The 144179-nt window shown below is 38.3% G+C and overlaps 1 protein-coding gene across 2 annotated transcripts; it reads right to left on the bottom strand.

Moving 5' to 3' along the window:
- Nucleotides 1-61271: 61271 nt before the first annotated feature.
- On the bottom strand, nucleotides 61272-123064 carry gabra1 (gamma-aminobutyric acid type A receptor subunit alpha1). Of its 2 annotated transcripts, none has more exons than XM_022676367.2 (10): nucleotides 122791-123064; nucleotides 111995-112091; nucleotides 103379-103488; nucleotides 97515-97582; nucleotides 92614-92834; nucleotides 87696-87778; nucleotides 85311-85454; nucleotides 80437-80589; nucleotides 64781-64983; nucleotides 61272-63959 (listed from the first exon to the last, which is right to left on the bottom strand). In XM_022676367.2, the coding sequence occupies exons 2-10, from the start codon at nucleotides 112066-112068 to the stop codon at nucleotides 63642-63644; spliced, it is 1374 nt and encodes a 457-aa protein (XP_022532088.1). In that variant the 5' UTR covers nucleotides 112069-112091; nucleotides 122791-123064; the 3' UTR covers nucleotides 61272-63641. The 2 variants fall into 2 exon arrangements, with proteins under 2 accessions (XP_022532088.1, XP_022532089.1); XM_022676368.2 differs by lacking the exon at nucleotides 122791-123064 and adding an exon at nucleotides 113667-113904.
- Nucleotides 123065-144179: the final 21115 nt, after the last annotated feature.

Below are 144179 nucleotides of genomic sequence, written 5' to 3'. Positions count from 1 at the left end.
AAATTTTACTGTGTGTAGCAAGTTTTGGAATGCTGTGTTCTTTTTCCACCCTCCAAATAACTCAATTTTAGTTTAATCAGTCCACAGCTCTTTATTCCAAAATGAAGCTGGCTCTTTCTATGCGCAGAAAGGCTTCTTCTACATTACTCTCCCACACAGCCTCTCCTTGTGTAAAGTGCACTGAATAGATGCTGAACGATGCACAGTGACTCCATCTGCAATAAGATGATGATGTAGGTCTTTGGAGCTGATCTGTGGGTTCACTATGACTGTTCTCACCATCCTTCTCCTCTGATTATCTGAAGTTTTTCTTGTTCTGCCACTTCGGGTCTAGAACTGTCCCTGTGGTCTTCCATTTCCTCACTCTGTTCCTCACACTGGAAACTGAAGCTGAAATCTCTGAGATCTGAGCTTTTTTATCCTTCCTCTAAACAATGATGTTGACGAATCTTTGTTTTCAGGTTATTTGAGAGTTGTGTTTTGAGGCTTCCATGTTGCCACTCTTCAGAGAAGATGCAAAGAAGAGAAAAACTTGCTATTGGCTCCTTAACCCTTTCTCATAATTGGATTCCCCTGTGTATGTGGGTCAAGGGTCAGTGAGCTGAACAGATTTATTTTGTGTTCCAATGATTAGTGCTAAATGTATTCAAATCAATAAATAAATGACAAGGGTGCCCAAATGTATGTTTGAAGAATAATTGCACACTTTCTGTAAATCCTATAAACTTAATTTCACTTCTCAAACACCACTGTGTTCATCTGTTATTTGATATATTTAACTGAATCTGCTGAACCGAACAAAGATTGATTTATAAAGCCAAATAATGAAAGTTATCAATGTTGCCAGAAACCTTTTCATACCACTGTAGGTGTGAATCATCATCACTGAATGTGTGTGTTTATTCACACCTCTGTTTTTCTGTTTTTTCTTAATGCAATTTGAAGCATTTGTTGCTGTTCAGTCTGCATTAAACAGCACTAATGAAAAAAGAGCTAAAAATAGTGGAAGCTCTCAAAGCAGAGTAACCTTCCATGAAGCGAATGAAGAATGGGGGCTAATGCATATTGCAGATGGTTTGAGCTAATCATATGAATCAATATGCCATATAAAATTCAGCCCTACAGAAAATATGACCTTCTGGCTCTCAGTTAGATATTCCGAGTCCAGCGTTAATAAAATCAATCTTCTCCTTATTTCTCTGTACTCTCCCTCCACCTGTATCCATTACTTGAGCCATATTTGCATATTATACATTATTTTATCTATTGAACTATAAACTCCCAGTGTGTGTGGGCATTGTGTATGGAATTCAGATTTGACTCAATTTCAAGAAAGAATAAAAATAATGATAACAAAAACTGATCATGATATTCTTATTCTTTTCTGGGTCCTGAGATCTCAAAGGGCCCTATAGTACACTCTGCGCAAGGCACGTCGCAATGCTCATTGCTATCTTACACCCCTTCAACAGTCTATAGTTTCACGCCTTGTGCCCATGCCGTTAAAATATATCAGGTGCGCCGCTGACTGACTAAAACCCTGACAACTGTCAACACTCAGCCTCGCAACTATATTTTAGCAATGCTGGAGCAGTGTGCGCATAGTGCACCCTCAGCATGCATACACCCCTACACAAATAAATGTAATGCAGCGCAAAAATCCAGGTTTTCTCTCAACAATAAACAGAATAAAGAATAAAATAACATTACTGTTCCCTTAAATAAGCTGCTGGAGTATCTTCACAACATGAACGTTCAGGTCTGTTTCTTCTGCTGAGATGTGCAAACGCTCTGTGCTGTTAAGATTTGAACGGGCCAAAGTCAGAGCGCACTTGCCTCTTAAAGGGCATGGCGACTGGCACACTGAATTGTTTATTTTACATTATACCCAAAACATACCCATAATTAATTAAGAGAATTTTATTTGAGAAGAAAAGATAAGAGAATCTTTTGCACGTACTGTATCAAGCCGTGCAAGGCCTTTTTTTGCAGTTGACCAGTGCATTATAGATCTCTAAAATAGAGCCATAAAAACATCTATTGAAGTTCAAATTAGAGACTGGAAAACTCTCTGCATGTTTTATAGATCTTAAAAGATTAATTACAGCGTGATTTCATGCTTTTTTATGAACTGCAACAAAGTAACTTTGCAGTATTTATTAGTTCTTAACAGTGTATGGTTATGGCTATAACACTTTACTGGTAAAAAAAAAGACTCCAAACATTTTTGAGAAAAATAATTACAGTATTACAATTTATTTATTTGGCCAAAACTTACTCTAAAAAAAAATTTGGTTATTTATTTATGGTAAATGTGTAATTCAGGTTACAGTAATATGCTGTAATCTTTCTCCACAGTGAATTACTGAGAATTACTTATTTGGATACTTTTTTGCTGTTAATGTACTGTAAAATTTAAGAGACACTATTTGACAGTGTATAAGCTGATATATTATTACCCTTTCATGCTCAACGGTGTGTAGTCTTGCTACGGGTATTCCGTTATGCACTGCATATAATGTATTACTGTGTTGGAGTTCATCAGAGAGTGTTACTGTTTTCTGTACTGTGAAGTGAGACGTCATTCAGAGTCTCAGATCATTTCATTTCACCATGTAAGGTGAGGAGAGTACTCTATCAAAGAGAGTATGCATAGACATCCCTATTAATAAACAAAAATGCAAGCTAACTATCTTAGCTAAATTAACAATAGGTAACCATTCTATGTACAAATAAAAATATATATTGCTAACTCTCTTTTTCTTTTTTTGGTTATTAACTAATTATCAAGGGAAAGTAGCCCATGTTTTTTTTTTTTAATTATACCCTGTAGTCTTAAAAAATTAAGTTTCTGGATGTGGGTTTGTAGTAGAGAATAAAAAAAAATTTAGAATATTAGAACTTTTCTCATGAACAGCAGAAAAAAAAACGTCTCTAAAAAGACTGCAGGCTCTGAACTCTTAAAAGCACACAGCAGAACCAGCCAGAAAAGTCAGACATGACTTATTACACAGCAGTCTGATCTGATCACATTAGCTTTGTATAACCCCCTGCTATCATTAATTTTCATATTTGCGTAGCTTATTGCTGCCTTGTTGAGAAATGAGAGCGAGGAGCTGGACTCCATTCGTCAAAGCCAAGAACAATCTGCCTCTCTGAGCCCATTTTCCAGAATTTCACCCACTTTGCATTTAAAGATTTTTGATCTGGCTCGGAAAGGTCAATCTCTCCTGTGGAGCGCTGAGGTTCTATAAAGCATTTTCATAGGTTTATTGATGAACTATAAATTATAAGTCCAAATGTCTGTGGACGATCATTTTACAGTGTATGTTTCACCTATTGCTGATACAGATGCACACACATACACAGATTATCTAAATACTATACAGAATTATGGCCAAGAAAATAAAATAAAACAGAACAGATCTCTCTAATAAGGATAATTGGTCCTATTTTAGCGATCTATAGCACATCAGTCAATCACACTTCACACAGCTGAATTTAGGGCGTGTTTGGTACCATGAGGGAGCAAAAATGCACAAAGGGCATGAACTAATTATTTTTATTAACTATGTGTGTGTTTGGGGCATAACGTGAAAAAAAAAAACAATCAGTTTGTCACTTGTCATTTCCTTTAAGAGACTTTGGTGCGTTCATATCTTACAGAGTGCATACGATGCCCCTGCATGGCTTAAACAGGATCGGGTGGCTGAAGACTGACTGTTGACTGTTGTCAGGGTTTTAATCAGTCAGTGGTGCACCTGCCACTGTGTTTCCTGCCATCAAAACATGCCAGAAATTTACCTGAACACAACTCACTTCAAGACCACCATGCCCATCAACCTAATGTATTCCTAAACTCTGACGCTATTTTAATGGCGTGGGCGCTGTTAAGTCGTGAAAATAGACTTTTAGTGGCTCAACCTTTAAACGGCTGATTCTGAAATGGACTGAAACTGAAAAGTTTGAAGCTGGTGAGATTTCTTTATGCACTGTAAAAAATGCTGTAGAAAATCCCAGTAATAATCCCACTATTGTAGAAAATCCCAGTAATAATCCCACTACTGTAGAAAATCCCAGTAATAATCCCACTATTGTAGAAAATCCCAGTAATAATCACACTACTGTATAAAATCCCAGTAATAATCCCACTACTGTAGAAAATCCCAGTAATAATCACACTACTGTAGAAAAATCACAGTAATAATCACACTACTGTAGAAAATCACAGTGATAATCACACTACTGTAGAAAATCAGTGATAATCACACTACTGTAGAAAATCCCAGTAATAATCCCACTACTGTAGAAAATCCCAGTAATAATCACACTACTGTAGAAAATCACAGTGATAATCACACTACTGTAGAAAATCACAGTAACACACTGTAATAATCCACTAATGGACAATCAAAAGGGGGCAGTAGTTATTTAGATTTATTTTGGATTCAACCCCCCTACAACCTGAAGAAAAAGAAGAAGAAGAAGAAGAAAAAAAAGAAGAAAACAAAAAAGAAGTTTGAAAAGTGGAGCAGCACTGAATCCTCCATTCCATTCCAGTATCATAGAGCACAATGCTGTCTCTTAACTAACTAAAAACTAAATCTAATTATATTTTTATGTCACAGTAGCCAAAGTAATGAAATCAGAATAAGACTGCTAGATGAAAAAGCAAGCTGCAAACTAAGCTAAGCTAAATTTTAATTAGATTTAAATGTTTGCCAGCCTGGCCTGTTTAACTTTAAAAAACTTGCTCTTAAATGTTCTGTGTTTGTACTCTATTTTTCAATTAATAGATTTATTTTCTGTTAAAACTTTGACTTGCCCTGAGAGCCTCTTATTAACATGATGTGTTTAATAAACCAGTTTGGTCATTGTGTTTATTAACTTTTATTTTACTTTCTGTTTGGTGTCTTGTCAAAATGAATCCTGACTCCAAGGAAGTGCAGTGAAAAGATCAAGACAAGCCAAAAAACCGGAAGAACTGTAAAGCGGAAAACATCAGATATGAACCAATGCGTCTTATCTTTTACAAGGGACTTTAATTAGATTAAACTGTTGTTCTTCACATACTGAGGAAAAAAAGTAGTCAATTATTTTTGTTTGCTCTGTCTCTGCAGATTTTGTTGAACAATAAATAATGTCATGCATTAAATGGCATTAAAGAAATGCTTATGTTTAACAGTGATTTAATACTGACTGCAAAATAAAACTGTTGTGAAACCGCTTATGTAAATAATTTTTGTTTTTACAGTAACTGTTAAGTTTTTTCCAGTTAGTTACTGTAATTTGCTTTTGGTTCACAGTAAATTACCGTTTAACTACTGCCAGTTAATTACTGTGATTTTATTTCACAGTAAGTTACTTGTCAATTACTGCCAGTTACTTACTGTGTCACGCCACCGTGTTCTCCTTCCACACTACCGGATTCCATTTCCCAAAATCCCATGAACAATCATGTCAATAGCACCTGCTCACCTTCACCCAATCACGTTACGCTCCGACGCTCTGATTCACCAGTGTTCTGAATTACTTCCGGTTCATTCTTATCTAGCTCCTGTATTTAAGGCATCCGTTTGTAAACAAACACCGCGAGGTATTGTCGACTCATGTTGCGTACTAAGCGTTTTCCTGTGTTCTGTTTTTGCCTTCTCGTTACGACCCTGTTTTCGGATTATCGGTTTATGTCTTTTGTTTTGCCCTTTCTGGATCTGATGTATGGTTGGACTGTTTCTCGGTTTCGAACTCGGACTGTATTTTTGACTACGTCTTCTGTTATTGGTGAGATCACTGTTTGCCTGGCTTTTCTGTTAGCAGTATCTGTTAGCCTTCCTGCTAATAAACCTGTTTGTACTTTCAACTCGGCTCGTGTCACTCCTCACCAGTGTTGGGAAGTAACGGATTACATGTAACGGCGTTACGTAATCAGATTACAAATTATGAGTAACTGTAATCCGTTACAGTTACTGCTTCAGTAAGTGGTAATCAGATTACAGTTACTCTGCTAAAATAAAAGGGTTACATTGCGGTACTTTCCTATTTTTGCTCTTCCAATCCAACACCGACAAAACGCAAATAACATTTTGGTGTGAAATCGCTCTGATATGATGGGGAACTGTCTGCCCCTCCTCCCGTCTCGCTGCACACACACACATACAGGGAGGAGGGGCAGACAGCGGCTCCGCACACACGACGAGACGAAATTAACTGACATTTTGGTCAACGAATAAAAACGAGACGAAAATGTTTGGCAGGGACGAAATCCAATCAGACTGATTTAGTTCTGTGAAAGGTAGGGACCAGTTAGGAAGAGATCCAATCACTGTTACTTTAGCGGAGGCGCCGCGCGCTCAGTTACAAACCCGGGAATTAACCTGTCGATACTTACGGAGCTCGACTGGAAGTTAACTCGACAGTGTTCAGCAGGAAGAGAGAGAGAGGGGAGAGGCGATATATTTCTCCTTTGACGTCACGAAAAACAAGATAATGTGTAAACAGAGACTCCATCTCTGGTAAAAACACCACTAATCTTTCAGCTTCTGCAGAGCAGAGTCACACAGATCTCCATGCAGAGATCCGCATTTTAATACTGATGTTATTTCATGAGCTGATGGGGTGTTTAACTCGGCAGTGCACTAAAACACAGAACTGATACAGAACTCACTCATTAAGATCAGATCATTTGTTTAGTCTCACAGTGGGAAAGATACAGCTAGTGTTAAAGCAGGAACAGGTCAGAAAGAAACTCAATAATATATCCAAAATAAAACAATAAAATAAGTGAATCTCTGAACCCAAAAGTCTGTGTAAAGTTCCTTACAGCACTTTCTCATAAGTTTCTCACTTTAACTCATGACGTCTCTCAGTACATCCTGAGAGCATCTCTACAGGACAGTGTGTGAATGTTTGTTTTGATCTCATTTATAGACTGTAGCTCCAGTAGATGTGCTGGGTTAGTGCTGGAGATAAAACTAGATCATTTAAAAGCTGTTTTTGCATCTACAACTCTGTTTAAACTATAATTTAACTATTCAGTTGTTTTATGACCTGATTTCTAGAGCAAAATTTTAAATGTAAAATATGTATAGTCACACACCTACAATAATAATAATAATAATAATAATAATATACATTAAATCATATATAAATATATTTCACTTTCAAACATTAACAATATTACTCAAGTGGTTATTAAACGTTTCATTTCGTATACGTGTATAGTTAATAATTCAAGGGAACTGATGAAAAAGCATTTACATTTACACCCTTTACATTTTAGTCGACTAAATTTACTGTAATTTTAGTAGACTATATTCTTATGACATTAAGTCGACTAAAACTAAAAACATTTCAGATGACTAAATTGTGACTAAAACTAAATACTATTTTCATCACAAAACTATGACTAAGACTAAATCAAAATTTGTTGTCAAAATTAACACTGGTGGCAAACCTGCAAGTAGATAGCTTACAGTTGTTGTTACATTGTTTGGTTTTAAATGGTTTTATCAATTTATAGAAGTGTTTCATAAAATTGTTTGATGAAATGGTTTCATAAGTATTTTTATAGAGTGATTGAAAAGGCTGTTTTATTTGTTTATCTTTTTGTTAACTGGAAAGAAAAATAAAAGGATAATATGCAAGATGTGGTTGCTACATTCATTCAGGCTTAAAAAAATGACAATATTTAAAGTAATCCAAAGTAATCAGATTACGTTACTCACTTGAAGTAATGTAACTGATTAAGTTACAAATTACATTTTGAGTGATGTAATCAGTAATCTGTAAGGGATTACATTTTAAAAGTAACCTTCCCAACACTGCTCCTCACTACCTGGCGTTACAGTGTGAAAGTGATTTTGTGCAAAACAAATAATTTTTTGAGACTTTTTCTTAGTTATGTAAAAACTGTTATAATATGTCTCTTTTATTTGAGAAGAAAAATGAATTAGCAGGTGCCAGTACTGTTGAACATATAGTGTTTTGCTTGACTGTGCTGTATGTTAATATATAAGATTGACATGTTATTAAGTTATTAATGAGTTGACAGATAGCATTATACCTCATTAAACTTCATCTATCCTTCACATGCTGTCTCACCACAACCACCTCTACCACCTCCACCACCTCCATTCCAGGAATGAGACGCACTCTTCCTAATTGATCTGCAGCTCATGTTGTTGCACTCTGCAGTGTGTGAAAGGTAGAGCTCAGGTTTTCTTAATGCTGAGGAGCAATTACGCGGCCCTGTGATTCGATTTGGGCCGAGGTAACGCTCTCGCTGAAGCGTAATGGATATGGTAAGAACTTTTTAATGTCTCCTCTGGAACGGGTTCAAGCCTGTGATGGAAGTTTCTCTTAGCCCTTCAGTTTGGCATATGCTTTCAGCTCCCGCCCGAACCTCTCCGGAGCTGAGGAGACGCTTCCCCTGACTGTTTAAGGGCGGAAGCAGACTGGACTCCACTGAGAGATAAAAGTGCCCTTGCCTGCCCTGCCAGCTGGATATCTGATCCACTGTCCATCATGCACCCAGCCAGGCCCGGCCAGCCAGGCCCCGGGGGGCTTCTGGGTCGGTGCCTGCGAGGCAGAGACGAGTTCTCAGCCCTGTCAGTGGAATACATCAATGATCAGAGATGGGAGACAGAATGAGCACCTCATAATTCACAAAAAAACCTTGAAAAAATATGACATATATGAAAAAAGTCATTTTGGCATTTTTATTAGTCCATTTATCACACTTCTGATACAATATAGAGAACAACAGATTCACATTATGACAAAATGTAAAAAAACAAGTGTTAGCTCTCTGGCTTACAATTAATTTGATCATATTAGCCATTTTAAACTGAATAGACTTAAACAACTGTCCAGAGTCCAGACTGTTTATACCATAGACTGTGTATAGTTGGACAGAGCATCGTCTCTCAAAAGTGAAGCCACCACAGGTCGGGCGCCCCCTGCTGTTCGGTTTCAGAAAGCTGTGTAACCCCACCCATCCCCATAGGTTTCAATGGCAAAACAAACAACTTTCAATCACGTTTTTTTCTAATATGCTGTAATTCTACCTCCATTATTTAAATACAACAGCTAGTGTAACCTCTGCTTATATAGTTACATGTTTATATCCCCACAGAATTAGTTTTTTAACATGTTATTCAGCTCTATTCAAAAAAGGTGTGGTTATTGTAAAAGGGCTGGTTATGGGCGGGACCAATAACAGATCATCAGCTCCGCTCCGCAGCCTGTGACCGCGAGGCAGCCCTCAGGGGCGGGGTTATTTAAATGAGTAGGCTGTCTCTCCACAGTCTTTCTCCCTCCTCGTTCTCTACTGCGCAGACTCGGGTTTCAGGATCGCAAATATGGCGGAAGATTTTGGCTTCATTTTCATTGAATGAATGGGAACAACGACACAGCGTCCATCTTTTTTTACAGTCTGGTTTATACGGACAGCTTACTGCAACCTACAGCACAACATCACATGATCAATAAAAGCTCGATTAAATAGCTGCTTCCCTGACAGCTCAACTAAAATTTAGGTACAGACAAGGCTGCCAATCGCTTCATTTCTAAGTGTAACCAACTAACTGTATTCTGCTATATTGCCTTCTTACCATATATCAGAATATAAACAAACAGATTCCTGTGTGAAAATCGAAAATTCTGCAATATTAGCACAGAAAAGCTCTTTTACTCCAGAAGCCATATGTAATCATTTAAAATGTAAAAGGAAGCAGAATTATTATATTTTTTTCTGGAACTGGTCATGTTTTGGTCAAATATTTACCAAGCGCCTTTTTTAACTTATTTTTGAATGTTTAGACTTTAAATATATTCACACCTAAGATATCTTATCAGAAATGGTTAGACTAGAGTGTTTATGAGTTGAAAGCATAAGATTATTGATGATAGCTCATTACATGGATTATTAATTTGAAAAAATACATGGAGAGCATCAGGTGGACTTATTTTTCTTGATACCTCTAGGAAACATGTAGATTACTAAAAACCTGACAACCTGATATGTGCAAGTAAAATAAAAACTAGCTTTAGTTTGAGTAAAGCAGGTAGTTTCACACTTTTTCTGTGGACACTTTTGAGTCTTTATTTACTGATATTATTTGGTTTGAAACGTCATATAAATATGTTTGAAGCACTAAATGTAAATAATATTGGTTGGGGAAGGAGATCTCACTTTTTTAGGTGTTTTCTCAATAGGGTTTCTTGTAGATGCTTTACTACACCGGGATGTAATTGCTATTTTTAGAAAGAGTAAATTCCACCCTTTCTAATCATATATGGATTATGTTGATGTGTGGAGTATTCCTAAGTGATGAAGCTGAGAACACAAGGTGCGATTTTGGACGGAAAATCCATCCGTAGGGTTCTAAGTGTTAATAAAGTAATACTATATTGTATTAATTTAGTTGGTTACAGTGTATTATTAGCCCTGTTAGCTCCTTATTTGCAGCCAGGTTTTAACGTTTCATCCATATTTGTTTCTTTTTCTTGGCTTTTTCTGAACAGAAAGCAACAAAACTAGCATAGCAATTGTTTTTCTGTCATCCACCATGTTTGTTTTCATCCAGTTTGTGGGAAACTCCCACCTGCTCTGGTAATGGAACAGTTCATGTGAAACTTTTCCAAGGTTTTGGGGAAGGGAGGCATTGGTTGGTTGTGTTTAATCTTAAAATGTGTGGTGTTTTATTCAGGGCAGATGTGCAGTGTGGGGGATTTTGATGATCAGTCACAAATAAAATCTCACATAAAATCCCACAGTTTGGGCCAACCATTAATGTTTTCTCCTACACTCTTGTTCCTTTAGGTTCATGTCTGTACCTTCCATTCTTGATAGTCTACTTTACCAAATGCAGACCCAGCCAAGGAGAGTTTAGCTCTAGAGGTGGTCAGCTTTAGAAGTGCCTCCAGGGATAACATCAAACACAGCTTCAACCTGATTCCCACGCTCAGAAATCTCTGGCTCAAGACCTGAATATCCTCACTTCTAGACTGGCTCTATCAGGGGAGGTGAGATAAATTATAGGTGACATTTCCCAGGAATCTCTTACAAAATACACTGCCTGGCCAAAAAAGATCACACACTCGAATATTTCATTGCACTTCCTTTAGCTTTAATTACAGCATGTATTTATTGTGGCATTGTTTCCACAAGCTTCAGCAATGTCACAACATTTCCAAAATCTTTTATTGATGATGGTAGATATGGAGCACTGCGCAAATTTCCCAAAGATTCTCAAGGAGGTTAAGGTCTGGACTCTGTGGTGAACAATCAATGTGTGAAAAGGATGATTTTATGCTTCCTGAACCAATCTTTTATAATCTGAGCTGATGAATCCTAGCATTGTTATCTTGGAATATGCCCATGCCATCAGGGAGGAAAAATTCATTGATGGAAGAACCTGATGGTTTATTAAATTCAGGTAGTCAGCTGACCTCATTCTTTGGGCACAAAATAAGTCAAGTCAGGTTAAGAGGCTTTTATTGTCATCTGAGTACAGTACACAGTACAAAATGTGTGTGAGTGTATGTGTATGTAGAGTAAAAGTTAGGATTAGCTCCATCTCTGTGTGTTGAGGAGTCTGACTGCCTGGTGGATGAAGCTGTTGCAGAGTCTGGTAGTGGAGGCTCGGATGTTCCTGTATCTTCTGCCAGACGGCATCAGAGTGAAGAGTCCGTGTGAGGGATGGGTGGGGTCATCCACAATGCTGGTGGCTTTGCGGATGCAGCGTGTGGTGTAGATCTCTGTGATGGAGGGAAGAGGGACTCTGTTGATCTTCTCAGCTGTCCTCACTATCCGCTGTACGGTCTTGCGGTCCGAAGTGTTGCAGCTCCCAAACCAGACGGTAATGCAGGTGCTCAGGATGCTCTCTACAGTTCGTCTGTAGAACATGGTGAGGATGGGAGGTTAAAGATGAGCTTTTCTCACTGCTGGGCTTTCTTTGTTATGGTGCTGGTGTTGAGGGAACTTGATGTTCTTCACAATTTCCACAGCAGAGCCGTTGATGTTCAGTGGGTGGTGGACATCTGGAGCTCTCCTGAAGTCAACAACCATCTCTTTGGTTTTATCCACGTTTAGAGATAGGTTGTTGGTTCTGCACCAGTCCGTCAGCCACTGCACCTCCTCTCTGTATGCTGACTCGTTGTTCTTGCTGATGAGGCCAACTACAATTGTGTCATCAGCGAACTTGATGGTGTGGTTTGAGCTGTACTTTTCAGTACAGTCATGAATCAGCAGAGTGAACAGCAGTGGACTGAGCACACAGCCCTGGGGGGCACCAGTGACTGATTGTGGTCCTGGACAAGTAGTTAGACACCATTTTTTGTTTTAGTTTTGAGCCATTAAGCTCCATATCCACCATTTATCAATGACTCCCTCTAGTGTTTTGCAGTCATTTTCCTATGTTATGCAGAAACAGAAAGTGTACAGACTCTCCTCAACTGGCTCTGGCCATGCAGAAGAAACCTGTGGTTGGACACGTGGTTCTCTTTCTACATGATCCTATTAGCTGTAGGTAGTTGCTGATCTTGACCCAAGGTCACTGACTGGTCTAGGTATTAAACCTGCTAGATATTTGATAGGCATCTGTGACTCATCAGAGATCACTAGATAACAGTTTTACAGCTTACGTTTAGGCAGGTAAAACTACATAAACTAACTGAGTAAATGCTGAGTGAGTTTCAACTGGAAAACAATGCTAAAATCAAGTAGTGTATACTAGGGATAAGGCTGTGTTTTGGTTTTGGAACTCCATTAACCTCCATTAAACCTCTTTGAGAAATGTTGATGTAACCCTACTGGATGAGTTGAAGCCTACATTAAACCAAGTTAATAGGTCAGATCAATCTGAGTAAGAAATCCCCATTAAGCACCTTTTGGGAAGAGTTGGAGTGGTGAGTCAACATTAAGCACCATTAGGATATCTTGGAGTGATAAAACTCTTTAGATATTTGATTCCCTGTAAGATGAGTTTGAGTAGTGAAGCTTCAACTTAATTTTTTTGTGTTGCTGTTTTTTTGGACTTCATTGTATCTCTTTAGGATCAGTTGGAAAGATGATGCCTCAGCTGTCAAGTTTGAGTCGAGTTGGACTGATAAAGTTTTATTGATTGCCATTAGGATGACGTGAATTGATGAAACTTCATTGAGGTCCTTTAGGGTGAGTTGAAAGCAGTAGTGGAACGTAATCAGCACCACATTTGGGATGGGTAAGACTATTAAAGATCCGTTGAACTCCAATTAATCAAGTTAGGATGATGAGGCTGTATTGAACATATTTGTAATGATTTGGAATAATTACATTTTATTGAATTCCTTTGGGATTAGTTGAAGTGATAAAGTGCCATTGAACAACATTTGGCTCCATTGAACTTTAGAATCTCGATTTTTCTGTACGTTCTATTTGCATGTTTTTAATCCTTATCTCTAAAGTAATACAGTATTTCCCATATGTAATATTTAGTTTGTTATATTGTTTTCTTACATGTCCTGATGATTTCAAATCTATGTATGATCCATTGTATCATTATTTTATCAAACTGAGTTGGAGTTATGTACATTATGTATGATGATCTTAATTAAATTCTTTTTGAAATGAGTGATGGTCATTCGCATAACATCTTGGCAAAAAAAAAAAAAAAACACAAACAAATGACAGATCCCTAAAAATGTAGTTTTTCTTAATGGTAAAAATGTTTAAACACCACAGTGTCCCATTAATCATCATTAAAATGATATCAAACACATATGAGCACAGTGATATTTACTGGCTGTAATCACATTACCGCAGTTTGAGAGAGAGCAGTCAGTGAAAGCTATGAAGGTTCTTCTACGCTGCGGTTCTTTTGTTGGGCTCTTTCAGCGCCGGCTCAGAATGAGATCTGAGTCCCAGAAGAGCCGCAGGACTTCTCCTTTCATCAGGACTGAAGAACAGCTGTAGGAAATGAAGTCCCACCACTCTCACAGAGGAGACATCGGCTTAGGACACCCGGCTTTTACTGCAGCTGTGAAGCCAATTTACAGGGCACTGCTTCAGAGCGGACTGCAGCTAAGTGTGTGTGTGTGTGTGTGTGTGTGTGTTCAGGTCAGCAGTCTTCAGGAGTGAAGCATGAATTATGCATGGCAGGCAAATCAAGATTTCCTCTCTTTCTACACTTTCTACGTGCATATGCACGTAACAAGCGCCTATCTGCCACTCAAGGCACTCATTGGGCACTATTCTAAATAAGAGTTTACAGTATCCAATTTTACCTAATTACCATGTTTTTGGACGTTGAGAGGAAACTCACACAGAGACGGGGAGAACATGGAAAATCCACCCAGATATGGACTTGAACCCAGGACCCCAGCACTGGGAGGTGAACCTGCTAACCAGTGTTGCTACAGTGCCGCCCCTCACTAAGCCACTGTCCCGCCCCACCAATATTACACCATTTAAGATAGAACAGGAAAGTTAGCTAGCTAGCTAGTTAGCTATTGAGATGACCGACTAGCAGTTTGTTTATGCTTGTTATGAAGAAAATTACCTCAAACCATTGAAACTACCTATTAATCTATTGCAATTTAATGGTTATCCAAATTTTTAACAAGAAAAGTACTCAAATTTGTGGGTTTCTTTGGTTGCAGGTGCCGCCATCTTGCCTCCATTAAAAGTGTGCCCCCTCCAGCCTAACAAGAATCAGGACACTCTACCCCTAGATGTGAACAAAAAACCAAAGGGTAGGGCCAAGTGGTGAAATGGGATTAGGCCCTATTTTTTTTAATACATTGACCCTTTGTCCTCATATGGAGACACAGTCTGTACCATCTAGTGATCACATGACAACAATTCACTTAATTAACTGAAAACTAAATAGTGGGAATCCCAGTCAAAAGTTTCTACTACCAGTCCAGACAGACACATGGGCCAGGTAAATATTTCCATCCAATTTTATCTTAGGAACTAGTTAATTTACTTACTGTAGAATGATAAAATGTAGTTTTTGATTAATTGGGTGATTCTGATCCCAAATGGCAATAATTTTTTTTAATTTAAAATCATAAGTGTTTGGGGATTTATTTTTTAGAGCTTACTGGTGAGACATCTCTGGGAACTCATGTATTAGCAAGCTCCCCACTAATGTCTGTGCTTCCAACCCATCGAATATGCAGGCCTGAAATGCAGGAATGGTTGTGCAAGTTGCCCTGAAAAGAAAAAAAAAAAAACATTACATTTTTCTGGGTTTATATAATTAACTGAGGTAAAATACAAACAGACTAGAGATGAACTAAAATAACAATACATTCTCCTTTGATTTGGTCTGGTTTCTATTAAATATGGTGGTGGCTATTCTGCAGTCCCTCTGTTCTTATACTGTACTCACCCTTCATCTCACCTCCCTAACTAAAAAACACTGTACACCAATTTATGCATTTCAGGCCTGCTATACATTCACATCAATGTTGGGAGAGGACAGGTTTTATATTTTATAATAAGTTATAAGGAAATGTTATAAGGAAAAATGACTAAAGATTAAATAAAAAAATGTATTGTTATTTGGTTGAACTTTAAAAGTTTGGCTTTTTTTACTATACTGTCCCAAATGATTGTGTGGGTCTAAAAAAGCAAACAATAAATTAAATAACTGAGTAAAGTTATGACACTGCACAAAAATGCCCCTTACAACTAACAAGGTTGGCAATACTTCGCAAATTCACAGCTGAAGAGAACAGGTACAAATACAGTACAGTCAAGGCTAATGACACAGGTGTTCCAAATCAGCTCTTAAAGGAAAATAAGCAAGTAATTACATTTTGATTGGTATTATGAATATAAAAAAAACACCTTTTTCAGTGTTGTCATGCTGTGGGCCATTCTGGGAACTGTAGTGAATAGAATTGTAAAAGGCATATGGAGAGTGAGACTAAAGAGTGAAAAAAAATACAACTTGGTAACACTTTACATTAAGTGTTGACTAACTAACATGAATGAATGCATTAGTTACCATGAATAAGGCATGAGGTAAAACATTAACAATGCTAAGGTAATGTTAGTTAAATAAACACGGAACAACAGCATTAATTAATGTTATTTTCACATTAACTAACTAGAAGTAAAGCATTAATGTTCGGTAAACAAATAACAATTGCTCTTCTTGTCATTTGCTTATATGCTGCAGCTATGCATACAGTCATTTTTAAATATTTATTTATTAAATATTAGTTATAAATATATTTGGCTGTGATAACACTTATGCAGTGGTAGCCAGTTACTTGTTTAATTCACTGATGTCAGTTAACTAATATAATATTATATGTTTTACATTTTTACTTCTATTGTAAATACATCTCTACATGGATTAAAATCATTTTAAGTTCACTTTACACCAGGTACATTTATTTTACTGAACAGAGCTGTCTGCATAAGTGCTTAGTAACGTTTAACAGATGTTAATAATGCTTAACAAAGGCATTATTGGTTAATCATAGTTTATATTTACAATTTCTACATGTGAAGTTGAATTCCAACTAAAATGTCAGCACACACTCAAACATATATATGATGAAATGAAGCTTGAGCACCATCCAGACTAATATTTACTTATTAAATTTATAGTGATTATCATATGCAACTGCAGTACACAAGCAAATGACACGGAAAATAACTATCACAGTTGTTACTTGTTTACCAAACATTAGTAAAGTATATGATAATAAAATATATGATTTATTGCTCATCTTAACAAATGATTCACTTGTAATGTGAAAGTAACATTAATGCTGTAGTTTCGTGTTTAATTAACATTATCTAAGCATTGTTAATGTATTACCTCATGTCTTATTCATTCATGGTAACTAATGCATTAATTAATGTTAGTTGGTCAACACTTAATGTAAAGTGTTACCGAAAATTTTGTTTCAAAGTTTTTTTGCTTTGTTTGTCTGTAAAACATGGTGGCGGTTGTGCCACAGCTCAGTACTCTTCATGTATTTGCCCTCATTAGTCCAGCCCTCTGCCACACTGCTGTGCCACGACAGCTAGCTACAGTGCTCAGCACTCATGTATTAGTAAGCACCTCACTACTTTCTGTGCGGCGAGCTCAGGAGACACCCGAGGCAAGAAAGAAAGAAGTATCACTCGACTTCCTCTCTCTCCTCAGACTCCGTTTCAGCTCGACTCGGCTCGGTTCTGCTCGGCTCGACGGGCCTGAATTCCCATCTGCACTCCTGGAGCTGCAGCGTTTGCTCACTGCAGTGTGATGATGATGGCATGCGGGCGTCTCTGGAGAACAGGGCCAGATGAGGTGGGCTGATGCACTGTCCTTCCTCCCTCACTCGCTCTCTCTCTCTCTCTCTCTCTCTCTCTTTTTCTCTTTCTCTCTTTTTCTCTCTCTGTCGTTCTGCCAGCCTGGGTCCTGGTGGTACTGTTGCATGCCAATCAGCCACTGCAACACCTCCCCCTGCTGGAGCTGCTGCATTGAGATGAGCTGATGAATAATGGAAAGAAACTCTCTCTCTTTCTCTGTTTTTTTTTTTTTTTTTTTCCTGCTGCTGCTCTTATAACTCTCTCGCCCTTTTACGGTTGATCCATATATATATATATATATATATATATATATATATATATATATATATATATATATATACCACTTATAACTCAGCTACATTTACACTGTGTGGCCAAAAGTATTGGGACACCTGCTAGGGAGCTGTAGTTGCATCCATTTATTTAGCCCAGCACTCACATTTGGAATTTGAAATATATTTCAAATATAAAAGTATTTGCCCCTTTACAGATTTCTTTAGTTTTGGCTGTTTTATTATACTTGCATTTTCAATACTATCAAACAAACTTTAATATCAGACAAAGATAACCAGAGTAAATATAAAAATCCGTTTTTAAAAGATGATTTCATTTATTAAGGGGGAAAAAAAACAATTTTAAATGTTTATTTAATTTTTTCTTGTTTTGAGATTCTAATTTTATTAAAAATTACTTTCACATCTGCCTCTTTGCTGCAACCATAATGCATATTGCATTCTGCATGTTGATGATACATTTTACATTTTAGACCAAAAAAATACAATTCCTTATTTAATTACTTATTTAGTCCTTTTTTTAATTTCATGATCAATATAAAAGTGCAAAACCAAGAAAACCAAGCTATTTCTCGTCTTTTCCACTGGCAGTAACATAAACACAAACGAAAAACAGGCTGCTGTTCCCTTTCTTAATGGTGTTGTTTTTTTTAAATGTATCATTTTGCAAAAAAACATTTAGTGCTTGCTCTTTTTCAGATATTGTAGGTCACTCTCAGTTGCATATGCATACTGCTGTTCTTGGGGTGGGGGGGAACAGCACAAGAACACCACTCTTACACCCAACTAAAACAGAAAACCGGCTCACAGGCCATTCGTTCACATTAGAGTAAAAAAAAAGACGAAATGAGACCTTTGAATAAAAAATATGCATGCCTTGATTGGTGGTGTTTATTTTAAGATAGGAATGAACATCTGACCGGTGACTGTTGTCAGGGTATTAATCAGTCAGTGGTGCACGATTGTTTTCCATCGCCAAAATAGCAATATGCCAGAAATTTTATCCTGAACACACTTGTTCAATAATTTTACTAGAAATGTGTGCCAGATTGGAATAATAAGCATTAGGCATAAAAACTATGCCATATATTCCCTTGTGCCAGATTTGGTGATGGTAGATCAAAATTGTGACATTTTTGGTTCAAATTTTTAAAACACCTTTCAGTGCATTACAATGGGACACTTTTTGGTTGCATTCCATCTGACAGGGAACATTTACACAACCTAGGCTAACATTATCTAAAAGTCTGCTTACATTATCCAAAGCTAGAAGAAAACATCCCCACAATAGCATTAATCGGTGTTCTAAAAGCATTATATGACCTTGTTTAAAGTCCCCCAAATGTAAGGAAAACGGTTCACACAGTAAAATTACAAAAATGTTATACAACCATATTTCCAGTTCCCCCTATTTTAGAGAAAAACATTCCTACAAATAAAATATAGCAGTAGGGGAATGTTCTAATAATATAATTTTGTTAGCTGGGTTACTGAATCTCTTTCTCTCTCTCTCTCTCTGTCTCTCTCTCTCTCAAATTCAAATTCAAATGGCTTTATTGGCATGAATTGCAAGTAACAACTGTTGCCAAAGCAAACAATTCAACTAATACAAAAATAATAATCAAATTATGACAAAAATTGAAGGATAATAAATAAATTACAATATGTGAAAAAAGTAATAAATAAATGTACATATAGTTTATGTAATAATATATATATATATATATATATATATATATATATATATATATATATATATATATATATATATATATATATAATTATATAAGCAGGGTGGTTTAGTGTAGGGTGGGGCTCTGGTTTCTCAGGGTGGGGCATTTGTTTACATATTTAGCAGATAATCCAACACATTCTGGAATCTCTCCTAAATACAGTCTGATCAGATCTTCCTCTGTTATTAATCTCTGTGTGAGTGATGGGATGGTGAATGTGATGTTCTGTAGGAACTGGAGTCTGAGCTGGGTGTATTTAGAGCAGGAGGAGAGGAAGTGCTGCTCGGTTTCTACCTGCCCGGAGCTGCAGTGATCACACACTCGCTCGGCTCTGGGTCTCCCGCTCTCTATCGCCAGGCTGTGGGCACTGAGTCTGTACATCGTCAGCGTGTGTCTTTCTCTGGGGTTTTTAATTTTAGTCAGATAATCTGCGAGGGTGTATTCTCTATTTAATGTTCTGTAACATTCTAATTTATTAATGGAGGAAATTTCATGAAGCCAGTGATTAATATAGTCTGGTTGCTGTGTTTTGTGGATGGTTTGGAGGTGTGTGTGTGTGAGAGTGTAGTAGGTGTTAGTGTGAAGGTGATGGTGGTGTTTAATGTGTGTGAGAGGGTCTGTTTCTGGGTGTGTGTAGGTATTGAGGTATGCTGTGTGGTGGTATGAGTCTGGGTGGGATTGGGACAGGTGAGAGTGGAATTTTAAAGCTCTGGTTATGATGGATAGGGAGAGAGGAAACTGGCCAGGTTCACCGTGTTGCGATGGACTTTTAAAATTTCTTTGCAGAATTCCAGGTGAAATTTTTCTATTGGATTCGTGTCCCATGGTGTGTGTCCTTGATAAATTTTAGGTCCCCAAACTTCACTGGCATATACAAGTATGGGTTTAATAATAGAATTAAATATTTTTAGCCAGATTTGTATTGGAAGATTAAATTTGTTTAGGGATCTTTTAATAGTAAAAAATGCTTTTCTTGCTTTCTCTACCAGTGCATTCGTAGTCTTATTAAACCTGCCAGATGCACTTATTACTAGGCCCAGGTAATTGTAGTCCATACAGTGCTGTAGGGTTGTTCCTCTGAATGTAAAGTGGAAATTAGATTTTTGTGATCCTGCTTTTTTTCTGGAAAATCATTATTTTGGTTTTGTTGATATTAATGTCTAGGGCCCAATCTTGACAAAATTCTTCTAATATATTTAAATGTTGTTGTAAGGCTTCTGCTGTTGGAGCTAATAAAAGTAAATCATCTGCATATAATAGGAGTTTTATTTCTTTATCATTTAATTCAAGACCTAAGTTTGCCAATTTGTTGATATATATGTTAAATAAATTTGGAGATAGATTACATCCTTGATGCACTCCACGTCCTTGTTTAAAAAAAAATCTGTTCTTCTGTTCTCAATTTTTACTGCACATTTATTGTCGTTATATTTGGATTTAATTAAATCATAAACTTTCCCCCCTATACCAGATTCAAGTAATTGGAGAAATAGTCCATTGTGCCAAATTGAGTCGAAGGCTTTTTTAAAGTCTGCGAAGCAAGCAAATATCTTCCCTTTGGTTTTTTGATGGACGTGTTTTTGAATGAGTGCATCTAAGGTGTAAATATGGTCTGTGGTTCGGTGTTTAGGTAGAAATCCAATTTGACATTTTGATAGGGTATTATGTTCTGTTAAATATTTTAATAGCCTGGTGTTTAGTATACTGCAGAAGACTTTGCCTAAATTACTGTTTACACAGATACCCCTGTAGTTATTTGGGTCAAATTTATCACCATTTTTATAAATTGGGGTAATTAGACCTCTATTCCAGATTGCAGGAAAAAATCCACATTTAAGTACTTGATTAAAACGTTTTAGTATGGCCAATTGTAATTTGGGACTGCTGTGTTTTAACATTTCGTTTTTTATATTATCAATTCCGCAGGCTTTTCCTTGTTTTAGTACTTTGAGTTTTTCCTTTAATTCCTGTATAGATATGGGGTAGTCTAATGGAGACTGATTGTCTTTTATAGCTGATTCTAATGTACTGAGTTTTTCAGTGAGGGTATTTTTGTTTGATTCATCTGGAGTTTTATAAAGGTCTTCAAAAAACATTTTCCATATTTTGCTATTTTTAATTGAGGTATTTTTAAGATTGGTTGTTGTAATATTTTTTTACCATAAATCCCAAAAATAATTTTCTTTAATAGCTTTTTCCATTTTACTACATTGGGTTTCTGTGTATGGATATTTTTTAGTTCTAATTAATCGTTTGTATTGTTGTAATGTTTGAAAATACTCTAGTCGCAATTGTTGGTCATTTGGGTTTCTGTGTTTCCTGTTGGCTAATTTTCGTAACTGTTTTTTGGATGTTAAACATTCCTTGTCGAACCATTTTTCTTTTGGTTTTTGTTTCGATGTTTTGGTTATTAATGTCTTTAAATTTGACTTTTTAGTTAGTTGGTAAAAAAATGTATTTAGGCAATCAGTTGCCAGATTTATGTCCTTTTTGGTAGCTTGATAGTGTGTTTGAATAAATGTATCTAACATTTGTTTAATATTTTCAGAGTCCAGTGCTGTTGTGTAATTTGTGGTACTTTCTTCTGTCCATTTGTATGGTTTAGGGAGAGGGTAAGTGTCGGTGTCTGGGTCGTGTGTGTTGGTGTTAGTTGTTGATTTTTTCAGGTACAGGACGGTTTGGCAGTGATCTGAAAGATATAATTGTGGTAAGACTACGAATGCACTGATATGTCCTGGATTGATGTCTGTGATGGCGTAATCTACCACACTGCTGCCCAGTGCAGAGCTGTAGGTGAATCTGCCCAGCGAGTCTCCTCTGGTTCTGCCGTTAACGATGTACAGACCCAGGCCTTTACGCAGCTGGAGGACGTGTTTTCTGTGTTTATTAATTACACTATCATAACTATGTCTCTGAGGGGTTATGCTTGTGTGGCAGTATAGGGTTTGTTTATGTATATTTGTTGTTTTATCTATATCAATAAAATCATTTTCTCTTGCAGTTCTGGCATTGAAATCTCCACATAGTAAAATATAACCTAATGTCTGGTAATTATTTATTTCTCTTCTTTTCAAAAATGTCTTCTGTGTAATAAGGTGAATTTTGAGGAGGTATATAAATAGTGCATAAATATATATCTCTATCATTTCCTAATAAGTTCTTGTTTAATTTAATCCATAGATAATTTTTATTATTTTTTAGAAGAGTTATGAATGATCTATATTCTTCTTTATACCACACAAGTGTACCACCTGAGTTTCTACCATTTTTAATATGGGCATGTTTTGTGGGGGGTAGGTATAGTTCTATGTAATTATTCGGACAGGAAGAATTTGGATGGTTATCCCATGTTTCTTGTAGAATAATTAAATCTCTATTATATATATTATTTATAAAATCTGGATTTGTAAACTTTAGACCAAATGTTGATGAGAAAGAACCTTGAATATTCCAACAACTAATTGAAAAGGAAGCCATCATCAGATAATTATAGGTATTTCACAAAGAGATATTCAATTCATTACCCAACTATAATCATTTTTTCTAATAGTATTAATTGATTTAAGTGTAAATATTAGTGCAGTTGTATCAGTGTACATAATTTAAAAAAAAAGTATTATAACAAGAGTGATAAAACAAAAATGAGTTCATTAGTTTGATAAAGGATGGTGAAGTCTCTTATCTGGTTGGAGTGTAGCTGGTTAGATTGCAGTTGGTTGGATTATATCTCGTTGTGATGTAGTTGGTTGGTTGGTTTTGGTGTAGCTGGTTCTGTTGTAGCTTGTTTTGATAAAGCCAGTTGTGGTGTAAACAGGTGATGGGTAGTTGGTTGTGTGATAGCTGGTTTTGTTGTAGCTCTTTAGGTTGTAGTTCGTTGGGGAGTAGCTTGGTAGGGTGTAGCTGGTTGTGCTGTAGTTCTTTGGGTAGTAGTTGATTGGGGTGTAGCTGGTTGGTGTGTAGTTGGTTGTACGGCAATTGGTTGTGCTGTAGTTGGTTGGAGTGTAGCTGGGTGTACAGTTGCTGGTTGTGCTGTGGCTTTTTGGGGTGTAGCTGGTTGAGGTGTAGCTGGGTGTACGGTTGTTGGTTGTGCTGTGGTTCTTTGTGGTGTAGTTCATTGGGGAATAGCTGAGTAGGGTGTAGGTGGTTGTGTGATAGCTGGTTGTGTTGTAGCTCTTTGGGTTGTAGTTCATTGGGGAGTAGCTGGGTAGGGTGTAGGTGGTTGTGTGATAGCTGGTTGTTGTGTAGCTGGTTGTGTTGTGGTTCTTTGGGTTGTAATGGGTTGGAGTGTAGCTGGTTGGTGTGTAGTTGCTGGTTGTGCTGTGGCTCTTTGGGGTTTAACTGGTTGAGGTGTAGCTGGGTGTATGATTGCTGGTTGTGCTGTGGCTCTCTGAGGTGAAGCCAGTCGGGGTGAAGTTGATTGGGATGTAGGTGGGTGGGTGAAGGTGTGGTCCCTTGAGCAACTACAGCAGCGTAAGTTCTGGGCTGTAGTTCTGGGTAAGGATTGAGCTCTAGCTGTGGGGGTGGTGGTGGTTGCCAACTGCTGTTGGGTTGTGGAGTCTGATGGAGTGAAGGGCACTGTGGACTGTAGCTGGGAGCAATAAATGCTCTGGTGGTTCCACTGTGGTGGTTCTGGGAAGAGTTGAGGGGTTCAGATGTTGATCTTGGTCTGATTGTAGGTCTTTTTCGGTGTAAGACTGTGTCTTTCAGACTCTTTGCAAATAGTTTGACCCCTTTTTGGTTTAGATGAAGACGGTCATACAAGTGTGTGTGAAGAATCTGCCCATAAAGCACTACTTGTGTGTTGGGTATGTGGGTACAGAGTCTGTAAATGTCTGAGTTGATGTTGTTGATGGTGTGTTGGGCTGTGTCCAGTCTTGGTAATAAAGTGGAGAGGGTGATTGTTGCTGTAGGAAATCTTTTGCTGGCTGTCATTGCTGTTTGTTGGAGTGCTTCAGGTATGGTCCTGCTGTTCTGAGTTAGATCATTGGTCCCCGTATGAATGATGATGTGCTGAATTCCGTTGTTGTTTAGGCTTGATAGTTGATCAATGGCTCCAGATCTTTGTTGATTGTTTTTTTGGAAAAAGACGTTTCATGTCTAAATATTTCCCATTAGAATCACACAGAAATAATACATCCTGTGTTGTCTTCTGGGTGTGTGGCGTTGCGTGTGTGGGTTCCTCAGTGTTGTGGGAGTTAGGTGTGAGTGTGTGTGTTTGTATTGGTGGGGTAGGTTGAGGTAGGGTAGGAGGAGGGGGTAGTGTAGGGCGTGGGGGTGAGGGTGAGGAGGTGGGAGAGGTAATGTTCGATGGGTTGGTGCAGTTTTCTCTGGTGCTTGTCTGGCTGTGTTGGGGTATCTGTGCTGGAGTGCTGAGCAGTTGAGTGATTGTGTTTAGTACCTCTGTTACTCTCCGTAAAACTGTCCTCAGATTCTGATTATCCTCTTCCAGTTCTCTCATGGCCTGATGTAGTTCCCGGATCTCGTTCCTCTGTTGTAGAACTTCAGTGTAAAGTTCTCCTGCTGGTTTGCTGCTGTTGTTGTTTTCCTGAGGAGGGCAGGACAGGATTCTCTCTTTAAAATGAGTAAACTCCTGTTCCAATACAGATAGCCCTTCTCTCAGAGTCCTGATGCTGCAGGCCAGTTTAGGTGTGAGCTCCGGCTGTACTCGTGGTGTTGTAGGGCTGTGTACAGATCTGTGTACAGTGTTGTTCACTGGTGTTCTCTGTGAAGCTGTAGTTTTTCTTTTTGATGTAGCAGATTTCTTCATATTTTGAAAGCAGTTCTGAAAGTTGTGTAAGCTGTTTTCAGATCCCTGGATCATAACTGTACCGTTATGATATATATTTGTTGTTAGGATGGGGCATGTGTATTCAGCATCTTCATATGTAGTGATTTGTCTGCCTTTGCTTATTCCGTTTTTCTTTATGTAAGTGAAAGACTCACTGATCACTGTATGCCAGTCTGCAGGGTGATGGGTGGAGAAGAGCAGGTTACACATTACCTTTAGATTGTTCTTTGTAGTGAAATCTGCCACTAAAGTTTCTGGGTTGTCAGACAGGACTTTTGTTTTGAATATTTTCCTGGCGTTGATTTGACGTGCGGTGGATACTGCACCTCGCTGCCGTTCAGGTATAGCGAGTGTCCGCTGGAAGCGCTGGGTCTCTCTCTCTCTCTCTCTCTCTCTCCCTCACACTCAATTTCTCTCTCTCTCTCTCTCACACTCAATTTCTCTCTCTCTCTCTCTCTTTCTCTCTCTCTCTCTCTTTCTCTCTCTCTCTCTCTCTCCCTCACACTCAATTTCTCTCTCTCTCTCTCTCTCTCACACTCAATTTCTCTCTCTCTCTCTCTCACACTCAATTTCTCTCTCTCTCTCTCTTTCTCTCTCTCTCTCTCTTTCTCTCTCTCTCTCTCTCCCTCACACTCAATTTCTCTCTCTCTCTCTCTCTCTCTCACACTCAATTTCTCTCTCTCTCTCTCTCTCTCTCTCTCTCTCTCTCTCTCACACTCAATTTTGCTCTCTCTCTCTCGTTCTCTCTCTCTCTCTGACCCTTCTCAGTCTCTCTGAAAGTCAGTGATCTGTATTCTGTCAGCATGCTGCAGAGACGGCACTGCTCTCACGCAAAAAGCCAAAGTCAAAAGGCATAAATGATCCAAATTCAATTTTAGCCCAGTGATAAAGACTCACAGATTCACCAAATAGACCATTTTCATCCCCCACCCGTCCACACAGCACGTCAAACCATCGCCAGCAGATCAAACCATGTACACCACTGGATTATACATACTGTTAATGAGAAGAAAACAGCAGCACAGCAACAAAACACAATACAACAAAGCCATGCCGCTGCTGGTCAAGGTCATCTTACCAGTGAGTGTATTGGAGAAGTGGGGTCAAATAAGACCCTCCATAACATATACTGGCAAACATAACCACATACTATACCCAGTGACTAGAGACTTTATTGGAGAGAAACACAGAATGTACTTTGTGCTTCCACTCACTGGCCACTTTATTTAGCATATTTAACATATATCTCTTTTAACTTAACTTTTTGTACTACACTCTGGCATCTTGCATGCACAGTGCTGAGGGTGGTGGTGTGCTGAGGGGGGTTCAGAGTGCTGTGTGGGCACAGAGTCACAGAGCCCTATCGTACACCCTGCGCAAGGCACGTCACAATGCTCGTTGCTCTTTTACACCCTGTCAACGCCTACATTCATGTCTTGCGCCTGTGCCAGTAAAATAGTGTCTGAGTTTAGTAATGTATTAACGCTGATGGGTGTCATGGACTGGAAGGTAAATTTCTAGCATGTTTCTATCTTGGCAGCAGTAAATACAGGTACGCAACTGACTGATTAAAACCATGACAACAGTCAATACCCACAAGCCAAAGTTAGAGAACACCTGGCTCTTAAAGGGAATAACAAGTGATTTACTGATTGGTTTATTACACCCATGATTAATTAAGAGAATTAGTAAATGCCATTTGCGCCTTTCAAGCCGTGCAAGGTGTATTTTTTGCCACCTCATGATACCGAAGACACACAACATGCTTTTAATTCAGCTGTGCAATGCGTAATTGAGCGATGCACTATAGATTGCCTATTGTGATATCTCTTGGGGAGGAGCTACGTTTCCACAGGGCAGGACTAACATACACATGCAGGCTGGACCTGTGATTGACACAAAGAGCAGAGCATTTATACTTCTGCAACGTCCTGTCTACATGCTGTCTACAGCAAGACCTGCATGTGTGCCCTACGCTGCTATGCATGTTTATGCTTCTGCATCTGTGTTTCTGCATCACTTTGCAGTTAAATCTGTGAAAGTACCATGTTCCATTACACCCCAAGTCTATTTCACACCAGACTTCTCCTTTAACACCCCCACAGTGGGGGCGTGGCTTCATTCTTTGCTCAATGCATCTTTATTTGACTTCCCCTTTATTAACTAACTGTTTGCTGCTATAATATTTTTTAAAATATCAGACTTTGCAAAGGACCCGATGTGTTGATTATTGCACAGTCCTTTCCTGTGAATAAAAGGCCAGGGTTACAGTGTTTGAACCGAATTCAGACAGGCACAGATACAGCAAACAGTGTTTATTGAACAAAGGGGTAAAACAAAGCGAGGTCAGAACAAAGAGGGTCAATACCGGCAGCCAGATGCAGCAAGGGTTAACCATACCAGGGTAGAAGGACAGTCCAGGGGTCACACACAGAAAGGCGATATCCGAGGTGAGGCAAAAATCAGGGAAAACAAGAAAAAACAAAACAGAGTCGGTACACCAGAGAGCAAAACACAGGAATCAGAAATGCGTTATAAAGTGGGGGGTTGCGAAACAATACTCAGCAATGAGTGAGTGGATAAGGAGTGTATTTATATAGTGTGTGGGACAGGTGATTAATAAGTGGGTGAGTTGCTTCCGGGTGGTGTCGTGTGCAGTGTTGTGTGGTTGTATGAGAGAATGATGTCAGTGTGTTCTGCATTCTGGGTACTGTAGTCTGGAGATCGCAGGTGCACTTTTGCCGCTAGATGTGACAAGGGTATTTTTTCCAAAGAAATATTGGTACCACTTTAAAATAAGACTACCTTTATAAAGGGTTTATAAATGGTTTTACAATTAGTTTATTAATAGTTACTAATTAGGTTTTAAATGCCTTAAAAATCTTTAATAATCAGTTATAACACAAACTTAGAAATGTTCTTAGACCTGTTGTTTGCCAAATAGTGAACCCACAGCCATCTATATTGTTGTCCTTTCTATGTATGTGTTATAACTGGTTATTAATGATTTTTAAGGCATTTACAACCTAATTAGTAACATTAATAAACTAATTGTTAACCAGTTATATTTATATAACCAGTTATATAACCAGTATATACTTATTTTAAAGTGGTACCGAAATATTTTTTCTGGACCTGGGATTGCTTGCTCTGTGAGTTTAGTATGTTTAGGAGATGATGTTTAGCAGTCATAAATACTGATCTCTGATCATCCTGAATGAAAGTTTGTGTAAATTCTGTACTCCTGGTGCCACATGTGGTGTTAAATGACCCTCCCATCAGTATATCCTAATAAAACCTCACTGATAAGACTGGACCACTCAGCTCAGTTACTCAGCTGTAGTGCTGGTACTGACAGCATGGTGATAAATGCTCGTCTTGCTCTGGCCTGCACAGAGAAAAATCTTCTAATACTAAAACGGCTGCTGGTTTGGAAGTGAAGTGTTTTATATACAAGCTAAATATTGAACGACAGCAAACAGGCAAAGATTTTGCGATCCTACATGAAGAAAAGTGCTGAACTGAACTGAGCAATCGATCCAGAGCTCTAAGGCCGTTTTAATTTGGAGGCCCCAAGCAAAATGACCCCACCACATACCTTTATCCCCTCGCTCACAGTCTACAGCAGGGGTGTCCAAACTTTTTTTGTTGGGGGCCAGAAGGAGAAATATATTTGAATTCACAGCCACAGACTCTATAATAAAACAAATAATGAAATATACCACTTTAAATAATACATTTTCGTGATTACTTTCATTTACACATCATTTTACTTTTAGACTCTTTTGCCTCGTTTTTTTGCGCTAGAAATGCGCACTCTCTCTGCTTTTAGACTCTTTGGCCCGATTTTCTGCGCTTCAACTTCACTCTCTCCGCTTTTAGACTCTTTGGCCCGTTTCTGACACCTAGCGTTCAAATTTTGAATCTCACATTATAAAAACCTGCTTAACAGCGGGCCAACTTTCATTCCATTTCTAAATTACCTCGCGGGCCGCTCCAAAAAAGGAAACGGGCCACAAATGGCCCGCGGGCCGTAGTTTGGACACCCCTGGTCTACAGGAACCACAGCAAGCACAGACATACAGTGAAAAACTTAACCCACACTTTATATTACTAAAATATTTTGACAGTGCAAATACTGCTTACATATGTTGCACATACTCTACACATAGTAATGTGTTAATTTGAACATTTGCAAAAAAACCCACAACCATCCCATAATAATCAATATAATGATAGTAATAGTAACTACTTGCAGCGACTTGTAGCTTAACATAGCGGATATACACATTCTGCTGTTTGAGAGTTTGACACATGCACATGATGCTCATTTCACTCATTCTCTCTCTCACATCGTGCAAGTGCAGTTCTGGAAATAAGAAAAATTAAGAAAGAAAAGCACTTTGACTGAACATAAATTTATTTTATTTAATTTCGCTAATTGAGATTTGCTTTAATATTCTTTTTATATCTGAAAAACATTAATGCCAGCACACTCTCGCGCTTCTCGATCTTCTACACAACTGCCGGGGAAACCAGCAGTGAAGTACAAGTTTTATAAAGGTATATGTTAGTGATCGTTTCTCTAAAATATATTAATTTATTACTAGTTTTGTCCAGTGCTTTAAAATGCCACTTTTTGCTGGGGACCGAGCATGGCGGACCATGTGGCATTGTGCTTCTAATAAATAACGGCAGATTAAGAGTAGTTCAAACAGCAAATTAATTATATAAAACACATAAAATATCATATTGTTGTTTGACCGAGACTGAGGCAAAATGTACTGCACTTTGTCTCTGTCGCAGTGCACGGAACTGAGTTCAAGCAGAGCACGGCTACAAGTATAACCATATAAAACCCAGTTCAGTTAAATAAACTTAAGATGAGTAAGGACATGAAAAAGTTAATAAAGGTTTAAGTAAAGGATAGGTTGAGGTTTTAATGTGTTGTTACCATGATTTAAAAGTGAAACTAATGTTAGTAAATCAGTAGCTGTTCTAGTGTTAAGGACAGTGATGTTAAAGCTGGTGTGCATGGATACTGCTAAACATGATGCTGCATTGGTGGCTGGTGAGACTTCCCCTGTATTGGAGGAGGTGTGTGCTGGTCCTCACACTCCTAGTCCCAATCCCATTTTACCCCTTGGCCCTACCACTTAGTTCTACCCCTCTTTTTTGGGCAGAGTGTCCTTGTTCTTGTTAGGCTGGAGGCAGTGGCGCAAAAAGGGGGTATGCAGCGTATGCGATGCATAGGGGCGCTGCACTATAGGGGGCGCCAAATCGATGCCGAAAAATTATTTCTAGTCTGCATTTTCTGTCAGAGCTGTTTGTTCATGTAGGATAATACACAGGGGCATCGCCTGACCTGGGCTTAAATTTCCAGTAGCCCTGAATCGTTTCACTCAGCTCAGCTGTATTATTAGTGAGGAAACAGGCCACTCCGCTGTGAATGGAAAATCTCTAGACGCGAATCACAGAGCCAGTTCAAGGATAAAGTTCTGCCTTTCAGCACAAACAGCCAATCAGCCTGCTGGTTTTGCGGAGCGCGGTGGGCGAGCAAGGAAACCCCCTGCCCCCGCCTCGCTGGGAAGGATTTTTGAATGTTTTTGAGTTCTTGCACCGGGTTTCAGCGCTAATGTTAAAACATATCTGGATATATGGCGATTTTTCTAAAAGAAAGGTAACTGAACTAACCATGTAAACTGTGATGAGATGTTGCCAATGCCGTTTTTTTTTTATCTTATAACTGATATCATAACTGATATTCTGCATCTAGAAATATTTTTTGGGGGGGAGGATAGTATGTTTGCATACACCTCAAAAAGTATGTAGTTGCACCCCTGGCTGGAGGTTTCGGGGGAAGTGCTACATGGTCCTTCAAACAGAGATTTTTCAGAGGAGCATTTAAAAGAGAGGCATGAGTCCATAATTAAAATATATATAATTACGATAACCACCTTATTACCATAGTTTATAGTGTAGTTTCAATGTTTTATGGCCATTATCTTCATAGCAAGAATAAAAAAAAAAATCAGCGATCACTCGGCGCTATCGCATAGTGTGAACTATTGAAAGACGCTTGCCGATCCTTCCCTGACTGATCGCCAACCAGTCGCAGACGCCTCGCAAATATTTAACATGTTTAATATCTGACCCAGGCGGCGACTAGAAGTTGTTTATGGAGAGTCTGACCACTCTACTCTTCCCCCTGTTATATCATGAAATGACTCTAGAGGGAGCTCATGAGAGAGTCCTGTATGAATAGGGGTGAATGCAGTTAAAAGCTAAAAACTTTAAATTAAAAATATTTGTGAACTACTTGTTCTGAATATTTCTTTAATTTTAGAAAGTAAAATAATGTATTTTTCTAAAAAAAAAAAAGCTAAGAAAGCATGCCTGTGTATTTTAGTTTATCTACAGAAGACAGGTTTTACACTGTAAAGCACTAGCAGTGCATCCCTCGTAGGACTCATTTGAAGGTCGATTACGTCACCGCGGTGCGACTAGGCTGTCCCATTTAGAAGACTCCTTCGAATGTGGCCGAGGAATGCAGCCTTCTTTTCCTCAGAAACGAAGGATGCACCGGGTGTATCCTTCACAGCCTACAGTATCCCAAGATTCATTGCGCACCGGCTTATTTCAGCAAGAAAAGGGCGGACTCAGCAGAGGATTTGGCTGTATTATGTAGTATATGTTGTTTATAGATATATAAATACTTATATAATACTAAATAATACTTTATTCTAATTTATTCTCTTTTTTCAAACTTCATTTCAAACGCCCTTTTATTTGTTTATTTTCAGTTGCATCCGTTTACATTTAAAATATTTAAGTAACTGCACAGTTAATTAACCTGGACTTAATTCATTTGGTATTTTGTGGTCTAAAGCAAAACTAGAATCAAAATCTCTGGCTCATTTCTCAGCTCTGACTTTGGTTGTGGCGGGAAGAATCTCAAACAGGAAACAGGAAATACTCCGTAGGGTAGACTGTCCCATTTCAGTACTGCCATCGCAGCCTACCCATCCTTTGAAGGACACACCTTCGTAGACCGCGTCCTTTGAAGGATGCAGCTCCTGAAATGGGACACACCGTGTGAGCTGATTGGTTGGCGAGCTGATCCTGGAGATACAGGTAGAGCATGTTTAAAAGGTTTATAACTGGAGTTCAAAATGATAAAAAAAATCTGCGGTCCTGAAACATTTGATATAGTTCTGTGTTGAGGACATAAGCACATATTTAAGTATAAAACTGATCAGACATTTATAAACTCTGATTTTGCTCAGTTGCTTCCTATGAATCCATTCATGTTGGACTCACTTTAAGTGAGTATTCTCCTCTATAGAGATTCTCTGGTTTGGCATCACTAGTTCTCATGTGTTTATTTCAGGTGTGTTCTTGTGACAAAACGTGTTTCTGGAGAGCAGCCAGATGAGTCAGATTTTTCCCACAGTGAGAAATGGTGTAATTTGTGACTCTGTGTCGCTGATCAGTCATGTAGTGTGAAAGTCTCAACAACTGAAGGACTCAGGATTACAGCATGATCAGTTGTTTAGTGTGAACAGCACAATGACTAAAAACTCAAAAAGTCATGTAGTGTGAACCTGGCATAACTCATCCATTTCACTTTAAATGGGGAAACAGATGGCAGAGGCTATAGAATTTGAGGTGGATGGAACAATAAAAGAAAATAGAAGTTAATAACAGCTGATTTCATCACACTCCCCATCATGAGGAGTTAAGGAATGGACAATAATAGTTGCTGCATCACCTCCCTTCTTTCTGAAGACATAGAATCTCTCCACTGCTATAGCTATATCTGTATCTGGTGCTTGAAGGGATGTCCCAATTCTTAGGGGGAGGATTTCACTTCTTCCTCTTGGAACTCTGGAATAGGGGGAGTTTAACTGAGTGGGTTTACTGGCTATGTTAAGCTATGGTGCTTGTTTGCACAGTATTTGTTTGCGGTACCCGAATTGTTTAATCATTTTCATTCCAGATGTTTCCTCTTGAACCATTGTTTTTTGCTTCTTAAAAATGAAGCTCTGTGAAAGACATTACATCAAACTTGGAGCAGATTTACTAAGATATTTAACCCAGTTGAGGTAAAGGTGCTGAGAAAAAGCCAAAGCTCCTCAGGAACAATAAGCCTATCAGAGCCCTTCCTGCATAAGATGCTTGCCTCGCTCTGTCTGGCTGACCTTTGCGAGAAATCTCAAAAATAAATAAAGTCCTGAGAGCAGGAGGCGGGGCTGACTGACGAGCGGCGGAGGAGTGTTTGATTCAGTCTGGACGGATGGCGCTGTAATGGAATGTCTCGGTGTGCCGCGGGCAATCAGTCTTCATGGCGTGAACCAGCGTGACTACGCGGCCCACTGGTCAGGAATGAAAGGGGTGATTAAATCAGAATGCATATGACCAAATCAGGGTTGACCCCATGCTGGATAAAAGATTGATGACTGGGTGCATGATTCTCTCTCTCTCTCACTCGATCGCTCACCCCGGGGGTCTTCGTCTTGCATCTCTATGCAATCAACGGTGGGCAAAGTCACTCAATCCCCAAACAGGAAAGCCATACAGTATCCCACAAAAGTGAGTATACCCCTCACATTTTTGTTCATATCTTATCATATCTTTTAATTGGGCACCATTGACACACAGACATTAATGTCTAAACTGCTGGCAACAAAAGTGAGTACACCTTTACTTAAAAATTGTGCCATGTGTTATGAATTTGGTTTGGGTTTTGGGTACAATTCTCTTATACTGGCCACTGGATATTCAACATGGTGCTTAATGGCATGAAGACTTTCTGAGGATGTGAGAAACAGAATCGTTGCTCCCACAAAGATGGCCTAGGCTATAAGAAAATTGGGTACCACTTTAAAATTAGACTACCTTTTTAAAGGGTTTATAAATGGTTTACAATTAGTTTATTAATGATTAGTAATTAGGTTGTAAATGCCTTAATAATCAGTTATAACACATACGTAGAAAGGGCAACAATGACCTGTTGTTTGATAAATAGTGAACCCACAGCCATCTATATTGTTGCCCATTCTAATTATGTGTTATAACTGATTATTAATGATTTTTAAGGAATTTACAACCTAATTAGTAACCATAAATAAACTAATTGTAAACCATTTATAAACCCTTTATAAAGGTAGTCTTATTTTAAAGTGGTACCGAAAAATTGCTAACACCAAAACAGAATTGGTTCCACTCAGAACAGGCAACCAAGGGTCGACCAAAGAGGTCACGTGAGTGCATGTGTTCTGCATAATATCCAGAGGTTCGCTTTAAAAAAATAGACCCATGAGTGCACATATTCTGCACACTACATTAACTCTGCCTGCATGGCACTGACGAATGCCTCTTCTGAAGCTGATGCACAAGAAAGCCAGCAGACAGTTTGCTGAAGACAAGCAGTCCAAGAGCATGGAACCTTTACATTGTATCAAAGTGCCATATCTTTAAAGTTTTATAAGATACTCTGCCCATTCAGCCTTACAGTTCTTGTAGAAAAGAAGTATTGCCAATAGAATAGGACTCTTTGGAGCCAAAAGCGATCATGAACAAATATCATGAACCAGCACTGAGTTCCACAGCTCAATGCTGAAGGGTTTTAGGCATAGACAACTGGCATTAGGCATAGAGCCAGTAGTCCTATTTTACTGGCAGTACTTCTCATTAGGGGCAATAATACTTTTATCTGTGTACATTTTCCCGTCTATGTCTGCATTCAGTTACTTTAATTGCACCCATTGTTTTTATTAAAGGGGTGTCCACAAACATCTGGACATATAGCAGTTTGGCTCCGCCTATTCACAATGAAATTATAAGGATTGTTTAAGTACAGACTGCTGTTAGACGTGGTACAATACAGGGCAACCAATCAGAACAGGTCTCTTAAAGGCACAGTTGCTAAAAAGGCCTGTTTTATTCTCATTAAATTCTACTGACCCGTATTTAGACCCTGACTCATTTTGATTAAGTATATTTTTTATTCAATTATAATATAAACTCCCTTGAAGAACATTATTTTGTGTGTGTGTTCTATCCTTATGCTTCATTGTATTATAGAGTGTAAATCAGTAACAGGTATAAGCAGCCTGTGCTGTTCTCAGCACTGACCCAGCGGAGATCCCTCTGGGGAACGTGTGTATTGTTGGTGTGTTCTCCAGAGCAGAGACACCGGGGCCAATTGCCTGCACATGCTGGGATGTCCAGCTACTAAATATGATGAACGGGTAGCTTCTGCTGCAGTGGCGCTGGATAAATGTAATGTGATGTAATACAATGGAGAAGGCTAAGCTCTGGCAAGACCACATGGGAATACACAGAACATCTGACCAAACAATAACACAAAGCATTGGGACACAGACAACAGAAACAATATATGTATATATACAGGGGTTGGGCAATGAAACTGAAATGCCTGTCATTTTAGTGTGGGAGGTTTCATGGCTAAATTGGAGCAGCCTGTTGGCTAATCTTCATTAATTGCACATTGCACCAGTAAGAGCAGAGTGTGAAGGTTCAGTTAGCAGGGTAAGAGCACAGTTCTGCTCAAAATGTTGTAATGCACACAAAATTATGGGTGACATACCAGACTTTAAAAGAGGACAAATTGCTGGTGCACGTCTTGCTGGTGCATCTGTGACCAAGACAGCAAGTCTTTGTGATGTATCAAGAGCCACAGTATCCAGGGTAATGTCAGCATACCACCAAGAAGGACGAACCACAACCCAGGTGATTTTTTTTTATTGTACAGGTCTGGCAGTAACCAGGCCTGGTTGTGGCTAATGAAACATAACCCAAAAAGTGCGATTAATCAGTGTTAATTTATGGGGGGCTAGATTGGGTTGGATAGGTTTTCTTTTTTTTAAAAAGTGTCTTTAAAAAATGTACTCAGGTTTCTTAATGCCAACCCCTCGCACTGAAAACTGGGTGGAATTTCCTGGAGAAGCTAGAACTGTGTTGTTTTTTCTCATTTTTGTCAGATTTATGTAAGATTCTTTCTTTATTTTATTTGTCACTCGAAACGAAAAACACAAAAGTAAAAAAATCTTATGTTCTGACAGAAACACACTGGAGTGTTTGGAGTGTCTGAAGGCCTGAGCTGTGGGAAAGCCTGCTGGCACTGGATGACTGGATAAAAGCGATGGGAAAACTGGGGAAATGTTTTAATTATGTTATGTAAGTCGGGTTGCATAAGCCTTCCCTCGCAAATAACATGTAGGTGTTATTTATTTAAAAAAAAAAGAAAGAAGGAAAAATGACACACTGCAGGGTAATAAAGGACGGAGCGATGGAGGGAGGAAAAAGGAGAGAAGGAGAGAGGGAACATGCGGAGGGAGGGAGAGAAAGGGGAGTTATATTTGCAGTTTTATTTTAAATATTGGAATGCTTTTCTGTTGCCTTTAATAAACACAGCTACATATGCGTCTGGTTTTATTTGAAGCGGAGTGTATTACACCTCCGACAGCATGCGTCAGATCCTGCTCTGGGTAAGACTGTGTGTGTGTGTGTGAGAGAGAGAGAGAGAGAGAGAGAGAGAGAGAGAGAGAGAGAGAGAGAGAGAGAGAGAGAAATATGGAGAGAAGTTGTCAAAATCCCTCTGCCAACTTTTTTTTTATCAGATACTATCTTTTTTGTGCAAATCTATAGATAGACATGTAAATCTATATAACTATAGATGTATACTGCATTGATAACTATACATTACAGTGGATTACACTGTGTTACAGATGGTTGCAGCTGATAACCATCAATCACTGTGGGTTAAACTTCTGGATTACTACCTGTTACAATGGGCCACAGTGGTTACACTGGCTTACTGGGGTTTACTCACAGGTAAAGGTGGTTATAGTAGATTACAGAAGTTTACTGTAGATTACAGGGTGTTACAGTGGATTACAGGGGTCTAAAGTTTCTCCATTACCCCTCACTAACCCCCAGTACACCAGTGTAACCACTGTAGCCAGTATGAAAAAATGTACTGTAATTTTTGAAGGGTAACAGTAAATTACAGGGTTTTTCTGTAGATTACAGAGGTTTACTGTAGATTATAAAGGGTTACAGTCAATTACAGAAGTCTAATAGAAGTTATATGGAGAAGACAGTAGATTACAGGGGGTTACAGTCAATTACAGAAGTGTAATAGAAGTTATATGGAGAATACAGAAGATTAGAGGGGGTTACAGTCAATTACAGAAGCCTAGTAGAAGTTATATGGAGAATACAGAAGATTAGAGGGGGTTACAGTCAATTACAGAAGTATAATAGAAGTTATATGGAGAATACAGTAGATTACAGGGGGTTACAGTCAATTACAGAAGTGTACTGTGAGTTACAGGAGGTGCACTGTGATTTGCAAGGGTCAAAGTAGATTAAACTGGTTTACCGTGTCACCATCAGTATAGTGTGTAACAGGATTACTGTGGAACACAGGCAGTAACTGGAGGTGACATGTCAGGTTACAGTGGTTTAGTTACAATGGGTAAGTGAGAGTTACTGTTGGTCAAAGTAAAATAAAGTTAGTTAAAGTTAGTTACACTGGGTTACTATAGGGTCATAGTGGGTTATTGTCAGTAACACTACCTAACTGTAGGTTACTGTTAGTTACGATCAGTTATTGGAGGTTACACTGTAAGTTACTGTAAGTTACTGTAGGTTACGGTGGTTTACTATAAGTTCCAATGGGTTGCAGTGGGTTACAGTCAGTTTGTATGGGTAACTATTAGATTACAGGTAGCTGCAGGTTACTGTGTTTTTTTGCAAGTTACAGAATGTTACAGTAGGATACATAGTAAGCTTTTTGGGTTACAGTATTTTTTTGTATTACAGTTGGTCACTGTGGGGTTTACTGTGAGTTACTTAATCAATAGTTTACTAGTCACTAGTTCTATGTTTTTATAAAAAAAAATAAATGGGACATCAGTGCGACAGAGACTGATTTATTAGAATGTCAGCAACCTAAAGGCTGTGCAGGTGCATATTTTACTCATATTCCTGCTATTGAGGAGAACGGAATGACCGACCAGCCATCTGGTGCACATAGACACCCCACAGAGAGTGAGCAAGCGAGAGAGAGAGAGAGAGAGAGAGAGAGAGAGAGAGAGAGAGAGAGAGAGAGAGAGAGAGAGAGAGTGTGTATAACAGTGTGGTCTCTTCTCCAGGATTAAGTGAGATTGGAGATTTGTCCAGGTGCCTGTAGGACTGCATATGTCTAATCAAAAGATCAGCATGTGACAAAAAGATTGGCGCATTACAAACCCAACAATAAAAGATGAGAGCATTACAAACACAATACACAACACAAAAATTAAAGTGTTATGAGCACATTGCCAACAGTTTGTAGTGTTGGTGTTATGGAGCTTCATATAACATATCCACCACCTTTCAAAGAAAGGGAGTTGCATCCTCCCAAACATCCTCCATACATCTGCACTTACCATTCTGTAAAGGAAATCCAACACCAGAACATCTTTACCCAGAGAAATGACTCAGTTCTGAAGCTCCGGTGACGTGGACATGTTGGGTTCTTTTGAGGCCATCAGGCAAGATGTGAGCTTGGCCTGGGTGTGTGGTGGATAGTGTCAGTGTGGCACAGAGATTTCATCTCTCATTACGTGGGCCACTGCTCATCCTGCCTAGCATCTCTTATCGGCAAACAACCAAAAACTAGACTGTAAATGTCTGTAGATGATTCTGCAAAAGAGTTGCAGCCGAGCTGGATGGAAATTGGAAATTAGTAATACTATTATTGATCATGTGGTGTTGTGCTGTTGGTCAGACAAACTTTGTGACACACTGGACATTGTACAAAGTCAATAACATTAACTAGCTGTAGCCAGACAGCTAACTTTAGTGTAGTTAGATGTACTGGACTCGTTACTATTTGTAGTTGGTCTCACTTAGTGCTCTCATTACATTTATGCTCTGGTCTGGATGAAGTCCAAATAGCATTTAAAAAAAAAATTATTTAGCAGCTTTGTTTTGTTTTAGCTTTGTTATGAAGTGCACTTTTTACATTTGGTACATTTCAGACAATTATTAGACAAATTGGGATCCAGGGAAAAAATGCACTCTTCTTTTAGTCCTTTAGGCTGCACTGTAAACTGTTAACTCAATGAAGGTGGTCTGAGATGCTTGTTCTAGGGAAAGTGGGCACTTGACTGGCCTCTACTGTACTGACTTAATTTTACTAGACCGGAAGGGAATGGAACCACAGCCTCCATGCTTATATAAAGTCATTCTACTTTACTGAACCTGGCATTCAGTCAGAACACTGTAGGCTGCCTCCTTAGCTCTTATTTAGCTCTTAATAAAGCCTGTTGGCAGACCCACAGCTAGTTATTTATTTTTTTTTTAACTTATTATTATTTTTTTTTACATAGTACAATATAATATAATACAAATACAATTCTATACATTCCTTTTTCTCAGTATTTTGCATTATTCACATCAATTTAAAAGTACAAGATAAATGCAATAAAAAGAAAAATTAATTAATAAATAAATAAAAATCCACTCCTGAATAGTTCACAGCCACATACACACTGAGCATTCAAAAAGAAATGTACAAATAAGAGATGGACCCCAAAGAACATCAATGGTACCGCTAATACACACAATTCCTTATTGTATAATTAGATGCTCAACAGGGCCCCACCGCTTGGTAAAGATCCGTTTTTGAAGCCTTAGTGTATATGTTATTTGTTCCATCTGATAGACATCCCATAGTTTTTGTATCCATAGATTGTATGTTGGAGGGTCTGGGTTCATCCATTTAATTGTAATGCATTTCAAAGCTACTGTAAATAATATTCCAAGTAAATATTTTTTGGACCTCCCGACCACACCATCGGGAATAACTCCCAGTAATGCCACTGTAGGATCTTGTGGGATATCCTGTTGGAACACTTCTTTAAGAGCATCATACACATCCTTCCAAAAAATCTGTAGTTTAGGGCAGAGCCAGAATATGTGAGTGTGATTTCCAGTTTGTGTTCCACAGTGTCTCCAGCACGCACTACTATGTGTTGGGCCCATCTTCGATAAAATTGCAGGTGTTCGAAAATATCTAGTGATTACTTTCCACTTGAATTCCCTCCACGTATTTGAATTTGTCACTAAATTTGCCTCTGTACATATTTCCTTCCATGTGTCCTGTGTTATATCTATGTTTATTTCTAATTCCCATCTCTGTTTAATATTTGAAGAGCTATCTAGATTCATTGACAAGAATAACTGATATAATTTACTTATTATTCACCCCTCCCTTCCCTTTTGTGACTCAATTAAATATTTTTCTATTAGGCTAGGTTTTAAGAGTTTTTCCCATTCTTTATGTGTAGTTAAGAAATGTCTCAATTGCAGGTATCTAAAAAAGTCTGTTTTTAAGAGATCAAATTCCATTTTTAACTGTTCAAATGTCTTAAGGTTTCCATCACTAAATATTTGATGTATTTCACTTAATCGATGCTCCGACCACTTTTTAAACTCTGCATCCAGACAATTTGGTGTAAACGTCTTCATATGTCCAATATTTGTTAAAGATGATATTGTCTTGGGTAGGCCAAATGGCGTTTGTATTTTTTTCCATATCTTTAGGGTTACTGCTGTCCATTCTCCAATCTCTTTTACAGAAGTATCCATAAATGGCAGATTTTTTAGGGGTTCCGGGCACAAGCTTTTTTCAATATTAAGCCATCGTGTCCATGTGCTATTCTTAATCCACATTACTAAAGGTTTTATCTGTGCAGCCCAGAAATAATATCTCAAGTTAGGAAGTTTTAGACCGCCATCTGACTTAGACAGTTGTAACATTTTAAGCCTAATTCTTGGGCGCTTTCTCTGCCATATGAATTGGGAGATCAATTTATCCCAATAATCAAATGAGGACTTTGGAATTTCAATAGGCAGCATCTGAAATAAATAAAGTAGTCTGGGCAATATGTTCATACGTATACTTTCAATACGACCTAGCAAAGAGAGAGGAAGTGTAGACCATCGATTCAGGTCATTTTTAATTCTCCGGGTTATTTTCTTATAATTGGCATCATATAAATTTTGCGTGGACATAGGGATATATATATACCTAGATACTTAATACCCTCTGTAGGCCATTTAAATCCACTTTGGAGTTTTACACTTTGTGGTATTCTACCATTTATGTCCATTGCTTCTGTTTTTTCCACATTAATTTTGTATCCTGAATAATATCCATACTGAAGAATAAGACTTTTTAAATTTGGTATTGTTGTAGTTGGTTCTGTCAAATAAAGTAGTACATCATCCGTGTATAGAGATAATTTATGCTCTTCTGTATTTATTGTTATTCCCTTAATATTATTGCTATCTCTGACAAGCTGTGCCAGTGGCTCAATACTAATAGCGAACAGAAGGGCCGAGAGGACAGCCTTGTCTGCATCCACGCTCCAGTGTAAATTTATCTGACCTGTATCCGTTAACTTTGACAGCAGCCTGTGGATCCGAGTAGAGTGTTTGTATCCAATTTGTAAAGTTAGTGCCGAAATTAAAACGCTTTAAAGTTTGGAATAGATATTGCCACGATACTCTATCAAAAGCCTTTTGGGCATCTAATGATAAAATTATTGCTTCTTCTCCTAGATTTTTTTGATGGGACATTATATTGAGTAGTCGTCTAATATTATCTCCATAGTATCTTCCAGTAATAAAACCAGTCTGACCTGGGTGGATAATTTTGGGAATTATTTTACTGACCCGTCTGGCAAAGATTCCTGTCAAGATGCGCAAATCTGCATTTTACATTACATTACATTTGGCAGACGCTTTTGTCCAAAGCGACTTACAATAGTCAAGTACAATGTAAAATAAGTTTAAAGGTAAAAACAACTTTGGATAGGGATAAAAGGAGGTCAAGGGGAATAATAGGATAGAGGAGTGAAGGAGGGGAAGAAGGAAATGAGTTTAGAAGTAGTTAGTGTGTTAGAGGTGTTAGGAGAGTAAGTGCTCTTTGAAGAGCTCTGTCTTCAGGAGTTTATTAAAGATAGTGAGAGATTCTCCTGATCTGGTAGTGGAAGGTAGTTTGTTCCACCATTGGGGAACTCTGTATGAGAACAGTCTGGATTGCTTTTAATAACGATATTGGCCTATAGGACTGGCATTCAATAGGATCTTTGCCCTCTTTATGTATAACCACTATTGTTGCTTCCTTCCAGGAAGGGGCCATTGTCTTTAACTCTAGCGACTGATGATATCCCTTTAATAATAAAGGGGATAAGATATCTTTAAAAGTTTTATAAAACTCATTAATAAATCCATCAGGCCCAGGGCTTTTGTTATTTTTTAGAGTAGAAATTGCTTCCTTGATTTCCCATTCCTCTATTGGTTCATCCAATTCCTCAGCCATTGAGTCTGTTAATTCTGTCAGTTCTATGTCTTTTAAAAATGTTTCGATTTGCATATCATCAGAGCAAGTTTCCAAATTTTTGTAAAGAGATTCATAAAACTCTGCAAAGCACTCTGCAATCATATCCGGCTTTGTGTGGAATCCAGAGTTACTAGATTTTATTTTTTGTACTATATTAGATGATTTTTTTAATGTAAATGCCAATAATTTACTTGCTCTGTTACCATATTCATAGTATCGCTGATTAGTAAATCTTAAATTTCCCTCAATCCACTCTGATAATAGACTATTAAGTTCTCTGCGTGCATCTTTAAGAGTTTTAATGAGATCCGGATAAGCATTTCGTTTATGATGTTTCTCCAATTCCCTTATTTTTCCTCTAAATCCTGCTGCTTGGCACTCATATTTCGTTTCTTAGCAGAAGTATATGAAATAATACGGCCCCTTATGTATGCCTTAGCACAGTCCCACAGTATAAGAGGTGATGTTCCTGGTGTGTTATTAGTATTTAGGTAGAAATTAAGCTCTGCAGTAATGAAAGTGGTAAACTCCTTATCATTGAGCAGAGAAGCATTAGGTCTCCACTGTTTAGAGGTTGGTCTTTGGCCTAGATCCCACTTAAGTGCCATGGGTGAATGATCAGAAATAGTAATAGGTAATATTTCTATGTCCACTACTCTATGCAATTCTACTTTTGGGGTGAAGAAATAATCAATTCTGGAATAGGATGAATGTCTACAACAGTAGTATGTAAAGTCTCTATTTCGTGGATATTTACTTCTCCACACATCCACAAGACCTAATTCAAGAGATTGATGTCTAAGCATTTTACTCATTTTTTGAAGATGACCTTCCGATTTGGGTTGTTTATCCATATGCTGTGACATAACACAGTTTAGATCCCCTCCCATCATTAAAAGCCCAGAGCTATACTTTATCATATTGCTGAAAGTTACCTTAATAAATTCAGGGTCATCCTCATTTGGTGCATATACATTCATAAGAGATATTTCGGTGCCATCAATCCATCCATTTATCAAAATATATCGCCCCTCTGTATCTTTATGTATTGATGATAGTGTAAAATTAACTTGCCTATGAATTAGAATAGATACACCCCTTTTTCTCCCCGACTTATGTGATGAATAATATACTTTGTCTGCCCAGGATTTTTTAAGCTTATCATGTTCACTATCAGATAGGTGAGTTTCCTGTAAAAATGCTATTTGGCAGTTTGCTTGTTTTAACTGATTTAGAATTGTCTTCCTTTTTACAGGACTATGAAGACCTTCAACATTATAGGTTATAATTTTAATTGAGTCCATTAACTATAGTTTACAGTCTGTACTTGATGGGAATATATAACTGTTAGTATGTTTTTGTAGCTGAACTTATGCATGGGAGGATAAAATAAAAAGAAAGAAAAGAAAAAAGGGGAGTGAATCATACAAAATCTGCTCAACATGAATATACTGTATACTCTTGGCTTCAACTTAAGTACTTGGATAAAGGAATTATATGTTAACCTTATTGTCCTTATTATTAACGCAGGATCCTGGGGGAACATTAGGATCAGCAAAAGTATAACAAGAAAACAGTGTAAGCCTGAGCTCACGGTCACACTGAACAAGAGGTTGGGACCTAGTCCCGGGCCGCAAAAGTAACACGCGGCAAACAATACAGTCTAGATATTATTTGACTGTATTGGTGTGTGCTAAGATACAAAGATATTCAGCACTATTCAGGTCTCCACAGAACCTTCACATTTTTAAACAAATAGACACAATGGCATATAGCAGTAAACACTGCTCAGAAAATATATCCAGTTATTAATGTATAAGGCTTTATGCGTCCAATTATAAGGAAAATAATATAAGTACGATAAAATGAAAGTATGGCGCATAGTATTAAGCTTACCCTCAGTTGAAAATAGCGTCCATAAATATAAACGTACGGGCACAAGATTTAAAAGTCATGCCCAAAGCTGGAATACAACTGCCTTCCAGGTGGAATACTTATACGTCAGAGTTTCTGTGCATGTATGTTTACTCCTACCGAAACCGGCAAAAATAGTAAAATGTTACTTTTCCGTCTCAGGGATGATGTTCTTCTGTACATATTCCAAGGCTTCTGTAGCATCCAGGAATTCCTTTTCATCATTTCTGTATGTAATGGCGGGAAAGAGGAGACCATAGCGGATCCCCTGCTTTCCCCGCAGCATCTTCCTCAAGCTGGTAAATGAAGCCCTGGGTTTGGCGATGGTGGCAGTGTAGTCGGGGTATATCGCTATACGTTTCCCATTGTAACTGAGTGGGGCTTGGTCCCTCGCTCTCCTCAGGATCTCTGCAGCATCTCCATCATAGTGTAGTTTGGCGATGATAACCCGCGGTCGGTCCCCTGGCGATGCGACCGGTCCACTTTTACGTCTCGGTCCATCCGCAGCGCTTCTTTAAGAAGTTTGGAGACGGCCGCGGGAGAGCTTGACTCCGGTTGTTCATCCACGCCGACTATCCGAATATTGCCCCTTCTCATCCTGCCAAATCTTCATTCTTTTCTTTGAGCTTTTCAACTTGACTCTGAAGGCAGGTTACCGCAGTTTGTAGCGAGGCTACCTCGTCCGACCATGTGGATAGCCCTCCCGCCATATCCGTAAAGTCCATCTTCATGCGATCCACTTCAGAACGGATTGTGGCCGCGCTGCTGCTGATTTCCAATCTCACAGCTTGTAGCTCACTTTTCAGAGAGTTAAAATCCTCAGCAAATGCTCGCTTTAGTTCTTCTTTTATTATCTTAGAGATATCTTCTCTCAAAGAGGACAGGATATCAGACTTGATCGCTTCGGCCATCATACCTGTGGCTTCAGTTTCAGTCTGTGAGGGCGAGGCTGGGCTTGAACTACCTTGAGTGCTGCGCGTCGCAGGAGGTGTAGGCCTCGACGGAGTGTAGCTGTATTTCCGAAGTTTTGCCGCCATTCATGTGAATTTTTCACCCTAAATCAGGTCTTGGACGCCTTAGTGTTGTTTTAACTGGATATTAGGTCAGTTTTAATGTTGGTAAAGCCATTAAAATTCGAAGTTCTGCAGGAGCACCAAAACATGCGTCTCACTCCATATCCTGCTCACTAGCGCCCCCAGCTAGTTATTATTACCAATAAACTGAGAGTGTGTCCAACTTGACTGTGGCTCCAATCCTTTCTCCAGCTTTCATCTTCTCCACAGCGAGAAAGTCAATTTAGACCCTTGGAAGAGCGATGAGGTGTTTGAGGAAGAAGGATCAATAGAGTTTGTGGTCAAGCTGACCCCAGCAGACACTTCCGAAGACGAGAGGGATGGGAAATTAAAGGAGGCGACCTGGCTCGGGCAGCGGCGTCCTAATGAGAGGCAGGGAGGACACATGACTGGCCGACGATGTCGTTAGACGTCTGGGCGGACGAACACACAGAGCAACACTGGGTCAGCAAAGTCTCGCTGCCTAATGGCGAACTTTTTTCTTCTTTTGCCTCATTAGGCTGTTGTTATGGCTCCCCGAAGTCCCGGCGAGTAATGGAGCGTCCACTTAGAAAGCCCTTTCTGTAAAATTACTGCAACTCTAACAGTAGCAATAACACCACAGCACTAACTCTGCCTCTAATCTCCCTCTGACCTGGAGAGCGCCAGTTCGTGCTTAGCGGAATGGTGCATGCTAAAAGGTCTGTATTGAGGAGAGCCAACTGTCACTTATTTCACTTTTAATTAAGTCTGGATGTAGCATCTAAACATTAGCAGTAAAGTACAGACCTTTCTTTACCTTCTCAGTTTATTTACAGAAAAAAGAAACTTGCTTCTCTATGAATTTGCCATAACATTTAATCTGATTTTTATCTAAGTCAAAGCTATTGACAAATATGCTGTGTCTAAAATAATAACACAAAAATATGATCTTGCAGGTCTTTATTGAACACACGTATTCAATACCAGTGATGGTAGTAACAGCGTTGAAATAAACGGCGTTAATACGCCGTTACTTTTTTCAGTAACGAGTAATCTAACTAATTACTCTGACTGTAACTATAGCGCTGCTACCATTTCCGACACCACGTTACTGCACGTTACTTTAGCAGCTGAATAAACTTTTTTTTAAAACTTCGCACATACAGACAAAGGGTCCTATTGTACACCCCCTCGCAAGGCGTGTAGCGTGGCGCTTTGCCATCGTACACCCTGTCAACAGTCTATTTTTACGCCTTGCACACGTCCTTAAAATAGCAATGGACTTTTGGAATATATTAACGCTGATGGGCGTGGTGGTTTGGAAATGACGTGTGTTCAGGTACATTTCTGGCGTGTTTCTATCTTGGCAAAATACGCTGTGCCTCTCTCTCTCTCTCTCGCTCTCTCTCTCTCTCTCTTTCTCTTTCGCAGGGCGGATCTGAATTCAGTGCTTTTGGTAAGCTGTTTTCATGATTTGAAACTGAAACTAACCAAAACTTTTATTATTATGTGCAGAAAGCCTGTGATTGTTTTAAATGAGTTTTTTAATGGATTGTTGTTTTTGTCCATTCTTTTGTTTTGTTTATATATACATTTTTCCTTTGAGTGTGGTTTGGTTTGTTTAATTTTTATCTCCAGATGCGTATTTGGTTTTTCTGTTTTTTTTTCAGTATTACAAGTCTTAGTAATTTTCTTTGGTCGTGTGGAGTTTTTCGTTTTTTAATTCGTTAGATTATATTTTTGTCAACATTTTGGGTTTATTTTCGTTTGTTATTTTTCTAATAATAATAGTAATTACATCATTTATTTTCTTTTGTTCATTTTTTTTACACGGGGCGAAGTAACGCTATAGTTACTTTTACTGGTAACTAGTTATTTTTATAGTGGAGTAACTCCGTTCGCCTCCGTAACTTTTTTGGAGAAGTAACTAGTGACTATAACTAATTACTTTTTCAAAGTAACGTGCACAACACTGTTCAATACTCAATACAGTGGTAGTGGAAAAAGTTGGTTGACCCCCTGACAGCAATAACCTTAACCAGGCACTTTCTGTAGCTGTGGATTTTAGCCCATTCTTCCTGGCAGAACTGGTTTAGCTCTCTCATTTTCCCTGGACGCCTCAAGAGTACGGCTCTCTTCCAGTCAATCCAAAGCATCTGAGATGAGGCTCTGACTTCTGTTCCATTTTGTTGTGGACTTGTTTCAGTGGTTTGGGTCATTGTCTTGTTGCATCACCCAACTTCTACAGGGTTTGAGCTGATGTACAGACATCACATGTACTCACATTGTTCTGTACATTTTTTTACACACTCAGAAATCTATCTTTTTCTTAATGATTGTAAGCTGGTCAGACCATGATGCAGAAAAGCAGACCCAAATCATAAAGTTCCCTTGAACATACTTTACAGTTGGAATGATGTTTGAATGGTGATGGGCAGTGCTGTTTTTATGTCAGATATAGTGAACAATAGTTTAATTGTAGTGTCGTCTGTCCATAAAACATTTTGCCAGTACCAATTTGCAAACTTTTGTCATGCAGTGATGATATTTTAGTAAAACAGATGCTTCCTTTGTGGTGTTCTCCCATAGACATTTCACTTGTTCAAGGTTCTTGGTTTGTAGACCCATGAACACAGATGGCAGATTTCAGATCTTTGTCTGTCACTCTGGGTTGTTTCTTTATCTTATTGAAGAGTCTATGTTTTGTTCTTAGGGCCATTTTGGCTGGGTGCCTACTTCTTGCCAGAGTATCCACAGTCTCAATTTGTAGATTGTTTGCCTTAAGCTGTCCATGACACTACACGACTTTAAAAAGCCTCTGAAAAAAACTTTTAACAGACTGAAGTCTGGCCCCCTCTCACATCTAAAGACTCGACACAGACTTTTTACTCACAAACTAAGATTTTACAAAGACTGGGAATCACAAAAAACTAGATTCTATCTGAGATTCTTTCCCATTATGCCTATGGTGGAGTTTACATACAATACATATTACATATTAATTTACAAATAATGTGAATATCAATGCTCTGACATCTCTCTCTCACATCCCATAAACAGTGGATTTTTCTTCCACACTGTTTGTTCTTGATATTTTTAATAGAATATATTTTGTGTTCAGCTCTGATTATAAGCTTCTTTTTACCCCCTTTTTAGCTGCAATCTTGTACAGCAAAGAATCACAGTTTCAATGCTATACATTTGCCTTTGTTTTAGATAGAATGAATGCAATAAAGAACATCATTCTTGCAAAATGTGTATTTATTAAAAATATTTATTAAAAATAGCACTGCACAATAAGACAAAGTATTTTAAAATAAAATAACTTAAAATATAATTACTTTAAATTGATAACTGTGTTTAAAATACTGTACATATTGAAGTAAGAACCAATAAGACCTATTAACTGCAAAATATGTTCTTTTTTAAATCGTTTGTACGTGAACAGTCACGTGAAATATATTCTTGCCTCTTCCCGTAGTTCTCCTCCTTTTGGTTGTTGACATTGTTCATGTCACTATTTGCGTGAGCTGAGACTCAAGACTTACAATAATATTAAACGTAGCGCCGGGACGCCAATGTGACTGACAAAAAACGTTCAATCCTAATCAAGTTTCACTGAACGATAGAGATGACTCAACTGCAGCTCGACTCTAACCAGACTCTCGTGATTTTATCCCGACTCTGGAAATTTGAGAAATCACTTAAAAATGGTTAGGTGTAAGGTCGGCATAACTGTTTACACTGGTTAGACTGTTTAAAATGTGTAAAGTCTTTGAAAACACTATGTAGTACCCTTTCCAGCTCTATGTATATAATTTATTTTTTTGTAGATCCTCTGAAAGCTGATGCAAATGCAAAGTTTGAGTTGAATTTTATCATTCAAATTAGCTCTACCCCACATATCCAAACTAGCAATACTCCAGGTATTCTTACCATTTTTAAGGACAGTAACTCAGGGTTCACGTAACTAAGGGTTCACATACTTTTTCCTGTAGGACTTTGATATTTGTATGGCTGTTCTCAATGATGACATGAATGATCACTGCGTTATTATTTTAGGCACATTATAATTGTCAATACCCTTGAGTTGAATGAAGATCAGATCACATTTTCATGACATTTTTCTGAAAACCATGAAATTCCAAAGAGTTAACATACTTTTTCTTGCCACTGCATCTGAGAAATCTGATTACAGAAGGAAAACAGTTCTCCTCATCTTTATCTTTATTTTTAAATCAGATTTCTAAGCAGTAATCTGATCAAAGTAAATGATTATGAAAATTCTGTTTACATCATTGAATAATCAGGACATCAAAAATATGATAATGTTTAGATTACTCAGAACCTGTTTATTGGAAGGGGATTGCAAATATATTTGCAAATATAGTGTATAAATACAAAACATGTTGTTATGTCTCAGCATGTATTGACATGAAATTGATTACAGGTTTTGTCTTGTCATGAGAGGGTGTAAAACTGTTTCCCACGCTTCACTATAAATATCTACTTTTGGGTAGTGTACCTCTTGGTGAGAGATCGTTGGCTTAAAGACATGCCTTTATGATGCATTTAAAGACGTTTTGCGAAGTTGACAGAATTTCAGAGGGGGTGCGCCATTGGAAGAAAAGAATCAGAATGATCATTTAAACAACTTGATTCCCACCTAGGCCATCAATTAGCCTTCGTTTGCAGTGATGCTGTAAATGAGAAACCTACAGGGTTTTAGTGGTGAGAGCTTCAATCCTGGCTTTTGATGTTCAGTGACACACTGCCCCAACTGCTGATGTGATGGTCTGGAGAGCCATTGCATACAACAGTCAGTTACCCCTACTAGGTTATTCTCATAGCAGTGCTTCCATTGGCATTTTTTTTCAGCAGGATAATGCTCGCCCACACAAAGGCAAGGCTTCCCAGAAATGGCTTTACCAGAGTGAAACACTTCTTTGTCCTTCATGTAATAACAATACGGTATTTATAGGACCAGCTAGGACACCAGGTTTGGCTTCCTACAAGTGTGCAGGATCTTTAGGCACAGCCTTAGCCTGTGTCTGTCCAGTGTCTTTCCTTTTTTTGGTTCCTTCCTGCTCCTGTCCTCTGTTCTCTTTTGTTTACCTGTCATGTTTCCCAGCCATGTGCTACTGTTGTGTTTTGGTCTTGTCTCCGCCTTAGCCCCGCCTTGTCATCTGTAACCCCTCCTGTCTCATTTGTAACTCCGCCCCCCTCATTACCTCCACAGGTGTCCCTAGTGTGTGCCTGTGTATAAATACCTCATGTGCTCCTTTGTTCTCTGTCGTGCTTTTTGTTTGACCGTGTCCTGTTATTCTGTCCGGATCTTGTATATCTGTTTTGTTTAAGCCTCATACCTGCTGTGTTTTTTGTCTTCAGTATTCCAAGTTTGCTTTATTTAGTTTGTTTTTTTGTTTGTTATTTTTGCTTGTTTGTTTCAGTCTTTTGGTTTATACTCTGTTTCATAGTATTTTGTTTCTGTTACCTTTTCTTTATATTATTCCGTAGTGTTTTGTTGTTTGTTTACTTTTTTCTAATATGGATAATAAAACCGACTTGCACTTGCATCCTGCCTCCTCTACGTTACAGTATACCTCCACGCCCAAACTTACCTCATCTTGAATCCAGGCTAGAGGCAAATATATCACATAGATTATATTCAAACATATAAAGTTTCAATCCATTCCAACAGTCAACGTTTTGGTGCTTTGTCGATAAGTGCATTAGATGCAGAAAAAGCACCTAATCGGCTGTGTAATCAGTAAAAGTGACTAAATCAGTGAAATATATGAAGGGATGTTTCACAGGATCAACAGATTTTATTGCGTACTTCTGCAAGCCCATAAAAACCCAAGCTCATCGCTGACCATTACCATAAATCATGCTGCCGCCACATCTGATCGTCTTTTAATGGCGATTTTGGTTCTCTGAAACAAAACGACACCCGCATTACTTCTCAACGACCACACACAAAGCTGGCATGGCCCGGGGGCTCGTACTTTACCCTTGCCGCGCTGAAGGATGTGATGTGAACGACCCTCCGGCCTCGGGGTTTGTTTATATTGCTTTGGTTATATCATATCGTCGCTGCACTGACCATTTCAGACCTCCAGAGATGCGTCAAACTGGTGTACCACCAAGGTCTTTCTAACCCGAGGCAACGGCGCATCAAAATCCATTTTCATTCTGTTAGGTCATGGTGGCAGGGGGGTGGTGGGTGGGGGGCAGAAAGGGGAGGAGGGAGGTAACAGAATGAAGACGGCGTGATAGCAGCACTGGAAGAATCCCCTGAAGGACACATCTGAAGACTTTTGTATGGATCTGTTTTGTATGGACCTCTGTAAAGCACTTTAGCACGCACCTCCAACACAGCAGCGGGGCAGTAATTCCAGTGTAAGTATACAGGGCTAATTCGGTTCCGTCGTGATTACTCTGGATGTGGACTCGGCCGACGTGCTGTGTAACAGATTTATCTCGCGGGCAGCATGCTTTGGCTCACACGTTGTTATTTCTGCACCATAGGAACGAGGTCTTCAGTCATACATGGGTTTACGAGCCCAGTGGGATGAGTCGGACACGTGTGAATGGTATATACAGACTGTTATTCCACAGTATAAACCATCTGCTCAACTTCATTACTGCATTTCAGGACTGGAACACATTTCAAAAATGTTTCAAGTCTTAAAACTAGACAAAAAGAACCAAGTTAATCAAATGAGGCAAAAATATTATACTTGACCATTGATTCATTGAGGAAAATGATACAGTATTTCATGTTTGTGAATGTCAAAAGTATGTGACCCTTTGCTTTCAGTATCTTGTGCGACCCTTATTTTACAGCAATAACTGTAACTAACAATTTCTAGTAACTGTTGATCAGTCATGCACACCGACTTGGAGCAATTTGAGCCCATTCCAATGTACAGAACAGCTTTAACTATTGGTTGTTGGTGGGTTTTCTCACAATAACTGCTCACTTCAGGTCCTCCCACAACATCTTTATTGGATTCCAAACATTTTAAAACTTTACCGCTATTCTTCTTGAAACATTCTTTGGTAGAATGACTTGTGTGCTTAGGATCATTGTCCTGCTGCATGACCCAACTTCTCATGGACAATTGTTCTGACATTTCCTCTTAGAATTCTCTGATATAATTCAGAAATCATTGTTTCATCAATGAAAGCAAGTTGTCCTGTCACAGATGAAGCAAAACAGGCAAAAAATCATGATACTACCACCACCATGTTTCACAGATGGCATAAGGTTCATATGCTGGAATCCAGTGTTTTCCTTTCTCCAAATGTAATGCTTTTCATGTAGACCAAAAAGTTCTATTTTGGTCTTATTCGTCAACAAAACATTCTGCCATTAGCATTCTCAGAGACGTTGGACATGTTCAATCAGTGGCACCATTGAAATACTTTTCCTGTCATTACGATAGCAAGACACACTGACATGCCCTAAATCAGCGTGCGTTGTGCGCTGTTGACGGCTCCCCCATAAAACACTAAAATAGAGCCCTCGGACTTAAAGGCTGGATTTGTACTTTTAAGTTTTAATGTTGCATCACAGAAATGTACCAACCCAACACCATTACAGTCTGGATAGCTCTTTTCATCTTTTGCCTGGAGCACACAGCATCAATTTCTTCAAAAAACCATTTGGAATACTTATCCATGTGATCACAATACATGTTTCCACTGTGTGATGGTCCATTCCATTTCAAGTCTAGAGTTTTCTTTTTTGTTGTTTGTTTTTTTCTTCACAACAGATATTTTGCGGCGTTAAAAGTGTTAAAGGACCATTAAGGACTATAGTTTTTATACATGGTAAGTTTATATACTAGCAGCTCTTGACAGCAGAGATTCAGCCAGCTCTGCCATGTTCTTATTTGAATTGTGCAGTACATCACAGTAATCAGTGTGGGATTTTAGCCTTTAAATTTGCCCATGCCATTCCCCCAATCTCCAATTTCCACACCTCAGATTACCAGGTTTAGAAGACAGCATGCAAACAGTATGCTGCACCCATGGAAATAAAAACTAATTTTATGTTAAACAGGTAATCACTGAGCTTCAGTAAGGTTGCTAACCATAACTGGAAAATTTACTACCACTACTAGCATAGTGGAGAGGCATTTTGGACATTGAAACATATATATATATTAACTGATCAGCTACAGAGTAAGACTCTAATTGCTTGCCACTGTGTGTCAATCTGGCAACCTGTTTGAGCCTTGGAAATTGGACTCTTGCAACCATTTCACACACTCGCTCACATTTATTACTGATTGCTCCTTTATGATTAACAGTGACAAAAAAAATTGTGAATAAGAAAAATAGAAATAACTATAATAGAAAATAGAAATAACTATAATAGAAAATAGAAATAACTATAAGTTGCAGTGAGAGTTTATTTTATTTATTTTTTGTATTTTGAGCATTGAGTTTGTTTGGATATTTACTTAGTTTATAATAAATGGAAGCCGAGGTGAAGAGGGAGAGAGGGAGAAGTTCACTCCAGAACTTCAACAGTCAGAGAAACTTTTATTCTTAGGGATCAAAGTCCTCACCGACCAAAGAATCAAGAGACCAAGAAATGGAACATGGCAGCGAGCGTCTCCGAGCTGACAGAGAGACACCCATCCCCTCTGGAAAGAGAGAGAGAGAGAGAAGCTGAAAGTGAAGGAGGATTGGAGTTATGTAACGATCTCCAGGCTCTCCACGTCTGCTTTTGAGGAAGCACACGTTGCAGAGCACCTGAGAGAGAGAGGGATAGAGAGAGAGTGAAAGAGAGGGAGGGAAAGAAAGAGAGAGAGACCTACTTGAAAAGACAAACAGCATAAGCTCTGCCCCATCCAGAGTTCCCAACCAATTAACTGCTCATCAGCATAACGAGCTCCACAGTAATGAAGCAGGAGCCACAGCAGGACCACCACGGACCACCGCACATACACACACACACTCTCTCAGGGTCCAAAAAAAATCATTTCACTGAATTAAAGTGAACTCATGAATTACTCATAATACACTCCCATCTTTACCTGTGTTCTTCATCTACAGCCTTGTGTGTGTGTTTGTGTGTGTGTGTGTGTGTGTGTGTGTGAGAGAGAGAGGTAGACAGAGTTCCTAAAGCCAAAGTCAAAAGGACAAACTCCTGCAAATACCCCTGAGCCTGGAGTTAGATCAGGACCAAGATCAGTAAAAGTTCCTCTGTTCCTCCATCTGTTCTAAATCACATTCACTAACTTACACAAAATAATGCAGTAAGAAGCTGATAGTTGGAATAAAATGAAGATTTATATGTATATATATATAGAAATATATATATTTATATATATATATATATATATATATATATATATATATATATATATGTATTTATATGCTGAAAATAGGATGAGATATGGTTGGGTATGGAGGTATACTGGTTCCAGATGGCATCCTGCAGCACATTTACAAACAGATATTGCAGCTGGGTCTGTAGACCCTGCTCTACACTCATAGGTTCCTAGGTTCCCAGCTGATCCCATTAAAGCTTGACTGATAATAAATCCGGTGACTGGACAGTGCATGAAAATGTTGCAATCTGGTGAGACATTATGAGGAAACTACTGTGTGTAAGCGAGCTTTGTCCTGCTAAAAAAATGCCCTGCCATTAAAAAAGTGTCCTGCATATATTGCTGAGCTGTCTTCCTGGGGGCCTCATTTATAAAACTCTTCGCAGATTCTGGATTGAAAGGTAGAAAATGTTATGAGACCCAAATGAATCAGATTTATAAACTTATGCATAGACACACATGAACGCTGCTTCCTCTCTATACATAATAATCTTCTAAAAAAAAAAAAAAAAAGACATGTCCTGTTCTGCCTTCGTACCACCCACATGCCAATAAAAGATCCATGCAAATCACTAGATATTTCAAGCAGAATAATGGGAAAAATGAAAGACAAAGAAGTGAAATTTTGGAGAATGCACACTTAATTTTTTGTTCCAATAACAGCAACAATAATAATGCCAATGATAATAAGCTTTTTTTTTAATATTGCACCTACAGGGGTTGGACAATGAAACTAAAACACCTGGTTTTAGACCACAATAATTTATTGTGGTGACGGACAGTTCTGGTGGAAATAGTAGAGTTGAGGTGCACATTGAATTCCGCCGTGATTTGATCAGCCATGGTTTTAGTTTTTTTGGATACAATCTGGGTTAGCACCCGAACATCCCTTTCAGACAGCTTCCTCTTACAGCGTCCACAGTTAATCCTGTTGGATGTGGTTGGTCCTTCTTGGTGGTATGCTGACATTACCCTGGATACCGTGGCTCTTGATGCATCACAAAGACTTGATGTCTTGGTCACAGAGACTCCAGCAAGACATGCACCAACAATTTGTCCTCTTTTGAACTTTGGTATGTCACCCATAATGTTGTTTGCATTGCAATATTTTGAGTAAAACTGTGCTCTTACCCTGCTAATGGAACCTTCACACACTGCTCTTACTGGTGCAATGTGCAATTGAATGAAGATCAGACACCAGGCTGCTCCAATTTAGACATGAAACCTCCCACACTAAAATCACAGGTGTTTCAGTTTCATTGTCCAACCCCTGTATTTAAAAGAGTGCAAAAGGTAAACATACAATACAAAATAATTTGCATAATTTGAAATTACAGAGTAAAATAAACAAGCTAGTGTAAAAATAATACAACAAATATAGGTGAATTTAAAGAAACAATCAGTGATAAATGTGAGCGAGTGTGTGAAATGGCTACAGAAATCCAATTTCCAAATACTGAATAGTTTTCAAGTGACAATGAGCTGATCGACTTTCTAGATAATCAGGGAAAAATATTGTTTACAATGTCCAAAATGCCCATCTCTACTACGCTAGTGGTGGTGAGAACTTACCTAGCAAGGGTTATCAAACTTACTGAAGCTCAGTGATTACCTGTTTAGCAGAAAAATAGCCAGTTTGCCCGCTTGCTCCACAGCTGCAGCCCACTGTTTGTGTGCTGTTGTCTATACCTGGCAACCCTGAGTGTGGAAATGGGACTGGGGGATGGTGCTTAAACATGTTTCAATAATATCTGATGACATGTACTGATCATGTTATGAGTTACTGCAGATAAAATATAATAATTATAATCCTTAATTAAATTAAACTAGTGAGTGTTAATCTTCCTTAATTCTTCCTTGATTTTCCTTCCTAGATCTTGATTTATGCGTTATGAACTAATATTAGGATGGTTTGGATGTTAAGGATTGAATGCTCACCACAAGGCCTTCATACCTAAACCCGGACGTCACTGGATTGCATTTGTTGTGAAAGACAATATGGTCCAGGTCTGTAGCATTTCAGGTTTCTTGTTTATGACACCACTCCAAACAAAGCTGCTGGCTGATGAAGAATCTAAATAGTGAGCAATTCACTACAATGAACATCCTGCTTCTGTCTGTCTGTCAATGATGTGCCCCCTTTTAAAATCTATCAGCTGAGTAAAATTAATTTGAGTGCATCATAGAGGCATTTCTAGCAGTCAACAATCTCTCAACAAGAGATACACTACCTAAAAGTAGTGCGTTTTTTTTTGGGCAGTGAGTAAAGCCCTCTTGTGGTAAGACCCAGAGTCTAATCAGACCGCACCTGTAATTGTTTATATATCTGCCTGTAATACCTGCAAGCAAACAATTGCAGCAATCTGCAGGAAAGGAGCTGATCGTACACTTTTATTGTGCTTGAGTGTTAGTGGGGAGTTTCTGAAGGACACTGGTAACTTTAGATGACATATTCTTTCTTCTGAAGACACGCCATGACGTCTGAGATGGTTTCCATGGCAGTTCACCAACGTAAATTCATTTCCGGCCTTTGCGGCCTTCAGCCTCGACCGTCAGTCAAGGCACATTGATTATTTAACATGCATCCAGTGGGTGGTTATATTACTGTACATACAGTGTGCAGTACCAGTCAAAAGTTTGGACATACCTTCTCATTCATGTTTTTTCTTTTTTTTTTTCCTACATTGTAAATGAATACTGACGTCTTCCAGACGAGGAAGAAACACAAATAATCATGTAGTAAACAGTTTAAAATATTCTGTGAGGTATTTAGGTGCTCTTATCTGGGTTTCTTTTGATTTCTAAGGCTGGTAACTCTGATGAACTTATCCTGTGCAACAGAGGTAACTCTTGCATGGAATGTGGATGTGATCTCTGCCAGAGATTCTCGTCAGTTTATTTACATGGACAATTTAAATACAGAGATTGCCCCTTTTTTTGCAGCTACACTATATGGACAAAAGTATTGGGACACCCACGGGAGCTTTTATCACGCCCCATTATTAACCTATAGTCTTTAAAATGAAGATGGTCCCGTTTTTTGTAGCTACACTATATGGACAAAAGTATTGGGACACCTACAGGAGCTTTTATCACGCCCCTTATAAACCTATAGTCTTTAAAATGAAGGTGGTCCCGTATTTTGTAGCTACATTATATGGACAAAAGTATTGGGACACCTATGGGAGCTTTTATCACGCCCCCTTATAAACCTATAGGCATTAAAATTAAGGTGGTCCTGTTTTTTGTAGCTACACTACATGGACAAAAGTATTGGGACACCTACAGGAGCCTTTATCACGCCCCCTTATAAACCTATAGGCATTAAAATTAAGGTGGTCCTGTTTTTTGTAGCTACACTACATGGACAAAAGTATTGGGACACCTATGGAAGCTTTTATCACGCCCCCTTATAAACCTATAGGCATTAAAATACAGACGGTCCCCGTTTTTTTGTAGCTACACTGTATGGACAAAAGTATTGGGACACCTATGGGAGATTTTATCATGTCCAATTATAAACCTATAGGCATTAAAATAAAGGTTGTCCAGTTTTTAGTAGCTTCACTACATGGACAAAAGTATTGGGACACCTATAGGAGCTTTTATCATGTCCGATTATAAACCTTTAGGCATTAAAATGAAGGTGGTCCCGTATTTTGTAGCTACATTATATGGACAAAAGTAATGGGACACCGATGGGAGCTTTTATCACGCCCCCTTATAAACCTATAGGCATTAAAATTAAGGTGGTCCTGTTTTTTGTAGCTACACTACATGGACAAAAGTATTGGGACACCCACAGGAGCCTTTATCACGCCCCCTTATAAACCTATAGGCATTAAAATTAAGGTGGTCCTGTTTTTTGTAGCTACACTACATGGACAAAAGTATTGGGACACCTACTCATTCCACCTATACATTCTAAACCCATGGGAATTTATATGGAGTTCTTCTCCTTTTGCAGCGACACTATATGGACTAAAGTGTTGGGACACCTACACATATACTACACATACAGGAGTTTGTATTATGTCCCATACTCATTAGTATGTATTTTGTATATATTTTGCTGTTTTAACAGCAGGTGTGGAGCTCTGCAGTTATTAATCAGCAGAGAGATGGACACTTCTATGTATATTAAAGTATAATCTAATGTAATATAATTGGAAAATTAAATTCATTAGAAGCGTAATTCACCGATATTGTCCAATTGTGCAAAAATAACGGATAAAAATCAGCTTGATGTATTTTAGTCTGTTTTATTCAGTGACTAATGCAGAGAGTCAAATTCTACAGGGCCATATCATAACAAAATCAAACATTTACAGAGAACGTTTTATAAATCCCCAGCATCAGCAAACAGGCCTGATCTTCCACCGCCGCTCCAGTCCCACCGCTGTGTGCGCGTGTCTGCTAAAGTAACGCTGTGTTTGCTTATAGATTTCAGTGTGTGTATATTAAATTAGTATGCTAAGATATATCTGTACCCTGTTTAAAAAACTGGTGAGCTACCACTGTCATGAGATTCAAATATTTGTGCTTCAGAAGTAATTAAATAAAACATATAGAGATAAAAGATAGAACTGAATATATTCATGCCTCAGGATAAGTAAAAAAAAAAAAGTATGGATCATCCATTAACACAAAAGACTGGATGGGACTTTATGTGTTTTTTTTTCTTTAATGTAGAATTTATATTTATACATGTCTGCAGAACATTAATCAGTGACTATATTTTAAATGATCCCAAAAATTGAGAATAAATAACAAATAAAAGAGTGATCATCCATCCAGATGAACTCTCCTGTTATGTTGCAGGTTGACCTATTTCAAAGTTTACAAATTAAATAATACAATTTTCTGCTGCAATTTAAAAAAAATAATAAAGTGATTATATTATGTATTTTAATATATGTTTACATTTTACACACATACTGATCTGGTTAGTTCGACCCATTAGGGACAATTGATGATTCAGAAAGTAAAATATATACATAAAGAATCTAGAACAAAATTGGGGTTAAATATGTATATATGCATGTAATTACTTATTTGTTTAAATTGTTAATTATCATTAATAATTCATGACTTTTAAAACTTTTTATTGTATCCAATAAAAGCTTAAAAGGGTGAAACTATAAAATTATATGTAAAATTATCTATAAAAAGATCTGAAAGAGGGTGAAACTGGACCTTTGACCTGGAAACTTTACAGCTGTTACTTATATTTCAACATAACAGGAGGGTCAAAAATAACTGGATCACATATTTATAATTAAAATCTACTCTACTTTACCTTTACACATAACCCCAATCTTACCTTTATCATCAAAATCTTCATTTTTTATTTTTTAACTGATCAAATTTTAAACTCTTAATTTACTGGGCTATTTAACTATATTTTATTAATGTAGTTAAACATAAATAACAATGCAATGTCAAATCCTGATCCACCCAGAGCTATTTCTGCAATCAGAAATGAAGAGATTTGGTTTATTTAAGATTTTTTATTATTTATTATTATTGACTGGCAAAAATATTCACAGCTAAATAGGGTGCATGGTTCGTTAAAAGAGTTGCGCTCCTTTTTTTTCCTTTACAATATTTTTGTTAATTTGAAAGACAATGAGTAAGGGCAGGGGGGCTAATTAGCATGGTTCAAAGCTATCCTTGCATAGCACAAAGCTCACTACATTAATGCAAATTATGCCTCTAATGTGCAAAATGCATAACAATAGGTTGGTACAAACAATATTTATTATCTTTAGAACAAGTATCATTATGGAGTATTTATATATGCAGTGTATTATATATATATATATATATATATATATATATATATATATATATATATATATATATATATATATATTCTCATACAGACCACCTTTAGTTCTTTAGGCATGGTAAACAACAATAACATCCATAATGGAAATGTCTCTCTCTCTCTTTCTCACTCTCTCTCTTCTTCTTTTTACATATATATATATATTTTTTTATATACTGTATATTCATATAAAGCATTTCGCAATCCTACAAATCCCAGAGTGCATTTCATCGCCAGTTACAAGTCCTGCCCCTTTTCCCATTTAATGCATGAATGCTTAAAAATAATTTAGCAATGTTTACAGAAAGTTATAAAATGGGTTAGAGTGACATATAAAGGGAAAATCCACCAATTGTATAAAATATCCTCCATAATTTATTGTTTAAAAGTAACTCATTTAGAGTCATTCAGAGTGGGGTTTGAAAATTAACTCATTTAGAATGTGACTTTATTTATTTTCCAACTTCAATTATAATATTATGTCAGTAGCATAAAAATGATTGATTTATCATCAATTACTGGGAAGATCTATCTATCTATCTATATATATATATATATATATATATATATATATATATATATATATATATATATATAGGAAGGCCTATTCTGAAATTCCCTTTGTGTCATTTTTTTAGACAACTCTAAATAACTCCTCAAAAACATTCTAAAGTGGCACACAGAACCCATTTCAATATTTCAAATAATGTATAATAGCATATCATCACTGCTGTGCAAAAACATTGTATCTAACTTTACAGGAGAGGGGAAATATTTAGTCATATTTGAGCATTTCTATTGGTCATAAAATTCTGATACAATGTAAAAACAGGGTAGCTTAAAATTATGCAAAAAAAAAAGTGGAAAATGTCAAAGATTAAGATACAAAGTTTGTTCATTACAGTGATGATATATTTAATATATATATATATATATATATATATATATATATATATATATATATATATATATATATATATATCAATTTACTATGTAGAAATTAGCTACTCTCCACCTCTCAGAGCGCAATATATACTGAGAGCGCAATAAAATATACTGATGAAAAATAATAAAATAATTAAAATGCTGGACACGAAGCTACTGCATAAACTGACCCCAAACAGAATTACCATAGTCTTTAAAGTTCTGATCGTGAAAAAGCCCTTACTATTCGGATATTGCTACATTAAAGTAATCTGAATAAAGTGTGACAACATCTGTGTTTTTCTCGCACAAAAACAAGAACAGTGTAACCCCGCCCCCCCAAAAAATAAGAGCTTTTACATGTTTGTTTTCAGGTGCTTGCTGAATAGGGACTAACATCATGCTACAGAAAGAAATAACAGATTCGCCACTATGGTACAGCCTGTAAAACGCTGCGCTAGTCTGCGCTAGCACGCGCTAGTCTGTGCGACTAACGACTCGCCAAGCGGAGACTAGCGCGTCCAGATCCGAACAAAACAGGCCTATCTTCTAACGGCATGTGACACAAAAGGCAGTGTAGCTGGTACTTTCTGAGTAATGTTTTAAAAGGTCAACCGGAGACGAGCGACGCACGAAAAAAACCTGAAATTAGAGCGCCACCTAGGAGTAGTACCCTTTCAGCGAGAGTGGAAAAGGCACTGCTCTTTACGTCCGGATCATTCTCTCAAATGCAGCGCTAGCAGCAGAAACGGCAGAACACGGCCTCGTCTTCTTCCTAATCTTACGCGAGTCCCAAACGTGCAACCGAGAAAATAATCTGCGATTTAATAGCGAATATAAAAGAAACGAATAAATGCATTCCGACAAAATATTACAGTTTTACATTCTTTCTCAAGCCCGTCTAGCACAACTTCGAGCGCCCTCACTCGTTTCCTGACTCACTCCTAAACTTAATGGGACTTAATGGGTCACCAATTTGTACGTTATTATTTATTTAAAAAAAATTTAACAGCAAAACTAAAACAAAATCACATGAAAGCTTTTTTTCTTTTTGATTCTGTTCATATGCAAACATCCCTTGTAAAACTCTAAAACTCTATTCGACGTAAACAACAAAGGCTTTCTTCGTCCACTTTCTGAGGTTGTACCTTGTAGTCACATTTATTTAAGTAAGCAAAGCTCAACTCAACATATCGACAACTTTTATTTATTTATTTTTTAATATTTACATCAAAACTAAATAAAGAGTAAGTCTTAAATACGTAATAATCATAATAATAATAATAATAGCGGATGGTTCTACTTCTTTAATATCCATGAATGAATGAAAGAATGAGTTCCTGTCCACTGAGACATGTTTTATTGCTATTGAACCCCTATTTCAATATAAAACATAAGTGGGTTAAGCTCTGATCTACTACAGAGAATGGAAGAACACTCAGCTGTGATTGAAGGTAGCGTCGTTTTTAAATCTATCGCCGGGCGAGAGCCGACCGCTCACGGGAAACAGGAAAAAAAAAATAGCTCAGCCCATGCAAACTCTGTACAGGACGATTAGCGTAACGTAGAACGCAAAACAGTAGTGACGACACGGAGAGAATAGCGACGAAACCAAAAGTAGAAGATCCCCTTTTTCCTTTGTAACTCTACGGTATGTGCGTTTGTAGAACGAACTCTTTGCGCAGGATATATATTTATAGATATATATACTGCTTATATACAAGTATTGGTTCATTTATTTAATAGCATGTTCATGAAGTGAAATAACCATTGTATTTTTTTTAAAAAAGCACATATTTAGCACATATTGCAGATTCAAGAATAGTTTCTTCTTCTTTTTCGTCTTTTTGTTTTCTTTTTTTTAACTAGGAAGATATGATACACAGGAGCAAAGTGGAGACTGTGGGGGAACTCGACCACTACGGACACAGTTCGTTTTTTTTGTTTTACTTGTAAAGAGACATTCAAAAAAAAAAAAAAAAAAAAAAAAAAGAAAGAACAAAGAAAAGTAAGAGAAATAAAGGAGGAGAAAACCAAAGAACGCACAGGGATTAGTGGGGCTGCAGGGCGCCTTGCAGTTTGGGCTTTTTATTCAAGTAGGTGGCCCAGTAGACCAGGTTAAAGGTTCCGAAGAGCAAAGGAAACGCTATTCTGGCGATCCTGTCGATCTTGCTCACGCTGTTGAAGGTCTTCTTCGCCTCTGGTGGTTTGGGCTTGGGCTCCTCCTTCGGTTCGGTGGGCGGAGGCGGAGCGCTTTTGGCGATGGTGGCGAGGCCGGGGTCCCTGGCGATGTTGGGGGCGAAGGAGGGTGCGGTGGCTGCAGTGTAGGTGTTGTTCTTCTTCAGCAGAGACTCCTTCTTCTTCTTTTGCTGTGACAGAGAGTTCATGTTATTTAGTTTTATTTTACTTCGTTTTAAAATTGATTTGACACATACAAAGTCATACTTGCCTTATTACACCAAAGAAATAACAAATAAGAAGTGCAGATGGAATATATACAAATATCAAGTAAAGTTTAAATGCAACTATGAGTATGCTGGGTTTATTCTAATGTTATTTAGAGTTAATTACAGGTAGAAACACTGATCACTGGCTTTATGTTTATTTGGGTTTATTATTCTAAAGTTATATAGAGTTAATTAAAGGTAGACACTCTCACTGACCACTGACTTTGTATTTATTTGGGTTTATTTCAATGTTATATAGAGTTAATTACAGGTAGACACTCTCACTGACCACTGACTTCATGTTAATTTATAAAATATTTTATTGTTAAACAGGACTGTACAAATACACATTTCAATAGACGTCTGCACAGTGAAGATTTCTTATAATACAAATCTATATGAATCTATGGGCAAAGAATCTGGAAAGAATGTGCACTCTTTTTTTTGGTCCTCTATGTTTTCAAAACGTACATCTTTGGTTTCACTAGTTTCACTTTACAGTTTTCCAAATTTGCAATCATTCTACTAAATAATGAAAAAAAAAATACTTAAGTAATGGAGGTCATTAAATAAAAAAAAAATCAGGTGCAGTCGCAAAGACCATCAAAAAACGCTATGATGAAACTGGCTCTGATCAGGACAGCCTCAGGAAAGGAAGACCAAGTGTTACCTCTGATGCACAGGATAACTAAATCAGAGTTACCAGCCTCAAAATTTAAATACACTGCATAAAAAGGTCGTACCTTCTCGGGCACTACGCTTTTCCCGTCCCAGGCATAGCCCCTTTTCGTGAAGTAGTTGACGGTGGCGAACTCGATGAGTGCGGAGAAGACGAAGGCGTAGCAGACGGCGATGAACCAGTCCATAGCTGTAGCGTAGGCCACTTTGGGTAGAGAGTTCCTAGCGCTGATACTGAGGGTGGTCATGGTCAGCACAGTGGTCACTCCTGCAAGCGGGAAACAGAAATTAAATAAACATAAATACAGTAAAACGTGACAAGGAATTCTCATTTTTAACTAAGTATGTCATATCCTGTGAGCCGAGCTGAAGAACAAAGTGTAGTTCCAGATTTCTCCTGGATGCTCCTCAGCCAGCATGTGTATATTATGTTCAGTTCCGTCAGCAGCTCACCTGATTTACCACATTTACCAATTTACCAAACCAGCTGTTGATATGATAAGTAGAAATAACTCTATTAAACTCAGATTAGGAGGAGAGATCGGGAGATGTTTTAAGGAAAACAGGGCTGTTAAAGCACTGCTTTTTGTAAATTTGCTGTTTTTGTATTTATTGTAATGTTTGTGTTTTACTGAGCTAATAAACACTTACTTCACAGATAAGAAACAAACTTTTGCACAGTACTGTATACAACAATACATTACTATTCACAAACAGGCAGTTAAAGTGGATGAGTACACTGTAGTGACACAAATATAGCAGACATTAATAAAGTAAGCAGACCATAACAGAATGTTCCTGATGTTAATAGAACATCCCGTGTTTTCTAAAGTGCAACACTAAGTAGGATTCTTAATCAGTGGCTCGTTATTCAGTTTTTCTGTCTACGTTAAAGGATGCAATGCCTGCAGGTAATTGTTTTGTTTTTGTTGATGCTGTCAAAATGAAACACTTCATGAACGACCAATCACATAACACACTCTAGTTAACTACAAAGTATTAGGGGTCGGATTCACGAAACATCGTAAAATGACAACGTAAAATGATAGAGAGGGGTCCACAGATGCTAAAGCACATAGTGCTCAGAGATCACCAATTTTCAGTACAATCAATTGCTGTAGAGTAGCTATAGGCTGCATGATGAACTATAGTGGTCTTTAGATTAGAAAGCTTCATGAAATGGGTTTTCATGGCTGAGCTGCTGAATACAAGCCTTAAACCACCAATCGCAAAGCAAAGCTTCAGATGTATTGACGTAAACCTAGAGATGGAAAAAGTACTGAAAAATTGTAATTAAGTAAAATTACCTTTACTTTGCTAAAATTCGAATCAAGTAAAAGTAAAAGTACCCATCTAAAAATCTACTCGAGTAAAACCAAATCATAAATAATAAATAAATAAACATAAATAATTTGGACCTTTCAGGCAGTATTTGTTTAGACTCTCCCCATAAAACATGTTCAAGAACAAGTGGCATAGGTTTCTATGATCCATTTTTTTAGTTATGGTCATTAAGGTGACTATAAACTGTATTTTTATAGTTTTACAGTTAATTATTATTGTTTTAACTTGCAATTGCTATGCTTTAACTGCTATTTACATGTTTTTTTAACATCCAAGCAGATATTCCTAATAAAAATGTAAGGAATTTTTATGAAAAACAAGAAAACATACAAAAATTGCAGTGCCGTGAAGAAGCACATATTGATGGGAAAACTTTTTTTTTTATTCAGACAATTATTTTATTTTCCCCCAGTATTTAATTTGTTACTCAGTAACGGGAAGTTTTCCAATGTAGCAAAGTAAATTACTTGTGTCAAAATGTACTTGAGTAAAAGTAAAATTACCTATTTTAAACTACTTTAAAAATTACCAATTACTCATAAAATCTACTCAATTACAGTAATGTGAGTAAATGTAATTAGTTACTTTCCACCTCTGCTGGAGTCTTGCAATCCAATGGGTTTGGCAGTTGCCAGGAAAACAGTACTTGTCTGATTGCGCTGTGCCAAGTGTAAAGTTTGGTAGAGGGAGGATTATGGTGTGGGATTGGGTTTTCAGGAGTTGAGTTTGGCCTCTTTGTTGCAGTCTAAGTAAATCAAAAGGCTTAAGCATACCAAGGGATTATGGACAATTTAACGCTCCCAACTTTGAGAGAACAGTTTGGGGATGGCCGCTTCCTGTTCCAAGAATATTGCACACCAGTGTGCAACACAAGGTCTATAAAGACATGGATGAACGATGGCGTGGAAGAACTTGACTGGCCTGGGTTGAGTCCTGACCTCAACCCAATGGAACACCTTTGGAATTAATTAGCATGGTCAAAAATTTTCATAGACAACCTGCTAAACCCTGTGAAAAGCCTTCCCAGAAGAACTGAAGCTGTAACAGCTGAATAATGTTCCAGTGATGGGAAATAAGAATGCTGTCTATAATCAAAAGCACAACTTTAAGTTTTCTTAAGAAATAAACTAAAAAAGGGTCATTCTTAATTCAAATTCATTATTTTCTTTAAAGCAGCAGTCTGTAACATTTTATTTCAAATCTATTTACTAAAGCAGAAGGGAACAAAATATTCTAAATAATGGTATCAGTGTCCTGGCATGACCATCCCTGCAATGTCTAATATATTCATTCTTATAACTGAGTGATCAAGTAGATTTTTAGATGTATTTGGCCTCTAAATTTTGACAGTATTTCACAAAATAACAAATGGAACAAAGGACATTTTTTTATTTACATTAAACTGCACTTAAAATACTATTCTACATTCTTAGTGCAATTACACATTCTCACCAGAGAGGTCTCTAAATCCTCAAATCTCCAGAACTTACAGACTGACGCTTTAAGTGTCAGTTTTGGAACAAAAAAGCACATCTAAGATTCAATTACTTCTTAATTCACGTTTGTGAATCCAGCCCTTGGTTATAACCATCAACAACTCCACACACGTGTCTTATCTGCTTTGTTCAGGATTGCTCAGTTCTACACTCAGACGATGGAAGCTGATTGAAGCATATGTCCCACATCGCACCTAATCACAACAAGCGCGACTTGTCACCGGATAAAACCCATTAAACCAGTAAAGCGTCAGTTGGCGTCTCTCCGGCAGTCTGTGCATTGAAGTTTAATTAGATGGAGGAAGGCCTGCCAGCGCTGGAGGCCCACCAGATTTCACTCCTTCACTTCCTTCACGGAGAGGAAGCTCGTCTCTGGCAGCTCTCTCGGGAGCCGACACGCTAACGCTGCGCAGCGGAGACCGGCTTTAATGCGCCTTTACGCTAAAAACACAGAATAAAACAGCAGCTAAAACAAATCCGGCACACGGTGATCAATTGCTCCAGAGTTTGAAGCTGAGAGCGGGACGTATCTGGGTTGGCTGAAGTAATTTATGTGCAGCAGAACGATAAGCAGAGCTAATTACCAGGTTACTCATTTTTTACACCTGGCAGCTCAGTCAGACGAAACAGTAAATATACAGCTGGAGAAACTGTGCTACCCCCAGTACGAGCCACATCTCCACACAGATTACTACAGCTGTAGATTAACCGCCTAGAAAAGGTAAAAAAACAAAGATTGGGCAAAAATAAAATAAATCACAGTACTTCAACACACAAAAAAACGAAAAGTATTTAAAAAGAAATAACTAGATATCTTGAAATATTAGATGAGTATTCTAATATTTTTGTTTCTTGACAATTTGGTCAATTTTATGTCATTTTAGCAGGGTGTTGACTTCTAGTGGCAAAACTGTACCTCCTTAAAAGAAAGACTATTTTGTTGGTATTAATATTGATATTTACTATATTAACAATATTCTTTTGTTAGAACAAACACAATAGAACACTAAAAAGTAGCTTTTAATGCCATTGAATAATTCCTCAGTCTTAGAAAACAGGGTTCTATGTATTTCAAAAAAAAAATGCCTATATTTGATTGTATATGTAGAATCATTTCAGCAAAGGACTGATTCTGGATAAGCTCCAGACATACCATTAAAAAGGGAAAGAAGCAGACAAAACAATAGATGGATACAAAAACGATTTAAATAGACATAAAAACATTTAAGAACTCATAAATTTGAAACTACTACTATAGAACTCTAGCTGCTATATACCCCTAAAAACATGTTTTGTTCTTAAGAGTATAATAAAAGTAAAATTCCTCCAATTTACTGCTGTTATTATGTTTTATTATTGTGCTGTTCCCTCGTTTCTTTCTGAACATCTCCTCTCGTGCTCCAGTTGTTGGTTCTCCTGCAGCAGTGCTGGAGTGTTCCTCCTCCAGAGGGTTTATTTACAGAAGTGTTGATGCCTCATTAGGACTGTTACCATTTCAGCTCATGCATATTCAGCGCTGACTCCATGGAGCCTCGTGAAGTGTGAAGAACAATTCCGAGATGTTTGTTGCTTTCTCCACGTCGCGGCTTTCTGGAGCAAGAGCGGCGGAAAGCGTGAAACCGAGCAAATATCCGTCCTCCTCTCGTTCCAGAGAGGGTCATGCTTCTGTAACGATACTGCCGGGCAGGACGAGTACGTCTACAAATGACTTAATCTCCCTGTACAGACTGAATGTAGGGGTGCCCAATTGGATTAAATAAAAAATAATTCAACAATTAAATGTTAAAATGGTTCTTTTCTTGGTTAAAACAAGTTTTCTTCAAGTATAAAGAAACCGGTACCACTTTAAAATAAGACTACCTTTATAAAGGGTTTATAAAGGGTTTATAAAGGGTTTACAATTGCAATCATAAATAATCAGTTATAACACATACGTAGAAAGGACAACAATGACCTGTTGTTTGCCAAATAGTGAACCGACAGCCATCTATATTGTTGCCCTTTCTATGTATGTGTTATAACTGATTATTAATGAGTTACAACCTAATTAGTAACCATTAATAAACTAATTGTAAACCATTTCTAAACCCTTTATAAAGGTAGTCTTATTTAAAAGTGGTACCAAGAGACTTTATGCAGATGACGTATTGGTTTTGAGTCAGTACACTTTGTGAAGAAGCATTATAGTAGAAATATAAAATAAAATACTTATATATAATAGTTATATATAATATAATAGATTTTATAAGAACACATGCTGACCTCAATAAAAGCATTCCGAAGCATTTTTCAATTTTCCAAGGCAATGCAAAACCACATACTGTGGAAGAAGGCTGGTTTATTGAAATATAATATCTGGGATGTATATGAAGTAAAAACCTTAAGTAAAGGTGTGTTAAAGGAGAAGAGTGGATTGAACAGCAGATATAGCAATGATTTCCAGAACGAAGGTGGAGAATAGCATTAAAACGAGTGAAGTTCACCATATCCGTCCCTGCCTCAGTCCTCAGAGGGTCACGCGTCTGTAAAGATGCTGTTGGGCGTGAGCAGTATGGCTCCGAATTACTTAATCTCCCTGTACAGGCCGAGCGGCGGGGGCGTCCGATTGGACTGAATCACGCTGAAAATGCAACTCGCTTTCCATTACCGTCACTCAGCCCATCCCCCCCTGTCCCCCCCTCCCCTGCCTGCTCCGAGAGGCGCCGGCGAGGCAGGACTCCAGCGGAGGAACACGCCCGTTATCTATTTTCTGGCTAAGTCTCTTAGCCGAGGCTGTGAAGTGATTTACTTGGGCTCACTCGGTCTGGCGGCGTGCCTACAGCACATCATCCTCACAGCACCAGGGGACCAAAACAGGGGGGGGTAATGTATTGGATTGAGTCACACAACTAAAACAGAGCAAAATAAAGCCTTCAATCAAGCACGGCCTCACTCTCACTTCTGCTATTTACTGAATATGTGATTTTTACATTGATTTAATTTAATATTTTATATGTTTAGACAACAAAAATAGAGTGGACTGTCCTTAAAACTAGAACCAGGCAATAAGACACACATGATAAAATACAATAAAATACAATAAGCTTATAAATAAAGGCTAACTGGCAAAAACAGCTTCAGTTTGCCAGGGAGTATAAAGATTGGACTCCGGAGGAATGGAAGAAGGTCATGTGGTTTGATGAGCTCAGATTTACCCTGTTCCAGAGTGAACAAATGCTCAGGATAAGAAACAATGATGCACCCATCATGCCTAGTGCCTACTGGGGAAGGGCTATGATCTGGGGTTGCTGTACGGCAGTTGGTCTGCAGGTTTAGGTTCAGCAACAGTATGTGCTGAAAGAGTGAGGTCAGCTGACTACCTGAATATACTGAATATAGACCAGGTTATTCCATCAATGGATTTTTCTTCCCTGATGGCACGGCCATATTCCAAGATGACAATGTCAGGATTCATATAGCTCAGATTATGAAAGTGGATCAAGGGGCATGAGACATGGATTGCCCACCACAGAGTCCAGATCTTTACCCTACTGAAATATTTAGGTATGTGCAGCTCTGATACAACCATTTTAATCATTCAAAAGCTTTAATGAAATGTTTTAAATTGCATATAATTAGTTCTGACACAGTATCTAATATAAATGTTACACTTTCTAAGCAAATCAGACCAGTGAGATCTGAAGACTACTGAAGAGAACAAAACTGCTTTAGTACTAGTAGTACTATGTATTTTAACTGGCAACCACTGCCACGTGTTAGTTAAGTTGTGTAAGTCCCAATTTTTGTGTGTACAGTTCAATAAACTCAAATCTAATCAAATAGTGAATAAGGGTTAAAGATGTTGAGATGGAATATGGGACACTTCCCATCACATATACATCCCTTTCTGTTTCTGAAGGCTTTCAATTTACGAATATAAAACAGTGTTTATCAATCCTGATCCTGCATCCCTGCTCTGCACAATTCAAACAAAGTTTCTGAATTAAAGGAGAAATAAAAAAATAATAATTTTACTTGTTAAATTGTTAATTCAACATTTAATAAGAAATATGTCTTCTTTGTGGTTATTTTATGACATGGTTTATAAAAAAATACTTAAAATGTCACAGAATCTATAGAGAATGTGTTATATTGTAGAAGAAGATTAGGTGCTGTCTTGTCGGTTGTACAAAGTACTTACACCAGGGGTGCCCATAATTGTGGAACACATGATTTCATTTAACAGATTTATTTCTTAATGTGTGATTTTTCTCCCACCAAGACACCTGAATTATTATTATTATTATTTGTTTTGCATTGTTGCCCTATATTATAAAAAAAAAAGAATTGAATTTATGAGAAGCCAAGATACACTTCTTAACCATTGGTGCCAATAATTATGGAGAGCCCTGTATTTAAATTATATATATATATATATTTTTTTTATTAATTATGATAGTAGAACCAATGATGTATGTGCAAGTCTATTGAGACACCTACGCAGTACAACTTTACAATAAAAACAAGCTTTTATGTAATCTTATTTTAAACTTTTGACCCTTAGGGCAAAATGCAGTTCTTGGCTGCTTTAAAGCATCCCTTTCTATTGGTCAGTGTTTTTCTACTTTCACTTATAGCACATCATTTATCTAGATCATGTTCTTTACATATCAAATTATTTCACTAAAACAACTAAAAATGGTTATTTGCCTTTTGAAAACAGTAGAACCCGTATTATCACCATGGACTACATACAAGAGAACAGTTTAACACTCATATATTAATGTAATACTTTAGTAAAAGCAGAGGTTCTATTTTAAATCACAGAATATTTTTAGATTTTTCAACAAGACAATGCAAACCCACATGCTGCCCACATTACAAAGGCATGTCTAAAAAGAAGATATTACAGGTTGTTTAAATGAATGAATTTAACAGCAGAAATAGTCCTGATTTTCAGTTAGAAGGGCTGTCTGGATATATTCAGACATATAGGGCCAATTTCCCAGACCCAGAGCAAGTTCAAGTCTAGACTAAATGGGTTTTTTAATGGGAAAACACCACTGGGTTTGCAATTTAGTACTTAATGAATGTGCACAGCACCAGCTCAGAGTGCACTTTAGGTGATGAATTAAGGTTCTTTTGTAAACCCTAATATAATATGTGAAATATAAATAGCTGAGTGGATTTAACACAATTCTCCATTATTCTCAGATGATGAAGTATTGACAATTATTATCTGTGTCAATTAACAGTTTCTTTGACACTCAACAGGGTACAAAACTAATTACAGATCTGAGGGAGTGCACAGCAATGCAATTAGCTAGCAGGTAAAGGACTGAAGTGAGCAGGAACCCAGGGAGCTGATGTCATTAACAGACAAGAGCTATTATTCAACACCCTATGATAAAAAAAGACACGTTCAGACTGAGTAAACTGTTGTATAAATTAAGAAGCATTAGCTTTAACACCAGTAAACTAATTATTATACTGTAGAGTCTATCAAAAAATAGTTTATACAGTATTTTTTTAAAAGGACAATGCTTGTTCACACACTGCTGCCATCTCAAAAGCTTGCGCTAAAAACACAAAAACTATGCGATGGCCAGCAACATCACGACTGAAAATCTGTGGGAACACTACGTTTCGATCTTAAAATTTGCAGCAACTGTGTGAGAATATTTGAGCTGCATGGGATGAATTATCACAGGACACCATGAGGAACCTCTACAACTCTACAATGTTAAAATGTCTGAAATGTTTCATTACACTTGCTTTACACATTTCTGTAGGTGTAGCTCAATAAATATCACCCACATCAGTCTACATTTTAAATAATTTATTGTTCCTGGTAACTTTTATCTTCTCAATTGCATTACAATCACAGGTAACACTTTTCTTGGATGGTCCATTTTATGGCCTTGTTGATGCTCAACTGACATTCAACTAACATTGAATTGAATGTCCATTAAATTTAACTTAACCCTATGTTGAATGTAAATTATTCAAAATAGAACCTAACCATACACCTAACCCTAACCTTAACCATTAATCAACCATAAAATCAAACCCTACACCTAACCCTTACCCTAACCTTAACCTAAGCTTAAAATCTAAACCTAAACCCAATCCTAAAATATTAATATAAGTGTTTGGATAAGAGTTGAATGTAGGGTTATATTCAATAGAGAATCATTTACTTTCACCTTTTAGTTCATTTGCATTTAATAGACATGTAGTTGAATGTTAGTTGAATGTCAGTTGAGCATCAAAGAGGCCATCAAATGGACCATCCAAGTAAAGTGTTACCCAATCACAACATTTATTTTGGGCAGAACAATTGTTTTGGTGATGATGACTGTATAAACAGCTCACTGTATAAACACCATATATTTTGCAAAACACAATCATCAATTTTATGTCTATGGCGACCTCATATCACTCTGCTATTGTACCACTTTCCTTCACACTTGTCAAATTCAGGCTTGTCAGAAATTGCAGGCCACCGTGACAGGTTTCAGATCCACCCGTTTCACAGCTCGGCCTATCTGTGCCGAGTCTGTCTCTGTGTCGCTAAACTGTCAGAGTGGGATATTTTCAGTACTTTAGTTCCTGCTGTGAAACACTGTCATTTTAAAGAATGTGGCAGAATGAGATTTTTCCAACCAGCAAGGTAGACCAAAACTTTCCAATAGCCTTAAAAAATGTTAAATCATTTAATTTTTAGATCAACTGTGTTGAGTTTTTAGAAAAAAATAGAGAAAAACTAGATATTGATAATGTACTGGGGTAAAGTAATATCTGAATAGAACTTTTAGAACTATTTAAAAGAAGGGTTTACTGATCTGTTGAGGTAAAGTTTACATAACTATTAGTGTGAACAACAGCAGCACAACAGTGTTGGACTATACTGATCTGTTGACACAGGATTGTATATAACTACCGGGATAAAGTTTACAGAACTCTTGATGTAAAGTTTATAAAACTATTGGGATAAAGTTTACAGATCTCTCAATGAAAAATTGATAAAACTAATGGGATAAAGTTTACAGAAATCTTGATATAAAATTAATAAAACTTTAGGCAGTTTACAAAACTCTCAATGTAATGTTTATAAAACTTTTTGGGATGAAGTTTACAGAAATATTGATGTTATATTTACAAAACTATCGGGATAAAGCTGACAGAAAACGTGATGTAAAGTTTATAGAACTGTCAGGGGAAAGTTTACAGAACTCTCAATGTAAAGATTATAAAACTTTTTGGGATGAAGTTTACATAAATCTTGGTGTACAAGTTACAGAACTATTGGAATTAAGCTGACATGTAAAGTTTATAGAACTATTGCAGTGAAGTTTCAGAAACCTTGATGTAAAGTTCACAGAACTCTTTGTGTAAAGTTTATAAAACTACTGTTGTTCTGTTGAGGTAGAGTTTATAGAATTAAGTGGTGAAATATCCAGAACTATTGGGGTGGGGTTTATAAAGAAGTTGAGATAAAGTGTAGAGAACCACGCAGGGAAGTTTACAGAACTTTTGATGTAAAGTTTATAGAACTATTGCAGCAAAGTTTTAGAAACCTTGATGTAAAGATTACACAACTCTTTGTGTAAAGTTTATAGAACTACTGTTATTCTGTTGAGGTAGAGTTTATAGAATTGGGGGTGAAGTTTACTGAACTATTGGGGTGGAGTTTACCAAAAAGTTGAGATAAAGTGTAGAGAACCAGACGGTAGAGTTTGTAGAAATTAAACTACTATTTTTAAAACAGACTTGAGTGAAGTTTACAGAACTATTTGGATGTAATTAACCATTTTATCAAGTTTGCACAGATATTATATGTGTAGAGTTTATAGAACTGTTTGGGGGGGGGTGTTCTGATCTGTTAAGGTACAGTTTACAGAACCAATAATGATACAAAAAAAGTTACATGACGTTTGATAAAGTTTAAAAAAGTTTAGTTGCTTCTATGCAAGTATTCCATTTATTTCAGAGTAGTATATAAATAAGTCTCTCAGATTAGACAAATCTCTTCCCTGCACCAACCCAACATTTAGGAAGTGATGTAAATATAATCTTTAGGCTAATTTATATTCCAGTCACAGACCGCTGGGAGAAGAGGATTTACAAAATAAACCCGAACGTAATATTTATTAATTCACAACACCTTTTATAACCACAGCGTCGAAGCTGAAAGGTTTTCATAATGGACAAATAAACTTCAAATAGGTTTTACACAACAATGATTAAGCGCACAAACATATTCTCTTTAATAGGGACAATGGCTTTGGGATAAACATATTCTGAGTGGGATTTTAAATTGCCTATTTATCCAGTGCACAAACCTCCCCTTTAGAGCCCATTGTCAGAACTCCCTGCCTCAAATGAGAGCCAAGCACTGGGCTGTTTTGGGCTTTGTTCTGTGCAGCTGATTCATTTGAGTCATCTGATTGAACAAAAAGCCGTTAATTTTTACTGACAAAAACTAACAATGAACCGCTCATCCATACAATAGATGCAGATAACAGCATGTAGACAAGACGTGACAGTAAAAGTAGAAGTAGGCAGAAAGTTCTTCATATACTTCATATACTCAGCCAAGCTGTGAGGTAGGGCTGAGTGATATTATTCAAAAATCTTACTGTGAAATATATTTTCATGTAGTCTATTGTTTTGATTATAATACACTAATTTAAACTAAAATAAAAATGCATGCAGTTACTGTACGTCTCAGGCGGATAAAGGTACATCACTGCAGGTGTGGTCTGAATAAACTCTGGGTCTTCCCATAAGAGGGCATGAACATGCCCTATAATTGGAAAGCATCCAATTATAAAGGTTCTCAGAGGCCTCTTTTGGGCAGTGTACCTCTTGGTGAGAGATCACTGACTGCAAAGACTTTTCTTAATGGCACATTCAAATACATTCTGAGAGGGGGCACATCTTTGGACTAAGGCCCCGTCCACACTAATCTGAATATTCTTAAAAACTGAGTTTTTTGTCTCCGTTTTAAAAATAGCTTCGTCCACATGAGCAGTGAGGTATATTTTTTTAGCTTTGTTTTTCAGCTTCTGTTTTGAGTCCTGTGTATGTAGATTTTGCTGAGTGGATGTGTGGGGAGGATGCACCGTTCTAAATTGGGGTATTTAAACTAGTTAAGAGTAAAAAGTTGAAGTAAAAGAGTGAAGAGTAAAGAGAAGAAAACATTAAGAGTATAGAGAAGAAAAAGTGAAGAATAAAAATGAGTAAAAGTGAAGAGTAAAAAAGTGAAATAGTAATGACGTCAGAAGCTCTGGGCTTAGAAAAGTGCTAGGGAAAGAAGAACAAAAAAAGAAGACGAAGAAGAAGAAGAAGAAGAAGAAGAAGAAGATGGAGAAGAAGAAGACTAAGAAGAAGAAGAAGACGAAGAAGAAGATGGAGAAGAAGAAGACGAAGAAGAAGAAGATGGAGAAGAAGAAAACGAACAAGAAGACGAAGAAGAAGATGGAGAAGAAGAAGAAGAAGAAGATGAAGAAGACAAATAATAAGAAGAAGATGGAGAAGAAGAAGAAGAAATAGAAGGAGAAAAAGAGAAGAGTTACCACAGAAAGAGTTATTGTTGAGAAAAAAAAAGAGAAATAAAGAGAATACATAAGCTGAAAATATACCTCAACAGCATTTTCAAAAATATCTCCATCCACAACAAACGCCATACCACTGAAAAACGCTGAAATTAACATGCTTCTCAGCAACAACTCTGGTCCAGAATCTCTGTTCGCAGTTAGATTTGTATTTGTATCAGGAGGATCGGAAAAACTACACATAGCGCATTTTGGTGCCTTCACATTGTTAGGTAATGTGAGAGTAACATTAAAATAAGCTGTAAAGATGTTATTTATCCTTAAGTCGCACAAAGGATAGAAACAATCCTGTCGCTCTTCATGTTTCAGGCATTTTTAAAAATGTACGGATTCATGTGAGAAAACGATGATTGTTTTTAAAAATGGCTAACAATCTATGCTATCCATCAGCCGACCACCATCATCTTTCATCATGAATCTTGGCGTCATGAATGATAAAGCTTAACTGCCACAGACTGGAATCATATTGTTTTTAGTGATCAATCCAGGGATCTGATGGCAGTCAGGTTAGAGTATGGAGGCCTTGTGGTGATCTCTTCAAACTTGCTTTTGCTGTGGTGGACAGGCTGTCACCCCTAGTAGGATTCTCAGGGATGTCTCCCAACACTTTTTTTGTTTTCTCTGCTCACCAGATTTGTCCCCAATCAATCATTTTTGGTACTAGCTGAGACACCAGCTTCGACAACCAATGAGTTTTGGAATCTACAGGCCCAGCTGCAACATCTGTGGGCAGATATGCCACAGGACTCCATAGGGAGCCTGTATGCCTCCATGCCAAATCATATCTCTTTTTGTTCAATTGTACAGTTTTCCCACAATAAACTTCCATTTTCATTATAATATTGTAATCACCTACATATATCATCATTATATTTACACAGATTAAGCTTAATTTTTCCAACAATCAACAATATATTTTGACTAGGAGTGCAAAATATAGGGTTCATTCTCCAACAGAAAAAAAACAAATCTAGTCTTGCCTTCAGGATCAAAAAGTATATTGAACTTGATAAGTTCAATGTGACTGGTTAAAGAAGAACTCTAGTGAGAAATGGACTTGTAGTGTAGTGAAACATGATAACGAGTAGAAACTTTTGTCAAATAGCTCACCTCCGTTAGCCCCAGGCATTCAGATTTACATCACTTTAATTGATGCTCCCAACAGGTTTACAATGCTAGTGATAGGGGCATAGCATGGCCCATGCAAAAAAATAGTTATATTACATCATTAAAAATTTCAAAGTAGCTCCACACTTCATCGGTACAATTCTGAGGGCCCTGACATTTTAACGGAAATGAGTAGAATTTATTTTGCAATCTGTTTTCCTATTGTATCTATCCATTTGAGCTCAGCAAATGACTTATCTTTAATTTCAAGATGGTGCCACCTGGAGGACTACCTCAAGATAGTGTGTGTATAAACTTAATAAACTACCTGCATTTTCAAAGTTCTCAGCGCCTCGTTTTAAGTGTCAGGGCCCTCGAAATTCTACCAGTGGAGTGTGGAGCAAATTTGAGCTTTAGTAGGGGTGTGACGAGACACTAATATCACGAGATGAGACGAGATTTAAAAATACAATTTTAAAGAACACATCAAAAACGAAAAATGGCTTAAAAACTAGAGTTTTATTTGACAAAATCATATAACACAAATTTAACAGATTGGTTTCTCTCAAATATTGATTTTATAAGAAATAGAAATAAGAATAAGAAAAATAAATAAATAAATTTTTCTAGGTCTTATATAGTGCAAACAATAAGTGCAAACCACAAACAGTCATATGAAACTACGTTTGCATACGCCACAAACAGAACGTCCTCCTGCTGTGTTGCCAGATCCCGCTTAAAAAGTCCACACTAAACTATTTTTTTCCCCGCGAGACAGGTTAAAGCTTGACAAGAAATATCTTCACGTTTTAATCTCGTCACACCCCTAGAGCTTAGTAATGGTGTAAACATCAAGATTATTTTCCAAGGGTAACGCTAAACCCCTTTCACTAGTGATGTAAAACTGTTGGGAGCATCGGCTAAATGAATGCTGGAGGCAAACTGAGGTGGGCTATTTAAGAATAGTTCATACTCATTATCATGCTTCACTACACGCAAGTCCATTTCACACTAGATTTCTCCTTTAAAAGCCTAATCAGCAGTGACATGTTTTTGAATTCGATTCTCATGTTTTTGAATTCGAGTAACAACATTCATTATATCTTTATATTCTTTATAACCATTCAAAGCATGGTGCATCTGAATCCTACAGGACGTCTTTTCTCTTTAATTCAGTACTGCAGGACACACCATCATCAGGAAATGGAGAGATGGAGGTAAAGTGAGGACAGAACAGCTCAGGCCGAGCCAAATCCCTCCTCTATGGAGAATGTTACATAATACATCACACTCACACACAAACGCCACAGCGTCACTCTTTAAATATCACAGCATGCTCTTTCAAATTCTGCATTTTTCGCATTCATTTTAAAACATAATCTCAGTTTAGTTTAATTATGGTCTAATTATAGCTAATTGCCTTTAACCATGGCATTAAAACTGTTCCATATGCTGATGATGCATTGTCTGGGCTGGTACGCTGGGACCACTGTGTTCCTTTTATTAATTATTCAGATTGTTTTGAATCAATAGTTCAAAATATATATAAAAATCAATAAATAGGATGTGCTTCTGCCTGGTTGATGTCTGCAGTACAGTGCTATGTTCTATTTTGTGTCATTCTGAACAAAGAAATCTCCATAAAGCATTGAACTATGTTCTCTGGATTGATGGACCTCTCTCCAATACGTTTGGATGGGATAAGTTGGGGATGAGATGGGGTAGTCATAGTTTTCTCCAGACATCCTAGGTTCCCAACACTCTTGAGGTTGGGAACCTAGGTTCCTCTAGGTTCCCTAAACCCTAGAGGTGCCAAACAGAGGTGCCACCACTGTGGTTGTTTTGGGAGGGCATTATTATTACTATTACTGAATATATATTAAATAATCGATCAATGATCAAACTCTTCCAGCAAGCAGGTAGCTCCAGTGCTAATTCCCTGGAGTATTAGCTTTTATTACTTGCTATCTTCTCAGCGTTCTTTAGATCCCACTGTAAAACTTAAAAAGATCTTTAGACACCAAATGCACCAATGCTGGTGGACTTTATTTGAGGTAAAATCTGCTAATTTACTTTTTGTCCCACCAAGTTTGAACTGACAGGGCTTTAAATAGCGAGGCTTGTTTTAAAGTTCATTAATCTGCCTTTTCTTGAGACATCAATTAGAATACTCACCGAACACAGTCCTGGCAGGGACAGACTCTCTGTTTAGCCAGAAGGACACCTGTGACAGGATCACCGTCATGATGCATGGCAGGTACGTCTGGATCACAAAGTAGCCGATCTTCCTCTTTAGGTGAAAGTGTGTCGTCATCACAACGTACTCCCCTGAGGGTAAAAAAAGAGAAAGAGAATTTCTGTTGAGCGGTAGGGTGTGCTGTTTCTTTTTGGCATAGATCGGTAGAGTGTTCCCATTTTTACTGGTATAGAGGGGTGGAGTGTTCCAATTCTTGTTGGGATAGAGGGGTTGGATGTGTCGATTCTTGCTAGGACAGAGGGGTAGGCTAAGCAGATTTTTGTTGGTTAGTGTTCCAATACTTGTTTAGATAGAGAGGTAGGGTTTGACGGTTCTTGTTGGGTTAGAGGGGTGGTGTTTCAATACTTGTTCAGATAGAGAGGTAGAGTTTGACAGTTCTTTTTGGGATAGAGGGCTAGTGTTCTAATACTTGTTTGGATAAAGGGGTAGGGTTTCACGGTTCTTGTTGGGATAGAGGGGTAGTGTTCCAATACTTGTTTAGATAGAGAGGTAGGGTTTGACGGATCTTTTCTTGATAGAGGGGTAGTGTTCCAATACTTGTTTAGATAGAGAGGTAGGGTTTGACGGATCTTTTCTTGATAGAGGGGTAGTGTTCCAATACTTGTTTAGATAGAGAGGTAGGGTTTGAAGGTTATTGTTGGGATAGAGGGGTAGTGTTCCAATACTTGTTCAAAAAGAGGGGTAGGGTTTGATGGTTCTTGCTGGGATAGAGGGGTAGTGTTCCAATATATATAGAGGGGTAGAGTGTTTCAATTCTAGATACAGTGCTCTAATTTAACTAAAGTCCAGCAGTGGGGTGTACTGAACTTTTCCACTCCTCTGTATCAAACCAAACTGGCTAGGTCACCTACAGAGTGTCACTAGTAACTGCTAATGAATCAGTATTCTTAATATTTGTGTATTGTCATAAAGTATCTGCTTCTTAAAGGGTAGTCCCATTTCTTTAGGGGGAGAATTCAACCACTTCCCTATGTAACTTAGTTCAAGGGGTAGGGCACAAATAAGAAATGGGATTGAGCCTCAGAATGGTGGAGAGACATGCCTGTACAGGATCTGCTGTCTAATCAGTATGGGTAACAGGAATCAGACTGTAATCATACAGCAAATCCAGTAGAAAATCAATAGGTTTAATCTGAAAGCAGGAACGTGGGCAGAGGGCCAGATTAACTTAAGCATGTTATTCCTGTACAAAACTGAGCAAATCCAATCAAAAATAACGCTGGAATTGATTGATTGAGGCTCTGGTTCTAAAGACTTAAAATACACTACAGGACTTCTAAAGCGGTATCAGATTATAATCAGACTGGGTGTCTTACAATTTGTCTTAACACTTTTTTATGGCAAATGAAAAAACGTTAACTGCGCACTAAAAGACTAGAGATCATACACCATACGACTCCAACCTGCTGCTGAACCGAACAATACATGATCCAACACACACGCCACACCTTACCTAGAGGACTCAGAGTAAACATGCAGCACAACAGCTAGCAGCTTTTAATTAGCACCACCATGTATGCTGTCCCAAAACTAAACAAATATGACAAATGTGTTATAGCATGTAGGGGGCGCTGGAGGTTAGACACAAAGTGGTACCCATAGGCTATGCTATGTATGAGGCAGATGTTGGCAGCTTCTAATTATTTCCATTAACCTTAAATAGTGCAGCTGTGTGGAACATGGAAAGGTGGAGAGTGAAATAACATACAATAAAAAGCTGCCAAATAAGAAGCTGACTTCAGCTTAGTATAGTTGCAAGTAAATTCATCAAGAATCAGGGTGTTCTGATTCTTGTTGGGATAGAGGGGTAGAGTTTCTTGATTCTTATTGGGATAGAGGGGTAGGGTGTTCTGATTCTTGTTGGGATAGAGGGGTAGGGTGTTCTGATTCTTGTTGGGACAGAGGGGTAGGATGTTCTGATTCTTGTTGGGATAGAGGGGTAGAGTGTACTGATTCTTGTTGGGATAGAGGTGTAGAGGTTCTTGATTCTTGTTGGGATAGAGGGGTAGGGTGTACTGATGTTTGTTGGGATAGAGGGGTAGGGTGTCCTGATGCTTGATGGGATAGAGGGGTAGAGGTTCTTGATTCTTGTTGGAATAGAGGGGTAGGGTGTCCTGATGCTTGATGGGATAGAGGGGTAGAGGTTCTTGATTCTTGTTGGAATAGAGGGGTAGGGTGTCCTGATTCTTGTTGGGATAGAGGGGTAGAGGTTCTTGATTCTTGTTGGGATAGAGGGGTAGGGTGTTTTGATTCTTGCTGGGATAGAGGGTGTACTGATGTTTGTTGGGATAGAGGGGTAGGGTATCCTGATGCTTGATGGGATAGAGGGGAAGAGGTTCTTGATTCTTGTTGGGATCGAGGGGTAGGGTGTTTTGATTCTTGTTGGGATAGAGGGGTAGGGTGTCCTGATGCTTGATGGGATAGAGGGGTAGGGTTTACTGATTCTTGTTGGGGTGGAGGGGTAGGGTGTCCTGATTCTTGTTGGGATAGAGGGGTAGGGTGTACTGATTCTTGTTGGGATAGAGGGGTAGGATGTTCTGATTCTTGTTGGGATAGAGGGGTAGGGTATCCCGATTCTTGTTGGGAAAGAGGGGTAAGGTGCCGTTTCTTGATTGGATAGAGGTGTAGGGTGTCCTGATTCTTGATGGGATCGAGGGGTAGGGTATACTGATTTTTGATGGGATAGAGAGGTAGGGTGTCCTGATTCTTGATGGGATAGAGAGGTAGGGTATACTGATTCTTGTTGGGATAGAGGAGTAGGGTGTCCTGATTCTTGTTGGGATAGAGGGGTAGGGTGTCAATTCTTGATGGGATAGAGAGGTAGGGTGCCAATTTTGTTGGGATAGAGGGGTAAGGTGCCAATTCTTGTTGGGATAGAGGGGTAAGGTGCCAATTCTTGTTGGGATAGAGGGGTAAGGTGCCAATTCTTGTTGGGATAGAGGGGTACGGTGCTTATGTAACTCTGTTTTGTAGTACTTTTAATAAAGGATTGCCAAAGTAACCGCTCGCAAATGAGGTTCTATCAGCTATTATAGAATGATGGTTCTTGATTCAGTGCCGTTTGAGGGATCAGAGATCACTGGTGTTCAGCTTTAGTTTACGCTATTGCCCTCATATTTGGATAAAGAGCTACTTAAAAAACTGACTTAAAATAGAGAGTACTGTGGATTCAGGGATAAGTCATCATTATGATATTATTTTTAAACTTTAAAAATTTTTAAAGATAGGAGATCTTTTGACTAAACTGGAAGTGGAAAGTTGAGTTAACTCAAAACGTGCCCTGTATTTATATTCTGTATCAGTGCATCAGTTGTCACTTTTATAGATTTTGATGAACTGTGCTTTCATGTACTATAGGAAACTGCTCTCAACGCACAGCTACAACCAGTCATCCCTCAGTTTCTCTAATCACTTTCCGTCTACTCCTCTCCCGTTCAATTGATTGGACAGCCTGTTGTTCACAAATTCTCCCACACTGTAATGGACGCCAATTAATTGGGCACCACAACTCTCACCACAAACCGTTTCTGATTGATCCGTAATAAATAGCCTTTCTGGCTTTGGCAGCTACAGACACCACAATCAATACCTACTCATTCAACAGCCATGCAGAATTGATCCTCCACTGTCCAATCAATACATATTGCGAGAAATCAATCCGAGGGCAGGCGCTCGCACTTGAAACGACGCCAACCAGTGGGCTCGTTTAAACACCAGTGTTCTGTGTTCAACCTTCAAAAAGATAGACTGTAAATCCTTTCAGCACTTTCATTAAAACTACTGCTGCTGCTACTCACCACCCTGTCGCTCACGCTCACACACTCGTCTGAGGAGTTGAGGATGAGGTGGGCTGCTGATCATTTAGCATCCTGACCTCACCAACATTTAGCTCTTGTTGCTGAATGCAAATAAATCCTCACAGCAACGATATAAAATCTAGCAGAAAGTCCTCTCTAAAAAGTAGAGTCAGTTACTACAGTTCCTAAAAGTAAAAAAAATCGTTACCTTGACCTTTATTATTTTCTCCAAATAAGTGATCTAAAAGATGATATATTTATTTGGAATTCGGAAGAAATGTTGTCAGTAGTTTATAAAATAAATCAACAAAGTTCATTTTACTCAAACATAAACTTATAAATAGTGAAATCAGAGAAACTGATTTTTTGACATTTTGACTTGGTCTCATTTTTTTCCAGAGCTGTATATGTGTGTATTATATAATGTGATTTTGAGCGAATATTTTATTCATATCTTATTCAACAATAATATGTTGAAAATGGACAAAATTCAGTTTTTAGACGTTCTCAGTGGAATCTAGTCTGAGGTTTGATCATAGAGTAAGATTGTGCAAGACGATGGAAAATGTCAACCTTCGCATTTCTACAATTCTATATTTCTTGTCTTTGTGATTTTTTACTCTGGCTGTCTTATTCTGAGCTATAGATTTTCTGTAAGTGAATCATTTTTTCAGAAGCGGTTCTGATTCAGAAGTTTCTGCGCTGCCGTCACACTCTGCTGAACAGGGTCACTCGCTTGCTGCAGTCTGCTGCCCGTATCAATCGGCCCACAGTCGGAGGAAAAGGAGGAAGAGGGCTGGGGAGGGCTGTGCACATCCACCAGGGAAACGACAGAATCTAGGCCATGTGCTTCTCTGGGTGAACTCACGAACATGCAGCAGTACAGCGAGCGTGTGTGTAACAGTGTGTGTGTGTGTGTAAGAGAGTGTGTGTGTGTGCTGATATTATACTCTCAGAACGAGGGAGTGTATGAGTGTGATGAAAATGGGACGCACCAGTGCTGGACTGAACCACCCCCGAGTCCACCGTCTGTCCCATCAGATCGTACTGGTTCAGACGGGATCCGTCTTCGGCCACCACCACAGACTGAGCCGCGCCACGAGTCCACACGTACACAACCTCGGCCCGCGTGTACGCATCTGATAAACACACACACACACACAAACAAACACACACTGATATTTTTAGCATTCAGGGAGGCTCTTTTATCAGTGCTGGTTGAATAAAACACATCTTTCCTACTGGCTCCCTCCTTTTTTATCATTGATGTGTAGTCATTTCACCTAAATCTACCTTCTTCTTCTGGGGGTCCTGGCTTGTGGTTTGTATTTTACATGCTGGATAGCTGACAGACCTCGTTGTTGTAGGCTGTAAGAGTAAGTTACATTTATTTGGTGTTGCTGTGTGATGGCCTTTTTTCGACAGAGCTTACTCTTGTACAACATGAAATATACTGTTTTTATTATCAAGCCTAAATTTAGATCCTTTTGTCTGGACTGTGGTTCGCAGCATCCTTTACAATTGCTGTTTTGATTCAATCAATCAATCAATCAACCTTTATTTAAACTCGGAGTACATTGAGGGTGGCCCTCATTTACAATGCATCCGAGCATTTACTTAGGGAAGGGACTGACAGAAACAACAACAACAAAAAAGTAGATAGAATAAAATAAGTAATAGAAAAAGCATAAAAACAGCATTTTAATGAGGTATAAGAATAAAAAAAAGAAGATAATAATAAATAATAAATAAAAAAAATATATATATATATTAAGATATAAAACAAATAAGGTAAAAAATAATCATTTAAGGGTAGGAATCATAAAATCATAGGTAAAAAAAGGTAATAGAACTAATAAAAATTTAACTACAGATGAATAAGTAAAAAAAAATAAACACAAAATAGTAAAATATAAACAAGCAATAACTAAAGTAAAATAAAAAGTAAGAAACTAAAAATAAATAAGACGCTAAAAAAACAACAAGAAATAATAATAATAATAAATAAAAAAATAATAAATAAGGAAACTTAAAACATACCAAAGATCATAAAAAAAATAAAATAAAATGAGCTAAAACAGTGGCAGCCTGTCTGAAGGTGGTTAGAAACTAGGAGTTTAAAATGATTCAGTGAATTCCAGCTCGCTGGTGCACTGTGGCTAAAAGCAGATTTTCCCAGTTCAGTTAAAACTCTTGGTACCTGAAGGGTGATCCAATCACTGGAGCGAGTTAAATTAGCTTCTTAAAGGTTTTTTGGCACTTGGCTTGGCTTCACTCATTTTACCCAGGGTAAGATATAGTTAAGTGGTTCACTGTGGACCTCTGCCTCACTCTACCTCCAGCCTCGATATGTCACATGACCGCACACAATACATATCACAATAACATAAAAAATATGCTTTATCACTCAGCCCTACACAGACTCACTCTACCAAGTGAGCGAGTGTGCTGTGCTCTTTATTACGCAGTGCTGTAGAGAGAGTACCCGAGCGTACAGTGAAGTCATAAAGCTGATCCGGTGTGTCGGGACGCTCTGCTGCAGTGCTGCGGCAGAGGCGCTCCACACACTGAAATATTTAAAGCTACGCTGTTGAGCTTCCAGTCGCCAGGCTTATTTTCTCCTCACAGAGGGGGCGTGTCTTTTTTTTAACGTCCTCCTGAGCAGACGCAGCTGTGCTGTCTTCTCCAGGATGGTGTGAGGTCAGGAGAAAAACACACTCAGGCGGGGTTCGGGAGTGAGTGATGGAGACAGAGAGAGAGAAATACTGAGATACAGAGAGAGACACAGAGAGATACACAGACATAGATACATAGAGAAGATAAAGAGATACACAGAGATATAGAGAGAGATACAGAGAGAGAGATGTAGAGAGACATACAGAGACTTAGACACAGAGAGAAAGATAAAGAGATAGAGAGAGAGAGATAGAGAGAGAAATACTGAGATACAGAGAGAGACACAGAGAGAGGTAGAGAAATACACAGACATAGAAACAGAGAGAAGAATAAAGAGACACAGAGATATAGAGAGAAATACAGAGAGTGAGAGGTAGAGAGACATACAGAAACGTAGACACAGAAAGAAAGATAAAGAGATACAGAGAGGGAGAAAAATAAAGAGAGAGAAAGACAAAAAAAGAGGTGGAGAGATATACAGAGACAGAAAGATAGATGGAGCTACACAGAGCTTTAGAAAGAGATATGAAGAGTGAGAAAGAGAGAGAAAGAGAGAGAGAGAGAGAGAGAGAGAGAAATGAACACCTAAGAAGAGAGCTCTTTTTTTAACTGAGCGTTTCGGATGTGATTGAATTGGATGAGGAGCTCCAGTGGAGGGGGTCGATGTGTGGTGGAGGTCGGATGGGTATAGGGATGTTACTTACAGCTGCCAAATTTGAGAGGGCAGGCATGGGCATCCATGGGAAAATCCTCTAAATGCATGGGGCACTCCGCTCTCACTGTCAGCCTGAGAGAGAGGGAGAGAGAGAGAGGGGCAGAATGACAGGAAGAGAGAAAGAGAGAGCGAGAGACAGAGAGGGGATTCAGCCTAAAATTGAGGTCGTGAAAGGATAGACAGTCAGATAAAAACACTCTGCATTATTTAAACCAGCTGTCAGGATTTTCAGCTTGGTACTTCTTTAGTTTTTGTACTGGAGCTACGAGGCTACAAATCAACACTCGCTTTAAACCTCCTCAAGCCACAAAATTTAATACATTAAGGGTGTAAAGAAATATTGATATATCATAGCATCACGATATTATGTTTATTGAGGAAAGCTGTCCAATTAAGAGAGGGCTCTAGTACCGTGATGTTTTGCTTATGTATGTTTTGCATCCTGTAGCACATTTACCCTCAGATGTTGCAGCTGGACCTGTAGATCTTGCAAACTAAAGGTTGCTGAAATTGGCATCGCAGCTGGTCCCATAAATCACAATTTCTGATACATCTGGTGATCAGACAGACCAAGGATGTGTTGCTATCTGGCGGAGACATATTTCTACAAAATGCTTGCTATGTGGGGGAGCATTATCCTGCTGCAAAACGCCAGTTGGACGCAATGCTACGAGACATGTGGCTACATGTTGTCCTACACATATCGATGATCTGTTCCTCGTTCCCTCGTATCACTACTAGGAGTGACTGACTGTTGTATGTGATGGCTTCCTAGATTATCACACCATAAATTGGGACAATGTGTTAGTCCACAGCAAAGGGAGGATTAAAGCACTCACCATGTGGCTTCTGTACCCAAACACAACTGCTATCATAAAAACTAGGGGTGTCACGATTCTCTAAATCCTTGATTCGATTTTATTTCCGATTTTAGGGTCACGATTCGATTCTCGATTTTCTTTTTTCTTTTTTTTTTTCCAGTAGGGAGGCCTATGCCAGTTTTAGATTAGTCTATGGTCAGTCATTGGTTTGATTCATTAAATTTACAAAATCTTATTTCAAAAGGTGGGCTTGATATAAGTGATGCAAAGTGATTCAAGTGATCTGTAGTAGACCACATTAGGCACTAATGGTCAAATTTAAATAATTCAATTAAGATAAATATATAATGCAATCTAGTGGCTTTTTTGTTAGCAGCAGTGTGCACTATTAAAACAGCAACATAACAAAATAAATAATAATAAAATACAGGAACAGTTATGTACAAAATAAAAGAACAATTAACAAACAGAACTCTATCCTACTATAACAGTTAAACATGAAAAATAAGACTTGACAATTTTTTTTCTTCAATAAAGATATATTATTAACTTTATCTGAGAGATACTTCTTAAGTTACCAAAACTATTAACATATTTGAGACAAAACAACTGTTATTTTAATATTTTCAAGTTTTTCTTTAAGAAGATGAGAATGTCCACATTCTCTGGAGAAAGGGCTGCTTTTTGAGCAGTCACAATGTCCGCGGCGTCGGCTACAGTGTGCTGCGCCATTTGCGTAGCGCATGCGGGTGCTTGTGTAGCTTAGAGGGAGGGATCGTTGATCCTCTTTTTGACTTCGAGGCTCGAGACCATGAAATAATTTTAATCGATTTTGATGAAATATCGAAATCGTGACACCCCTAATAAAAACAGAATACAGTTCCAGTCTAAAGAAGTCCTGTTTTCTAATTCAAAACAACACTGAAAACAAAGATGACAGTGGCTGGCTCACAGACAGCTTAGATAGTGGAAAATGAATCAAAATGACCCATCAAAATGCTCTTCTCTTAGTCCAATGACTCTCCTACTCTATATGTCTGTCAACTGGGCAAAATGTCTTTAACCTCTCTAACCAAGAGGTACACTACCCAGAAGTAGCATCTGAGAGGGTTAGGATTCTGGGTCGCCAATGTCAAAGTCAGTCAGTTAGAAGTAGTGTCTGGGATAAATAGAGGTTGATAAATAGAAGCCTGGGTTATGATTAAGGCCAGGGCTAGTCTGGTTTAGGTTTTGGGCTTAATTTTAGGGTTATGGTTAGGAACAGTAGAGTTAAGTCAGCCTGTGAAAACATGAGCTTGATGTTGTCACGTTTTTTTTTACCTTTCCTTTTTTGGAGTAGATCTGCTGATATATTTGCTGTGATCGGATTTATAATTAAATCTAGGGCTAGGTTTATTACCAGAGTTAAAGTTTGGAATGGGTCAAAGATAGGGTTAGCATAAAACAGGTCTACTCCTAGTTCCATGGTTAAGGTTAGGTTTAGGTTTTGAGCAATGCCTCAGCCCAATTTAGCCTGTGGAAACATAAGCTTAAAACAATCTGATGATTCTTGTGAGGCGTAAAAGGGTGGGGCTAGATTAATCTGATTTACGATAAAGGCCAGGGCTAGGTTTATTACCAGAGCAAGGGTTAAGTTTTGGCTTGGGGTAAAAAAAAATAGGGTAAGGATTACCATAAGGTGCACAGTATTATAAGTCTCACTATCAATTATCTATTTTCTGGTCTATTTTCATAGATAAGGCACAAGTAAGGAACAAGGGTGTTGCCATGTTTCCCTTCTAACGTAAACAAACATTTTCTTTCAAAGTCAAACAAGCACTGGATGTTAATTTATACAGATTTTTTTTTCCTGAAAACTGTTTATTTGGGTGAATAAAAAGCGCTTCTGTTTACTTACAGTACTTACAGCAGTGCTAGCCGCAGTTAGCAGCACTTAGCACTAGTAAATGCTGACTAACAGCGCTACACTGAGGAACCATGAGTGATCCAATAACCCAGGGAGCTATCAGCTAGCGGTTCTTCCCACGTAGCTTGTTTTAACATGATAAATATGCAGACTACAGTCCAATATACTCTCCTCTTATTGGCGTAAGAGCTAGCACTGCGGTTAGCGACTAATGCTAATATTGCATTGCCTTCACTTCACTGAAACTCCTGTATAAAGCTGCACTTTATGTTCACCTTATAGTGCAAAATATATGGTAAGTAAAACAGGGCTAGTCTTAGTTCCGAGGTTAATGTTAGTTTTAGGTTTTGAGTTCAGTTTTAGGTTTAGGGTTAGAACAAGGCCTACTCTGAGTTAATCCTGCCAGTGGAAGCAAGATCTTAAAACAATATGATTTTGTAGAGATTCTTGTGAGTCAATCTGCCATTCATTTGTAGTGAGGGATGAAGGGGCGGGGCTTATTTAATCTGATTTGTTTTAGAAAAGTCCAACTGTGCAACTCAAAAGTGAGCGGAAGACATAAACCACTCAAGGCTACCCACACACACACACACACACACACTCAGCACCCTGAGTTGGACAGAATGATGAAGCACAGGATGTCAGCTCACTCCGGACGTTTCTCCCATTCATCTTCTCCTCGACACAAATATGAACTCCCCCTCCCCCCTAATCTCCCAATAAACACTCTAAAGGATGCTTTACGGCTCCGAGCGTCCCGACCCGCACGTTAACGGCCTTTTCACCGGCCGCAGGTTCACGGCTCACCGTTATTTACGACGTGACTGCTCCAGCTTTCCCCGGAACAGTACCGCACCCTTATCTCCACCTCCTCACACAGCGGAGTTCTGCTCTCTACAAATCACCACTACAGCTATAAAACATACGTACAACTGTCCAAACAACCCTCCTCTGAAGAACATACTGTAGTTTCACTGTAATCTGATTCCAAGTTAGTGCTGGGGTAGTACTAGTACTTTTGAAGTATGGGAATTTTACTAGAGTAAAAGCTTAATACGCCTAAAACTAAATACAATTGCACCACAATTCCACTCTGTACCCAATTCCTCTTTTTCTTTTTTTTTTTTTTTACAGTAAATGTTTTACACTCATTCTTAGTAATTTACACATGTACTGTATGTTAGTATGTTACACAAAAGGCACATTCTTCATTTGCATAATAAACATGTCTCCCCCATCCCTAACTTACCATCAATGTGGAGCCTACTAGAGCTACCTTCTCTTGGGTATTCGGTCATCTTTTATGCAATGCTTGGCTGTCTGGCCACAGTGTTTTAGGCTATAAGATGCTGCTAGTATTTTACTCTGTATTTACAGTGACTTTTCTTTTTTTTACAGTGTACGGCAGTGTAGGGATGATTACAGTTTTATTATGCGTTTATTAATGCCATAACATACTCTAAAAAAGCTGTAACTTACTCTAATTAATTTACAGTAAATCTTTATTATTGTTATACAGTAACAACTTATTGACACTGTAAAATTTACATTGAACTTTTTACAGTGCACTTCATGTTTACAAAGAAGTCAAGTCTGTATTTTATTTATTATTTTTTTTACCTAAATATATATAAACATATTTTTTATCGGTCTATTTGTTTCTATATACTGTATTTTTATATTGCTCTGCATCTTTTTTCTTATATTTGTATCTCTATAATTTTTGTATTTTAAACCAATATTGTTGTCTTTACATTTTTTTTTTTATTTCTACACTGAGATTAAAATACCAAAAGTGTGCAGATCTGTCCTCAAAGATAAATGTGCTAGTTAGAAAAATAACATATAAAACATATTCTGGTTGGTTTAACACGTTTTGTTTACAGAATAATTTAGCAGGTGTTCCTGTACAGCTTTAATAAAGTCTTCAATTTTAAATTTACTATGTAAAAAATCATAAAAAGGAAGGAAACATATTGAATGAGAAGAGGTGTGCCCAAACTTTTGACAGGTAGTGTATTAAATTGGAGAGGAGTCCAAACATATTATATTATATCTTTTGATTATTATATTTTATCAAATCAAAATGTTTGAGAAATTGAATTTTAGTTAAAGGAGCGATGCTCTTATCCTGCGTTAATCTAATGATAATATTCTAGCAGCTGCAGGTCCAGCCTCACCTCATGGTGTAGAGCAGCGTGCCCTCCTCAGTGATGCGCAGCAGTTTGTTGGGCATGGTCATGTTGTGTGCCACTGATTTCTTGCCATTGTGGAAGAAGGTGTCTGGGGTCCAGATCTTGCTGGCCATCAGGTTGTTGAGACGCAGAACGGCCATCGGACCTTTAAACTTCAGCCGCTCGTCCTTCCAGCTTTGTCTGAAGAACACGTCTATGGTGTACTCCTGCAGGAACAGAGAGGAACTTCAGTCTGGATAAGAACTGAGTCTGAGTACTTACTGACAGATGCTGTGATAGAGCTACAAAAAGTAGTTAAAAAGAAGCTCTAAGCATTCGATCTGTACCACATGACCATGAGAAATTACTGATACACTCCTTTATTAGGGTTTGAATTGGACTGAAAATCAATAGCACATAATTTCCAACTAACATATTTTTCCCACAAACATTTTAACACTTTAGAGGGTTTATAGAGGTTGCAGAAACAGAAATTGTGGGTAATATTTAATAAATGTAAAAAAAAAAAAAACAACATTTATTTTTACCCACAGGACGTCCTACAGATATATTTACTTATCAGCATCAAAATAGTTCTCCCCTGAAGGAAGTGTGTCCTGTGATAATCCATCAAATGCAGCTCAAATATTCACACAGTTCCAGCAGATTTTGCAGTAGGGGGAAGTTTTGAAAGAACTGGCCATGGCATACTATCTATCTATACTATCTATAACTATCATAATAGCAGTGTGTGGATGAGCATTGTCCTGTTGGTTGAAAAGGCAGAGCCACTGGTTGCAAGACCTCATTAACATAACGGTTGATGTACTCAACAAAAAGCCTTATCAATGAATGTTAATGTACAAGAGTTTAAAGCATTTCTACAGAGCATCTGAAAGGACATTGTGTATTTTTTAGGTAAAAAAGTGGTGAGCACAAAATACTAAGTGGGGAGTACCACATACCAAGTGGTGAGCATCACATATTAGGTGATGAGCACTACATATTTAAGTGGTGAGAAGCACATACTAAGCACACAGCCTACAACAGAATAGTCTGTGAAGTTATGTAAAGACAAGTGAACATATTATCTGGTGCTCACTACTTGGAATGTTTTGCTCAGCACTTAAGGCCAATTTATACTTATGCGTTGATTCTACGCATTAGCCCATGCGTTGGTACGTACCCTTCACCGTGTGTGTACGCAGTGATTGGTCCATGAGACCTTGCATCCCCGCCCACACATTCCCGCCTTTCCCGCGTTTTAACCCCTTAACTGGCCAGAATTTTTTTCAATTGTCTGCCTGATGTTACACCACTAAATCTTGAGGATTTCTATTCAATTATTACATAAAAAGTGTTCATGTTTCACAAGGAACAAGTAAGTTTGCTAATATCAAAATATATTGAATAAAATCATAAAATTTGCTCTTTCCTGAAATTCATTTTAAAATGCATATTTTCCTGAATACAAATCAAACTGTCCTCCAAACCTTTTTTTGTTTGTCCAGATTTTACGTCTATTTTCAAACATGTAGAATTTGAGATGATTCCTGCTACTGATCTGGAATTATTGTACTTATTATGGTGAAAATAATAAAAGAGGAAAAATGGAAATGCATTGTTTTTGAGTGACAACAGCAATATAAATGATTACAAGATGTAATGCAAACACACAGTAAAATGATGCAAATAATAACACATCTAACACTTAATCACAAGAGCGTTTATTATCCCCTCTCCCTCCCTCTCTCCTCTCTCTCTCTCTCTCTCTCTCTTTCTCTGATTGTATTCAGTGGTGGGTCCAGCTGAGAGGGCAATGAAGTGCCAGCAGCTAGAATCAGTGGGACACGTGACGCTGATTCGTGCTGACCGCCGCGGCCGCGAGCGTCTTTTCTGACTTGCGTGCGATTGGGCCTGACAGAGCGGCTCGAAAACAGAAAACACCACATCACTCCGCTGTGGCTTCGGTCCAACAGGGTTCAGTCTGACACGTAATTTACTGCCCACGTCTCTCTGAGCGGTAGGTGGTAGGTGAGACCACAGCATGATGACGAGATCAAGAGCAAACACCTAAATATATACCCTTAAATATATCTATAAAACTGTGTTCTTCACGAGTTCAGCAAAAGCAAAGACTTTACATAAAGACATGACCACACAAAACAAAAAAATAAAAATATTAAATGCTAAAGAATTTCTTCAGGCTTGTTGAAAATCTATTTAAGTTCTATATAGTACCTTTTAGTCTAGATTGTACTGTTTTGCTCTGGCTTATCTAATAATGTATTCAGTGAATCTTTATATGAGGGGCTGCAAATGATTATTAATTACTCTTAATAAATCACAGTTTTCTATTGTTGGTTAGAACCATTATTAATTGACTTAAAAGTGTTTTTAAATAAAATATATGTCCACAAAGCTACAGAAATGTGAGCTACTTTGGGAAATGCCTCTATATCTACTTCAACACATCAATTAAACAACAGTTTCAGTCTTGTCTTAATATTATTTATCAAAATCTGTCCATGGGAACATCACTTCTTTCTCAAATAACATTAAATGTCATATTAAGGGTAAATAAGGACATTTTGTGCAACATTTCTTAGTGGGTTTTAGCTCTTTAATTTAGGTAATATTTACTCAGAATAAACAAAGTAAGTTCACTGTAATTAATATCACAGTAATAAGCGGACATATTTTTACAGCACACACTAGATTACTTTAAACAACTTTACTGCATAAATAAAAAAAAACAATTATAAACATTATTTTTGATATAATGTCTGTAATCTTCTATACGTCCTTGAAGTTTGTATTTTGTTAAACAAAACTTCCACTTCCACTGAGTCAAATATATACATATTTACATACAGATTCTTCTATCTGGATCCAGGTTTGGTGCTAAAACACAAAAAAGTCCACCTAAAATCCATTATGAAGGAATTATTCAAATATAAAAAAAGATATTTTTTAGCTGCTATAGTTTTTGCATTTATTAAGAAACCACTGGAGAACCATTGAAAGATTTAAACTTTTGAAATTTTTCAACCACAAAACTCAATTTATGTAATTTCTTGAATTTTTGTGATTGAAGTTCAGTAACAAGACGTTTTTTTTTCTTTGTTGTGTAAAGAACAGCTGTGGCGCGAGCACATATGCTGGAGAAGTAATGAAATGAAATGATGTAGAAACATAGCGATCACTCAAAGAAGCAGATTCATGCACAACACAAGGGCATCTCTTCCAGCTGCTCTGTGTGTGTGTGTGCGTGTGTGTGTGTGTGTGTGTGTGTGTGTGTGTGTGTGTGTGTGTAAAGGCCACTGAGTAATTAATCTTAATTCAGCCATTAAAGACCATTAAAGCAGACTAGAATCGGCCTCTAAATGCTGATTTATGGGAATCTGTGGCGTCTCAGAAACACAGCCGGAGATCTGTTTACACACCAACACACATATAAAAAAACAGTTTATTCTAAATCTGATTTACACCCTGCTTTTATTTTTCAGATTTTTGTGGTTTTTGAGTTTGTTAAAATGTCTGTTAAAGACACAAAGCAAATTTACATAAAGCCAGTAATAAGAACTCAGATCTGCGATACATACACATAAAAAAATGAATAAATATAAATGCATGACGGTCCAGAACTGATTTCTATATGTAAAATCTAAAACTTACATTAAACTAAAACTGAAAGAGTTAAAATCTAAATAAAGCACTTTAGTGCATTCTATAGTCTAAAATTATAGTTAGTTTCAATTATATGGTTTCAATTATTTCCTGAAGTTAAAACTAACTAAACACTAAACTATTCCTAGACTATACTATCAATTTGAACTTTATTGTTCATTTGATTAATTTCTGAACTTAATCTTAGTTTAAGATTATTACTAATACTTAGCATTCATGAAAATGTAACTAAATCTTAGTATTAAATTAGTACTAATTCAGAAAGTCAATAAAAATTAAACTAAATCTCAAATTTGAATTAGTATTAATACTGAAAGTCATTGAAAATTAAACTAAATCTTATATTTAGATTAGTAGTAATACTGAAAGTCACTGAAAATTAACCTAAATATAAAATTTAGATTAGTAGTAATACTAAAGGTCACTGTTATGAACCTAAATCTTAGTTTTAGGTTTGTACTAATTCTAAAAGTTACTAAAATATTACAAAATCTCGGTTTTATATATTAGTACTAATACATAATGTCCCTGAAAATTTAACTTAGTCTTAGTTTTAGATTGGGAACAATTCTGCATGTCACTAAAATAAAACCAAATCTTTATTTTTTAGCTTGATAGAAAAATAAAAATATAAAAAATTCAACTAAATCTTAGTTTTAGTTCCAACATAAAACTGAAACTAACAAACGAATAATCTGTTTTATGGTTTACATATATTACTCCAAAAATGGCTTTTGACTTGAAAAAGACTTTACAGATGAAAAAACCTGCTTTCAAATTTCAATAGAAGTCAGTGTAGACATACTTAATTCCATGTGTACTGGCAGATTCACATTATGGAGAAAAATGAAAAAGGCAGAAATGAAAATTTAAGGATTTTATGTAAATGGGGTGATATTACAATGCAGTGTGTAGAATATGTATATAAAACACAATTTATACTAGGTCAAATGTGATGTTTAATCTTACTAATACTGTTATAGACACTGTAAATTTGTATTTACATATAATAAAGCTTTAGTTCTGGTATTTATTTAAGTTGAATTAATTATTATTTTTTTTCTTTAGAGTGTCTAAAAAAGGTTAAACAATCTCAGACCTGAAAGCGGCCCTTCAGATCAGATCAGACTGCTGGAATGATTCCGTAAGCGAGTGTTAGATCAGTGTGTGGGAGGTGAGGCAGAAGCAGGTGACATTTACAGAAGGTAAATTCCTACCATGTCGTGATCTGAAACCGGGCCGATGCTGGTCACGAAAATGTCAGTCTTCACTTCCGTTACACGCTCTGTTGGAGCAAGAAATTAGCAGTGTGAGTGTCAATCAGAGTCCAGCATTAGCCCCTAACAAACCTCTTAATACCTCAGTTCCCGCTAATCACCCCTCCGTAACGACTGCAGTAAACACACTCCAAATACACCATCATTTACCAACACACAGCCGCGAATATAGTGTTTAGTTTCTGAGCAAGCAGAACATTATGACTACCTCTTTCTTTCTACACAAATGATCTTTTTTTTCAGCCACACTGATCATATAGGACCCTTTTACAGGAGTAGAAAAATGGATAATGGGTGTAAAATCAGTGTATACATACATAGTAAAAAAAAAACTATTGAATTTTTTCTCCTTAATGTGATTTGTTTACTTAATTACAACATGTAAAAAATTTAGATAAACCATCTTTAGCTATTTCATTAATCCACTATTACTATTTTCAGTTCCCAGTTGCTAAATTAAATATTTGACCTTTTAATTGGCACAACTTCTTCATTTTTAATGTATTGTCTCTTTCTCTTGGGCTATATACACTCGTGGACAAAAGTGTTGGTACCCCTCGGTTAATGAAAAGAAAAAACCCACACTAGTCACAGAAATAACTTGAGTAATAATAAATAAAAATGATGTGAAAATTAATAAATGAAAATCAGACGTTTTTTAACCAGGCTTCAACAGAATTATTTGGTGAAAAAAAACTGATGATGGCCTGGACAGAAATGATGATGGTTCCCTTTAACTTAATATTTTTTGAACAACCTTTTGAGGCAATCACTGCAATCAACCGAGTCCTGTTACTGTCAATGAAACTTCTTAACCTCTCAGCAGGTTTTTTGGCCCTACTCATCATGAGCAAACTGCTCCAGTTGTCTCAGGTTTTTTAAGGGTGTATTTCTCAGATGGCTCCATGTTTCAGCTCTTTCTAAAGATGCTCAATAGGATTTAGGTCAGGGCTTATAGAAGATCACTTCAGAATAATTCATTGTTTTCCTCTTAGCCATTCTTGGGTGTTTTTAGCTTTTTAGTGTGTTTTGGGTCATTATCCTGTTGCAACACCCATGACTTGTGACTGAGACCAAGCTTTCCGACACTGGGCAGCACATTTCGCTCTAGAATCTCTTGATAGTCTTGAGATTTTATTGTACCCTGCACAGATTCACAACACCCTGTGCCATATGCAGCAAAGCAGCCCCAGAACATAACAGAGCCTCCACCATGTTTCACAGTAGAGAAAAGGTTCTTTTCTTGATATGCTTAATTTTTCCGTCTGTAAACACAGAGCTGATGTTCCTTGGCGAAAAGTTCCATTTCTGTCTCATCTGTACATAGAAAATTCTCTCAGAAGCTTTGTGGCTTGTCATCATAGTTTGGCAAATTCCAGTCTGGCTTTTTTATGTTCTGTTTTTGGTGTTCTCTTTGGTTGTCTCCCATTAAGTCCACTTTGGCTCAAACAACAACGGATGGTGCGATCTGACACTGATGTTTCTTGAGCTTGAAGTTCACCTTTAATCTCTTCAGAAGTTTCTCTGGATTAGAGATGGTCTTATCTTTCTTATCTTTAACTTTCTGGTCTATAATTCTCTTTCTAATCTCCTGTGACGACTCTTTCCTTCACTTCCTCTGGTCCATGTTGAGTGTGTCAGGACACAGCACAGTGACTCCCTGTAGCCCTACATTTAGACCCACTGACTGATTATAAGAGTGTAGATGCCTGTGATGCTAATTAGTGGACACACCTTGATTTAACATGTCCCTTTGGTCACATTATTTTCACGGGTACCATCATTTTTGTCCAGGCCTGTTTATAATGAGTTTACTTTTTAAAATAATTCTGTTGAACCACGGTTTAACAGAATGTTGGATTTTCATTTGTTAATTTTTATAGAATATTTATTAATTATTCTTTTGTCAGATTCAAGTTATTTCTGTGTCCACAATTGTGTCTACGTGTGTGTGTACACACACATATATATATATATATATATATACACACATACACACACACATATATACACATATACATATATTCTCTAGCTCTTGAATGGATGAGATGGTCTGCATGTTTTAACGCTTTAATGTGGTGAGATATCCTTTTGCCCTTCTGTGAGGAGATGCTGCAGGACATACACTCCTCCCTCACTCTCTCTCTCTCTCTCTCTCTCTCTAACCTCTCTCATCGCCTTTTCTAGCTCCCTGTTTTTAAAGATTCAAGACACAAAGTGCCTTTACTTTTTATGTAATTAGTATAATATTACAATAATTATTATTAATGTTTTTTATTGATTAATCTCATTGTATTTTTTGATAAGGCCATTTTAGACATTTTTCTAAAGAGCTGTTGTGTGTTTGCCCACACACAAAAGGGGTGGGCAATATGATCATATAATAATACCAAATATTCATGAGTAGTGTGCTATAACAATATTCTTGATGAGACAACAAAACATTAAAACAAAACAAAAAAAAAAAAATGTAAAAATTTTGTTCAGTAAAAAACATAGGAATTTCAAACATTTGGTGGAAACATAAAAATCTGTAAACTAAAAGTATATGTTATTATGTAGCTTACCAACAGATAAAAATAATAATAACAAAATAAATATTGTAACACAACGAAACAATCTATCACAACAAAAGACAGGATATTCAGTGCATGCATATAAATTACAAAAATAAAATTTAAATATATTTGAAATATAAACTATGATAACTTACATTTTTCAGCATTTTTTCTTAATTCAGATCAAGTTCAATGAATCCAAAGACCACCAAAAATGCTATGATAAAACATCCAGACCTCAACTAGATTTAATTTAAATTAAATTAATCCTTTTAAATATGTTTAAGCAATTTCTCAATTTATTATTATTTACAGCATTCTTAATCATTAAAATTTGGTAATATGTTTAATAATGTCTTAATGTCAATTTATAATTGGAGAAATCACTTAACTATTTAACAATGTTTATTGCTGTTGGAATTACTGTTAATTGTGACCGTTATTGTATTCTAATTGTTACCATACATTCTGATAACATGTAATAGCGTTTTTAACTGAATATACTGCTTTAAATGAACAAAATTATTTAGGAACAACTTTGAGTCAGTCAGACAATAACATATGATCTATTTTAGTATTTTGACAGCACTGTTATTCACTATTATTTGCTATAAATCACTAAAGGGACATCCTCTCAGGTCTGATCACTGCAGAATTGAGAGCGTGTGATGCAGGTTTTGATATTTTTGGGTCTTGTTTATGGACTGTGACGCTCGGTGCTCGCGGCTCAGTACCGTCTCCTCCGAGCTGCAGTGCTGATTGATGTGGAGTCAGAGCTGCCAGTCAAAATCACTGTCAGCTCATCATATGCTGTAAATTTCTGTTAGGTTAGCGGCTGGCAAGCGATATATGATGCAGGAAAGGAGGTCAGGAGCGCGGAACGGAAAACATGTAAACAATAAACAACAACAGGAGCAGTCGTAAGCGCAGTGTGTGGTGAATCACGGCAGCTGTGCTCGGTTCTGATCCGTGTTCAGTGTTAAATGAAGTGTACTGATGGTGTAAACTGTGTTCACTCGCTGTGATGCTACTTTCTGGATGAGAACCTGCCACCACAAAAGCAGCTGTGGACCCCACTGCACTAAACACTCCCATTTACACGCCTGTGTTTACTGATAAAGTGAAAATAATCTAGTAGTGTATTTTCTCACTATTAGGTGCACTTAAAATCCTTTCATTTTTCCAAAAATCTTCAGCACAGCTTATAATCAGGTGCATCTTTTGTATGAATTATATCCAGTCAGGGTAGAAGGCGCAGTAAAGCCAGTCTGCTGAAGTACAGAGTTATACAGGAGTTTCAGTTTAGTTTTCCAGCACCAAGGCTGCAGCAGTATTAGCATTAGCCGCTAACGTCGCTAGCTCTTTTGCCATTCAGAGGTGAGTATAGCGATGAGGCTAGCAGTGCTGGAGCAGTGTAAGCATTAGCCGCTAACCACAATGCTAGCTCTTTCACCGTTCAGAGGTGAGTATAGCAATGAGGCTAGCAGTGCTGGAGCAGTGTTAGCATTAGCCGCTAACCACAATGCTAGCTCTTTCACCGTTCAGAGGTGAGTATAGCAATGAGGCCAGCAGTGCTGGAGCAGTGTTAGTGTTAGCCACTAATCACAGTGCTAGCTCTTTCACCGTTCAGAGGTGAGTATAGCGATGAGGCCAGCAGTGCTGGAGCAGTGTTAGCATTAGCCGCTAACCGCAATGCTAGCTCTTTTGCCATTCAGAGGTGAGTATAGCGATGAGGCCAGCAGTGCAGAAGCAGTGTTAGTGTTAGCCACTAATCACAGTGCTAGCTCTTTCACCGTTCAGAGGTGAGTATAGCGATGAGGCTAGCAGTGCTGGAGCAGTGTTAGTGTTAGCCACTAATCACAGTGCTAGCTCTTTCACCGTTCAGAGGTGAGTATAGCGATGAGGCCAGCAGTGCTGGAGCAGTGTTAGCATTAGCCGATAACCGCAATGCTAGCTCTTTCACCGTTTCAGGGGTGAGTATAGCGATGAGGCCGAGTATAGCGATTAGCCGATAACCGCAATGCTAGCTCTTTTGCCGCTCAGAGGTGAGTATATTGGACTGTAGTCTGCGTGTTTACCATGTTAAAACAAGCAGAATGTGGGAAGAACCACTAGCTGAAACAGTATTATACAAACAGTATTATTAACAGTATTATAAAGAGTATTATATAAACAGTATTATATAAAAACACCTAATAGTAATAATTAGTTATTATTTTTATTATTACTTATTTTATATGTGTTCCATATACTGTATATTATATACTATCCTGTCGCTCTTTGACAAATTTCTGTCCTTTTTTTTTAAATCTGGCAGTTGTTTTATTGTATAACTAACTAAATAATAGAGCTGCTCCAAGTTTCTTTGAATATACAGTATGAGGCAAATGTTTGGACACACCTTCTCATTTAATGCTCTTATTTTTATTTTCCTACATTGTAAATGTAAATGTAAAAGTGTTACCAAACCAAATACTCTGAAGTATTTAGATGGTTTTATCTGTAGTTCTGTTAACTTGTGGATTAACTTGTTTGAAGATGGTAACTCTGATGATCCTGTTCAACAGAGGTAACTCTCGGTCTTCCTTTCCTAGGGCAGTCCTGATGAGAGGCAGTTTCATCACAACGTTTTTTTATGGTGTTTGCAACTGCACTTGAGGATGTATTCAAAGTTTTTTTTCTTTACTTAGTAGAGTAGTTCTTGCCATAATATGGATTAGAAGTCAAACAGGGCTCTTCACTGTATACCAACTGATGCTCTCAACCACATTAGGGGCAAGACAATTAAATTAACTCTTGACAAGATGTGTAAAGCTGTTATCTAAGCAAGAGGTGCCAACTTCGAAAAATCTAAAATCTAAAACATATTTTTTAGTTTTTTATGGAAACACTTTACAGTAAGGGTCTCAAATAACTGTAAACAATGGAGTCCTATTCTATTGACAGTACTTGTATTACAGGGACTAGACAAGCTGGATGTGTGTGCATTTGCACATCTGTGTCAGAAATGGGTGCAACTTCATGTCACTAAATTTCATGGAATTTTTATTTTCTTAAGTTGACATGCTGAGAAAATATTACAAAAAACATTTGAAAATGTGGTTTGATTTTGTATTAAGATTGGGTTAAAAGTGCATTTTCAATTCAAAAGGTCATGGTCATGGGAAGTGGATTGTTCCCTTTTTATGAAATTTAGATTTATCCACTGTAAAAAGTGTCCAGAAGTGCTATAAAACCAACACGAACCTCCGAGCCCTGGCCGCAGACGGTTGTCGTAGCCGTCCAGAAGACTGTCCAGGATCCTGGTGAAGACAGTGGTGTTGTCCTTCTGCTCGTCTGAGCCGTTCTGGTTGGAGCTGACGAAGCAATAAAAAAGTGAGAGAGATGAGATAAAGCTAAGCTCACATTAAACAAGATGATGAGGCTCACCAGTATCCTATCCAGTAAAAGCGGAGCAGAGAGGGGGAGGGGAGGGTAACAGCCCCCTTCGGGACGAGTTAAAAACACCCTGTGATGAAGAGAATTCAGGATGGAGCTCGGAAGAACATCACGTCTCTTTCATGTGGCGGATCTGGAGACGAGGACGAGCGGAGCTGCATTATTGTAGCTTTAATACAGCCTTTAAACCCCCGCCACCGCCGACCGCCGCACGCTACAAAACCCAGAACCCTTCTCCAGGGTCACTAATGGAACAATCGCCACTCATAAATATTTCAGCGGGGCATCGAGTGTAAGAGAGATTTAATCAGTGCCGGATAAATGGGTGTTTTATTAGGAAGAGTGGGAAATGATAAACAGTCTTAGATGCTCTTAAATTACTGTTTATTTACTGCTTATTTATTGTTTACTGATTAGTTAAGGCTTGTTTGCTGATTTGTTGCGCATCGCATGTAAATAAATGAACACTCATAGTACAATGCACATTAGTTGCATTAGTTTCCTTTGATATACTACAGCATATATACAGCAAACTGCCCTATATATTATTATTATTATTATTATTATTATTATTATATAAACCTATGATTTCCTAAACTACACACAACTGCCTAAACTACCCATATTACCCTATATTCTCTATACTATCCTATATTCCCTATCCCCCCCAAAACAACCTATACTACCCTATATTTCCTTCTATTACCCTAAACTTCCATATATTCCCTATACTACCCTAATCTACCTACACTACCCTACACTACCTTATATTTCCTATAATACTCTAAACTATCTATTTGACCATATCCTACCCTATATTCCCTATACTACCCTAAACTACCCCACATTCATTACACTACCCTATACTTCCTATGATATCCTATTTTCTCTATACTACCCTAAACAACATTCACTACCCTATATTTCCTATAATATCCTATACTCCCTATAATAACCTAGACTACACTATATTCATTGTACTACCCTAAACTATCAATATTACCCTATATTCCCTATACTACCCTAAACTATCTTTACTATCCTATATTCCCTACATGACCCTAAACTTCCTATACTACCCTAAACTACCCTATATTCCCTACATGACCCTAAACTTCCTATACTACCCTAAACTACCCTATATTGCCTATACTACCCTAAACTATCTTTACTATCCTATATTCCCTACATGACCCTAAACTTCCTATACTACCCTAAACTACCCTATATTCCCTATACTACCCTAAACTATCTTTACTATCCTATAATCCCTACATGACCCTAAACTTCCTATACTACCCTAAACTACCCTATATTCCCTATACTACCCTAAACTATCTTTACTATCCTTTATTCCCTACATGACCCTAAACTTCCTATACTACCCTAAACTACCCTATATTCCCTATACTACCCTAAACTATCTTTACTATCCTATATTCCCTACATGACCCTAAACTTCCTATACTACCCTAAACTACCCTATATTCCCTATACTACCCTAAACTATCTTTACTATCCTATAATCCCGACATGACCCAAAACTTCCTATACTACCCTAAACTACCCTATATTCCCTATGCTATCCTAAACTACTATAACCATATTATGAAAGAAAATGGAAATAAGAAAGAGATGAAAGAAAAAACTACAGAGACATAGAAAGACAGAAAAAAGAGACAGAGACAGAGAATCACATGGCAGTGAGTGTGAGTTGCTGAAATAACATAGTTAACACCGCATTCTGAGCCATTCACTGCTACACACACACACACACACACACACACACAGACAATCCTATCCATCAGAGGCAGACAGCGTGATGAAGGGAACGATGCTGCGCTGTAATTGGGGGGTGAGCGATGTGTTTGGAGTGACAGGGGGAGGAGTGAGACACGTTTATACACAGACAATGCAACACAGCTCAGCCAAGCCTCATTACAACACACACACACACACACACACACACTCTTGTTTATTTTTACACTGTGTCAGGGGTCATACATATGTCCCATTTCTGCATTATTTATCGTATACATGGACCTACAGTGCCTACACTATATGGACAAAAGCCAGGGGTATTAAAAAGAACAGAGAAGACTTCCTACTACATTTTGGAGTAACACTGCTTTAAGGATTTGATTGCTTTCAGGCTTATTACCTCTCTAGCCCACACTTGGCATTAGACATGGCGCCAATTTGTTCATGTTTGTTTGTCTGCCACAAAGTCATATTCTTTTGGCAGTTTGTCTCTTGCATAGGGATTAGACAAGCTAAGTTTATGTTTGAGCATTTACACAAAGTAGCCGAAATGCCAAAAGTCACGTGAATTATGGGAGCGTAGACTAATAGTGGGTGCCAGATGAATTGTGTAGGCACCAATCACTGTCACGCCAAGTACCGAATCCAAGTGTTTTGGTGTGGGGTGCAATTTGGTACAATTGAAGATCACCTTTAGTCTTCATTACAAGCACTTTGACAGCCCAATGTTACGTAAATAAGATCCTGCAAGCAGTGGCCCTACCTTTACTAAATGGACACTCTGGTGTGCTATTTCAACAGGACAATGTTCATCCATGAACTGCTGCCATCTCAAGAGCTTGCCATGAAGACCTAGATACTATACCATGACCATCTGCATCATTGCCAGACCTATCCTCCCTGATTAAAAATGTGAGGGATGCTATTGGACATGAATGGAGAGATGGAAGGAAAGAAGGAGGTAAGCAGAGATGAAGGCATGGAGGGATACAGGAATTGAGGTTTTAAGGAATGGAAGGACATGGGAACAGAGGAACGTAGGGATGGAGAATGCAGGAATGTAGGAGTAGAGGAAAGGAGGGACAGAGATATGCAGGGAAGGTGGAATGAAGGGATAGAGGGATGTAGGGAGGGAGGTATGCAAGGACAGAGGGATTTAGGGATAAGGATGAAGAGACAGCAGGATGGAGGTACAGAGGCATGAAGACATGGAGGGATCTAGGGATATTCGGACAGACAGAGGGAGAGAGAGATGAAGAGATGGAAGTAGAGAGAGAGAATAATGAAGGAAAGAGGAATATAGTGATGAATGGAGGAAAATTAAGTGGGATTTTAAGGTAAGGATAAAGAGACAGACTAATGGAAGGATCTGGGGAGCGAGGGATGGTGGAATAGAGGGATGAATGGAGGGATAGAGTGATGTAGGGAGGGAGGAATAGAGGGATGTAGGGAGGAAGGAAGGAGGGGATGTAGGGAGGGATACAGGGATGGATGAAAAGACAAAGGGATTGAATGAAGGGATGAATAAAGCAGAAAGCAGAGCAGCAGACGTGTATCTGAACTGTGGACTCGGCCCTCAATAAAAGCTTGTGCAGCAACCCCATCTACAGGTCAACAGCACGGCAGCAGTGCACAGCTCATAGACAGAACCTCCACCAGCTCCTCCATCAGCTCCTCCATCAGCTCCACACCATCACACACCTCCACCTACACTGTTACTTATAACCCCACAGCAGGACTTGTGTCAGATGTGAACAGCACTGCAGACCTAGGTGGATGTGGAGAGCTGAGGAGCAGTTTTATAATAGATTTATTCATGCATTTAGATATTTATAAATATATATATATATAATTATGTGTAATTATGTACAAATATTCTATGAAAATTATTTATTGACATTTTTTCTGTAAAATCAAACCCTGTTTCTGTTTATTTACTGAATTTTAAAATTTGTAAAAAAAAACAACAAAAAAAACATAATTAATATGTTATTAATAATATGCTAATTGTAATAACATGTCTTTATATAAATATTAATAATATAGTTTTAAATAAAATATTTTAATAAAATAGACAATAGTTTTTGGCTCTGTTTAACAATAACTTAACATTTATTTTGTGGCTGTAGGGTTTATTTATTATTTATTGTTTTGTCATATCACCAATAATATTGTTATTGCAGAAATATCCTGAAATAATTCGATATCTGACTTGTTTACCCATCACACCCAAACTCAAAATCAAAACTCAACTCCACAAATCCAACTCAAACTCAATCTCACAACTCAATCTCACAACTCAAACCCACAACTCAAACTCACAACTCAAACTCACAACTCAATCTCACAAACCACATCCACAACTCAAACTCACAACTCAAACTCACAACTCAAACTCACAACTCAAACTTACAAACCACATCCACAACTCAAACCCACAACTCAAACTCACAACTCAAACTTACAAACCACATCCACAACTCAATCTCACAACTCAATCTCACAACTCAAACCCACAACTCAAACCCACAACTCAATCTCACAAACCACATCCACAACTCAAACTCACAACTCAAACTCACAAACCACATCCACAACTCAAACTCACAAACCACATCCACAACTCATACCCACAACACAAACTCACAACTCAAACTCACAAACCACATCCACAACTCAAACTCATAACTCAAACTCACAAACCACATCCACAACTCAAACCCACAATTCAAACCCACAACTCAAACTCACAAACCACATCCACAACTCAAACTCACAACTCAAACTCACAAACCACATCCACAACTCAAACTCACAAACCACATCCACAACTCAAACCCACAAACCACATCCACAACTCAAACCCACAACTCAAACTCACAAACCACATCCACAACTCAAACCCACAACTCAAACTCACAACTCAAACTCACAAACCACATCCACAACTCAAACCCACAAACCACATCCACAACTCAAACCCACAACTCAAACTCACAAACCACATCCACAACTCAAACCCACAATTCAAACCCACAACTCAAACTCACAAACCACATCCACAACTCAAACTCACAACTCAAACTCACAAACCACATCCACAACTCAAACTCACAAACCACATCCACAACTCAAACCCACAAACCACATCCACAACTCAAACCCACAACTCAAACCCACAAACCACATCCACAACTCAAACCCACAACTCAAACTCACAACTCAAACTTACAAACCACATCCACAACTCAATCTCACAACTCAATCTCACAACTCAAACCCACAACTCAAACCCACAACTCAATCTCACAAACCACATCCACAACTCAAACTCACAACTCAAACTCACAAACCACATCCACAACTCAAACTCACAAACCACATCCACAACTCATACCCACAACACAAACTCACAACTCAAACTCACAAACCACATCCACAACTCAAACTCATAACTCAAACTCACAAACCACATCCACAACTCAAACCCACAATTCAAACCCACAACTCAAACTCACAAACCACATCCACAACTCAAACTCACAACTCAAACTCACAAACCACATCCACAACTCAAACTCACAAACCACATCCACAACTCAAACCCACAAACCACATCCACAACTCAAACTCACAACTCAAACTCACAAACCACATCCACAACTCAAACTCACAAACCACATCCACAACTCAAACCCACAAACCACATCCACAACTCAAACCCACAACTCAAATCCACAACTCAAACTCACAAACCACATCCACAACTCAAACCCACAACTCAAACCCACAACTCAAACTCACAAACCACATCCACAACTCAAACTCACAACTCAAACTCACAAACCACATCCACAACTCAAACTCACAAACCACATCCACAACTTAAACCCACAACTCAAACTCACAACTCAAACCCACAACACAAACTCACAACTCAATCTCACAACTCAATCTCACAAACCCTGTACACAACTCAAACCCACAGGCACCTCACCACATCCTCCACTTTTCCTACTCTCCTCCACTTCCCGTGACCTTGTGTGAACTTCACAGCTCAGTACTATCGTACAGTGGTGCACAGTGTGATGTGCTAGTGCGCTAATGCTAGTCTGAGCCAGGTAAGCATTTATAAGGATTTGCATTAGAAATCGTGTTCAGTTGGTTACTTCAACTCATTGCTGCTGTATTTCTCATTAATACCAGTTCAGAACCAGTCAGTCAGTTTATCAATCTGAGAAACGCCAGCATGCCTCCACCGCAGCGCTGCAGGAACACGCCCACCGCCTTTAATTCTGTACTTCTGGAGTTCCGGCCGGGCCTTAAGGGGATTACCAGCTGCAGATTATTTTTTCCTGCTGTCTCAACGAGTGCGGACGTGATTGACTTTAGTCCGAACCACCTAAAGCCACAACGTGATTATTATTTTTCATAGAAAAAGAGCTGACGTGAGGACTCTACATAACTCTTACACTGACCATCAGTGAGAGCTAAAATACAGTCAGTCCGTAAATATCTCTATCTTTGAATGTATATATATTAAAAAAAAAAAAAAATATATATATATATATATATATATATATATATATATATATATATATATATATATATATATATATATTTAACATTTATATGTTGCTCTGTAATTATATACAAGTGATACTTAAAATGCTTACAAAAATACCATATTTTACCATATTTTGATCAAAAGTAAATTCCACATAAATATAATTTTTAGAATACATATATTTTTTACTAGTACAATCTGGCTTTGGGGACTTTTATTATGAATGACCATAATGGATAATCGCCAACCGACCATGCTAACTGTTTCCTAAACGAATTAATACTTAATTTATTTGAAATATCATATTCAATATGATATGTGGATTATGGCTATAGTTCACTAAAGTCATTAGTTACTGAACTCAGAACACTGGAAAGTTCTAGGGTTTGATAAGAGATGGATGGTGCTGTGCTGGTTAGATTAGTAGGTTCTGGGGTTTGATAACTGATGCATGGCGCTGTGCTGGTTAGATTAGTAGGTTCTGGGGTTTAATAACAGATGTATGATGCTGTGCTGGTTAGATTAGTAGGTTCTGGGGTTTGATAACAGATGGATGGCGCTGTGCTCGTTAGATTAATAGGTTCTGGGGTTTGATAACAGATGGATGATGCTGTGCTGGTTAGATTAGTAGGTTCTGGGGTTTAATAACAGATGGATGGCACTGTGCTGGTTAGATTAGTAGGTTCTGGGGTTTAATAACAGATGTATGATGCTGTGCTGGTTAGATTAGTAGGTTCTGGGGTTTAATAACATATGTATGATGCTGTGCTGGTTAGATTAGTAGGTTCTGGGGTTTGATAACAGATGGATGGCGCTGTGCTGGTTAGATTGGTAGGTCATGGGGCTTGATAACAGATGGATGGCGCTGTGCTGGTTAGATTAGTAGGTTCTGGGGTTTGATAACAGATGGATGGTGCTGTGCTGGCTAGATTAGTAGGTTCTGGGGTTTGATAACAGATGGATGGTGCTGTGCTGGTTAGATTAGTAGGTCATGGGGATTGATAACAGATGGATGGGGTTGTGCTAGTTAGATTAGTAGGTTCTGAGGTTTGATAACAGATGTATGATGCTGTGCTGGTTAGATTAATAGGTTCTGGGGCTTGATGACAGATGGATGGTGCTGTGCTGGTTAGATTAGTAGGTTCTGGGGTTTGATAACAGATGGATGGTGCTGTGCTGGTTAGATTAGTAGGTTCTGGGGTTTGATAACAGATGGATGGCGCTGTGCTGGTTAGATTAGTAGGTTCTGGGGTTTGATAACAGATGCCAGCTCCAATGTTACATGTCATTGGAGATAAATTAATCACTGATTTTTAATAGCAAAACGATACTGTACTGAGAGATACAGTACATTCTGTTGTTTGATGCCTGTTATTTACTCTGATCTTCGGTTATCTGGCATTTAATTTGCCTCTATTCTTATGTGTTATTTTTATATTTGTTCTTGGAAGTGTGTACTTGCATTATGCTATATTATCATTACTTATTATTCATAACGTAAATCAGTGGCATTGATTTAAATTGTCTTTTAATTACAGTATTATTGTAGAATTCACAATCATTTCATAGCCAATATATGTGACATGTAGAATTATTTAGTAAACAAAAGGTCACCTTAGTGACTTTTAGGCTTTCAGTTAGCAGCTGTGCTGAACTTCTGAATTTCTAGCCTCTTAATGTGTTTGAGAGAAGTACTCAACTAAGTAAAGAAAAAATACTTAAAAAATAAAGGAAGAGCCAGTTTCATCCAAAAAGGTTACGATGAAACAGGCTCCCATCGGGACCATTACAAGAAAGGAAGAAGAGTTACGTCTGTTACACAGGATAAGTTAATCAGAGTTATCAGCCTCAGAAACTGCAAGTTAACAGCTTCCCCGATAAGAGCACCTAAATACTTACAGAATATTTTGGTTTAACACTTTTAAGTTACTACATGATTGCTTATGTCTTCCTTCATAGTCTGGATGACTTCAGTACTCATTTACAATGTAGGAAATTATATATATATATATATATATATATATAAATATATGTGTGTGTATGTGTGGGGGGGGTGGTTGTGGGTGTGTGTATTGCTTTTGTAAAAATGTACGTACCTTTTGCTACTGCCCCAAACATCGACTGCCAGTAAACACGCCCAAATCCAGGCGGCTGCCAGCCGACCCCACATGATGGCAAAGAACCGGTTCCTTACTGAAAAGCAGGAGAAATGAGAACTCGTTAGAACTGTAGTGAGATGTTTTTGCTTTACTGTACTCAAAGAATAAAATTCAGCTAAACTACTGGTTTTGTCAATGTTCTCTGACCCGGGCAAAAGAACAGTGCCTGTATACACGCAGGTCAGCACCCTCAGCCCTCAGCACCTTTACCCTCCTGCTAGGATCCAGCTCAAACTGACTGATGTCAAAGTTTAAAAACACAGGAAAAATCATTTTCAGCATCTTTTTAGCAAGAAATGTTTATACTGTGTTTAAGTAGTGTAATAAACAGGCAATTTGAAAATGACTAAATCAATTCTGGTCAAATAAGAATCAATTCTATATTAAAAATATACATTTTAAATAAAAAAATGTAAATGAAATAAGAAGAAATGCTTAAAAATTTATTTTTTGTACATTTGCCTAAAATATCTATAGTCTATAATAGGTAGACATCTTAATTACACTGAATTTGTTGATTAAATTAGTATAAATTGACCTAAAACCAACATTGTTGGAGAAAAATCCTTTTTACTTATTTGTATGCTTGTAAATACATATATTTAATAATACGTACACACAAACACTTATACACGTTTTCACCTCGAGCCACCAACAATCACACACTCACTCTCTCTCTCACGCGCGCGCTGCCTTAAATGTTCACCCAAAATATACAGGCTATAAATAGAGACTGCAAATATCACAATTAGCACAGTTAACACGGCGCGTCTCGCGCGCGCGCACGTGAGGAACGCATCCCGGCGCGAGAGCTGCATGCAAATATCTCTCTCTCTCTCTCTCTCTCTCTCTCTCTCTCTCTCTCTCTCTCTCTCTTCCTCTCGTGCTCCGCGCACACTCGTGCATCTCCCTCGAGCATCCCCCTTATTTTAACGCGTTTTACGCATAGGCACGAGACCTCCCGAAAAGCCTCTTCGCGCACGCAACGCGCTGCGAGAAAGAACAGCGATGCGCACGAGGGGGCGGTGTGAAAAAGTGTACGCACCCTCACTCCAGTCCCGCGTGCTCTCCCGCGCTCTGGTTCTGCTCTGTGCGGAGTCGCGCGCGCACAGAATCCACGAAAAGAACAAACACGCACACACACACGCACGAGCCGGGGTTTGATGCGCAGTAGCGTGCATTTTTTAGGAGAGGTGGGGGTGGTTGTGGGTGATGGAAGGGGTAGATCTGGCGTTTGAATTGGAAGCCCGGTCCACCTTAAATTGTGCTGCTGAGCTACCGAACCGTTTAAGGTGGACCGAATTTGGAGGGGGGGTGAATAACTTGTGTTCTTGGGTCTATACACAGTCGTGCGCGCGCCTAAGAAGCAACACAACAAGCGCACTGAATTGCAATGCATTACACTGAATTGCATTGAATTACGCATAATTACACTGCAATGAATTAGACTGAATTACATTGCATCCGGTAGCATGCATGCACACGCAGCCTATGCAAAGCAAAATCAAAACACAAGTGCATACAGTCCTAAAACATATATACATATACAGCCTGCTGCATCATGCACGCCCTGCCGCGTGCACGTGCCCCAGCATAAAGCATCACTTACATGCTATGCAAACTTGCAGCGATCTACTGCTGTTCCTGCTCCTGCTGCTGCACCCGGACGGACGCAAAAACAGCTAAAATAAAAGCCGAACCGTAACCCCCGTCCCTCTCCGAGCACGCGCTGAACTGTGCGGCCACTAGTAGCTCGGAGGCTCCAGCAGAGGATGCTGACGGTGCTGAGCGTGCGCAGCTTCACCAAAAAAAATCATAAAAAAAAGAAAACTCACTCTCCACTCTCACTCTGCAGCTCAGCCCCCCAACACATACATCACCACACACCAGTGTGTTCACTGTGTTTACACACACACACACAAACACACACACCTGATTCAGATAATCAAAACTAATTATGCAGCGATTTAATCACCTGTGCGCTTGCTCAGTGCTTTAAAGGGCACATAGTATGGAAAACTGGGGCTGTGTCCCAATTGCGTGCTACACAGGTTTGTTCAAGAAACGTTCATTAGGGCTATGATTTTCTCAAACTTGTCGATACGTTATGCAATAAAATACAAGGTAAGATTATATATATTACCATTGTTTAAATATTTTTTTGGAAAAAAAATACATATTAAAACACTATCATATTTATATTTATTTATTATGTAAACAGCAATCTTCACAATAAAAAACAAAACAAAAACAACTAGACTGATATAAAGGCAGAATATTACTATTATTATGATATGGCTTTTAAAAAATGCTAACATTATTATGTAGGATACAATACAGCACATGCCTACGGCAGTATATGTTTCTCTCTTTACAATGGATAAATTAGCGTATAGCAGTGAATTCTAGAATTTACACCACAAGAAATTAGATGGCAACTAATGATTATTTTGCTAGTTGACTAACAAGTTATCTTTCAAACAAAATAATGTGCAAACATATCAAAAGCAGTCTGTACTCCTACATTAGGTTGCAGAATAAAAATAAAATCATAAGCTACGTATAATGCTTAATTTAGGATAAGTCTGTTAAACCACACTGGGGCGTGTTTCCCGATAACAAATGATCTTCTCGATTTACCAATGAGTTTAAGAATAAAGTAACGCAAATTTTACGCCTGTTCCCCAAAAGCTTTCTTAGAAGAAAGACACAACACAAGTTTGCTCCCATTTATGCTGTTGTTTTTAGGCTAAAATATAATCTAATATAATAAAAGTAAGGTGATTTATTGTGTAATAATAAATCAAAATGGCTGTCTTTGCCATTCATGTTAAACCAGGAATTATAATATAACACTATAATAGATTGAAATATTAAGGATTCAAGGATTCAAGGAGATTTTATTGTCATTCGCATCACATGTGGTACATGAGGTGGAACGAAATTGTGATCTCACGATCCAGTTTTACACCCAAAGAGCTGTTATTAATAGATATATAGATAAAAAAAGAATACAATAAAAGAAATAGAATATACAAAATAGATAGATAAATATCCCAAAGAATAAAAAAATAAATAGAGTAGAAAGGTTCAGCAACATGAAGTCCAGAGTGCAAGTGTGCTATAGCAGCATGATAATGTGAATTAGAGCAGTGGAGATAAAGTGTCTCAGTGCAAGTAAAGTGACCATGTTGGTAAACAGTAAACAGTAATTTGTCCTTGGTGTCAGTGCAGTGTGTTTGTTAAGTGGAGTTTAAGAGTCTTACAGCTTCCGGAATGAAGCTGTTTCTGAGTCTTGTTGTTTTGCACTTAATGCTCCGCAGCCTCCGGCCTGAGGGGAGTGGGACAGAAAGTGCGTGTGCTGGGTGGGTGGGATCCTTCCTGATGCAGGTGGCCCTTTTCCTGCACCTGGAGGTGTAAATGTCTGTGGTGCTGGGGAAGCTAACTCCAACAATCCTCTGTGCAGCCTTCACCACCCTCTGCAGTGCTTTCCTGTCTGCAGCAGAGCAGCTTCCATGCCACACATTGATGCTGGAGCACACGACGCTCTCCACCACACATCTGTAGAAGGAGGTGAGGAGTGCGCTCCCGAGTCCAGCTCGTCTCAGCCTCCTGAGGAAGTAGAGCCGCTGATGTGCCTTCCTGACCAGAGTGGAAGTGTTGTTGCTCCAGGTGAGGTTGCTGGTCAGGTGCACACCCAAGTACCTGTAGCTGTCAACCACTTCCACCGCAGATCCTCCAATGTGCAGGGGGAGGTGGGCATGCTTGCCCCTTCTGAAGTCCACAATCATCTCCTTTGTCTTTTTTACATTGATGCAGAGGTTGTTTTCTCTGCACCAATCCTCCAGGTGTTCCACCTCCTGCCTGTAGCTGGACTCATCTCTGTTCGTGATGCATCCAACCACTGCCGTGTCGTCCGCAAACTTCACAATATGACAGCCTGGATGGTGAGGGCTACTGGCCGGTAGTCATTCAGACCTGTCACTGTGGAGCTCTTGGGGACCGGGATGATGGTGGCGGTCTTCAGGCAAGTGGGGACAGCTGCCTGGATGAGGGACGCGTTGAAAATGTCGGCCAGGACGTCCGAGAGCTGGTCTGCGCAGTCTTTTAGCACCTGTCCGGGGATGTTGTCCGGGCCGGCAGCTTTCCGGGGGTTAATCCTCCTCAGCGTCCTCCTTACTTCTGCTGGTGTCACGCTGAGGGGCTCCTCTCCTGGTGAGTGTGGGAGTCTGGTGCTGGGGGGTGTGTCAGGGTACTCAAAGCGGGCGTAGAACGTGTTGAGAGCCTCAGGCAGGGATGGGTCTTTGGAGCTTTGTGCAACGTTAGATTTGTAGTCCGTGATGCACTTGATGCCCCTCCACATGCTCTGTGGATCCTGGGAGGAAAAGTGTCCCTGGATTTTCTGAGCATATGCAGCTTTTGCCCTCTTAACTCCAACAGTCAGCTCTCTTCTAGCCCTCCTGAGTTCATCCGAGTCTCCAGATCTGAAGGCAGCATCCCTGGCTTTCAGCAGGGAACGCACCTCTGCGTTCAGCCAGGGCTTCTGGTTCGGGTAGCAAGTCACAGTCTTGGTAGTAGTGACATCCTCCACACACTTGCTGAAGTACCCAAGAACAGCAGATGTGTATTCCTCCAGATCCAGCTCCCCCTCACACTCAGCAGCCTACCTGAAGACCTGCCAGTCTGTGCAGCCGAAGCAGTCCTGCAGCACAGCGGTGCCATCACTGGGCCACACCGTGATGGTTTTCTGTGTGGGTTTTGAGCGTCGCAGTGGGGGGTGGTATGCGGGGACCAGCATGATGGAGATGTGGTCCGATTGCCCGAGGTGGAGGCGGGGGAAGGCTTTGTAAGCGTCTTTCACAGAGGAGTAAACACGGTCCAGCGTGTTATTACCTCGCGTTGGAATGTTCACGTGTTGGTAAAACCTCGGCAGCGTGTTCTTCAGTTCTACGTGGTTAAAATCCCCCGCTACCACGTAGAACGCATCCGGATGCTTGTTCTGAAGCGAGCTGATGTTGTCATAAAGCTCCTTCAGCGCGTTGTTAGCATTAGCATCCGGTGCTATGTAAAACAGCAATCACGAACACCACCGAAAACTCACGAGGCAGATAGTGGGGACGACACTTCACAGTCAGCTGTTCTGTCGCCTCGGAGCAGTGGCTGTTTACCAACACGCAGTTTGTGCACCAACCTTTGTTTATGTAGACGCACAAGCCGCCGCCCCGGGCTTTCCCGGATAGCTGGCTGCGGTCCGCTCGGAAGAGCTGCCGGCCGGCGAGCTGGAAGGCTGAGTCCGGCATGGTCTGGTTCAGCCAGGTTTCCGTGAGACAAATCACAGCGCAGTTCCTCATCTCCTCAGAAACGTTCATCCTCAGCCGCAGCAGGTCCAGCTTGTTATCCAAAGAGCGGATGTTAGAGAGGAAAAGCGACGGAATCGGGGGTCAGTTCGCATTAGCCTTTAGCCTGGCTAGCACCCCAGCGCGTTTTCCTCTCTTCTGACGCCGCTCGCACCACCTCCTCCTCTAGCCCTTTGTCTGCAGCGATCCGCTCCCCCACGCCGGAGCGCGGAGGAGCTGCAGCTCGCCCAGCGTAGCTCGGATATTATTGTCCATAGTTGCTGTTTTACTGACCAAACTGTCCTTAATGCTCAGAAGTTCGGTTCTGCTGTAACTCACACGCGTGGGGCGCGTAAAGTTGGGTTCAGAACCGACGTAAAAACAGCTCAAAATAGGGTGTTCGCTAGGAGCGTGAGAAGCCGCTGCACTACTGCGCGCCGCCATAGCTACAAAGTGACATAAATTAATGTTTTTAAGTGAACTGAGTACCTTCACAACTAAGGAGTCACATAACGCAAACTGGAGATTTTATTTTGTTGCTGTTGGATGTTGTTAATTTTATGTAATGACTTGTTCTAAAAATATATATTTTTGTTATATAAATATGCTTTTTCTAGTGTGTCTGTACATTTTTAAAAGGAACTTTGTCAGCACCTGCCATTTGTAAGCCATAACAAGAGGATCAGAATTCTCTTATGTTAAGAACGAGCTTAAGAACCACATAACTTACAAAGGTTTTTGGGAAACCCTCATAATTACAAAGGTCTTAGCCTTAAGAACATTTTGGGAAATTCACCCCTGGTTAGTTGCCATTACTGTAAAAAAAAAAACAGAAAGAAAAAGTACTGTAAGGTTATAAATATATAAAAAATATATAAAATTGTTGCCAGAGCTTATTTTAATTACCTCAGACAGAGCATGTTTTACTGTATTTAGACAAGCAAACTTAACAGAGTGACAATCGATAAGTCATAAACTCGGAAGGACACGTTTTCTAGCCACAGTTTAGCAACAAGCTACATAGGTAACTCGATAGGTAGCTTGCTAGATTAGCCAACATGCTAAATAACCAGCATGCTAAAGGTAAGCAGCCTGGAACACACCCACAAAAGACAAAGACTGTTTCTGAAATGTACAGAAAGCTGCCTACTCAGGTAGGATTCTGAGGCAGGAAGGCAGTAAAAGTTAAGTTAAGTAATCTGGTCTTCTGTTTTATCAGGAGAAAATGCTAACAGTTAATAACAGCTGATGTCAGCACAGCTTTGGACATATTTTTTTCTTTTAATTCTGATATAGAGACATTTATAATTACACTTTCTTCTACGTAAGATAGGTATTTACATGCCTCCATGTTATCCTGATATAAACATAGTAAGGACGCTCACACAGGACAGAGTCAGTCTCATTGTAAGTGATTAAAAACTGCTGAATCTGGTAGGCACAATGAAGAAACACTGTTGCTTGTGTTGCCAGCACGTGCAAAGACGTGCCCCCACAAATAAGCAAAGCAAATTTTGTCAGGCACCAATATTATAATATGTGTTGTTATTATTAAAATAAAAGCTTCTGTATATAAAAGTTAATATAGGGTATTTTAAGCAGAAAGTATTGTGGCTAATATTACGGGATCCTTCTAATCCTTCTAATTAAGGTCTTGCTGTTTTTGGGCAACTTCTTTCAAAGTCAAAGTCCTGGATACTAATCTGCAGACATTTCTTCCCAGAAAAACATTTATTTTGGTGAGTAAAGCGCTTCTGTTTATTTACAGTAAGCTTAGATCATCCTAAGTATTGATTTTAAGTGGTTAATAGTAGGGGCCACCATGCTACACATAGAAAAGTCTCAGAACTGTGATTTCTTATTTTTGTTTTGTATGCTGCATCTATATATGTATACAGGTACAACTCAAAGAAACATATAGCATGGAAGAAAATAGCAGATAACTCAATAGGTAGCTTTCCAAATACTATTTGGGGTTGGGATCTAACAAGTAAAAAACTAAACTTTGTATTTGTACAGGAAGTTGTTTTTTTGCAAAAAACAAACAAACAAACAAACAAACAAACAATGTGCTCAAATGGGGAAAGTAGTTTATTTTAACATTGAAAATTATCCTTGACATTTGGGATCAGAAGGACACAATGAGTCCAACGACAGAATTTTAGATTTCTACAGTAAGTATAAAACTAATTTAAAGCATAAAATTGGATAATAATTTTTACCTTGACCTTTGCCCATGCCCTCTCTGAACTGGCTGTAGAAACTTTTGACTGGGATTCTTGTTTTCAGTCACTTGAGTGTAATGTTGTCTTGTGACTACTAGATGCTACAGACAAAAAAAATTAAGTATCACAGTTCCAAAAAAGTATAATAGCAGTAACAACAGATATTAATAATTATACAAAAAATAATTATTTTTTGTATATATTTTTTTAATATTTTGATTCACATTATATTAAATGTGGCTGTTTTCAACTTTGTCACATATATGTATCATTCACATACCTATTGAATGAGACACAGTATAGGAATAGAACTTATTTATTACATGTCTGCTGAATTACAATACAGTTCTGTGGTAAGCAGTTAGTACTTTTTTGTGTCTTAACCAGGGACATTACAGAGCAGCCAATCAGAACAGAGCTTATTTACTTACTATCAGTCTGTTCAATTCTAAGGAGGTTTGTGATTCTAAAATTCAACGATTATTATATTTTATAGTTATTAGAGAGGGGTGGTTTATCCACATACTACTTTATTACTTATTTTAGCTCCGCCCATCCAAAACAAAGTAGAGTAATAAGTAAATGATGTTTTTGTCCAGACTATGGTTTTTAGAAAGGGACAATATATTTTAGTTTGATCTGTTAGTTCATTTTCAGATCTAGATGTTAACTAGTCTGTTGAAGGAAGGAGATAAAGTATATGCGACCAATCAGAAGAGAGATTATGAACATATTGTATGTAAGATTGTTGAGTTTTTTGTGATGTCACAAAGATTCACCTTCTAGTTTAGTTTAGCTCCACTCTTAATGAAGAATATATAATATAGAATATACAGTATTGCTGGCCTACATTCATTAAGAATTTATAATCTTTGAGAATTTAAGACAATCAAAACAAAGCTTGTTTGCATTAATCACCCTGTTTAATTTTAAAGGGTGCTTTTTGTGATGTCATTGTGTAGTAGTTTAGCTCCGCCTCTTAATCATAACGTTTTTTACACAGGTTTTTATTAAATTTGGCACTTTGTTCACAATTTAATAAATAAAATAAAATTAAATAATAACAACTGAATAAATGTTTTTACTATTCAAACAAAAGGCAATTACCTAAAAAATGAACTAAAAGTACTATTATTTCATATTATTCGTTATTACTTCAGTGGTGCTATTCTAGTAAATCATTTAGCTAGCTATCTAGCTATGTTAAGTGCAGTTTTACTTTTAAATTTTCCTCAGCAGCAAAATTTTAATCATTAATTTACTTTAGCCATGCTATTTTAGTCACACACTGAGCTAGATAATTAGCTACATCAGCAATGCTATTCTACTCATAATGATCCTCAGCAGTAGACATTTTGTCATACATTTACCTCAGCAGTGCAATTGTAATCATAAATTTACCTAAGCCATGCTATGCTTGTCACTCATTTAGCTAGTGCCAGTTTAATCATAATTGTACCACAGCAGTACTACTCAAGTCACATTTAGCTAGCTAACTGGAATTTAAACAGAGACATACAAACAGTCGTTTCACAACAAATGTTAAAGCAAAGCTAGCTCAGCTAATGTTACTACAATTTGTATATTTCAGTTCAATTAACTTAAACCTGCGTTTGTCGGTTTGTTTTTGTTGTTGAATGTGAACCTGTTGCCGCTGCTAAAAACAATCCTAACATTTGAAAATATACTGCGACATGACATAAAATCAATCCGTCATTGCTCTGTATGAATGATCACATATTTGTTAGAACACCAATGATTTGTATTTGTTTAAATCATAGTAATAACAACAGCAATAATAATAATAATAATAATAATAATAATAATAGTAATAATAATAATAATAATAATAATAATCAAGCAAGCAACATTTATTCTATGCAGAACTTTTAACCACCCTTTTTTGGATTTATAGAATCAGTTCATAAAGTTTATTAAGTTCTATAAGTTGACTCTATACAAAACCAATGCCTTTACCAAAGAACCTGTGGAGAACCACTGTTAACAGAGTGTATAGAACCCTAACAACAAAATCACACATATTAATAAATCTTTTTTAAAATGCACATTAATGGCTCTTTACGTGCTGATGATAAACACAGAAATGAATACCATAACACAGGTCTCATGATATTGCACAGGTCATCATATAGCCATTTTAAAGATTCTACATATATTTTACGGTTTCATAAGTTTCTAATAAGTGTTCATGAACTTATATAACCCCATTTTTAAAAGATATATAGCTAAAAATCTATATTACATTGGCTTGAAAGTAATGTAAACAAACAAAAAATTATTTATATCATAATAAAATTAAAAATTAAAAAATGTTTAAATGCAGGTGTTGTTCTATACAGGATCAATGTCTTCACTACAGAACATGTGAAAAATCTGAGGAAGAGCTTTTATATTATTCCCATACAAATGCCAAAATCAAACATATAAATAAATCTGTCAAAAATGCCCACTACAGGCTCTTTAAGTTCTGAGGATATGCATAGAAATTAATACCGTCACATATGTATCACAATAGGGAACAGCACCGGTGATATTGCGCAACCCTGCAGGAGGACCGGTGCTGAAACTGGGGCTAGATCTCGATTCTCTGTCAAAATGACAGAATGAGAGGTGGAACCCCAAATCTCCAGCTACCCTCTACAGCCCTGCACTCATCCGGTTCTCCTCTCTCTCTCTCTCTCTCTCTCTCTATATATATATATATTTCTCTCTCTCTCTCTCTCTCTCTCTCTCTCTCTTATGACGTGTTCCACGCTGCACAATTTCGCTCGCACTGCTGCTGTCGACTTAATCTCTTTGCGGTGCATGGCTGCAAAACACCAAATCCTCTTACATTTCCCCATCTCTCTCTTGCTCTCTCTCTGTCTCTATCTCTCTCGCTCTCTATCTGTCTCTCTCTCATCCATCCCTCTCTCTCTCTACCTCCATCCGTCGCGATTTGTGATGCACACACACGCACACGCACTCTCTCTCACATAGACACACACACAGAAATGCACTAATGCAGCATCAGCATCAGCAGCATCCCAAATCATACAGCATCCATCACTTGATGCATACTGCACCGCATCCCTCTCTCTCGCGCTCTTCCAATGTGTCTCTACCTCTCTCCACCACCCTCGCGTGATAACCTGCTCGCGCGCAAACTCACCGTCTTCAGAATGCAGGCAGTAGAATTCTCCCCAAAAAATCAACAAGACAATGACAAATAATAAAAAAAACACCCCCCCAAAAATGTGGTGAAGATGTTCCTCAGAGGAGGGATGTCACGCGCGCGCCTGCTCTTCCTCTCCTCCTCCTCTTCTTCTTCCTCCTCTCCTCGTGCGCTGCAAAGGCAAGGGGCTCGAGCGAAACAGACAGAGAGCTCCTCGCGCGAGCTCAGCCAGTCGAATGCGCGCGTGCGTGCGTGTGCGAGCGTGCGCGCGTGTGTGTGCGCGCAAGTGAGGGAGAGAGAGAGAGAGCAAGCGAGAGAGAGAGAGAGATGTAGAGTAAGAGAGAGCGATTGAGAGAGAGACACAGAGAAAGATGTAAAGAGAGGGAGAGAGAGGGAGAGAGAAAAAGAGAGAAAGAGAGAGAGAGCGTGCGCGCGTTTTTTTTTTACTCATTTACGCATTAGGGAACCCAGATGGCATTTTAAAGTGGAGAGAGAGAGACACATACAGAAAGAGAGAGAGAATGTGTGTTCTCTCTCTCTTTCTCTCTCTCTGTGGCAGATTGGTTTTGTCTGGAGCATGGTGCAGAAGGACGCGGACGTGGCGGCACGTGAGATAAACAACATACACACACATAAACAACAACAAACTGTGGAGAGCCCTGCATATGTATGTGAATTTGTGTGTGTGTGTGTGTGTGTGTGTGAGAGAGAGAGACAGAGAGAGAGAAGACACACTATTTTTTCTGTCTCTCTACCACTCTCAACTCTCTCTTTTTCACTCTCTCTTCCTTCCTCTCTGTATCTTTGTCACTCTATCACTATTTTCTCTCTCTAAACTCCAGAAGGTAACATAGACATGAGCACACCGAATCACTGCCAATAATCTGTTCACAAACTTATGTGATCACATGCTTTTTCTCTCTCTCACATTTTTTTCTCTCCTTTTCTTCCCCCCTCTTTCTTTCTTCTCTACCACCCTCACTCTAGCAATCAACTATCTCTCTGTCTTTCTCTCTATACCACTCTCACTCCATCACACCTAATTATTTGTCTCTAAACTAACTTACTAAAGTGACAGAAGGTAACAGACATGAAAGCATCCAAAAACTTCTCTCTTTCTCTTCATACCACTCTCACTCTATCACTCTAGCTATTTCACTCTCACTAAATTTACTAAAGGAAGAGAAGTTAACATAGACATGGATGCACCCTAAAACAATGGCACCCATCTGTTCTACTGCCCACAAATCTGAATGATCACAGGTGTTATTGCTTCTCCTTTCTCTCACTTTCTCCATCTCTGTCTCTCTATCTGAACCACTCTTAATGAATCACTATAACTCTTAACTGTCTCTCTCTCGTGAGCCAAAAGGTAACAGACACGAACCCGCTGAAACACTGACATCAATCTGCTCCACTGTCCACAAACATAAGTAATTACATGCTTTTTCTCTCTCCCTTTTACACACTCAAATCAGCAGCAACCAGATTTCAGCACCATGGACAGAAACAGCGACCAACCTCCAGTTAAAAAACAAGAGATCAAACAGAATCTAAAATGTAAAGGCCTAGTAAGAGAAGGTAACTTAGACATGACGTTACCAGAAGGTAACATAGACACAATGACATCCTGAAACAAACTTGAGAGATCACATGCCATTACTCTGTCCCTTACTCTCTGTCTCTCTCTCTGTCACTCTCTCTTTGATTTTGGCACCATGGTCAGGATCACAAACTTCCAATTTATTAGAAACACCGACCCTCTAGCGGGCAGGATAGGAGTTAGAACAGAATTAGGAGAGGAGAGATCCTGTAGAGGAGATCAGAGAGCGCTCAGACATATTCGCATGGTTCAGACTTGGTTCTCATTGGCTGGACAAAAACACAGATTGCAATGATTTGCAATCACTTGCATTCTGGTAAACCAAATATTTATTTTTATTTATTTATTTTTGTCATGGTAAACAGGGTGACCTTGAAGTTATATTAGAAATATTTTTTGTTGTCACTAATATTATAATTATTATTATTATTATTATTATTATTATTATTATTATTATTAATAATAATAATAATAATAATAATAATAATAATATTATTAATAATAAAAATATTAAAAAGGAAATACACACACACACACACACACAGACACGTCTAGTACCAATAGAAGAAAAGTACTGCCAATAGAATAGGACCCCCTGAAGCAGATAAACATATATGAACCTTTTGGCACCATGCCTAATCACAGGTGTGGAATAGCTAGAGGTGTATAAAGACTACAATATCGCACTGTGGAGCAGTAGAATGGTGTTCTCCAGAATGATGGTGTTCCATTCAACACTTTTGGTTTAGAATGAGTTGGAGATTAGGGGGTGAGGTAGGGTCGTGATTAGCAATCAAATCATTGGAACAATCTCTTATTTGGACAAGTCAGATACTTGAACAAAATGAGGATAAACTTGATTTTCTGAATTCATTAATACATAGAGCTTTTATAGTAATAGGTTTTAAAAACATAAAGCTTTTATTTTAGATTCTGCTCAATAGCCCATTTAACTCTTTAAAGCCAAAATGTTTAACACTTCAATTTCTCTGCATTGAAACATATATGCTGCATACTGTTTCATTTTTTATAGTGATGTCAATTGATTAAAAAATCTGATTAAACACAACAGTTAATTAATGCTTTAAAGTTTCCGTTAACGTCAAAACAGAGACATTTATTTAAAGGTGACACATACCTCTTTTTACCTGTTAAAACAGGTCTAAGGGTAATACAAAACATGTTCATGAAGCTCTTTTCCCAAAATCACTCCCACATAAAGAGATCTCACCAGCTCTATTTAACTGATCTAGTGGGTTGGGCTCTGGTGGGGGTTCTCAGGAGAGGGGTGTTACCAGGGTGGTTCTATGGAGGTTTCCTTATTGTGATGTCACAATAAGCGAGCCATCCAAATGACCCATATAAGCAGGGGCGGATTTTACAACCATACAAACCACGCAATTGCTTGGGGCCCCAGGGATCAGGGGGCCTCCTGCTGGCCAAAAGGTTGGCAAAAATACAAAATAAAAAAAAATAAGGAAAGGAAGTCCAACACAGAAATCCTGACAAAGCTCACCAATTTTTTCACAGCAGCAAAAAATGAAATGTCTGACGAGGATGAGGTACTTGAGACAGCAAGGTTGATCAAGGCCCCTAGAAAAAAACGTTGCTTGGGGCCCCAGAACTTCCAAATCCAAAAAGTCGTTCAACTGATTTACAGAAAGTGTTTATAGGGGCAGTGAAAAATGAGTTTTGCATACTATGTCCTCTTTAACTTTATTTTCCCCCGTTCATTTGAACTGACTTGTGGGCTGCATCTAGCAGTTTGCAGTCATTTTCTCAAATATCTGGGAAATAGGAAGTGGGCAGACTCTGGCTATTTAAGATTATTTAATTGAAATAAAAAAGTTCCTTATGGCTGTGCAGAAATATCACAGTTTGTGAAGGTATTCCATTTTTTAGCAGATGATAAGTGGTTGCTTTGCTGTTGCTAAGTGGGTGCTGGGTGGTTGATATGGTATCCCTGCTTTTTGCTATGATGCTCCTAAGTGGAAGCTTTAGTATGTGGTTGCATTGATATCCCAAGTTGTTTCCATACTGTTGTCAAATGGTTGCTATGGTGGTTGCTATTATATCAGATAGTTTTTATTGTGTTGCAAGGCTGCCACTACACAATATTTCCAAAAGCATTCTCTCACGCTGCTTCTACAAACATTAGTGAAAGGAGGGGTCACTCTCAGGAGCTCAGTGGATTCCAGTGAATACTAGTGATAGGATGCCACCTGTGCAACAAGTCCAGTCATGAAATTTCCTCACTACTAAATGTTCCACAGTCAACTGTCACTGATAAAGTGGAAAGTGGAAGTGACTGGAAACATCAGCAACTCGCTCTGTCAATGTAAAATGTATTAGATTACATACATGTCACTCCTTCTAAAAGCACCAGCACTATGCTGAATGTAGAGACTGAGAGGATCTCCAGTTACATTAATGGATTTCCTCTTAATGGGCCAGACCTTTTCTCCATACTGGGAGACTCATCACCAGTGGTGTAGACCTGGAGTTTATATAACACTGATTATGACCTGTCCTGCAGTAAACCCTCCATGCCCATCTGTTCACTCGCTTTCTCTTTTTTCTTAAAACACCAACTTCTGGGTCTGCAGCTGAAAACAGTTCAACAAAAAATAAAAATGTCTAATTATTCCAGTTTACACTACAGCTACCAGCCTAATGCAGCCAACAAGGAACCAACATATGCTGTATGTACATTAATAGTAAACAAAGATTGCTAAAGTAGTTATTAAAGTGTTCATAGTGGATACTAATGAATTCAAATAGTTACTAATCTATTCATAATAGAGCCTAACTAATCTCTAGTAAAAATATGATAATTCATACTGGATATGTCGTAGAGGGCTCTAACAAATTCTAAAATGTAGGGATGATCAACTTATAGTAAATACTAAATAATGAATAGTAGTTACTGAGTAATTTATAATAGATACAGAAAATTCAAATTAGTTGCTGGTCCTAAATAATCCATAAATGAAAGCAAATAATTCAAAATGGACACTGAATAAGTCATAGTAGTAACTGAACAATTCATAGTGAATAATGAAAATAATAACTAGTTACTAATCTTGAATAATGCATAGTGAAATTAATTTGTAAAAAAAAATACTAAATTCATAGTGGATAACGACGAATTCATAGTGATTACTAAATAGTTAATAGAAGATAATAATTAATAATTTAAGAAAAAAATCATAGTAGAAATTAAAGCTGATGTCTGTAAGTTTTGGGATTTTGGGCCCTCTCTGGTGAGAATGGGTAATTGCACCGAATATGCAGAAGAATCTTTTTAAATTGGGCGGGTGGGAAGTGGTTTCCTTTCAGAGTGGATGAATCCGATTCCAGGTTATGTTCAGTCAGAGAGAGAAAGAGAGAGAGAGAGAGAGAGAGAGAGAGAGCACGCTCAGTCAGAAACTTCACAATTTTTTCTGCTACTCACTTTGTTTTTACTATGAGCTATTGAGGTCTAAGTTTCCCCTTCTGAAGCTTTTAGTAAAACTGAGCCAGATCCTCTTTTAGAGGCTGTACGTGTGATGCGAAAAGTGACCAGACACCCCAGTTATTAGAAAGAATACAGTATATTAGGCTTAGCAGTGAAGTTAACACTAGAAGTAAATAAGTGAAGCTACAGCACAGTCAGTAGAGCTACAGCACTATTGAAGAGCTGCATTAATGATCTGTTGGATCAGAGACTGTGAAAAAGATGGACGCCTTGTCGCCGTTCCCATTCATTCAATGAAAACGAAGCCAAAATCTTCCGACCATGTTGACGATCCTGAAACGCGAGTCTGCGCAGTAGAGACCAAAGGAGGGAGAAAGACTGTAGAGAGACAGCCTACTCATTTAAATAACCCCGCCCCTGAGGACTGCCTCCACAGAGCTCACACAGTCTACGGTCCCACCCATACAGTCATTAAAAAACCAGTTCTGTGGGGATATAAAAATTTGACAATATAAGCAGAGGTTACACTAGCTGCTGCATTTTAATAAAGGAGGAAGAATTACAGTATATTAGAAAAAAACGTGATAGAAAGTTGTCTGTTTTGCCATTGAAACCTATGGGGATGGGTGGGGTTACACAGCTTTCTGAAACCTAACAGCAGGGGGCGCCCGACCTGTGGTGGCTTCACTTTTAAGAGATGGTGCTCTGTCCAGCTATACACAGTCTATGGTTGGAATGTTTGTAGATATGTAATATTTCAATGTATATATTGATAAAGTGGGCACTGAATAATTTATAATAGATACTACATAACTCATAGTGGATACTGAAAAGCCGTTTCTGATCTTAGCTAATCTGTAGTGGATAGTGAATAATGGATAGTGGATACTGATCATACAGACTAGTTACAGATCTTGAAAATTGCATAGTGTAAGAAATTTGTGAAAAATACTGCATGATTCATAGTGGATAATGACAAATTCATAGTGGTTACTAAAGTTACTAAATAATAGTAGCAGTAATGTATGAGGGAGAATTAATAGACATGACTGGGAAAAAAAGATGATTTTTAAAAAATGTAAATGTAAGCAGTTGAAACTGGATAATTCGTAGTGATTATTGAATAATGACCTAATAAGAAGTGTAATAACTGAATAATAGAAGTTAATAAGTGAAGCTGAAGCACAGTCAGTAGAGCTACAGCACTAATGAAGAGCTGCATTAATGATCTGTGTGGCTTTATTTCTGCAGCAGAATCTCGACTCTGACGCTTCAGGAATGTGGAGCTGAGCCTGAAATAGAACGGCGCAGAACGTTTCTCGGGTTCTGCGCTTCTCGGTAATGAAACACTGCAGAAAGTGCCGTGATCAACACCTGAGCAGCAGTGAAAACCTGTCACTTTCCCTGCGGCTCGACCCCATACATCTGCTGAAACTCCAGCGCTGTGGCTAATCATATGAATGTGTGGAAAAGGCCAGCAGGTACTGCGTGGGCATCACATCCACAAACCTGCACTGACTGTCATCAGTCAGGACGCCCACTCCCAGCAGCCGGGCGCCCATAAAAACCTCCAATCTCTGCTCGATTCAGCCGCACAGGCTATTTTAAACACGGCTAAACAGGCCTATAATTAACCCATTGCTGCTGAAAAAGTGAGAGGCGCAGAGCTGATGAATTATATTCGGTACTGCGGTGAAAATGATGTGATATACAGCAGTGATTTAAAAATAACTCATATCACAAGATTATAAAAGCACAAGACTGCAAACAAGACCATAATTAACCTTAACTTATACTGCTGAACAGAGATGGTGTACATAAAGCAGTTATAATACTCTCATATTACCACAACTGCCACACTGAGAGCACCACCACACTATCAGCATTGCTGCTGAGCTGTTAGTACCATTCCTCTATAAATTGTTAGAATTTGTTAGAAATGGTTAGAAACCACACTGTTAGAACCACAGCTACACCAGTAGCACTGCCACTGCCACAATGCATTTAGCACAGCAGCTACACCATCAGCATTACCTTCACACAGTTAGCACCATCCCAACACTCAGTATCACCACCACACCTGTACCATAGTTATTAGCATCTTCACCATGCATCAATGCCACATGGTTAGCATTGCTAACAATCAGTGCAATACTCTATCTACTCTAATCAGACCATTTTATTAAGTAACGAGTGTGGTGGAAAAATAATGACAGGAAGAAAGAAATATTCAGAGTCTCTGAGTCTTGATCAGAATGAGTAACAAGATTTATTGAGAAGCCACACGTAATGAATACAGAGTGAACTCCTGCCTTGCAAGAGGTGCCAAGCTCTCTTTATACCTTTTAGATCCTCCCATCCCTTACTTCCCAATTATGGGCACAGTGCCACCATTGTGACACGTCAACTTCTTCTGACATGTGATATGACATAATCCCTTAGTGAGCATATCAGGCTGGTTCTCAAAACATTGCAAGCAGAAAGGAAGATGACCCTGGCGCCAGAATTTGTAGAACAACTGTGACGTGCATTCCTTAACACATACACATAGCCAGATAGAGAAAACTCTTACTCAGCATTTCAAAAAAGCTCACTGAGGGTAGAATGTTCACAGTACACATTATCATCGCATAGAACAAAAAGTAATATCATTAATAGTCGTCATTGTTTATGAATCATCACACGTCATTGATTATGAATCATTTCAATAAACACCTTCCATCACACTCCCCCCTTTGATTCTGAATCAATAATGAAATTTTCTTTTTACAGCTAATTTTCTTTACCTTCATTAAACAAACGGTCTAGCCCAAATGCAGTATCTAACTCTATTGTATCTACTGTAACTTGCAGGAACTGGCCTTTCTTCTGCATATGGCGGAACAAAAATTAATAGATATATATTAGAAAAGAGTAAAAGTACATCAACAAATAAAATCTCGATAGGTCAACACATTCGCGCGCGCGAGAGAGAGAGAGAGAGAGAGAGAGAGAGAGAGAGAGAGAGAGAGAGAGAGAGAGAGAGAGAGAGAGAGAGAGAGAGAAAGAAAGAAATAAACTAAAGCCAGTCGAGGGCCAGAGAGAATTCCTCATACTTCATCCAAGCAGTTATACATTTTGCAAATGACATGTGATTGTACAGAACTTATCAATATGATTACGTCAGCAGAGTCCAGTTAACAGCATGTTGTCCAGTTTTAATGACGTGATTAGCTCCAGCCTGTCTGAGCAACAAGTTCTTATCATGATGTTGTTCAGCACTGTGTCCTTCATGAACACAGCAGACAGTCCTTAAGTGTCCTAAAGTCTGTGAGAAGATGAGACAGAGGAAAAGAGTGGATGTAAAGATCTTCTGGCTATCTGAGGAGAGGTTTCCAGCACTTCACTCAGATAACTTGTTGTCTCCTAGTTCATATGCACTGGTCCCAGAACAGCAGAACAGCAGTGAAGCTTCTCTGCCACTCAGGGTCACATTCTCCTCACAGCTCTCACTGTTGATGAAAACACTCTGACCTTCCTGATTCCTGAAAAAAGTAAAAACAACCTCCAAAGCCTTGTCATAGTGACAGTTAAAAAGAGAGCAGAGATCATAAGGTTATTAAGTGAATTATAATGTGAACAGTAAAAATAATAACTGTATATATATAAATGTATAAAACATTTAAGAATAAGAGTGTGAAGGTGTGGTTATCTCCAACCATACCCTTTACTCCCCCCTTCTAGACCAAATGGAATCATCCAAGATTCCATGATGGTCTACATAACGCCTAAGAAGCCCCGGGAGTAATGACAAGTGTCCGCATACAGAGTATGAGAACAAGTGTTTCTTCATCTCAGCTGTGGACATGCTGGGGCCTATTGCACACCAGTCCCCACGCCGGACTCTCCCTGCCTCGTCATGCCCACCATGGATCTGAGAAGATTCATAAACAAATTTTACTACATTAACTTTCTCTTTTTTTTTTTTCCAGAATTACAACATGAAGTTTAAAAGTGTTAAAATCAAGTCAATGTTTTTCAACATTGTCACTGTTTTCGCTCTAGACTATAGAATACATAGTCTCAACATTTATTTATCAAATGCCTTCATATTTTCTTTTAACCTTTCACATTGTCTAATTTAATCTTCAACCACAATAATGTATATATTTTTTATACATTAATTAGACATTTTCTTACACTAGATGCTGAGAAGCTGATCTACACCTTTGTTTTGATTAGAGTATTGTAATGCATTATTCTCTGGATTACAATTATTATTCTCTACAATTTACAAATTACATTGTGGTCAAAATGCTGCAGCTACAGTTCTAACTCACACACATAAAAAAAGAGAGAAGATTATTTAGATTGGATTTTAATATTCATTTAGTGTAAAAAGTGTAAAAATCTCTTAACTGCTTAGCAGCTAAGTATATATCAGGACTCCTGACAGATCGACAATTCCAGCTCATTTGTTGAGAACATTTAGCGTTGCATTCTGTATTTATGCACCAAAGATTTGTAACTCTCTATCAGTTTATATCCATCAGGGATCACCCAGTTCTTCCTTTGAAGCACATCTAAAACTTATTTGTGCACTTCAGATTAATCTTAGTTTTATTTATTTTAAAATAGTTTGTTATGTGCCAAAATTCTTAATGCCAATCTGTAGACAAACAATCCTCAACTTTACACATACTCAGAAATCCTTAAAGCATTGTTCAGAATATTTAGTCTGATTAGTGCTGTTATTTGAGGGCGAACACACAAAGAGCATAAAACACCCCCTTTTTATTTTAGTTATTAAGTAGAGAGTTCAGTTCTTCCAAAACACTGATGAGTATGATGCAGTCAGTGCATTTCCTCTTTATCCTTCGTAAACTTATTTTCCATCTGTTAACTTGAGTCTAAAAACATTTGGCTGATGTTAGAATTTAAATGTGTGTGGAGTTGTGTCCACAAGCTGTTGTAGGCATGGTCCACCTAAGTTTAGACTAACTAGTTCCTATGACAGTGATTTTGAAGCTATGAGCTGCAGTGGTCCTGTTTGAAGTTATTGGCCTAATATTTATTTTCCTTGTTCAGTTCCAATATATATTTTGCGAACTGTGCTACCTGTAAATTAATTGCAAAAAATAAAAACATATTTAAGTTTCACTTGTTTGGCATAGTTGCAAGACTGTTAGCTGGTGGTTTAGCAAGCTAGTTATTATTATATATATTGAATTAATTTAGCATTAATATTAATGCACATATAAGAGAAAGATTTCTATCTTACCCTATATATATATTTTTAAAAAACCTTTGGAGCAAGCAAAGCTCTTTTTGTAGTTGATAGTCTACATTGATGTATTAATAAGATTTTAAATGGTTGATTGTTATTTAAGCCAGCATGCTTGGTTACTTTAGCTAGTTACAACTACATCTGAGTTTATATGTATTAATTTTGTCAAAAGCCAGTAAACAACTTCCCTTACATAAGCCTTAATGGAGATGATTGTTATTAAAAATGTTTTATACAAATCATAGTCATTAGGCAACATAAATTACATAATGTAAACCTAAAAAAAAAAAAAAAAAAAACTTTCCAGTGAAAATTGAGGGCCAATGTGTGATAGGCCTTTAATGTATTAATCTGCCCAGCAACCATGTTTGGCTACTGTTTACAATGAAATTAAAGATTTTTCCCTGAACTAGATATTATTTTTAATTCATCAAAGTTTTTGATGAGAAACACTATTTAAAAGAGAAACCAAAAAAGCTAAAACCTCCCTTTTTTTTTTCTTAAAAAGAAAGGTAAAACAGTCATAATTTGAGTCACCACCAGATTTAAAGTTTAACCAAACATTTTCTACATGAGGCATAAACATCAAAAATTAAATAAAATCACTCCTTTTAATGGAAAAAAGTAAACAGGCATAAAAATAAAAAATCTGGTCTCACGTCTCTGTTGCTGGCTCAGGCTGAGGGGTGAATCCACTGGGCTGATTGGCTGCTGGGGGTGGGTGGTGTTGATGGTTGAGCAGGTGCTGTCTGAAGCGGTCTCTGATCGCTCAGTTCTTCCAGATCTGAAACCAGTTTCCTGGACCAGTGCTGTAACATTTCAATCACAGCAGGTCCGGTGAAGACGCAGTCCAGCCATCGACCGACAGCTGGACCAAACACAGTCTCTCATCTGAGACTCTCCTCATGAAGTGCTCTGGTTCAGATGATGTTCACAGTACTGTTGCAGAGGACCCTGTCTCTGAGGGTCAAAACTCCTGTGATGAGCACCACCCCCGCCTTCTCAAACACCCAGAAAACAGCACTGAGCAACAATCAGTCAAAAGAGAAAAAATCCCTCCAAAAAAAAACTTTAAAAGAAAAAAATAATAATAAAAAAGAAATCCTGAAAGGAATTCTAACATGGTTAAAAATTGTTTAGCCTCATGAAATAACTAAAACAAAAATTATTTCCAGCCAAACGATGCTTGATATTTCTAAACTGTATAAACATTAACATTATATTGTTGTGCTCTGATGGGGACTCAAAATATAGCCAAGAATATGCAAGCAAGTTCTTCATTGCGAGAAATAGAAAACATATGGAAAGCAAAACAAAAAGCTCCATTTTTTTTTTTTTTTTTTTTTTTTTTTTTTTTAAACATCTGATGTCTCCTTGTTTAAAAGTCAGAAAGAGAGACCCAATTCACTGCAGCTCGTAATAGATACAATATTAAGTTTGTCAAATTAAAGCTTTCCAAAGAAAGTAAGATCTTTCCTTACTGGTTTCTAAAATCTACCATCCTCATTAAGAGAATCAAAAGATCAGCATAGACTGAGATACATGAGAACCACTAGAGAAATTAGATATGTGTATTCTTTAAATCTCATTCAGCTGAGACTGAGCTGAAATCAGTCTCAATAAAAAAGAATAATAATAGAAAAGGCCTAAACCACATGAAGACAGAAGCTGTGTTCAGAATGGCTCACTCATTAACTCTTTCACTATGTAGCATTTTCTATTTACTAAACGAATTATGGAACAACCAAACAATAAACCATGTTTGTCCTGCTCTGAGGACGTCTAATACAACAGCACTGCATTGCATTATAGTATATTTTGGAATTTCTAAATTTTGTGATGCTTTAGGTTTTTCATAGTGAACTATATAGGGAACAGAATGTACTGCTGCGGTTTTAAACAGTACTGCAAAAATGGTTTATACACTATATAGTGCACTATTTCTGGAATAGGGAGCGATTCTGACACAGCCACACACACATTATATTCATCATTAGATTAGCTTATAGAATATCAGAGTTAGACAAATGTTAGAAACATACACACTTACACACACGCACAGACACACACACACACACACACACACACCAAATGTGATAGAAGATAGCAGAGAAGAGATGTTTTGTCTATCTCTCTCACTGCTTTATTCAACACACGCAGAAACACACACACACACATTGTATCAAAAGCCTGGAATCCTCATCTCTTTTCTGTTTCAATCAGGGATGACTTTCACAATGTGGACATTTGTACAAAACTCATCACTACTATTTAAACATGAAGCTGTCTCACATATTCACTAAACTGCCATCCTCAGAATTCTACAGCATTTTCCATAAAGATAATGAAACATGTTACATTGAACAGTTCCAGCATGGCTCAATATTCTGCCCTACTTTAATATATGTATATTGGGTTAATATGCTAATGATTCCAAACCTTTGAACAACACTACATAAACACACACACACACACAGACATATAGTCTTGGCTCATTTGATTGAAAAGAGCTGCGTCATGAATTTTTGGATTAAATTTCAATTCTTTAGTTACTTGGGATCCCATTTTGTTCTCTCATTCGATTTTAATGACTCAGAGTAATTTAGCCCCAATAATCACGTCTCACCTTCCTTCTTCTATCCCTGCTTAATACACAATCAGTACCCTGTACTATTATAGTATTATTTATGCACTCCTCCCCACGGTCCCGGGACCTATTACTCTAATGACACGTCTATCAATAGAGGCCTCGCTATGACCAGGCTAGTCTTCTCTTTAACTTCAAAGATATATTTACATACATCAATAAAGGCCTCGCTATGACCAGGCTAGTCTTGTACACCGTCATGTAACTATACACTGTCCAGGGCGGAGTGCTGAAGGAAGGATGGAGGGGAGTAAATTAATTTAAGAACAATTGTTTACATTTAAAATTTCCTTAATGAGTAAATTAGTTAACCTGTCACTCACCACCAATGTTTGTCGATGAGGCCTGGATTTGCGAATGGGGGGGAGAGGCCGCACTTACCCCCGCGGTACTTGTCCTTTATTCTGTGGAATTTTCCCTTGCTTCTGGGGCCCAGCTGTTTTGCTGGAGAGCGTCCTCGGCAGGTGCTAGTCTCTCCCCCTCCGCCGCAAGACCATGCTCATCCTGTTCCGTGACGCCAAATTGTGGTGGAAAAATAATGACAGGAAGAAAGAAATATTCAGAGTCTCTGAGTCTTGATCAGAATGAGTAACAAGATTTATTGAGAAGCCACACGTAATGAATACAGAGTGAACTCCTGCCTTGCAAGAGGTGCCAAGCTCTCTTTATACCTTTTAGATCCTCCCATCCCTTACTTCCCAATTATGGGCACAGTGCCACCATTGTGACACGTCAACTTCTTCTGACATGTGATATGACATAATCCCTTAGTGAGCATATCAGGCTGGTTCTCAAAACATTGCAAGCAGAAAGGAAGATGACCCTGGCGCCAGAATTTGTAGAACAACTGTGACGTGCATTCCTTAACACATACACATAGCCAGATAGAGAAAACTCTTACTCAGCATTTCAAAAAAGCTCACTGAGGGTAGAATGTTCACAGTACACATTATCATCGCATAGAACAAAAAGTAATATCATTAATAGTCGTCATTGTTTATGAATCATCACACGTCATTGATTATGAATCATTTCAATAAACACCTTCCATCACACGAGAAATCCAACTTTCTTACTATTTCTAATCTGGTAATCAAATTTAAAATTACTCATCCAAGTCACTTTTTTGTAATTTTCCTTAATAAAAAAAATACATTTTTGTTTTATTTTTGCGTCTTGGGGAGTGACGTCTGGCCTATGTGACAATTAAGTCCCGTTTTCAGCACGAAGACGACTCACGTGTAACACTACGCGCACGCAGCGCCACAAACAAACACTGGAGGGAGAAGGGAGGTGCACGTTTTCTTGCTGGAAATAAAGGCACTATTTTGCGTTTGTATCTCAAAATTGTAGATCAAAATGACAATATCTCTGTGCATTCGAATGCAGTTTAATAAAAATAAAACCTTAACCTGCAAGCCTTCATATTGTAGATATTGTAGATAAGAGCAAGTTACCTTTATGCCAAGCTCAGACTACACTACATTTTTGTCCCTCACGGTGTTCACTATGTCAGATTAATAATATTAAGGTTGGTTGTTCACTCTGTGCTGCAACAAAGTGCTACCTAGCTTCAGAAACTGAAGAATCTGAAGGAACATTTGGAGTCTCAGCAGCACAGTTAGACTTAAGGTCAATTTATAGCTTTGCGTCAAACCTACGCTGTAGCCTATGCGTTGCCGCGTACCCTATACCGTAGCCTACGTCATAACGCGACGCACACCTCCCTGTCACATCCTGGTCTCGTCTCGTGTCTCTGTGTGTCTTCCCCACGTGACCTGTGCTCCCCTGTGTCTCCCGTCTCAGTACTTTTCCACCTGTTTCTCATTTGTAGCTCCGCCCCTTCCCCAGGTGTTTCCTATTCTTGTGTGTTACATGTTACTATAATAGCACTCCTCTGCCACTTTGTCTCCCTCGGTCTTTGCACCTTCCACTGTTGTCTGTCTCTCCACGTTTCTGTGTTGCTAAAGCCCTAGTTCCGTGTTTATTCCTAGTTTGTTTCCCTTGCCCTGCTTAGTTTAGTTTTACCTTGTCTAGTTTAGCTTCTTGTTTATTTCCTTGTTTATTTCTAGTCCTTCTCTTATATATATATTCCCTGTTTATTATTTTATTCTCTAGTTGGTTTAGTTTAGGTTCTCTGATTTGTTTTGGTTATTGGTTATTTGTGTATTTATCCCTGCCCAGTTTTGTTTTGTATTTATTTAGTCTCTCGCTTGCTTCTTTGTTTATTTACTCACGGTTTGTTTGTTAGTTATTATTTTATCGAGTTTAGTTCCTTGTTGTTATTCCCTGTTTGTTTATTCTTATTATCTCTTGTTTGTTTATGTTCTCTAGTCTCCCTCGTTTATTTTGGTTTATTATCCTTGTTACGTGTTTACTTGTTTCTTTGTGTTTCTTTGTTATTTATTTAATAAATTATTTATTTATTTCGCCCTACCTGCACTTGTGTCCGCCTCCTCGTCTCCCTGCCTGGGTATTCCTGACACTCCCTGTTTTACAGAGCAGGTCCCACCAGGTGGAGCGAAGCTTCCAGTAAAGTGAGTATTAGGCATGTTTGTGATGCAGCTGCGCAGAGCAGACGGTGGGGGGGGGGGGTTGATGGGGGGGGGAGTAACTAATAAAGTAACTTGTAATCTAAGTTAGGTAATTCATAAAGGAACTAAATTACTTTTTAAAGGAGTAATCAGTAATCAGATTACTTTTTAAAAGTAACTATGTCATCACTGGCCACCATACTGTTAGCATTGCCATATCAGCACACATGTCTGTACCTTGTGCTTCCACTCACTAGCTTGTACATCAGTATCAGTATGGCTCCACCTTTCAAAAATATCTGGACCTGGGACGCTTTGTGCATCACTTTGTTTTCAATAGATGATCTTCTAGCTGAACTCCAGTGAGGTAGAGCTACAAGACAGTGGTCATTTGTTTGGTGTTCTTCACCTTATTGACAATAATCTGGGTCATCGGTCCTCTTGGGTCAAGCCTTCTGCCAGAAATCTGAATGTTTTTATTGACTCAGATTTCATTTTTGATAAACAAATCAGCTTAAAAATGTTTTACAAACAATTTTAGTAAATTATGCGTGTGCTGAGGCTTTTTCTTCAGTGTTAACTTGTAAATCATTCATCTTTTCCATTGGCTCTTGTCACCATTTATGTGCATTATGAAAGTGTCCACCACTTCCTCACTTACATTCAGTGAGTAGTCACTGCCACAACACTACCTGCTTGGATATATATATCGGGTAGCTACCAGGCTTTCATGTTGTAGACCATAAGAGCCAGTTACCTTCATTCTGTGTTGCTCAGGGTGCCATCACAAGATAATATTGGATGTTTTAGTGTCTGTGTTTTCTTTTTATTGTTTCACTTCTTTATATTCATCTTGTTTTTGGTTTGATCTGTGTTTTATCTTCCATTTACAGCACAGTGGCAAATGCAAGTTGCTTGAAGTGAGCTTTATAAATTAACCTAAGGTATGATAAAAAACATAACAAAAATTGTAGCTCTTTTTACTGTGCAAAATGTAATACCTCTACAGGTTGGTGCACTGGCCGTGGCCAGTCACCTCAGCATGACTTCACCTCATCATCCATCTACTAACCGCTAGTCTGTCTCTGCCCTGCAATGTACAATTACACCAGGGGGGCAGGCTCACACTCTGGGCGGACAATTTGAGGCTATTTCAGTCTTTTTCTCTTTTGGCCGCTGCCACGTCCAGCGTCTGCCAGCGCTCAGGATTGGAGGATGATGGCTGGAGAACAGGCGCTGTTTATAACAGTCTGGAATTTAATAAGTCATTCCTGTCAGAACGGGTGGCCAGCGTGACATGACTGGATATTGCGGGTCAGAGTCTCATTGTGCTGCACGGATTCAGAATAGCTGCACAAAACACACTGTCTGCTTACAAAAAAAAATAAAACTGGCCTGGAAACCGCGTTCGCTCTCCAATTGCCGGAGCAGGCATGCATATTTATAGCTCTCAACAACGAGAAAATACTAGTACCAGCAATAGCAATGAGAATACATACAGTAACAATACATCAACAACAATAACACTGTCAAACATGCCAATCAATACAAGGACTTATGTCAACAACACTGCCACCAACAGCATTATAACACTACAAACAAAAAAAATAATGCTTTAAATAAAATTATAGTAGCATCATTAATAATAATTTACACCAACACTCAAATCCAACAAACAGCAGCAACAACATCCAAAAACCCAACCACTTATACACATATATCAGCAACACCAACAATAACACCACCTCAAAAAACAACACTAAATTAAAAAATGCAATAACAATACACCTAAAATAAAAGTATAGCAGCAACAACAGCCTGCACAACAAAAACCCCACCATACACTTTGTTTTATATGTGTACATATAGTACAGTAGATTCAAAGATTACATAACTCACTACATATGTATCAAATTTAATGTTTGAGATTAAGATGTGATAAAAAACTTTAAAAACTCTTCCCCGGTGGGTTTTTTTCCAAAAAGGTCCTTTATGTTTTTTCTTGATAGTAAAATGTTTTTATATGGTTATGGGCTGGACAGTCGATGAGGATGTGTTTCATAGTTAGTGGGGTGTCTTACACGATTGACAAGATGGTATTTCATTGTTTTTTATAAAGATGGCCATGTGTTATTTTTGAGTGACCTATACAGCATCTTGTGTGGACTGTCTGATCTGATCTTGAGTTGTGTTTGAAGTAGAGCTTAGATTCTCTGCCCGACCGGGCCGAGATTTTCCACCACATTCCTCGGGCTGGGTCGGGCTCCAGAAAATAGTCTGAGATGTAGGCATCTGTTTTTTATTTATATTTTTATTTTTAAATAAAATAACAAAAATAACGAAAACTGAAAGTGCTGTTTTCACTCCCGCAGTTGTACAGCGGGGGGTGTTGTGCCGATTCTGTCCGCGAAGCGGGAGTCGGATTCAGCAGCGGATTCGGCACAAGCGCGGCGGCACCTCGAGGTCCGCGGTGTTAGTTGTAAGCGCTCGCGCTAGCCGCAAAATACGATGGGACTAGGATATGAGCACGAGGAGATAAAAGAGAACCTTTACTTGTGAGTAGCTCATATCAGAACACGCAAATCTCTCTTTCTCTCTCTCTCTTTCTCTCACGTGAACTCCTCCGCGTTTGACTTGCAGCACTGTGTGTAGCTGTTCTTAAAAATCATTTTAATTAAATAATAGTTCTATGCTTCTGTTTTACAGTGTTAATTAACATAATTCTGATCATATTTCGCTCATTCAATCAGCCTGAAACCAGACAGTTTATGGTTCGGGTTGGGTCGGGCTCGGGCAGAACGTGCACGGGCTCGGGCTGGGTCGGGTCGGATTTTTTGGGCCCGATCTAACCTCTAGTTTGAAGGTTGTCCATCATAACAAAAGTTGAATTTCATGCAGTTTACTGTTGAGCTCTTGGTCATCAGAGATAAGAAATTAAAAACCGAAAACACGGCGCCGAGTGGTGCAGCGGTCTAATGCGCTGCCACTGTAAGCAGGAGGTCGCAGGTTCGAACCCCCCCTCATGCAGTTTTTCCATCAAGCTGCCGGCGCTCAGAGGGAGCAGAATTGGCCCTGCTCCCTCCGGGTGGGTAGATGGCGCTCTCTCCCCACATCACTCCTAGGGTGTTGTCCACAGCACAGGGCGTCTGTGAGCTGATGTACCAGAACCAAGCCACTGAGCTTTCCTCCGAGCACGCTGGCTGCTCAGCAATGCTGCATCAGCAGCAGCTCGAAAAGGATGTTGGTCGTGTAAATTGGGAAGAAAATAGGAAACCAAACACAAGCAATAACACCACCAATATCAATTATCAAAATACACCAATATATATATTAATGACCACCTCTTCGCTTCTAAACCCATTATTCATCACAAAGCACCTATTATTTGGGTGGTGGTTTAATTGGAGCAGACACAGCAGTGCTGCTGGAGTTTTTAAATACCTCAGTGTCACTGCTGCACTAAGAATATTCCATTAAAAGCTTCCTATGGGCAGCGTCCTGTATCCTGTGATGATGGATTAGAACAGGGGTCGGCAATAGGCCTGAAACATCTGGCCTATGAGGTTGTTTGAACAATAATGGAAAAAATAAATAAAATGCCTTTCTGGACAGATTTTGTGTACATTCCTCCTCTTTCTTTCTGTCGCTCTTGGCGTGACTTTAGTTTCCGCCTGTTCTCGGGCTCCCTATCTACTTAATATTTCCTATCTCCTTATATTCACGGCTGTGTCCTAATTCACTGATTGGGGCAGCGGTAGGTTATTGGACCGCGAACCCTGTGAGGAGTGGTGTGTTTATTTATTTTACTTTTTTCACCCCCCCCCCCCCCCCCCCCCCTTGTAGCTCATATATCTGGCCCTCGAAAAAACTTAATTGCCGATCCCTGGACTAGAGGACGCATAATATAAACTGTGCAGCAACAGATGAGCTCCTGTCACTGACTTTACATCCACAAGGTTGAGCAGCTACTGTAGGTAGGAGTGCATAATAGAGTGAAGGAATGTGAGCGGACACAGTGTTTAATAACTACAGCAGCACTGCTATGTCTGATCCACTCACACTCGACACTGATTGGTTTGTGCAGTTCTTAAAGGTGACGACAACAGGCAAACACTGAGACAGGTACAGATGCTGCGCTTTCTGAAGGTCTGTCATTCACACCTGGACAGTCATCTGCTGCACATCACACTCGTGTCCATCAGCGTCAGGCCTGACTGGCCTCCTGCTGACCACTGCTGGCACCTGGAGAAACAGCACCACTCATTAACTCTCATACTTCTCATGCACCTCATACCCATCATATACTACCTCTACTATACACACACTCTCTCTCTTTCTCTTCTTTTTAAACAGTTATACTTTCTCTCTATTTTTTCTTATTCTCTCTCTTTCTCTCCCTCTCCCTCTCCACACCTTGTTTAACAAAATAAAATAAGTGCTGCTTGTGCTGTAAAGAAAAACGGATGTAGAGAGATAGAGGAAAAACAATGAAAGAAGAATATGTTTTCTGTCCACAATTCCACAGTTTTTCACGTTTTAGAAAGTTCTCAGACCTTTTAGACTTAGACCAAGTCCAAGGTTGTTTACACACTTGGAGTTTGGTTAAATCAGACTTTGATTCGCTGTCACACTTGATACAGTTTATTTGGGCTGGTGTGAATACAGTAATCACTGATCAATAAGCAGACTGAACATTCTCAAGGGGTTTGTTGTGGTGTGCTTGGGGTTTTCCCCAGTACAAACCATACAAAACTAGACCAAACCAGACCAAACCAAAGCAAATCAGCCAAACCACAACACACAAACCCCTCCACACTAATCCAGTTCAGTCCAATACAATCAAAATCCGAATCAAACCAAAGCAAATCAGCCAAATCACTCAAACCCCTTTACACCAATTCAGTTCAGCTCAATCCAAATCAAATCAGTCCAAACCACACCACACAAACCCCTTTACACCAATTTAGTTCAGCTCAATCCAAATCAAATTAAATCAAATCAGTCCAAACCACACCACACAACCCCCTCCACACTAATCCAGTTCAGCCCCATCCAATCAGAATCAAATCAACCCAAACCACTCCACCCCAGTCCAGTTCAGTCCAATCCAATCAAAATCAAATCAAACCCAATCAGTCCAAACCACATCACACAAACCCCTCCACACTAATCCAGTTCAGTCCAATCCAATCAAAATCCAATCACATAAAATTAGATCAGATCAGATCAAACCAAACCAGATTAAACCAAACCACACCTAACCTAATTAAACCAATTTAAGGGGAAAACGTTCCAAATTACTCAGTAAATAATTAACATCAAAGAAAATAACAGAGAGCTTTTCTTCTATTTGTCCATTCATCATGAAATAACAATAGAAATATACATTTAAAACTGTAGAAATATATGGTTTCTCTGTCTCTCTTTCTCCCACTCTCTCTCACTCTATCACTCTCACTCTCACACTTTCTCTCTCTACCCCCACCCCTCTCCCTCTCTCTCTCTCTCTCTGATATGCTAACAGTGACATGCCCCCTAGTGTGCAGGCTGAAGCAGCCGGGTTGGGACTGTGTTCAGCTGTAAATGGGCTTCACTGGTTCTCTCGGTTCTAAGTGTTGCTGGGATGGACTTCTTGTTTGCTGTAGGTCTGGAAACCATTCAGAACCTGCTTTACCCTCATATTAAATACATAACTGTCAGGATGATAACCAGTTTATGTGCTGCAATCAAAATGCTAATGAGTGTGTCTTGGCTCTGTGTATGTTCTGCTGAAGTCCAAGGACACTTTTAAGTAAATCAGGCATTTCAGAACTTTCCCTCAGAAGGAACACAGCAGTGAAGGAAGCACATTAGGAATTATTATCAGAATACTGTGCCTT

This window comes from Astyanax mexicanus, chromosome 17 (genome assembly GCF_023375975.1).
Source record: "Astyanax mexicanus isolate ESR-SI-001 chromosome 17, AstMex3_surface, whole genome shotgun sequence".
Taxonomy (NCBI): Eukaryota; Metazoa; Chordata; class Actinopteri; order Characiformes; family Acestrorhamphidae; genus Astyanax; species Astyanax mexicanus.
This window is presented reverse-complemented; position numbering and strand designations above follow the sequence as displayed.

Coding starts and splice junctions, on each gene's coding strand:
- gabra1 (XM_022676367.2), bottom strand. CDS start 112,068: ATGTGGGGTCGGCTGGCAGCCGCCTGGATTTGGGCGTGTTTACTGGCA. Junction 92,835..97,514: donor CGGTTTCAGATCACGACATG/GTAGGAATTTAC, acceptor CTGTTCCTGCAG/GAGTACACCATAGACGTGTT. Junction 85,455..87,695: donor CCCTCTCAAATTTGGCAGCT/GTAAGTAACATC, acceptor TGTGTTTATCAG/ATGCGTACACGCGGGCCGAG.